This window comes from Sylvia atricapilla, chromosome 4 (assembly GCF_009819655.1).
Source record: "Sylvia atricapilla isolate bSylAtr1 chromosome 4, bSylAtr1.pri, whole genome shotgun sequence".
NCBI classification, from domain to species: domain Eukaryota; kingdom Metazoa; phylum Chordata; class Aves; order Passeriformes; family Sylviidae; genus Sylvia; species Sylvia atricapilla.
Window position 1 is genome coordinate 40,005,066 of NC_089143.1, and position 144,179 is coordinate 40,149,244.

A 144,179-nucleotide genomic window follows, 5' to 3' on the forward strand; every position below is an offset into this window, starting at 1 on the left:
CTTGAGAAGGTGATTAATGCAAGGCAGGGCAAAGGAAGTACCACCACCACCAAAATATTTAATAATAAATATACAGACAAGTCTGTTATGCAGGAGGTTACAGAAGGGGAGAGGGAAAAAACCCACCCACCTTCCAAATTGTTTACTGCAAGACCAAATAATTTATTGCCTCCATCTGTTAGATGACTCACATATGTTACAGAAACCACCCTATCAGATATTTTGAACTGTTCTCTTGTTGGGTGGTGACTGTCCTATACATGTAACAGTTCTGGATCAATACTCTATAGACTGCAGCCTAAATTTCATAGAAAATGTATTTGACATTTGCACCTACAGAGATGGCAGTGACTTACTGCTGCCTCTTGTTCAAGTTTGCAGCAGTAATAACTGCTCCTGGCGTGATGCTAGGTCCTGGATATTGGACTGGAATGCCCTTTCTGAGAGATGCTATAGCCTGGCTATGGTGCCAAGCACTCACACAGAGAAACTGCCATGCAGGATCATTGTGAGGGTTCGAAAAACTGGCTGATAGAGCTGTTTAAAACTGGTGAATCATGATCTTAGAGGAGCATTATCCTGGTCTTCCACAGGCACTGGTATTTCAAGTCCAAGGGTTAATTTATTCAGTGCTTACATAAATGTAAATCATAAGTGATTAAAATGTGTGGATGACAAAGAATGGTGAATAATAAGGATACAGCAGCTCTGGAATGTGATTTTCTTGGTAAGTCAAGCACATTTAAATATTTCAGAGCAGCAAATCGTGAATTACACTCAAGAGCAAGAAATGTAAAACACAGATGACAGTCTAGCAAGCAGCATTGCCAGAAGCATCGAGAGATCACTAAAGAGGGGTAATGAACTGTATTTTCCAGTGCAATGCCTAGACAGAAGGATAATGATTAGGTGGGAGTATGTGATAATATCACAAGGTGGTCCCAGAGAGAGGACAGCCTGGACACACCGTTCTGATATCTACAGCTGAAACAAGACTGAAAATTCAAAGACAAGCCACAGAAGCGATCTGAGAAACAGAGGGAATGTCTTACCCTGGAGGAAAATACAATCTGGTGAGCTGGTGAAAAATAAATTGAAAAGTGATTTGACTACTGTGTTTACTACCTTCACAGACAGAAAATTATAGCAAGAACTAATGACACAAAGTTGCCTTCTCCCTGGACCTGCCAGTTACAGGTTTCAATGAAGGAGATGTGCCAGAGGGGTGTAGCTGCCAGAGCAAGAGAGGCAGCCATAACCAGGCAGAAATTTGGAGGCAATTAACCAGACACTGTAGTTAGCAATAACTATCAGTAGCCATAATGAAAGCTGCAAAAATGTAATTTTTCAACAATAATGAACATCAAAAATCTAGAAACATATCACAGTTTAAAAAAAAAATCATAAAGCATGCAGTATAACTCTGTGAGGAAAAGAAATGAAGTCATATGTACTTATACTCATAATGTCAATCAATATTAATATTTTCTGGTATATTGTGCTGCAGTATAAAATAAACCACCTTATTTTCTATTTCGCATCAGCTGCCAAAAGCAGTTGATTATTTTACAATCCTAATTGTTATAGTTTAACACACTTTTCAAGTTTCCATGGGGTTTTTTGACATTAACTCCAAGAAATTAATTAATGGTTTACATAGGACTTAATTCTTGTCATATCTTAAGGGACAGTACGAAGTTATTTCCCACAGATGAGCTTTAACTAAACTGGACTTTCAGAAAAAAATAATGTAGTGGAAAGTATTCCTTCCCCACTTATTCTCCTGTCCTACAATATCTAAGACTTAAATCTGTCTCCTAATTGAAGAAGATAAAGGACAATTGATTGTGTAAGGTTTTGTTGTGCATTGTGAAGACCAAAAACTGTTAATCCATATATTTATCTTTTTTCCCTATTGCACAAAAACCTCCTTGTTTTCAGATCTGCACATACTCTATCGTCTCTCTCACAAAATATAGGGGGAAAATTAGTAAAGTCTTATTTTATAAAGACCTAAAATCTTAAAAATGGAATTTGCTAACACAATTCTTTATTTGCATAAAGGACACAAAGTAATGAGGTAGGTCATTTACTCGTCAGCCTCACATTCAGCAATAAATTCAGGGTCCTACATTTGAAGCAGTGGGATGGCGGCAAAATGCAGGTCCATCTGATTTCTGAAGAAAACAAGCCAGTGGTTTTCAAATGCAAGTTCCTGTGTTGAGAGGTCCAGAAGGCACACTTTTTCCGCAAAAAAATAAATTTATAAAGCACAGCTAGCATAATTCTCTAGGGATTTGTTCAAGAAAGATGATCAAAAGCAACGATGTGATCACACTGTACACCAAGGATGAACATAAAATAACCCAAAAAACTAAAATAGCAATGGGTGTCAGAAAAACAGATTCAACTAATTTTAAAAGGCCCAAAAAACCCCCGATGTACACTTCCCCAAATGATAGTGTGTTAAAATTGCCTTCTTTATTTTTAAGCTTCTTTAAGAATGGAATATACATTACAACTTTGTAAGACAATCCCATCGTGTTTTTAGCACCCTGCTTCAGCTTTCCAATAGCTGAGGAGTCACCAAGCTTTTACAAATGCCTTTAGTGGAATATTTAGGCAAGTGGCTCCCAGTTGTGCATAATTTTGCAGCAGTGTGAGCCTGCATTAAGCCAGCAGGAGAACAACTGAACAGAATGATGTTCACAGGGAAAAGCTGAAGCTCTGAAAGCTCCTTGTATTTTTAGGCTAATGCTTCAGTCAAATAAAGCAAAGTATACTGCAGCTGCAGGATGGGAGTGGGAGTTGACAAAGCAGAGGATAATGGCCATCATTGAAATCTGATTAAAGAGGTTGCTTCCACCATGGAGAGTTCAGGCAAGCAGTGCATACGGATTCAGCAAGGCTCAAGTACCAGCCTCTGCTAAAAACTCAACAATATAGGGATTTAAGCTTCCGTTCACCTGCCATAGTCAAACGTATTTTTTTACTTCTTCTTAGAGGGAAGGGAAAAAATACTGAATTTCAACAGGGATACAGATAAAGAAGTAAAAGCTTCTACAAAACACATACAGAAGAGGAATCTGAACTACTTTCACAACTCAAGTAATATTTGAGTCATTCTGCAAGTCATTAACACCTTACTTTCTGTCAGAAGCCTGATCTCATCTGCACTTATACTGGATTGTCTGTTTTGACAGTTATACCAGATTGCATGTGAAGCAGCCCTAAAATTCAGGTGTGGTCTTGAGTAAGCAAAACACTAAGGTCCTCTAAGGGACTTGTCGAGTAGATGAAGTGGTATTTGAAGTCTGAAGAGCAGCTGACATGACAGCTTCCACAGTGGAAGATCTTTTAAGGGTTTAAGACCTTTTCAAATACTTCACTGTTATTTCCTATGCAACAGACAAATACTTACAGTAAAAAATATCAGACTACTGCTTCTGTGACTAGTGCAACTCAAGTAGTAGTTTGAGATTCTATCTTGATCAAGCTGTACCCTGAGAACACACTCATCCCAGAAGATGTTGCTACATGGAGCAGTTATGTATCCAAGTCCTTTGAACCAAAACCAGCAGAATTTACATGTTCTCTGTTTCCATTTCTTACTGCTACCTGTGTAAGTAGTTTAGCAGACGGCACTGCTGCAAACCATCCTAACGAATCAAACTGCAAACCATCCTTCTTCACTGAAGAGATAGAGAGTAAGACCCTGTATCCTCCATGGTTTTGTCACACGTTTGTGTTTAAAAGCATACGAAAACTACAATACACGCATCAAACCAATCCACGTTTATTTCATCAGTCACAAGTGCAAATATAGCAACAAATCAGATCAGCAAATTACAACACATAGAGAAGAATGTAATGTAAATGCTAAGTACACTGACAGACCAACTTCAAGAGAGCAGCAAAAAACAGTGTCTTCAAATAAAAACTTCTATTCTTTTTACCTGTAATCTAAAATAATAAATCTAGATCAGGAATGTCTCTGATAATTCATGTTTAGCCAGGTATTGTTATTAGCAGTTCACATTATCCAGTGTGCAAAAGACCTGTCCAAGCTTCCTAGTAACAGACGTTTTGGTTTTAAGCAACTTTTACCCAATATTTAAATAATACAGTGCTGATGCTAGTTAATATCTTCTGCTATTTGATATTATAAATTTAAGAATATATATTTAAAAAAACCAAAGACCAACTTCATTGTACATACATAATTCTACCTGGATCCAAAAATGGGCAACATGATAGATAAAGTTGATTTTTTTTCTTGTCAAAAAAAAAAAAGATAAACACAAGTCATCTCTGGTTTTTTCCATCATCTTTAAATCTGTAGTTAAAATATATGCAGTACTTATGTACAAAATAGAAAACATTCCCATTAGAAAGATACTGCAGTTCAGTTAGCTGTTTTTCCCTACCTCTTAGTAGCCAGGGAACAATATTTACGCTAAACACTCAATCACTATTTTGCTTTACAGAAAAGCAAAAGTTGACTTTTACACTGGTAATTTAGTTAGCCTTCTTCTTTGTTAAGCATTGTTTCTTCTTCTCTTTTTCTTGATAGGCAATGAATTGAGAGTCTGTACCAAAGAGTCTGTCCCACCACGTGAAGGTTGAGGCGTAGTTGCCAATAAAGTTCATGTGATGGAAATCATGGAAACGGGCCCCAGCATAGAAAGGCACCAAATGAAGAGGGTTCAGCGGGACATCGTAGCCACTGCAGCACAGAAAAAAAGGAAACAATTAGGGTAAGGATTTCTCTGAGAAATAAACTACAAAATATAGACACTAACTTATAATTTCTATGAAAGAAAAGTATTTTATAGTATTCTAAGGTCTGAAAGTAATCACAATGATATTGGCTTAACATAGAAACAAGTTTCCCTCCACTCCTAGCCAAACAACTGCAAATTATCTCCAATGGCTTTGTCACTTGCTTTTCAGCTCAGTTTATTAGGCAATACAAAAAAATTTAAGCAGGTAACTTTAAAAAAATCACAGTGGCTGCCTTCCTGCTGTCTTAGCAGTTTTAACTATGAGTGACTTTAGGAAGGAGGAAGTGGTAACATTAAGTGCAAGCTATGGCCATCAGTGCAGAAGCTCTCAAATCAACAATCACTGTATGCCTACTCTTATTTACAGCTTACTTCCAATATTTGAAACCCAAATATATGATTAAAGTAAGATAAAAAGCAGAACAGTGTGCTCTAGAGGGATTCCAGCTCCTTTGCTTCATAGTGCTGGACAGCCTCTTACCGCCACCTAGCGGGGAGAGCGCAAGGCAATCCATTAGAAAGCCCTCATGTGGAGAGCGAACTAAAATGGTAATTAAAATAGGAAATTCGTACCAGTTTATGGTCTGTCACAACATATACTTTGGGAAGTCTACAAGCAAAACATGACTAAACCTGGAATGCTTTATACCATGAATTTACTGGTAGCTTATGTTTCACTGAAACACCTGACACTCAACTTGCAATTAGACACCATCTGCTTCATAATATATTTACAAATACAAGGTAAAGTGTTAATAGTATCATTTCAAAAGTAAACTCTTAGTTTCCCCTGCCTCTTGAACACAGGAAAGAAAAGCTCATTCATTTGTAGATGAAGTAAACTAAGCCTACTAGGATTTGCCCTAAGATTTTGGAGCCAAATATGAAGTAAGTCAGTTCTATAGAGAAAAGTCTTGTCCTTTTTATTAACAATAAATAAACAAACAAATAAACAAGAGAAAATTATGCATTTATTTTAAAGAGAGTCAGTGGTCACAGAGCATAAATTTTCTCCTGAGCAAGAAAACAGCCTGACAAAATATTAAACAGAACTCTTGACTAGAATGTCACCTTTTGTAATTGAATTTTGTTGTTCCAATATACATAAGATCACTTGCACACCCAATATCAATAGCCAGACATCCTAATGAGGCACCTAGCTTCTCTAACCCTCCTTGAGATGCTCTAGCTGATAGTCCACACTCTTTTAATCAGCAAGACCGGCTGCTAACACTACCTCAAAACAGAAAAGAGTGGTAACTCTCCCAGGTTGTCTCATTCTCTGTCAGACACAGAAAAGCACTTTAGTGCAAAATAAAAAGTGTATCTCAGTGACAGACAGGTGAGTTTGAGAGAGATGTAAGACAAGAGAAAAAACAATTATTAAGAAGCAATGAGCATCTCACCTGTGCACGTCAATAGTTTCCATCAAGCGACAGATCACCCACGCCCACAGAAGAACCACATGGTTACAGAAAACAACAATTCCAATAAAAAAGCCAGCTCCAAGGATGAGTGTTTCCAAAGGATGTGCATATTCTGCTTGCATTCCAAATGGAGACTAGAAAAAGATAACAGAAAGGGAACAGTCACCATTTTCAGTTTTATGCACTCCCAAATCAGAAGCACCATTTTGCAATACTCTCCCTTTCCCATTACCCCACAAGACTACAACAGGACAAACGGAACAGTGCTTGGGCAAAGGGAATGGTATGATTGAGCAAGGGCCATAACACACGTATTTAGCTCCTCTTTGGAAAAACAGTATTCCAAAATCATAAGGATTATCACTCTATTAGTGATTCCAAACACTTCACTACTAGTTGAAAAATTGCAAACTTTTATTTAGGCTTACCATCACCCCAGGTCAAAGCGTTATTTCAGAAATATTTAAAGTGTTTGGCAAGCTCCTATCAGCTTTGCTATACATCCAGTCTTGGAAGCAGAAGAAAGAAGGAAGCCAAAATATTCTCAGAAGCAGAACTCAGAAATTTATTATCAAAACAATAATTAAAAATCCCTCCTCTTTGACCATTGTTTAAAACAATAATTAAAAATCCCTCCTCTTTGACCATTGTTTAAAATAAATTTGTACCCCTCGATTGTTATTTTGAGATTATATGAGAGAAAATGTTTTATATCATATATATATACACACACCAGTCATTGCTACATTTAGCTAAGCAAAAAAAGACATTCCAAAGAGTTTACAATCATAGAACACGATACACAGAAAACAGATAAAAATTTTTAACCTAATGCTGAAGGTTTTAAGTAAGGTCATCAGAAAAAAATGAAGTTCACTTTATCTTAAGGGATACTTTAATAACACCTTTTTTTACTGTCAGCAAAAGTTTTTAGTGAAACAACCATTAGGCTACAGATCACTTCTGTGAGAACGGCTAACCACTCTCAAGAATAATGGCCAAAAGCTGCTCCAGCTAGAGACCTGAGGGGCTGCCAAGAGCAAGAGGAAGAGAGCAGCTGCTGTTGCAGATGTCTGTACATCTGTATGCATCAATCCATACCAAGCTCCTCTACTGTTGGCAGCACGCATAAAGCATCCCTGACCCAGCACTTTTGGCACAGTCTAGGTTACACACAGCAGCACAGAAACACAGCACTGACTCCTGGGCTCTACAGGCAGTGCCACCCAAACACAGCAATATCTCCAAAGGGCAAGCACTGCTGGATCCTACCCGGCTCCAGCCAAGTGTGGTTCATTGCCTAGTGCTCAGTGCCAGCTCCAACACCACTAAATGCAGAACCACCCAAAATGTGTGCTCTTGATATACCTGTGCATTTGAATTGCACAATGGGCTATACTAATTCCAGAGGCACTCATCCAGAGCTGCAATCCCTTCCTTGAATTAAGTACATGATGCACACACCCGGGTTGTGCAAGAGCTGCCTGTCTGATCACGTTGTGGAGATTCATATGCTCTGGGTAACAGCCCATATGGAGGGAAACTGATGAACAACCAAATCCAGACATCGACTGTTTCCCTTCCCCTAGCAATGAGACCTACATACGCATTTTTAAAAGTGTGCCTCACCTTGCTCATAGATACAATTAAACTTGAGCAAGAGTGTGATCCTTCACTTCACTGAAATGAAATCAAATTACAGGAGGTGTTTTCAGAAATAAAATGGATGACTGTTCTTGACAAAGTGCCCAAGAAAAGGCATCTAACCACACTGTCAAAGGAATGCAAAATTCTTAGGTCTTTCAAATCAGATGTTTAAGTAAGTTCTATGAAATATATACTAAAAACTATTATTAAAGAAAAAAAATCAAGTAATACATACAACAAACTCATGGTGAACTTTATGGATATACTTGTATATTCTCTTGTGATGCAGCAATCTATGCAGAAAATAGTGCCAGGCATCCTCAATCACTGCACATCCAAAACACTGGCCAACCAGAATATACCTTTAAAAAGCAGAAGATCTATTAGTTATAGAAAACACAAGCAGACAAATGTTTCTGAAAGAGGAAATAGTTTATATGCCAATAATGGTCAGAAATGTTTATACCTATTACTAACTGAATAGCAGCACACTACTTTTTTAACATGGTAAAAATATTAATTAGCAGGTAAGAATATTAAAATTAATTAATTAATTAGGTAAAAAGGCTGTGGTGCTCACCAGCTCATCTGTTGATATGCTGGAGTTAGCACATGTTAACTCACTTCAATTAGTATTAGGTTAACTCACAGTTAGTGTAACAAGCTGTCATTTCAATATTACAAATGCACTCTACAGAGAACAACCACAGATTGTGTGAGACCTTGATCAAAAACATAGAGCTGCATCAGCCATCTACACCAGAGAGCAAACAGCTCTCCAAGAAAGATGACCTTCTGTGATAAAAAACTACTGCTGGGGTGGGAGGTGGGGGAAAAGGGGGCACTTATAGCTAATCCAGTTTTGTTCAAAAGCCCATCAGCTCAGTGCAAGAAAAGAAGACTGCGAAGGTGGTACATTCTCTCCTTTGAGGAACACTCTACTGCAATGATATAAAACATGGTGGAAGGTAGACACACTTAGGAGGAATAAAAAAAAATAGATAAATAAGACCCCCAGAAAGCCCAACATTTAATCCACCCCACCAGGAATCTTGCTTTGCTTCTATAGACTCCCTCCTAATCTCCCTTCTCTGCTTAAGATTAGAACAGACTGGGGCCATTTTAAAAAATTTAGAAAATTCTAATTAGTTCTTACAGCAGCTAAGCATCAAATGAAGGGTGATTAACAAACACAGTTCACATTGCCAAAAAATTATTTCTTATTAAGAGTTCACAACACTAATTGTTAAATATTCTGCCTCCAGCTGTATGTATGTAACTCAGCATCATCATATCAGAAAAATCTACTCACCATCTTGGCATCTCTTCCCACCCATACGGGATGTTAAAGTATTCTGTGAAGTAATAGGTACCACAGATCAGGGGAAGCTGAATGAAGAAGTGATTGAAGAGGAGGGTTTTGAAACACTTCCATTGTTTTTCCCATGTTTCTGGTTTATCCTAAAATGAAGCAAAAAGAAATTATTGTATTACATGTTTCTACTGCATGCAAGTAAAGTGCTCCAAATATTCATTTGGAGTCAGTTTAATTTCACCTTGGAAGTCAGGTAACATGCCTTCCACTAATACAGATTAACTCAGGCAACACAAATAACATGGGACTGGATTCAGTTTTATCAAAACCTCATTTTTCTAGGCTACTGTCTTAAGATAGGCTGTCTTGTCAGTCATTGCCAAGCAATTTTTGGTTTTTTCAGTGTTTATAGTTAGCAGGAACATTTCATACTCAACAGTTTAACACAATCCGAGTTTGCTTTCCTTCTTCACATCACAGAATGTATTTCCATTACTAAAATAATACAAAGAGAAGCTGAAGATACAAGCTTGTGAAGAAATAATTGTCTTGAAAACATTCAGTTTTTGCAGGGAGACATTCTACCAACTACTGCAATAAATTCAGAAGCTGGTATTAATTTCTAACTCAAATTGTAATGAACTAGGGGAAAACAATAATCTTTAGATACTGGATGTGCCTTTGCCTCCAATTAGGAGGGTGCAATCCATCCCAGGCTTTCTCCACTGTCAAAATATTTCAAAATCTCTTCAAGAGGATGTGCATAGAGGTACTTCGAAGAAGAGCACTGCTGTTAAATGACATAATGTAATTATTTTATACTAATAAGACACACCTCTAACACCACATGCCAGAATTCTATTCACCTTCCCCTGCTGATATAAGAACTATATTTATAAAACCTTACTATTAGTAAGACTGACATACCCTTTCCTCTCTATAGCATCATGGTGAAAAGCATAACCCTTCCTCAGGAAAAAAAGAAGTCCTTTTCTTCCCCAAAATCCACTTCTCTTTCTCTCCTCATACACAGAGTAATTTTACTTTGTTGTTTCCAGGATGTCCAAGTGACAGATGAAATGGAACCACATACATTGAGAACCAGGATACTGTGATTATATGCTCTGCCTGATATGTTCAAAGAAAAGTCAGTGCATACTTTGTAACTTCCTCTTACCTGTTGAATTTTATACTTCTGCATATATGGTATAAACTGAAAGAGAAATCCTGGTACACAGAGCAAAAAGTACGAAACTTCATGAACTAGAAGTGATCCCCAAGTTGCAATCTGGAACTTTGTGTAGTTATCCAGCATGTAATTCCAGGCATTTTTAAATGGTTGCTGTAGGGGATTGTCAGGTAGGAAAGAGTCTATGTATTCCACTGCCAGATAAGCAGAGTTCAAGATATTGACGCTGTCATTCATGGCCATGGTTCAATCATAAAACATCACAATTACAGTTCTTCCGCAGCTGTCTGTAAGTAACCTGCAAATTTTAAGAAAAATTCAACAAACAGAAGTTAACCTTCAGAGAAAAAAAAAACACTACATAATAGAGTTGTTACCTAGTTTTTAAGTAAAAGCTGAGAAAAGACAGGAAAGACAGATGATCTTAATACAGAATAGCCTAAAAGAACAAAGCTTTAGATTGGTTTGAGAGGCAAAACAATTTGAGAGGCAATCAGCTCCTTGGTTTTGAGATTATATCAAGGGAGCAAAAGGATAAAGAAATATTAATTACTAGCCAAACGTATTTCAAGGATTTTGCCGGATAATTGTATTCTGTACTAAAACAGCAACAGGAAGGTTCAAAAAAGGTTTAACAGATGAATTAACTTTGATCTCTTGATTATCCAGTCCCCTTTTTCCTCATGGCTGTGAACCAAAATCCCTGCAAACTACATCAACGCTGCAATTGGTTTGAGGCAATCCACCTTTCCCTGAGTAATGGACTTTTCCTCACAGCTCCCAAAACCACAGAGGCTGCGTTCCTGCAGGTGCCCTGAACTCATGCCATTCCCACAGACTAAGCCCCTTGTTGCTTTGGCTTTGAAGGGACCTTTAAACATCATTTACAGTCCAACCCTGGTGGGATGGTGAGGGACATTTTTTCGTGACGTCAAGAGGCTGAAAGTACCATTGCACCTGGCCTTCAAACACTTCTAGGGATGGGGCATACACAGCTTTTCTGCTCAACCTGTTCCAGTGTCTCAGCACTCTCATTGTAAAAAAAAATAAAAATCATTTTTATGCCAAATCTAAACCGATCCATTTTGAGTTTAAGAACACTGTTCTGTCCTTTGCCACTACAAGCCTTAGCAAAAAGTACCACAGTACGGTGTCCCTCGACCCTTCTCTTCTCCAGGCTGCACAACCCCAACTCTTCCAGCCTCTCCCCCTTGGTGATGTGCCCGCTGACCATTTCCAGTGCCCTCCTCTGGACCCCTTTAACAGGTCCATCCTCCACTCTCGCTCACAGGCCAGGGGACAGCGGTCCATCCCCAGCTGGTACACCTAGGTACATCCGACACAAATCACAGAATCGCCGCTTGGAAAAGAGCTCTGAGATCCTATCATCATGACCCGCCTAAAACCTATGACCCACCACCAAGTGCCAGATCCAGTCTTTCCTTAAACACCTCCGGGGAGGGTGACTCCATCACCACCCTGGGCAGCCCATTCCAATGTGTAATTACCCTCACATATTGAGCAGCATACCAAGCCAGTATCCAAAAACATTAGTAATCGTTCTTCTTTCTTAGCAACAGCATCAGATGCTGCCACTTCTTATTAACAGCAAAAGAATCGCAGCAGACGCCAAGGCAGCTCACAGCCCGAGCTCCTGGGCGGAGGGACGCGCAATGAAACTGAACCACCGCCGCCACCCCCGAACACACGGCCGGGAGCCGAGCGGCCAGCGGCCGGGCTGCACCGGGGCTCCTCCGTCCCTCCCGGCCCCGCCAGGCGGCGGACGCATACCGGCATAGGCCACCCACGGGCAAGGAACGCTGAGCAGAGCTGGGCTCTCCCGGGGAGCCGCAGCCCGGCACCCGCAGCCCCGCAGCGGCATCCCGGGCCGCGCCCGCCCTCGCCCCTCGCCCCTCACCTGGCGGCGGCCGCAGCTCCCTATGCGCAACAACACCCGCCGGGCCGCCCGCGCCACCGCGCGCCGCCTATTGGCCGCCACCGCGGCCCCGCCCGGCGCAACCCCATTGGCCAGCGGGCGGCAACGGCGCAGGGTCAGGCGGGCGGGAGGCGGAGCCGCGGCGGCGACTCCCGCGCGGCCATTGGCTGGAGGGGTGGAGTGAGGATAGTGAGACCCCGGCGCTCGGCCAATGGGGCGGGAGCACGGGCGGGTGACGCGCACGACGCCATGGGGCGGGGCCCGCGGGCACCGCCCTCCCCGCCCGCCTCCGCGGGGCCGCCCGGGCGCGGCAGCGGCTCCGGGAGCGGCCGGGGGCAGCGCCGTCACCGCCGCCACTGGGACCCGCCGCCCCCCGCCCGCCGCCGCGCTCAAAGCGCTCGCTTGCAGGAACGGCGGGGCTGCGGGTGGACGCCGTCTCACCCCTGCAGGTGCGTGCGCCCGCTCCCTCCTCCCGCCTTAAGGAAAAGATTGGAGTACACAGGCGGCGGTGTTGTCATGGCAGCAGCGGCCCACAGCCGCATTCGGGGGCTGGTGTCATGCGGGTGAAAGTGTACAACTCAAATAAAAGGTTCCCGTTCAAATCCCCTGCCTCGCCCCACCGTGAGTCACACCGCACATGGTTTTGGGGCACCTTCGTGACTCCCAGCCCTGCCAGCAGTGTCACAGCTCAGACGCTTTCCCGGGAAGCCAGCGGTGGCCATTCCTGCGCTCATGGACAACCACAGCTGCCAGAAACAGTCCTGCGGCAAGACAGTGATGGTCACATGACCGGTGCCTTAACCTTAACCACTTTGAATTCGTTGGTACTCAGACCTCTCGAACACCAGCTTCTCCCTGCTCCTTCCCTCCCAAACCCAAATTATTTCACTGAGTATTTGGTTTGAGACTTGTATTGAGAAACACAAGTTTTAAGCAACCTGTTTGCATTAGGAAACAATGTACAAATTTTATTTGAAGAAAATGTCTCAAATATGACAGTAACTTTGGTCATGTTAAAAGGAGGCCATCCAAGAACAAATAAAAATGTGCTGCTTTATAAGCATGGCCACATACAGTATATTCAGATATTGGCTAATAGAAGCTGAGGTTACACGCATAAATAGGCCTTTGTACCATGCAAGTTCAATGCAATTGCATACATTCACTACAAATTTTCAGTTATTTTCATGCCAAATCACCTTTTGGATAAAAAGGTAAAAAAGAAGTAACATCTAAATGTGACCAAAATTGAACAGGAAAGAAAACCCCATAAGTACAGACAACATTTTTATTAAAAAGATACTGAAATTACACCTGCTCAAGAAGTGTTATACCGTCTCTGATCTCTTTCATCTGGAATTAGTGTTAAGCATTGTTACATATCAAAAAATACATCTCTGTTTTACAACATAGTACTGACATATTCAAAGTACTGTGCCAAATTATAAATAGTAAAATCAGGTTTTGAAGAGTTTCAGTAGAGAGCAACTTATGCTCACACAAACATATGCACATATTAGAGTTATGTAACAAAAGTTTTATAAAAGGAAACAAATTTACCCCATGCCAGTTTGAATTACTGAGGTGGGATTCAATACCTACAATGAAGACTGACAGTTCATTTCCTTAAATATATTTATTAGTCTCTGGAAAAAATAAGACAAAAATTTACTTTCACCAGAATACACACCATTCTTCACTCAAAATCCGTTTCTCAGTCGTGACTGACAGAAGTCGGTACTTATGAAAGTGTTGGGTTTTTTTTGAAGACCTTGCAATAAAAAAAATGGTCCAGACTTCAAAAGTTCAGTCAACTTCTGCTCAACTGCAGAATAATCCCACGCATTGCTTCTACCTAGTGTAATCTTCATCATCTGTTTTCTGTAATTGTAGACAGTCACATCTTCCACTGTGACTCAAGGTGCAGCTACAAGTAGAGAAGTGCTTAGACAGTCAGTCACTTCAAATACACTTGCTGAAGACTGCTTCTAGTGCATATCAAGTTGAAAACCCCTTTACTGATCATAATGGTTTGTCAATAACTGTAACACCTAGAGGGAAAGGGAAAAAAAGGGATAAATCTTTAGGCAATACCTTTTTTTTAAATCAAGAAAAATTTAATATAACACATTGCAATTAGCATTTAACTGTGCACCAGCAACCATGTACATGTTTTTCCCTATTTCACAAATTTCTCTTTGACACAAAGCTGCCTGAATCATTGCAAAGTTCTGAAAGTTTCTGTGACTTGAAAAAACCTGCCACTAATCAAGTTTAATTTTGCTATCAAAATATAGTGAAAATATCCTTAACATTCACTTACATAACTCATTTGAAAAACTGCAGTTATTGAAGGAAAAGATTCTTGAAACAGCTCATTTTCAAAATATCAAATCCCAAAGAACTTCAGAATTGGACCCCTTAGGCCGAGACACATATTTCTTGTTTAAAAAACTGGTCATACCAGAATCATCTTTCTGACTTGACACTTACGTCTAAATCCTTTCTGAACTCACTTTAATCCCTTTTTTCTTCCTTGCAGTGAATAATTATTTGAAGTCATCATCAAAAATGTACCCTTAGATGATTCTTAGCCATTCTATTATCCCTGGTTTTACCTTAGAAAAGACTCTGTTGGGATGCTTTGTCAAATGTTATACTTTAAAAAGTCTATTAAAAATATCTACATGCCTTACCTGCATAGCTCCTTCCTGTACTCATACAAGATGACACAACTGTCCATTTATCAGTTGTTGGATTATAATACTCTACTGTTGATAAATTACAGGAACCGTCATCTCCTCCAACTACATACAAGAGACCATTTACAGCACAAACACCTAAAAGCAGGAAACCGGAATTAAAATTAGTAATTGACATACACTACCCCCCCCAAAAGCATGTTTTTTATGAAAGCAAAAGAAATCCAAATACGTGCTGTTCACAATCGACATTGGCACCATTTTAGTCGTTGTTGCACATACCTGCATTCCTTCTGCACATGTTCATGTCGGCAACCTGCTTCCAGGTACTGGCAATGGGGTCAAACACTTCCACACTTTTTCTTACCAAAGGACCATCATGACCACCTACTGCATACAATAAATTGTTTAACACACCAACACCTGCAAACATATGAAAATACGCAGAATTAACCAGAGAACTATTTGAGTGACACAAAGGAGAAACAACAAATATGTCAGCTAACATAAATCCTTCATTAAGTCAGTGTTGGAAACTATTTCAGAAAACATTTGGGTCAGGATGCATTAAAGCAGAGAGACAGGAACTACAGCAAGACACTGATAAAATGCCTTGTGTGCCCATCTACCATATCACAGCATACAAAGACCAGAGCTGTTCTGCAACGGAAGATTTAGAAAATTCTGGATGAAAAATGATGTGCAGGAAAATGAGGCTTGTTGAAATTTAGGACTAATTAGAAGTGACAGTAAATGAGACAATGTGCTCAGCCAGCATAACAGAAATCTGACAAGATGGTAAAGTGTAAGTGGACTTTTAGAAAGTAAAAACTGCGCAGTACAGAGGATAAAAGCTGAATGGATAGACATTATACAATAGGGATGCTTTCACTGAAGTGTTGGAATACCTTGTAAACAGATGGAACAGAAGTAAACAGTTAGCAGTGAGTACCTTCTCTGGGATTTGAAGAACACCAAGCATCTTTGAACCAAGCTGCAGTTACCAAAATATCCAAAAGGATATTAAAGGGTGTGCTTTAATCCTAAGGCCTCCTTAACTTTACAACAAAAGCTTATTAATCTGTGAGCTTGGAATGAAGGAGTGAGTAAAGCTAGTTCTATCTACTTGCTATTTGGGCTGCACATATTGAAAAGATGGAAATGGGAGAAGCAGAGAGAAAGGCCTCTTTATTTATTCCTCCCTTTATAATGCATTATTGGAACCAAAACATAATAAATTTCAGAAACACATGGAGGTTTTTGCATTAAAACTTCTGAGTGATGGACCATAAAGACAACTAAAAAAGCACTTCTATAAAAGTATACTGGGAAATCTAATAAAGACCACATTTAATACTATGAAACTCAAAGTGGAGATACAGATTTGCAAATATAGCTCATGAAGTATTCCATGGAAAGGGGACCACTTTAAATCTTTTTAAAGGGAAACAACAAATATGAATGCCAAAAATCAGATAAGTCCCTCAAAGAAAAAATATATTGAGGTAAAAAAAGAGAGGAAAAAAAGGGAAAAAAAAAAAGATAACCCCGAGACCTTGATAACCAGGTGAAATATCTTTAAAAACATATAATTAAATCTGTATTTAAGAGCCATTTCTCTATGTGGAGAGAAACGACTCCTGCTGAAATGACTAAATTTTCTGATTAAAGAGACTGATTTTAATAATTAAAAGAAGAGAGGAATGAAACATGGAAGCTAATTGGTCCTGTAAATCTGAAAAATAGCTTCTTGATAGGACACTCTTATAAATCGTGCTATTTAGTGCTTTATCAGTGATATTCACTACTAGCATTTCCCCATATCCTTCCCAGTTAATTTAATTCCTCTTTAATTGCTATTATTTCTAGCTATCATGCCACAGTGTAGTATGACAAGTTTTGTTTCTCCCACTCTGATCACCCTTTATTGGACAGGATAGTAAAACATGCATATTTTGTAGAATTAAACAGTACAGAGCTAGAAGGAGGGATATGATTTTCAGTTTAAATATGGGATGTGATATAAATCCCCCCACCCATGCTTTCAATAGAATTACTGGCCTTCCTATTCAGTGTGTAGAGCTTTCCTTCTGCCTCATTGCCACTTTTTTCTTTCATAGCTCCTTATTTTTAATAATGTCCTCCGTTCCTCCATGGTGCTTCATTTTCCCTTAATCCCACACCCAGTTTCCAGGTCCTACCTTATTTCTTGCTCCTTCCGTCTGTATCCTCTTGTTGCCGTCTTCTGAGTTCTCCTTTCTTTGTTACTTTTCTTTCCTGCCCATTTTTCAGGACCCTGTCTTATATCTCTCAGCCCTCCCAAATGGCCTATATCTGGATCTGAAGTTCCTCCTCCCAATATGTTGCTGGAAACAGATCTGTCCCCGTATTGATCAACTGAGAAGCAGTGGGTACTAAAGAAGAGTAACTGAGGGTTAACCTCTGAAAAGTTGCTTTTGAGTGAAGCTGAAGCAGTAGGAACAGAAGAGATGAGCTTAAGTTCTTTGAGATGACCAGACATCCAAAAGTTTAATACAGGAACAAAATTCTTTTAAGTTAGCCCCCACAACACCACCAGGACTGATTGCCAGTTGAAGCAGTTCTGGTGGGTTTGGCTATTTGGCCTTTACAGCCAAGCTCAATCAACAGTCACAATTTTCACATTACCACCCACTCCTCTGCCATGCAAAAATATAATTTTTCACGTATTTAACAGAGTGGCACAAAAGACTGTTGATTATTTTACTCAGTTACATGAAACTGGAATAGCTGTCTAGATTTAGTTTTCCTCTCCTTTTTTTTTTTTTAATCAGTGAACCAGGTAAAAGACAGCAGAGAGTTGAGTAAGGAAACATGAGGACAAGGGAAGAGAGGAGAGGGGCAGGAAGACCCCAGTAGTTAGTATATTTAAGGAACTAAATTTCAGAGTTGTAGAAGAAATTCAACATTAAAAAAAAAAAATTTGAAAACATCTACTGTATAAATAGGCTACAAGCACAACAACAGTTTGCAAAAACAGAGTATCAAAAAATAAACCCCAAATGCTGAAACAAAATGTGTGTGCAGGCAGATTGCAAAATGCAACTTTGTCACAACCCACCAACACTATTTGTCTGTATAATGATACTTGTAACTTTCCCATTTTATATAAATATTTTCCTCAAAACGTGCCAATATTAGACAGTAATATTTTCCAGTACCCTTACTGCAACTCTGTACAGTTTTTAATCCAGAATTTACTTCCAAGAAGCAGAGACTGAGTTACTGGAAGTTTCACAGGACAACTGTGTTTACTTGAGGTACAGTGTATCATGTTTCCTTCATTAACATCATAGTTTTATTTTAGAAATACAATTGAAATATGATACTTTTAGTAATGTTACAACTTGCTGATGCTGTAAGGATATGATGGAAGTATCACAGACTATCTTAATTTTAGTAATGAATTTAGTACTTTGATAGAGTTCTATTGAAATTATTTGAACTTACATTAAACATTATTATATAGGTAAAAACTGTTCAGAGTTAACAAAGAATAATGGAAGGTGAGATGAGAAGTTGGGATAATTATTAACCATATACTGAGCATACTAGAAGTCCATTCAGCTTTATTTGTAGCAATGTCTTTTCCCATTATGGCAATCACCAGCAGATACTTGAAGGGTGTTGCTAAAAACCACCATTAAGTACTTGGCAAAAAAGTGACTTAGCTACTAAAAAATAAATGTAGAAAATAATAACATGAAATTTGACTTGAAAAAGTCCATGGGAACGCATCTAGAGAAATAAAACAACTTCTGCGAGTTGAAAAAACCTGAAATACCAAAAGACAAATAGAGGACAGTGAACAGTAAATGAGATTCAAGTCCATAATATTAATAGATAATGAAAATGCTAAAGTCAATTTGGAGCTGTGGAAGTATCATTTCATTAAACAAAAGTGGAATACCACAGGCACTTTTAAAGATGTCTTTAAAGAGAAATATATACACTCAGAATTGCAAGAAGGAAAAAAGAAATCCATAAAAAAAAAAAAAAAAAGGAGGGATTTATAGAGAAATAAATGTATATACCTTGGCTAAATGATAAGGAAGGATAACATGTAGGAGGCTGTACATGTACAGAGGATGTAAACACCGGGTAATGAGAAGAATTACTGAAGGTGAAATAAAGGGTACATAAGTGGAAGTAATAGGATGAAACCAGTAATACAAACTTAGGAATGAACAAGGACAAAATTTCCTGCAGTGAATCAGAATGCAGAACAAGTCCTCCAAAGAGGTGGAAACCTAGTCACAGTTCATACGTAAAGTCAACCTGAAAATGCTGTTAGAATAATCAGCCCTAACCTGGCAAAGAGATCTCGGTAGAACAGACATTTTTTTCACACTTGCTGTATAGATTTTGATACTTAAGAATTGAGGTGATAGTGATTATTACAATCCATGAGTATTAGTCAGTATGTTAAAAACCATCACAAGTTGTGGGAAGAGGAGGAATATGAAAGTATGAAAAAACAAAGAGATGTTTACTCTTAACAGACTGAATCTTACTCTGTGGAACAGTTTTGTTTTTATAACCTGCTGTGTATCAGCCATCTAGGAGTAGCACATTCCATTAGATTCAGACTTTAGCTTACCTTTCATATTATTTGATACACGTTAAACCCACGAAAGTTCATCTTTGCAAGGACAGCTGATCCTTGCCCACTCACCTGCTCCACTCCGCCTTGTGCTCATTTCTGCGACATAGCTCCACTCATTGGAATTGGCATCGTAGCATTCTACTGAACTAAGGCACTGCCGTGACGCTCCATCGTAGCCACCAACAGCATACAGCTTCCCTGGGGGGGAACCAAAGGAGCCTGCCAATTGCTGATGCACACACAGGGATTGGCACACAAAGAGGAAGAAGGCATTGCTCTCTGATTAGCTACTAATCAGCACCTGTCAATCACTTAGTGAGATTTTATACTGTAAACAGTTTATGTTAGCATGCCACAGTTCTTGTTGTTTTTTGGATGTAAAAGGCACCCAGTATCTAACAATAATAATGCAAGTCAAAAGATTTTAAATTGCCTAGCTGAAATACAAAGATAAGGTTTTTAATTAGGCATTGTTCAAAAGCAAGCTTTTTCAAGAATATTTGATACTGGAAGCTCACAAATAGGCTTCCTAGAAATATCAGAAATTTAGATGAAAATCACTTGTATAGTCTGCCTTTTCAGATTAGATACAGCACTGGTTCCTTTGCAGTTAAAAAACACACCCACCCCTAAAATTGTTCTAAGATCCAAGAGCCAGGCCAAGCCTTCATTGTGCAAGTGACATCCAGGCTATTCACCACCAAGCTGACTGAAAAGTCAGCAGTTTTCCTGGCACTGCCCTTGGGATTGTCCCCAGTGTGCAGCTAGCAAGGTCATCCACAGATAACAGAGCCAAGAATACAGCAGGGCTACATCACTAAAGACCAAATGATAAGGTCATCACGTCAGCTCTCTGACTTTGCTGATATACACAACCTAGAGCTTAGCAAGGTTTTCCTCAGTTGGCATCAGACACAGCTGAAGCTCTGACTACTATGCTAAAAACTGGTCAAATCCAAGTAGAATGATTACGTATTGTTCATACCATTTGAATTACAAGGCTGAGCAAAAACCATAAATCTGAAAGATGTTTTCAAAAGTAAGAAAAATTCATTCTTTTTAATATCATTTATCAACTTACCTCCAACAACACCTACACCAACACTACTTCTTCTTGTGTTCATTGGAGCTACATGAAACCACTCATTAGTCTTTAAGTTGTAAACTTCAACTGATGACAAACCTATGAAAACAATATAACATGTTCTCTATAAATCCAGGTGCAACATACTGTCTAGTTTTCAGGAAACTCTTCATATCTGAAAATTCAAATTGTATCATTTTAAGGATTGTTAAATACTGAACAAAAAGCACAATTTTTTGTCCTTTAGATAGGCAACTACAGTCAGCCCATTCTTTATGTCTGAAAATGGGCAAATTACTGGAAACATTTGTGGAGCTGTGAAAAATTCTTCCCTGGATTTTTTTCTTTCTCTTTAATAAAGTCACATGCTTTCTCCTACATATGCTTCTATAGTAGTTATTCAGCAAAAAGATCACTTCTGCACTTACAGTTTAATGCATCTAAGTAGAGAATGAACAGTGTCTAAATACTTCTCACAAGTCAGAAAAAGCTGTTTATAATCTTATTTACACTCCATGAAAATGCAGAAATAAATTTCCTATGCAACAGGACAAAACAGACCAGATAATTTTTCTCTCATATCTTCCACAAGTTGAGGGCTCTGACTAGAGAAGGAATACTGGAAGCGAACTTGCCAAAAGTTCACTAGTCTTTAAGCCTGAGCTCTCAGGAGGAAACAGGCCACTGTTCACATAGGGGGATGTGACCACTTAAGCACATTCCACATCACAAGATGACAGACTACCCTCATGCTTGGTGTCACCGTAAGTACAGCAAAAAAAAGGCATTATAATTTGATACAATTATGTTAAGAGTAGTCAAAACTATTCAGAAGTGTCTAAGGCAAGCATACCTGTACTCCCATCAAATCCTCCTACAGCGTAAAGAAGGCCATTTAATACAGCTGCTCCCAGTGTGCTTCTCCTGTCTTGCATGTTAGCAACACTTGTCCACTGGTCCTTCACTGGATCATATGAATCTACTGTACGAACTCTCAAAGAGCCATTGAAACCACCAACAGCATAAACCATGCCTCCCATGTACACCATTCCTAAAGCAGGGAAATGGGGAGGAAAGATGAGTGTTTCAGTCTCTCTGCCAATTAACAGTATTCTCTACTGTCCTAACTATGCAGATACTTGACACAAATTACAGTATTCACTACATTTGTTGTGCTTTTGACAGTTCGTTAGAACCACACTTCATTCAGATTAAGCTGTAGAATTTCTGACACTTTTTGCTACTAACAGTGCACATTCCTGAATACCATGTTTGCTGAATTTCTCCTTGCTTAAATCACTCAGCTGCTTTGAGAACCCATGTTCATGTTTAATAGTGGATGATCACTTCTTCACATTCTTTATATAATTTAATAATATTAGGATATTTTAATAGCAAAATTAGTCATTATTACAATGCATTAATATTTAAATGCATTTATTCCTTGTTTCTGTGGGAGGTAATAAAGCAGTTTATCCTACATATTGCAAACTAAAGCACAAATTAGGCACAGTTGATGAAATTTGTATCATTCCAGATTAGCAAGTAATTGAAATGATCAGTGAAGTCAAGGTTTAGCCTTTCTTAGATGTATATCTCAAGTACTGTTCCAGAGAACATACAATGCCTAAATTCAGAAGCATTACCAACCACAACAAAAAATCAGGCATCCTTACCTGCTCTACATCTTCTGGAAGGCAATTCAGCTACCTGATGCCAGCGTTCCTCTTTAAAATCATAGCATTCAACACTGCGAATTGCCTTTGGTGCCTGTCCCCCAACTACCATCATCAACTAACAGGAAGATAATAATAACTGTTAGTTATTTGCATATATGAGAGCACCTGAAAGATCAAAAATGCCTTAAAAAATAAAGCAAGCTTTTGTACAAGAAATAATTAACAGATGGCTCTCCTATAGAAATTTGAGTTTTGCAAACCAGGCAAAATTAATTGTTAGGTATTTTTTTTAAACAAATTGACTTCGTAGTTATTTTCTCCTGAGGAAATACCAAGGGAAGAAAAGCAGGAAGCAATCAGAATCTTAATAAAGCTCCCATGAAAGATGGAGTCCCTGCTGTACCTTCACATCCTACTGTGATCTCTGGTCTGAGAATTCACCATTTATGATGTGTAATGAAACTGTGACCATCCATCACATAACAGGCTTATCTTGTTCTTCCAAGAAAAATCTGCTAGATCTGATGAACTGAATCTCCTATTCCATTACTGCCATTTATACTACAACAATACTAAGAGAAAACTTCTTTACTTCATTGTAAAGAAGAAAGTATCTAATGTTTGTTTTTTGCTAAAATAAACTAAAGATTAAATTAAGAAATCTCAACACAGAAGCTTCAATCATTCTTTGTTTTGGTTTGGGTTTTTTTGTTGTTGTTTGTTGGTTTTTTTACATTTTTTACAGGCTTACATCTCCATAATTGTGAATTGCTCAAAAGCTGAAGCACCTATTAAAAAATGTTTCCTGGGAGGGTAGGTAGTGGTGATTCTCTGTGTAGGTGAGAGGTCAAAGTATCTATATCATAAGTAGGATAAAGTGTAAAAGCAATCACTTGTTATATTTTTATGATAAATAGTTCTTGTACAAATTTCTTGCAGGAATACCCCAAGACACAGTCATGCTCTCATGAAAGTTTTTAAAATGCAGTTTGAAATAGTAAATACACTGGAAGAACAAGGGTCTTACTTTTGGAAGGCTAGCAGGTGTTCTCAATTTTGTCCGTGTGCTTTTCATCAATGCCCGTTGCTCAGTTGGTAGCAAGTGATACTTCATAGCTTCAATGAGGAAATCCTTACAAGCACTGCTGTTCTTAACCAGTATTTCCTCTTCAACTCTCTGTTTATTAATAGAAGTTTAACAAGGTCTAAGCATGTTAAGGAAGCAAAACAGAAATCACAATCCAAAGTGTAATAAAGCCTATGACCTATCACACAAATGCAGATTAATCTGATTTTTAAGATTATAATTTAACCAGTAGGATACAAATTTGTGTTGGAAATGTGCAAAAAAAAAAAAAAAAGCTGATTGTTAATTAGTAAGTGGAAGAAACACTGATAGGCAAGGTAAATCACCTTTCTTAAAAAAATAGGGCACATTTCTTGATTTTTTAAACACAGTACAGAATATTTTAAGGTGGGAGTACCAGAAAATAATTTAACAAACTAGTAAGCCACCCAATAACAATAAAAATCACAACAAAACACAACAGCAAAAAAAAAAAAAAAACCACCCCAAATCCCACCCAAAACAACCCACACAAATTGGAGATTAATGCCACAAAACCAAAACTTTAAAAATAAACACCTACCGCCCTACTAATACCTACTAATCAATGCTAATACTGAACTCATATTGCCAGTCTTAAATATTTGACCTGACACCAAAATATCCAAATGAGCTTATAAAATTTGAAAAAATGTATTTTATCTGAAACAAGTAAAAGAATGCTTCCTTTGTCATTAATTCCTAATCAGCTTCAACAACAGATATCATTAAAAAGTTGAAAATTCACTTATGAGAACAAATCTTTTATCAAAAGATGGCATTACAAATGAAACCTAATCTGATCTCAGCAAGTTACATTGTTCAGATTCCTGGTGTGGTACAACATGCAGTCAGCCAAACAGATAAACAACTTATATAAATCATCCTCTGTGTGGCAATCCCTCACCTCTGTGTCTCTTCGTACACATGAGTATGTGGTAGTGGCCGTTTGTTTACTTTTACTATCACAAATATACTAATGACACTATTGTTTAAATTTAAAATTATCTACCCAGCATTAAAATAACAGAAATATTCACATGCAGTGTAATTAGTATTCCTTTTTGCTTACCTGAACTAAATACTCCCGGGAAAGCAAAGGCAGCCGAACATGCTCCATCAGACGTGCCATTAACTCCTGCCTTACATCTTTGTCATGGTTTACCCAGGCTATCACTGCTTCAAATACCTTCCACAAAACAAACAAATCAAGTTCCTTGACTTACAAGTTTAGAAGCATGAAAACATCAGTGTGCCTCTAAAAATAGTTTTGCTTTACTAAAACTGCTAATGTAAGAACTGCTAATGTAAGATGACAGTGGTTACAGCTCCCATTATTTCCATATTTATCAACTATAGAATTATGAAGATGCATCATCTGGTGTCTTGTTATATCTAATCCTCTACTGGTGTTTCAAGGATAGCTGTGCTACATTGACAAAATGCACACAGTGACTTCACTGAAAACTAGGCAAACAACACAACAACAGGAATGCTACTGTCCTCATACTTTTCTTTCTTTCTTGGACAACTGACCTGCCACATCACCATTCAAATGACTTCTTATCACTGAGTCTTAACAGGACAAGTGAGCCCAAGCCTGGTTTTGCCTCCATTTGCACAGCAACTTATCATTCACTAGAGCATTAAAACCTTAATTATACTCCACAAAAGCTGCACCACGTGTATTTAAGTGATAGATCCAGACCTTCAGGGGATTACAGGAACAACAACATAGCTTTGCTAGTTGCTGTTTAAGCAGATAGTTCTTAGATCAAAGTTTCAAAAAGGCTTTAACATGAAACACTGCCTAACTGTACAAATGAGTATTCAAACATGCTTTTGAACACTTTTAGCCTTATTTGAATACAACTATAAACTTCCTGGAAAAAAGAAAACCAACATATTTCAAACAGATCATAAATGAATTTAAAAAGCTCAAAATTAATACATCCACAACCTGAAAACCATTAGAGGTTTACAGAGATGGCATGGGCTCACTGAGGAACACAGTGTTTCAAAAATGGCTTTAAAAGACTGAGATCAAGGCTAAAGGTGAGCCAACACACATTAAACTCTGATTAAGTAATACCAAGCTGCCATGTCATTTCCTGGGCAACCCACATGTGTTCAGTTAGGTTAAACAGCTCAGATATACACACAGAGCTTTAATACCTTTGTGGAACTGCTGATTTTAAAGTTAGTAAATGGCATATAGTTGTTCTTCAAACTTGGAATTATTTATCCATAGTAAAGCAAGCTCCTGTGGATGTGACTCAGCATGTGTTCTGGTTGTTCTGCTTGAAGATGAGAAGGAGTTTCCATTTAATGTAGTTTTGGTTTGGGTTTTTTTCCCAAAGAACAAAGGGTAATGTGATTTAATGATGTTTTAGGATTTTTAAGAGTTGAGACTAATTTTCAACATCAGACTGACAACACTTTTTGAAGAAGTGCTTTAAACTTGAGCGCAATACCTGCCTAATTTCACTAAGGAAGCACAGAACACATCCAAAAAATACACAAGATCAGTAAGAGCAAGCTCACTCTTTCACATAAAAAAAAAAAAAAACCAACCAAAAAAAAAAAAAAAAAAAAAAAACCCACCAAAACAAAACAAAACAAAACAAAACCAGATTGTCTTACCTTCTCCTCTGAAGCAATTGTGAGTTTGTCACTGGATATCAGACTGCATACCTGCTCCACACCAAGATTGAGGTATTCTTCACTAAGTACAACATCGGAAAAGTGCTGTTCTGTTTGGAGGAAAGAAATACACTAACACAGAGTGCAACATGTCTCCACATGTATAACAAGCATGAAAGCAGAAGGGGAAAACAGAGGAAAATTATTCCCTATGCATGCTATTTTACCCTACCTAGAAGCCATACACTGACTTAAAACTTCTTCTATAGGTCAAAGCTTGGTCTCACAAATACTTTTAAAGATTCTTTAACTGAAATGTTATAACACAATATGCTGAAAGTATTGCAGCGAATTACAGATGCTTGCTTCATCTCAGTACTTGTCCTTGAGAATTACGTAAGTCTCATTTTGCTAAATTTGTACACAAAAATACAGAATAAAGACTAGAGTCTGTATAATCTGTATGTTGTTGACATGCGTATTTTATAGTTTGACATGAACAATGGTTGATTCTTTAGACCAACCAGCAATGTCATACAGTAAGTCCTGTTGCATCTCTCAGAGCTTCTCCGTGATCCTAAAATATTGCATATTGCAATCTCTACAACATGCAGAAGACACTTAATTTTCCTAATTTTTTAAAACCTCAATTCAAATAAAACTGAAAAAATTTAATGTTTCCAAGTTGTCAATCAGTTATTCAGTTGTCCCCTCCCTTCATTAAAATTGCTTTTTATGGCATTCTTCCATTTAAAAAGTGTTTCCCATTCATTTAAATTATTTTCCCCTTCTTCTGCTATTCTTAACAGAAGTTAGAAGGGACAACTGTTACTAAGAACTTAGGAATTCTCTCAAAATTAGAATTCAAAAAAAAGAGAATAGCAAACACACTCAAACCAAAGAACATTTTATAGTTTTCTCAATCATTCTATTCATACTACTGTAACTAAGACTCCATACTTGAGAAAGTTGTCTAAGCTGTTAAAAAAATTTAAAGGATGCTGAATGCTTAAGCTCAAGAAGTCTTATTTTTCAGTTCAACTTCTTTTTACAAGAAACAGCTGTTTTAGATGCAATCATCATCAATACACATCCCTCTAATTCTGCAGCATTCTCTTAATGACAGACAGTATTTTCTGCAGTACTTTAGGCAATGGGAAAGAAAGGATAAGAAGAAATACTATTGATTTTTATAACATCCCCATTACTTTTCCACTTAGAAATCTTCTTGTATGTTTTCTTTTCAGACAAGTATTCAGTTTGTCAAGCTGAGTATCTGATGAGATTTATTGTTTGCAAATTGGAATTGAAAAAGGTATTTTGTGTACCTTATGTTTACGATAAACTCCAGATTTCAGACGACAGAGACACAAAGCAGTATCCCTGACCCTGTACTGAGAAGCTGAGCTCAGAAACAAGCAGAGAGGGGAAGAAACACACATCCAAATCTCAAACAAATTTGAGGTTCTGAAGCACTGTTCATCTTCCCTTGAGAAACATAATGCAACAGTGGATCCCAGCCAATGGGATATATTTCATGAGTTAGAAATACCTGGTTGATTTTATAGACTCACATACAAAACCCTTGCCTTTTAAAAGTTGATTTAGATTTATGTCATGCACTAAGTAAGAAGACATTCACCCTCTAACCCAGGAGAGGTGAAAGTTGAGAATTTTCAATGTAATACAAGGAATGTGAGGCTGTCTCCTGTTTTCATGCTAGACATAAGAACTATAGAAGAGAATAAAAAAAACCCACCAGTGCTCAAACAAAAATTGTTTTACTGGATGTCAGCCTCTTAAAGCATAAAACATGGCACATGGTCAAGAGAAGGAGTGAAAAAAAAGGAGAAACACTAAACCAAACTACTCAATCAACAGCTCAGATCCTCAGGTGAATGAATTACAGACAAAAGAGAAATAGAGGAGATTTTTACATAAATTTTAGTAGTCAGAAAAGAGGTAAGGTGAAATAACTTGTCTCAGAAGGATCAGATTGCTTGTTGTCTGGGACACAATTGTTACGACTGATAAATAATGTTTGGGCAGAAGCCAATTGCAATTACAGCTACATGGATTATTTAAAATAATTAAAAACTGAAAAAGAACAAGGAAATGTAAAATCAGTTAAATCCACCAATGGCAATTTATGTAATGCTGGTTCAAGTGTGGAAGACAGAAGGCTTCATTATATATAAAAATTATGCTTATGAAATTCAAACTTTTTGCATCTTTTTAGCAAGAAGGATATCAGCATCTTTGAAATAACATGATTCAGTACTAAAATTTCAAGAAGTCACACTTAGCTCCTCTTTTCCCAGTAATGATGAAAAATAGTACTGGAGGTATGTGGATTTTTTTGCCTTCTGGGTTAGCGTTTGTATTATTTCATATTACTGCTGCCATCTTGAGCAGAAACATTCTGGAGCTTCAACACACTGGAGACATTGATATCAAACATGATGAAACTTATGCCTAAATAATTAAATATTTCATGCAAGTGTCCCCTGTAAAATCTCAAATTATCTTGTTTTTAATCTATTGCATTAGGGAACATACTTCTTTCTTTATGAATATCTCTAGGAGAAGCAGAGAGAGAACTACCCAGATGGAAGTTTCCATGAGAGAATAAAATAATCATTTTTCCCCAAATCAGAATTTTCCAGTATGTTCCATACACAGTATGTAACTTTGACAAATTTGTACTGGAACCCTGCCCTATTTCTTGCCTCTTTAACCAGAAATTGAAGCCAGCTGGCTCCAGAGTCTGGCAGCCTGGAAACAAGCTGGCTTAGGCCTTCAGAGCCTTGGCTTCTAAATTCCCACTTCCTAAGCAAGTAGAGTCCTCTTTCTTTATTATGAAAACTAAACTCTGTCTTTGAAAAAAAAAATCCATTTTAGGACATTTCTAAAATATCTGTTCCAATTGCATATGAAAAACAGATTTTCACATTTTTGCAACTGATTCAATTTCTGTCTGAATAGCTAAAGATCTGTCCTTGTCTGCCCTGTGCCAGTAGGGTGGGAAATGAAATGGAAGTCTTTAACAACATGAAAGGGGCTAGTAACAAAAATGTTTGGAGATACAATAAATAATGGCAGTGTGAAGAGCACAGAAAGAAAATAGGAGCTGTAAATGTATCCCTTTTTGGTATTTGTTGTTCTGAGTCTGGAGCTATACATGCACATGCAGCAAAAAGCATTTGATACCTCTTCTATCCAAAAGGCACACAAGTCTGGCAATACAGATATTGCCATTAACTTTATATTTTTTTCAATTACATAGGAAGGAAAGCTACATCTGAAACCTGCACAGGATATTTTATGCTTTAAACATTTATGAATTAATTCACAATGTCATATTGAGGTTTTTTTATTTTTTTTTACTTGGGACAAAAGGCCTTTGCTATTGGCCTATTTTAAAGCACTGGTCAAACAGGAACCCAGCTTTGTTGTAGAGGGGTAGACACAAGCTCTGCAAGTTGGAGAACCAGCAGAAGCTGAAACTGCAGAAGCACATTTTTCCAAAAAATCTGATTTATTTATCAATTTTATGCTTAAATAAATGTTTTTTAGAACACCATGAAATTCACAACAGCCAAGGCAACAGCAGCATAGCAACAGACATTGCTACTCAGAATAGAATCATAGGAATGATTCTGACAACTCCATCCTTTCCATGCCAGGCATACAGATGTACACAAGAACAGTCCACAGAAGACATGCACACTTCCATGTCTTGCCAAAGACCTTGGGCTCAAGTTTTCAACTGAGAGCACCAGCAGCAAGAATGCTGTTATCCCATAGTCAAATACAATGCAATGTGATGCAATCCCTGCATCACAACACACTCTAGGATTCCCTAATAAAAGAATCTTCAACATCTCAGCACAGTGCTAAAAGCCAAAAGGGTTCACTGTGCCAAGCTTCCAAGGACACCTCTGCCACAGGTCTCACAAAGTTTCCAATGCCCATACCGCCCTATGCAGTGGATGAAATACATTATTATTCTTGGTTAAAACTAAGAAATGTGTCAGGACATAATCACTGAGCAAGGGTCCTTTAAATCTAGTCCAAGATGCCACACTCCTTCTCATTAAAAGGCTTTAACATTTTTTTCTTCAGGTTGTACATAACATCACAACATAATGCATCATTTTCTCAGGAAAAATTGTTACTTTGTGAACATCCTTTAACACTATGTAAGATATATCCCAGACCAAAACTGAGGACAGATTAGGAGTGCTCATGCCACATACTTTTCCTAGGAATCCTCACAAAAGAAGGATGAGAGGCCTCAGCTATACAGCCTCTGACTGTACAAGTGTAACAAGACCCAGCACAGAATTGCTTTCTGGAACATCGTGAGAACAGGTGGCATCTCCAAGTTCAATTGCAACACAAGCTCATTCCAAGTAACCTGTATCAATTGTCCACTATTTTCAGATCACAGGTGCATATAAATGACTCTCCTAGAAATCTTGCACTCTACTGCAAAGCACAACCCACCACAGGAATATGAAGCTCCAATTTTAATGGAAATTACATTTTCATTCCCACTGGAATTTCTAGAGTTTCACTTTTCTAAACTTCTGATCCATTGGCATCCATTTGTTTTTATATTACCACTGTCTATTAGCAGAACTGTCTTGCTGCCTAATTTTCTCAATCTAAAATAGCAACTTCCAACAAAATAAAGACTGGGAAAAGTTACAAAACAAAATACTTCCCATTTTCTCTAGCAGGGAAATATTTTCACTACTTTTTTCAATCTAATAATCCTTTTCTGTACTCTAATTTTAATTTCTGGAGCCTTAATCCCAAAATGTGTGCTCTGAGAGTTAAGCTGCCTGCGATGCAAAGCTTAACTCTGAAATGGCACAGCCATGTATTTTTGGCTCAGACTTTAGAGATTTTTTTTTTCAGTTTTAAGAAAGCTGTGACAAAGTACAAAGGGCCATTTGAGATAAGAACAGGAGGAAAAAAGAAGCTATGATAGCTGAGATACAGGCAGTAAGTAGCCTGAAAATTCAAGAGGAAAAACATTGACCTGAAAAGGTACAGAACTGTATGAAAGAAAATCAGGGAGTCAGCAGACAAATTCAGCAAGACTGATGATCAGTCAATTCCAAGGAGAAATGAAGGCCAATGCTACCCCCCTGGATCCTTTTATCTGGAGTACTGAGCATTCTGGTGTTCAGCCCAGTATCCTGCACGTCCCAGCTAGGACCAATAAACAGCTTCCCTCCTCTTTTCACTTGTCTGTGTTCTGCTTGCAGACACTCTCTGAGCACAGCAAAGGATGCCTGAACAAAATGACCCTGGGAACGAGAGTTAACAGGTGGACACAGCTCCTGTGCTCTGAAAACACATTTAACCAATACTGCACTCAGGTTCATGCCAGGGCTTTAGAATTTATATTTCTAGAAAGTATTCTTTACAAATATAAGCTTCAACTACCAAACTGAACAAAGATTGTTTAGAAGTAACTGAAGTAATCTAGAGGTTTAGTTTAGAAGTAACTAAGGCCCAGTCAGAACAGAAGTTGGAAAAAATAATATAAAACTCAAAATTAAGCAACAACTGTATCAAAATGTGTTCATTAAAACATTAAATATCTGAACATTAACTCTAGTTAATAAATGTGCGTCTTGTTTCCTATTGCACAAAGGGTCAAAAATGTAATAGCTTTTTGGATTTAATATTGTATTACTCAAAGACAAAAGGATTTAATTAGAACCTTTTGCATAGATGTCTAAATAGAAATATCAAAAAGTCATTCAGTCACATACAAACCACAACTTCTTGAGCAAGGTAAGCATTACAAAAGCTAGTACTTTCAAAAACAATCTGAAAAGCTTTTGAATTTTTAAAATTGATATATCAATCATTCTTGATAGAAATACTATAATCTCCTATGAGTTAAAAAAAATCTATACAAAACCCAGAACTTCTAGGAATGAAGACAACTGAAAGCATTCATCAAAATCCTTGCTTTTCTGAGGTCTAAATTTATTCAGAGCAATAAAAAGCCTATTATTTGGACCTGAGTTGAAGCACTTAGTGCTTTATTTCAGGAAAATTTTAATTCAATTTTAACTCTATACTAATTGTTAATTATGCTAATTGGTCACTGTACATTTTAGGAAAGTTATGCAAAGCAATACAGTTGTATGTATTTTTTTCTACAGTCTTATCAGGACATTGACCTTTTAATTCTCTTTTTTGTATTGCTCTTGTTCTAAGCCTGGCATGTGCTAAGTGCTAAGTGCTATGAGGAGGAGAGGCAGAGTAAGCAGAGCAGAGAGTACACCCTGACTATACACAGTATATTTATCTCAAGAGTAAGAACAGAGTGTGCATTGCTTCAAAATCCATCCCATAGAAACAGCAAATACACAATAGGAGTTGAGCTGGCAGCCTGTCATACAGGCCTGCAGTAGTCCAAGAAAGCAATGACAAGAAGGGAAGCTTTCGGGAGGAATTTGACAGAAATGGAAGGTGGTTTAGTTATGAAGGAAAGACAAGATTAGTACCAAGCATGAAAATAGGAGAGCTGGAGAGACAGATGAAACACAAGATTCAACTGGATGAGACTATAGGTACCCTTTATGGTAGGAAATTTCAAGTCTTTGGCTAGATGAACAGGATTTTCAGAAGACGGGTTGATAATATAATACCCAACATTACACTTCTTGCTTCTTCACTAGTACAGCGTAGTGGCTACCCCTTCTCCCAATGGCTTTTTCTTATTTCTTCCCCCTTGTAATTCCTACATACTTTGACGTTAATTCTTCATTCCTGATTTCCTCCCCTAAGTGGTGGTGCAAAATTTTAAAGCTAGCTTCATTCCAGATTAGAAATGGCTTGGACTCTGCAGAGTCAGAATAGCGTGTGAAGATGTTGCTCCATTTAGCTTAAATATAACTATGGGCCAGCCAGCACATTTTATTTCTCTTGAAGACATTCAGATCAAATGCAGTTCTCATCAGGAGATACAGATATATAGATCCCTGAATAAAACTCATGTTCCTTTGTGTGGGGTTGGGTGGCATGGAACCCACCTACACTGACAGATATCAAGCTGTGTGCTCTGCTAATGATAACTTGCCTGCATATGTGTTGGCCTTGCTCAAGAGATCTGTGCATGCATGCATGTCAGCAAAAGCACGAATCCCCAGGCAGTTGATAGGATGAAGCTGGGATTCCAAAAATTCACAGCAAGTCCTCTTCACATCCTGCAGTTGCAAGAGACCGGCTGCTGGGAGCAGTACCTGAAAGGAGAAGCAACAGCTGGTTAATGTTCCACTTCAATTCTGATGTTATACAAGAGTGTTACCAATATTAAGAAAACAAACAATTAAAAACCAAAGAGGAAGATTTCAGCATTATGCAACTGAAGAAGTTAAAACCCAGCATGAGCATGATTTTACCTCCCTACAGATACCATTTAGAATAACAAGCAACATCTCTACTATTGTGTTCACTGGGGAAGTCATTCCACAAACTGTAACTCACATTTTATTTAAACTCTTCCCAATGCTCATTCACAATTTCCCTTCTTTCATTTCCCAGCATTTCATAATTACATCTCATTTTCAAGCCTTCAATGTTGGATATTTTTAAAAGAAAGTTTTCTAGACTATGATAGAATATGCAAATCTTATTTGCATGCAAGCACTGGACACTGTAACTTCTTTTTGTTGGCATAAAAAATAAGCATCTTTATGCAAGAGATTCCAGTAAGACAGAATTCAGCTTCCCCAGAACTCTGTGAACTTCTTGGAAGAAAGATAATTCGAGATTGTCTAGCAATCAATATAGACAGGAAAAATGAAGGATCATACATTTAACAAGAGTTTGATTTTAATATCAACTGTTAATGAAAAAGAAATTAAGAAAAGACACAAATGTGATTGCACTGAGATATACCAACTATTGCTAAGCAAAATACTTAAAAATCAGTTTAAACCTTAGATGACTCTTGAAAATACTTAGTAAGTCTAAAAAAAGTAAGTGGAAAAGATGCAATAAGCAAAGAAGTCAGTGTCACACAATTCAAAACAACTTTGGTAAGCTTAAAGGTTATTAATTACAAGGTTGAAAGAGTACAGTAAAATAGTTTTCTTCTGGCATATGTTTATGTAAATGTTAAGATAATGTTGCTAATACAATTTATATTACCAGAACATAGTATGATTAGTTGTAATGGTGAGTAGTAAAACTCGTTTGATAGTTAATTCTATGAGAAGATATAATCATTAACTCACATAGCAGAAATCAATGCTAGAAATCTACTACAAGTATTTATTTACACAACGTGTCCCAATGAAGCAAACATTTCATACCTGCTCACAAATTCAGTAACTAATTCAAGGACATTCTAGACAATTTTAGGCATATTATCAATATAGTTGAGCAAATAATTCTGAGAACAATCCTTGACTGCATAAATGGATCTGGTAGAAAAATATGTAAAATCAGAAATCAGATCAAATCACCAAATCAGAATACAAAATAGAAAGGTGAAATTTGAGAAGGGCATGGAGAAAACAATTTAATATTTGTATTCACAGTTACCCTGGCATACTTATAGTAACAGTAAAGGAATGTTACAGGAACCAGATCATTCTTCAGTATGGGAAATTTACATCAGTTCTGAGGTCACTGTAACTGAGCTTGCAAAGTTAGAGATTTCAATACATTTTAGTCATCAGAAAACGAAACATTCAGTCTAAAAGTATTTTATATTCTGCTGCTAAAAAGGAAAAGAGAGGCAAAGTGCATCAAATTTATCTCCTTGAATTACACATTGGACTTTGGTTACTAGGCAACAAGAGCTGTGATAACATCTAGCTGTTTTCATTTGTACCTATAGAACTGTTGGTCTGAAACCTGCATTCAAAAACACAGTTCCATCACAGTCAGATTTACTCTGCTGAAGCCAGAGGCAGAACTAAAGAGGGAAAAAAGACCAAAACAACCCAAACTCCTCACAAATCCATGTGAAGAAAAGACAAAAAGAAAAAAAAAGACTACAGTAAAACTGTGGTACAGATTAAGTTTAACTGCTGCTGACTCTAGATTGGTCAGTTATAGCTCAGCTTTATTTCCAAAAATAGCCAGTAGAGGGTATCATAACTTTCCTTTAAAGATCAAAATACTGTAATGCGCATTCTGCTTTGTACTGCAAGAAATGCGGAGGTGAGAAAAAAAATCCCTGATTTCTTGTTCAATGAAAAAATATTCTCATCATGGCTATCTTTTCTATAATCAAACATAACTGAACAGATTATAATTACAGATGGCAAATAAGAAATCATGTATTCTCTTTCTTTGTGTCAAAACTGAGGCGATGAATCTTGGAATGACTACTATATTTCCTAGAGCAAGTGACTTAACCCTTACAAGCCTATGAAGACTCTTCCCTGGTTATCTCCTTTTGGTTCTCCTTGAATGACATGCCTATTCCCAAAGCTCTGTGCATCCATCACGCCAAATACACCCTTCCAACCCACTGAGACAAAAAGGATTGTGATCAGGTGCAAGAATTTGTTTTAGAATCCATCTGCAACATCACCTGCATAGTCAGGAGCGATCCACTTAAGGCCTGGAACTTGGGTCCATGTTTTCACTGGAGTAGATTCAAGCCCTTCACAACAACTCAACTAGATCATCAACCTGTAAATGAGACTGCTGCCCACTCTTGTGGCCCTTCAGGTAACTGCCAGGAGTATGTCAGGGGATGAGGGTACAGCAGCTGAGCCTGCAGCTTTTCTCCCTTCTTTTTTTACCTTACAGCATTATGACTCTGTTCATCTTTGTGCAGCTGGACACATTCACCTCACCTGACCAAAATGTGTGTTGAGCTTGGAAGTGAGGAGCAGCTGGTACAGGCAAGCACCTCTCCAGGTGCTCACAGGCTCACCAGGAATACATTTACAACAGTCCCAAAGAGATACAATCTGCCTAACTGATGAACAAACCTCTACAAGCAAAGAAGGCTCAGAGGAGATGGGTAAGGATGATGAACTTGGAGAAGACATAGAAGAATGAGCATCTAGTAGCATAAAGAAAGTCAAACTTATCTCTGCATAAGGGAGACAGGAGGGTGACTTCCTTTAGGTATATGGCTGTACCTGTAAGACATCAGGTTATGCAAACAGACTTTTCTAAAATAATTACCAGCATATAAGGTCTCTCTCAGCTAGCCAGGCCAGCAGGGGGAGAAGTATAAATGTGATGTGGCTCAGTCCTGCAAAAAGTGTAAAGCCAAAAAACCAACAGATGGAGCTCTCAAGAGAGCAATAGACTTGAGAGGGCTTTAGCCCACATATTCCTTCCTAGTGAACTGGAGATGCCCACCATCCTGACAGTGGGCATATATAGAGATGAGTAATGGGAATAATTTTTACATAGTGATCCAAATGTATATTGCCACTGCTACATCATGCTTGTGTTGTGATTTCAGCATACTGCAGTATGTCTCTACTAAATCAAAACATAACACTCTGTAGTACCAAGTATCTTCACAACAGTAAATTTCATGGCAAGCATTAAATCCCTCTCAATGACTATCTAGAAGAAGCTGGTCAGAGCTGCTGCCCTGGAGTGCTTCCATACCAGACTAGGTTGTTCACCCCACCTGAGGGCTGCTAGATGATGTGACAGGAACTGCCCCGTGACTGGTACCACTTCTTGAACACATCAGGTTTTAGTAACTACCCTGCTAGCTGAGAATGGAGGAACAAGTCCAGTGGAAGGAGCCACCAGGATGATAAGAGGGCTGGAGCATGTGATATTACAAGGAGAAGCTAAGAAAACTGTGTCTGTTCAGCTATAAAAGAAAAAAAAAGAGAGACCTTATTACAGTCCACAGCTGCCTAATGTGAAGGTAGAGAAGAGTGAGCCAGATTGTTCTTGAAGATGCACAGCTGTAGGACAAGGAAAAGTGGAACATAAAAAATCTGACCAGAAAAAAAGGAGTTAGGTTGCTTTTTCTGGTTTGTGTTGTGTTTTGTCATGTATTTTTTTAAGCAAGGCTGGTTAAGCCCCAGAACAGGTTGTCTCAACCAGCTGCAGAATCTCCATTCCTGGGAGATACTGAAAATTCAGTGAACGGGCCTCTCAATGTGCTTTTAAAAAGCTCAATGAAAAGTAAAAGTAAAATCTAAATTGATTAAAGCTTTCTCCCTGTTAATTTAAATCAATTTGATATATCCAAGCTGTCCTCTTTGCACTCCTTTTTGTACCATGAGGTTCTCCTAGACAGACCATATTGTGATACCTGATATATGAAGATGCTTAAGACAATATTTTCCTCTCTACTACTTTCAAATTTCTTGTAATCATCTTAAAATTTCTGCCAGGAATATTTGCCCAAACTCAAATTGGTAGCCACCAAAACCACATTAAGATCAGTATAACGTCAATAGGAAAACAGTGAAAAATCATATTAAAGCTTTTGAAAACAAGATCCCACAACATAAACAAACCCAGAATTTCTCAGAATGCTGAAGTACTTTTCAAGCAAATAAGCCAATAAAAATCAGAGCAGTGTATGCCAAGAGAATTGAATAATGTGCTGTCTAAAATAGAAAAATTCCACTCTTTACTGCATAGAGAGGAATGAAAACAGATCTGTATCACTAGGAAAGATACTAATCTTGAAATGCTGATGCACGAGAATCCAAACACACTACAATACAACACAGAAGCACACAGTTACATTAGCAAGTTACATCCTTGCTAATCACAGATATTGTATATTTTCAGTTACAACATTAAAATGAAGTAAATTTCAGAGAACAGCAGTTATGTTAATGCCTGCAATAAAAATATCCTGAGGAAATAGATTAAGGTTTAACATTTATTTCTAAGTTTTAAATAACCATTTCAGCAAACTAAGCTCCTTCATTTGCTGTTCACATTATCATAGCATGGGGAAGAAGGAAATTAACATAGTGGTTAAATATAAGCCAAATTACCTTATTTTTTTCATTCTCATCTACACGCATCTGTGCTGTAATTAAAATTGTGTTTTGTAACTGAAGTGTAGTCTAAATTCTAGTAAAATCATTCAGCATGGCATTGAAATTATGCTATTTGGGAGTATGCATACAAAACCACTAAAATAGACAAATATTTTAAGGCATCTGTGGGATAAAATGTGGAAGTTTCAATTTTGGAAAATTCAACCCTGCTTGAATTTCTGTACAAACAACATGTGCATATTAAGTGCAGTGTTCCAGTGTTAAAATACAAAAATATGAGGCTGCACAAGAATTAAAGATGTGCATGAGCTGCAAGTTTAGAACATGATGTCATGTAGCCTATGAAGTATACCTTCTGGATATCTTAACACCCTCAAGGCTGTTGCACAATGAAGGCATGCATGTATTAATTTTTCCTTTTGGCTTAATGAACCCCAAAATCGGGTGCAGGTGGCAGTTTCATGCTATCACAGGAAGGAATCAGATCACAAACAGTCCTATTCCTTCACATTCCCCTTGTACAAGATACAAACTGGTAAAGCACCACTTCAGTAGAAAATGATTAAATAATCAGGAAAATGCAATATTTTAAATTATTGACACAATCTACAAAATACTAAGCAGCTCCCAACTTGGAAATCAGTGTGACAGATTAAATTGGAGGATAAGGAAATAGTAACTGTTTTACATATCCACTTTTTAACTTGCATCATAATCTGCACTTAAGAGTCCACTTCAGTTAGTGACATGCAATTTATAGGAAGTAATCAATTTGCTCAAAAAGCAGCTTTTGAAGAGATAGGACCTTAGAAGATTAGTGTGAACAAACTACTAATTATTAATAAAAGCATTAGGTACAGAAGTGGGTTTTCTGTTATTTTCTTGGGGTTTTTTGAAGACGGACAGTGTGGAAGTCTTTCGAGGGATTTGGGATGTAGTTAGTGGTTGCTGAAGTGCAGAAACAAGATTCATGAAGGAAATGGAATTACAGAAGAGTCACTTATTTAAGTAATACACTATAATTGCTTGGCTTCATGTTTCTCCTAAATCTTCTCTACCAGAACAGTGCCTTAACCATCACATGAATGCGCATTTGGGCATAAACTTTCACACAAGAGAGACAGATTGATTTCCTAGTCTGATTGTTATTTTTGTTAACAGTTAGAAGCTTAGCCTTTCATATCATTTTCTTCTTTTAAAAGATACTGGCAATAGAAATTTAACATTCTCTCACCAGGAATAAAACATTATGAACCTAAAATAATTTGTTAGAATGTTAGATTTTTCTTTCAGTGAAAAAAAATTGTAGACATTTTGATTTTATAGGAACAAGGTTCTTGATTTGAAGTTTGGCCACTGAATTTAAGTATGTGTATAGTAAGTAATGTAAAATAAAAGCTCAGAATCCTTCACCCTACTTTAATTAATTCAGTTTTTGGAAGATTACACAGCTGCATAAAAACACCATCATATTTTCTTAGGGACCGCATAATTTAAACGAGGCTAACTTGAGTCTGAACAAAGCTGCTTCTGATATTGTGTCATTCAGGAACTGGACAATTTGTTCTTTAATTATGGTACCAGAAGTGCTACTCAGTCAAATCATATACATAGCTACTCCGCAAAAGGATTAGAAGAAGCTGAAAAGATTAAGTAGGCAGGAAAACATAACTCACACACATGGTCTGCTTTCTTCCTGCAAAGGCTGACCCACATAAGGAATCGCTGCATCAGCTGATGCTCTGAGCTTCCAGTGAGCTTCAGCCATGGGACTGAACTGCAGCATCTCAGCCTCCAGCACCAGACCACCCTCAGCTCAGACCCCACTGACACATACGACCACTCTGGGTATACCAAAAATTACCATGATAGAAATGTTTTCAAGATTGCCTAAAACTGAAGATGCAAAGGGTTGACAAAAAACTAAGTATGTTCATTTGCTGTTTCCTAAAGTATACAAAATCCTTTGAAGAGGCAGAGAGAGGGGAAGGAAAGAATTGCTGGTTTGCTGAGGTGTTTTGTACATTACAGACTGACTTGTGACAAACAAGGTTTGTTCTCCTAGCATAAATGAGCATTTTCTGGCAATTTAAAAGAGAGGGCTTGAAAGGCCATTTGCAAAATGCTAAACCTGGGCAGGAAACAAACAGCAGCATAATTGGGACAATAGACTGTGAGCCTTTGCTTGCTCTATTATTTCATTCTCTGGCACAGAAAATGCATCTATACTACCAACTCTTAAAGCAATACAAAACCAAGCACTAAGGATAACAGAAATAGGATGAAATAGAAATTATTTCTGTGCATGGTGCTTATCTTCAACACAAAAATTATGTCGATTAACATCTAATATGCAGTAAATGGTCCTTCAGTGGATTCAAAACACATTTGATTACTTCAAGCTTTTACCATAATTATGTTTTTGTAGTTTATTAAGATAATCTTTTACTTATCATTCAGTTTCCTACAACAGACCATAATTATATTCTAGAAATGTCACAGAGGATTTCCTCGAAAAAAAGCATTAGGCTTAGTGACAAATTTCATAAATGCTTTAATCTAGATGTTGTTCTTTAAAAATTCAGGTATGGAGAGCCAAAATTCCCAAAGTAAATAGCATCTACAGCTTCCCATTTGTTTTTTCTTTGCAGATGCAGGTTTAGTACATACATTTCATGATTTCAAGCACAATCAATATCAAGAACATAAAAACATTTTCAACACAGCTTTATGCAGCTTCCAAAATTCCATCTTGTGTTGCAGCATATCCTGAACCTACATGCAAGCAAGAGAAGTCAACCACAGCGTCTCTTTAAGTGACTTAAATTACTCATAATAAGCACCTTGAATTTTCAGGGAGGTGGACAAGTATTCATTTGAACTAACGACTTCTGCACTTTAAGTTGGCAAGGGCTACTTTTGACGTTTTGCCAAAAAGGTAGCTTTATGGTCATACAAAGAAAGAGAGACGTGGATGCATGACTACAGGAAAGGTTGTAGGTGAGTGGCTAAAAGTAGCTTTCATCCAACTTGACATAGAAGCATCTCTAGCACTGCCTAGCAGAGTGATGATTTTAAAGACTCAGAAAAGTTGTACAAACTTTCAGTCTGAGAAGGCAATTTGCATGCCTTCGTTATTAATGGTTAGCTAAAGGGCAACCACATCCTAGCAAGGCAAGATGAAGGCATCGGGTTTTAGAATCACGAAACTTGTGATGTCAGCCTGATTACTTCTGATCTATCCAATGGTCATCATATCTGATACTCTTTTTGCCTTTATTTTTCTTTTCTTAAAAATCATAGAATGGCCTGGGTTGAAAGGGGCCTTTAAGATCGCCTAGCTCCAACTCTCCTCCTATAGGCAGGGACACCTTCTATTAGACCCAGTTGCCCAGAGCCGAATCCAACCTGGCCTTAAACATTTTCAAGGATAGAGCAGCCACAAGTTCTCTGGACAAATAGCCTATTCAAGTCTGTAAACTCTTTTAGGCCAGACTCAGAGTTTGTCGCTTTAATACCTCTCAATAGAGTCCCAATTGCAGCTGGCCCATAAAACAAAAGAGTTAAAAGTATTTTCCAGGCTAGTCTAGAACTACACAGTTTTCCAGAAAAATGTTCAAATAACTTGAAAAATCTAGGCCTTCTAAAATGAAAAACCAACACATGTCCCTAGTCAACTGCATGAGAAAAAAAGAGAGAAATCTCAGTTTTCTTCTACAGAAGGAAATGGCAAAATTTTTGCCTTTGTTAGAACAGTTTTTGTCTAGCTTTGCTACAACCAGATGGGGATCTCCTCCAGTCTGAGTCCCGCTGGAAGCAATTTTGGCACCTGGTTCTAGAAAAAATCCATTATGTCCTCCATCCTTCCCCAGGATGTGGTTAAACACAGTATTTACTGAAATGAAGCTTCACAGCACTGCTCTGTTCCCACCAGCACCATGCCTTCCCCTGTCTTCCCCTCTTCTGAGGAAAAGGGGAAAAGGAAACCTAGGATAGAGAGGGTTACAACAGGTGAACTCAACCCAGATCTGGACCTCATATGGTCTCGCCTAACTAGGGAGCTAAACCTTAAGAGGAGAAAATATCTACTTTGAAACACCATCTAATCTTTGCTTTGCTAATGCTTTGAAACACTGTCTGTCTAATGGTAACGCAGGTGTCATTTCTAAGGTCCACAGGTAATCATTTCCAAACCAACCAGCACAGCTAGAAAGCAGCACTGCTCACCTTGGGCATCCTAGGCAGCTACACTCATGCATTTTGAAGCAATGTTTTCTATTCATTTAGGTAGTCACCTTAAACATAATAACAACTACATGGATGTACTTACATGTTTTTGTGCACTTCTCTTTAGGTATTCTAAAGAAAAGCTTGTAATCTTTCAGCATAAATTAGTAACTCACCTTTCACCCTTTACAAGTGTATGTAGAGTCTTTGAAACAAATAGACACTGGAAGAAAAATAAGAGTCCTATTTTAGTAAACTCACAGTCAATCTAGAAAATGCCTGAATTCCCTTCTTCTCTCAAATGATAGCTTTTCATGCCTTTAATGGCTTTAAGCCTTTCCCCAAGGCATGCTATTTCTGTCATACTTTAGACCATCCAAAAGTGTTCCAGGTGATAATGCAGATCTAGACAATGACATACAGATACTGCTGTGCCATTTTTTAATGCTTCATTTTAAAGACAGTATTTTACAATAGCAGAAGTTTTTCTAAGGTGACTACAGTATGTTATCCTATACTAGAAAAAGCTGCTAATGTAAAACATAGCAATACGTAGGAGTAATTCAATTTTTTTCTTTTTATGCATTACTTTACACTTTCCAACATTAATTTGGATCATGATAGCCTGACATCTAGCTTAGCTAGAAAGCAGTGAGATTTTCTATTTTTGTCTGATCTTGAAAAAAATACTTAAACCAGTTCATCACCTACATCTTCTGCTACCTACTTTTCAAAACTAAAGGAAATAGGTCCTTTGAAAGCCGGTGACACATTACAATCGCTTTGATAGAGTAAAACCCAAGTATTTATTCCTATTTGTTCCTTTCCTCCCTAGGGATTTTTGATCTATTTATTGCTCATCATGTGACAGTTTAGGAGGGACTATAACTAACTTGACTTTGAAAAGCCTTTGATATGGTTATTTCTGGACCACACTAAGAATTACAGGAGGTTTTTAGTAGCTATGCATAACTCATAAATAGAATTCTGAAACATATGGGAAGTTTGAACTTTCCTAATCTCACCTGCTACTAACAAAAATCAAACCCTTGATTGTCTCTATAATGCACAGGTGATTTACTGTTTTCACATTGTGGTGATTTACTAAAACATGAGCTGAAATTTCCAAGGAATAGCCAGCTAGAGAACATAACATTTTCATGCAGTCTCAGCCACCTCACTTTAAAAGTTTCTTTTCTGTGGATATGCAAGGACTATTTTTACAAATATTTCTATAGAATCCTATTTTCTATAGTGATTGGATGTTTTTATTCATTTGCTTTTGCACTTCATCTTTCGACCCTCTCTCTAAGCCTACCCTTGATCTGAAAGAGGATGCACCTTGCACAGTCCCTTGGTGTAACTGGGACTTTCTACCTGAATTTGTTTTTGGCACCTTTCTCATGCATGGCTCTGACAGCCCATGTGCTTTCCTAAATCACTCATTAAAAGAAACAATATGCAGGAAATGAATAGATGTTATATTTAGAGCTGCAGTGCTGAGTAAAAGTGTTTTATTCTTTTTATCATTTAAATTAAACATGCCTGTTTAAATCCCTCGGTGACTTCCCATTCACCTCCCACAGTAATCAGATTCACATGCTTCTGAAGTGCAGGATTACAGATCAGTATCTCTTCTGTAACACACTCCTGCCTCAACCCCACTTCTCTCTCACCCCATCACCTCCTCCAAGAGTTTCTGATTCATTCCTTGGCTCTTGTTTAGACCATGCTGATATAGCCAAGCTACAAGCCTCTTCACCGCCTTTGCCCACAAGTCTCTTCCAAATAAGCAGAAACAAGAAGTGGTTTCATAAACCTCAACCCACATTCCCCCTCCCACAAAAAACAACAAATCAAAACCAAAACACAAAAACCAGAACACCCAAACATCTTCCGAAGGTACAGAGATTTTGAGACAGGGGGAATCTGTGATTCAGTCCACAAGACAACAGTCTCTCTCTGGAAGAAATATGACTCTCTGCCTCCTACACACACTGGCACTTGATAGTCCAAGACAGTCTTTTACAGCCTTGGGACAATTTTAATTCACTCCTCATACCTTTTGATCCACATTTTAGATTCTCTGGTGCTCATTCTCAGTTCTGCTTTTCCCTTATGTGTTTCTCTTTGGCACCTATAATCCAGAGTACAACAGCTCAAATGTCCATCCAGGTTCATCTTTTCATTCCTACAAGGCTCATACTCTTCTGCCAATTCAATTTTCTTTATGAAAAATATTCTTGGATCCCCATTCAGCCAGCCAGAAAAAAAAAATAAAAAGCATGATTTGGAGGACAGAGAGAATTTGCAGTAAGATTTCTGCAGAAGGGAAAGAAAAAAAAGGCAGGAATATAAAAATGTGAATACCTCAGGACAGAGTATTTGCCATATCTGTGCAACATCTGCTTCTCCTGGTTCTGCCACCATTTTTCCCCTTTCCTTAACCACAGCTACAGCTGTACAGACACAGAAATTGCTTTCTCTGCAAATTTCTTTTGCTACTTACCTTATGAACTTCACCATCCTCTATAATCCAGGGGAGGACCTGGGAAATAATTTTATCCCTAAATGAAGTAGCACGAATTGTATTCATTCAGTTTGTCTTAACAATACAAAAGGTCTTGAATAGACGTGTCCAAGAGACTCCTTAGGAAGACAGCTCAGCTCAACAGAGAATCGAGACATCAAGTGACTGTTTCTGCCTGCACTGCTCTGAGGGGCTGGCATTGTGTTGTGTACACATATGATTGTGCATGTACCTACTGCAAACACACATTCAGCCTCGCTACCAGGCTGGAGCTTGGAGACATGGAGCTGCAGCCACCTAGTTGTTATCAGGCTACCAGTTTCAGCAACCCTTAATGCTTTCCTCACGCTCAGCGCACAGTGTGATCTCCTCCTGTCGCATACCCAACCACGCAAGCCAGATCAGAAACGGAAATCCTTTAAGAGAGCATCAAACATCTATCAAATAAACGCGAGGCTTTGGAATACATCTTCAGCCACATCAAAAACCCAGTTCCTCAGTTAAAAACAAACATAGGGGAGTGACAATATATCAACCATAGCCCTTCTACAGTGCACATAATAATAACATGCCCCCCAAAACCAGGCAGTTCTACTTTGCACATATATAATAGCTAAAATCCCAAAAGATATGCTACCAAAAAAAGTAGAGGAAAATACATTTAAAATGCATTTAAAAATTGTCAGAGAGCAAAATATTAAAATTTCCAGCAAAGCTGTTTGCTTAGTATTTTGGTCGGCAGCTCTTAGGTGAAGCTTACTCATTTAAAGTTAAAATTAATGACGCTTATATTTGTAATAAAATACACCTGTAAAAAGATTGTGCTCCTCTTTTCCCTTCTCTCCTACACTCATTCTCCTGACAGGTAGGCACATATAAGCAAATGAAGAATGCCTTACTAGGATTATTTCACTGGAAAAAATGAGATCCTTTACTGTTGCCTGACATGTCTTACAATGCATATAAATTCAAGGAGTGTGCCACTGTCTCTCCTCCAGCGATGCCACATATTAGTTGTGCCTTCATATTATTAAAATCCTCAAAGCTGTTGTCATGAATACAAAAATAGGTCAAAAGGAGCTAACCAGATGGTTGCTTGAAGCCTTAAGTATAAGATACATACAATAGCAAAACACAGTGGGAGTCTTTCAGAACACAACTGAAGAGCACACTATAAGGCTGTTTAGTCCAACATTAAGTTCTTGTCCAGTAAGACCTAAACATGTTTCTATGAATAGGGTTTGTAATGAAACTCATGTCAGCTTGGATTTAGGTACCTCTCTGCAGTGTCAGCAAGCCCCTAATATTATTAGAACTGTGCTGTCATAAAAGAATAAAAGTGAAAGTTTGGATTACCATGTAGTTTCAACACACATCAGAGTTTAAAAACATCAGTTAATCCTGTTTTAATCATAAACTCATTAGGATGAGCCTGTTTTATAAAGCATTTTAACCTGAATGACTCTGAATACAACTTCAGAACTTGCCGCTTTCATTATTTCCTATCTATGCCACAGCAGCCAGAACGGAGATGAGCAGAAAGGCCAAAGGCTTGTTTATTTTTAAGGCTCTATCAGATGATCCAATAAAGAACTCCATCTCCTCCTAAAGCTTTAATAATATCTGTGTCAGGGAAATAAGATCACAACCACCAATAGTTTTTGACACTCAAAGAGCTCGATTACATAAAATATTTTTTGAAAAAGAAAATGCTTTCAAGAACTTGTACAGTTGCCTAAAGCCTATTAAGAAAGAAAGAAGTGAATTGATGGACAGAACATTTTAGGTTTTCATGAAGGCAAAGCAAAAAGTGATGATGACAGCCATAATGACAACCCATTGGCTTAAACCATACCTCAAAATTCTATTCAATTAATAAATAATAGATAGTGGAAATATGGTGGTTTCAAGATTAATCTGAGTCTCGAAAAAGACAGGATACAAAAGATAAGGAAACCAAAGCCCATGACAAATACTTTATTATCTCAGAAACAAGGATTGCAATCTGTCACCTCAGGGCTCAATAATTAGCACCTTACTCATGCTATATTGAAGGCAGGAAGCCAAATCTGTCCAAAATTTTATAGGAGATTATTTGTGAATCAGAATTCAGTATCAGCTCAGATAAATAAAACTATATGAGCAGCTTATAAGACAGCTGTACAGAAATCCTTTAATGAAGGTTTGGCCTACCAGTATGTCTAAAAGAACACATGCTGCACTGGGATACTTTGCTGAGAGTTTCTGACAAGTTAAATTTAAGTCACAGGAAATGGAAATTCACAGATCTCACCTCCAAAGATGCTATCAACAAACTAAGGTAAAGTCAAAGCTATTTTTATTTTTTGAAAAAAATCTACTTCAGCTATTGACAGGGAAATCAGTGCAATATTGCTTCACTTTTTTAGGAACAGTAAGAGAAACAACTTACAGTAATTTACTTCAAAAATTATCTCTAGAAACAAAAAAACCCACAACAATGTAAGTATCACTGTTACTCTCAATAGGATTGGTATTATCTGACCTAACTGCATTCTTCTTCAGAAGCATGCAGACTATAGCAATAAATCAGCTCAGAGGAATACTCACACGGTCCAATATTCTGTTCTAGCTAACATATAAGCAGCCATGTACTGCAGGAAAGACTTTGGAAGCTAAATCAAGATGCAGTGAGTGCCTAGGCACTGTGGAAATCCAAGAGGAAATCCGCACAAAGAACAGAATCTGTAGGAACAGGGGGGACACCCCTGTAGGACAGGGACAGCCATAATGACAACCCATTGGTTTAAACCATACCTCAAAATTGTATTCAATTAATAAATAACAGAGTGATGATTTTTAAATGCTTTCATCAGGAAACTGTGGTTAGTAAATAGAGGCAAATGCAAGTAAATAAAAGGCCTTTATCAACAACCAGTCAGCAAACTTCAGAGATGCTAACCTGATTAACCTGTGGTACAGCAAGTAACAGTTTTATTGTTACTTGCATCTGCCAGAATGCTGTGACTGCTTCTAGTTTGAAAAACTGCTATCATGACCTGTTTGCATCACCAAACTGCACTGTCTAGAACATCATTATCTATTTGAAAACCATTCAGCAATTGCTGCTAATTTAGAATAAACTCTTCTTTAGGAGCCCTGCATTTCAGTAGAGTGCATGACTGGGGATGTACTGTACCTATATTAAGTACCTGTTGGTCTCTTGGTGACACACAAGGTGTTAACCATGACCAGTAGGGTGTAATTGCCTAGATCCAGCCTACCAGCACCCACTCTTCTCAAGATATACTTCTATTTAAGCTGTTTCACTTCCCCTGATTACCAGAAGGATTTGAAAGAAGAGGTGGATAGAGGCACATCTGTCAGTGCATCAAGATCAGACTCATTCCCTTCCTGCCCCTTTTAAGGCATTTCTTTCCACACATCTCTTTTTAGATTGTCTGAAGGAGAACAGCCAATTCTCACAGAATCAATTTCAGCACTACCTTCTCTCAAACCAGTTTCATATATAAAATATGTGTTTTATATTTGAAACAGAACCTACTGCATTATAAGATTCAGTGAAAGCTTCACAGGATTCAGTTGAATAAATATTTCTTTTATCTCTTCCACCCACTTACACAGCAGCAGGCACACTTCCAGGACACAGAATACATGTCTCTGTTCAAGTGCTGAATTCAACTCCCTCCTCTTACAATGCCCAATCACACATTTGTAAAGAACCTTTGTAAAGTCAGTCTTGGGCTCTAAAAAGGAAAAATCTACCCCAATTAACATAGAAAACTTCCTATACTCATAATGAAAATACACCTCTTTCAATATATCCCTTTGGAAGGGAGGGAAATCTTTTTGATCCGATAACGGAAAAGAGAAGTTCTGTACTGCTTGAAGGTATACTTTATTGGCAGGCCTCACGAACTCTTGAAAAACATTCCAAGTTAGATATCCAAAATGAAACTGGTTCCAAAACACATGCTTTATGCTCTTCACACATCACAGTCTTGCTAACTCATATAAAGACACTTAGTTTAGTCAACTGTTCATACACACAATTTGTTTCCAAGGATAAAGCTTGACAAGTATCACAATATTCTTAGGAGTAGTTTGACTTTCAGTTCAGATACAAAGATAGTATGGCTCTGAACATTACTGGAAGATAAGCTCTATTTATTTGATCATGTAAGCTCAAAGACTGTGGCAAATATTAAGTAAAGAGATCAGTCTTATAAACTCGTTTATATTAAGTCATTCTGTATTTTCTTCAAGCTAAAACGGTAAGTTGTTAAAATGGATTTTCCATCATGATCCTGAACTCTCTTTTTAGTTAAACTCCTGTGAAATGGTGTACCTGACCCTTAGTAGAAAGGGTACTGAAGTAGAGAATCTGAGACCATCATGAAACACAGATGTGAGGAAAAAAACAACTTCATTACCAAATCTAACATACCGGTAATACAAGTTTCAGAACAAACTGGAAGCCCTTTAACAGGTTATTTCACATCCTACCCACATAAAACTGCACGGGGTTCATCATAAGCACACCAATTCTAAGTACAATACAACAATTTATTCTGAATATTTTTATCTGAGTTTATTCTAGTGCTTGCCAGAAGAGCAAATAAGGAATGTTTCATGCTGCATGGAATTTTATTTTTGCCTATAAATTAGTATCCAGTGAAGATTAAGCATGGTAAATGCAGACCCTACGTTTGCATGGACTTCATCTAATTCATCATACATAGTTCTACTACATTTTATTGAAATTAATATCTACTCCTTGCTGGTTTGTTGGGTGTTTTTGTCCTCCTCAACATACACAAGTCTGGACTGCTCATTATTTTGCATTCTATTTTGTGTAATACTCTCCTCTACATTTTTCTTTCAGTTTTAAAAGAACTTGTACATATCTTGCTTCTCTCCTGCCCTTCCACTCCTAAACCAGATATAATTTTACAAGATTTTCAGCAGGCTATTTTTTCCCTGTTATTGATGCATATTAAAATTTAAGTAAGCATTTCTTCAAAATGCAAATAATTTCTTTACATTTTTTTATTACAGCTGATTTTAACATGTGGTTATACTCTGGAAACAGACTTAAAAATTAGCATCTCTTCCTAACAGAAAATTCCTGGGGTAAACATGAAGTCTTTCCCACTAAACATACTGAAAGACACTCTACTGACTTTCACTGGTTGCAGTTTTGGTTGATTAGAAGCATTATGCTAATAAGCATAAATGCTTAAAACAACAAATCCCTCAAAATGGCTTTTACCAAAAGGAAGAGGTGCCACAACTTCTTTCTCCCACTCTATGATGACTACTTTCATGTTCTCATTCTCTCTACCAGCACAAATATATAGTGACTACTAGAATTAATGTCTTGTTGCTGGAAAATTAATGACATAAAGAATCAAACACTGTATTTTTTTATTCACAAGACAATAGTTTTACTCTTGTCTGCACTGACAGGCCTCAATAGACCAATTTGGCCATTGCATGTTAAATATGTAGATATGAGTAAAATAGAAAGCATCTAGAAGAACAACAAGAAGGGTAAATATTTAGAAACTACTGTGTAGAAAGAACAGTCTATGTTTAGCCTAAAGAAAAAAAAAAAAGTATATGAATGAGAACAGTCATTCAATACATGAGATTATTGGAGCAAAACAGCAACAAGTCACTTTACAAGATGACAGAAGGAAGTACCATTAATTAGTGTAATATAGACCAGGAACATTTAAGTCAGATACTACTTGCCTTTTGAACTAGAAAAACTATTAAAGCAACTGGAATAAACCACCTAAGGATTATCATCCAGTTTCCATATGTTCTGCCAAGTCTAGATACGTTCAGTACTGTTTCACTTTACAGAGCTCAGGAGCAATTATCTTTTATGCTATTCCCCGTGACATCACATTCCTTCTTCACGGTCCTTTAACATACCCTCAGTTCAACTTACAGCATGACCCAATGCTTGTGGGTCATGCCACAGATGTAATTCAGAAGCTGACCATCTTAAAAAGCACACATCTGTTTTCTTAAGTTGTGGGACTTCTCTGAGTTTTGGTGTGAAGTATAGGGCAATTTTCAACCTCGAGGATTTTTCAGGATCTAACAATCCTGCAACACTGATCAGATAGAGGTGATGAGGTGTGGCATGAATAGTCAAAGCCCGTACTACCAAACATGGTACTGTAGAATGTCTACCTTAGTAAATAGATGGGACAACATTAGGATCTTCTTTTCTGAGGATTTCTTGGGGAAATCAGCTGCTTTTTTGGACCTTGTTTTGACAGCACCTTAAATCAAATGTGCTGTCGACTCTTATGCCCACACCCCATGACACCATACAAATAGAAGCGTCTCTGTTGTACTTTTTATGGCAATCTGCGTGAACAGTAATAGTTACAAAGAAAAAATGCATACATATTACTGTTCATAATATGCTTATTACTTTGCAAATGTTGTTCTTGAATAATTTCAGAAAATGAGCAGAAAAAAATGATACTTCTTGAAAAAGACCCTGTTCAGGATTCTGGACTTCATGTTTGTTCTACCTAACAAAATTCTTTAAAGGTAAAAATCTGCCAGGACAGTTATACAATGTAAAAATAAAATTTTTTGTGATTTTCTCGTCTACTATCTCTCATGCACTCATCTTGTTCAAAAGTAAGACAGCAGTAGCAGCAAAGTGGAGCTACATGCAATGCTTGCCCCAGAATGCAGGGAAACATCTACTCCCAACATCGGTGTATGTTCCTACACTTCAGTATACTAATCCCAAGTATTGGGTGAAAATAACTGCTGTGATCCAAGGTAAGAATAGCTCAAAAATCCCCCCAAACCCATGCAAGATGGAAGTGGAGATACAGAGTGTTATGATGTCAGATTTCTTCTGAGTTCAGCGATCTGCTTTATAAAACAGTCCAGCAAATAGTTGTATCAGCACAACTAAAGGAACAGAGACCTGTAGCATGGAATCAGAAAGGAACCCAATCACCTAACTTGTGTTTATCCAAAGCTCATTCCACTCAACCTGTATCAGCAGGCTGACCTCTAAAGCCCACAACAAATCCGCAGCCCACCAACAATGCCAGGAATTTCTCCTCCAATATATTTGTGCTCAGGAGAACCCCGAGGTGTACAGCTGACTAAAAAGGGGCTGCAATGCATACGCATAGCGTGGGAGAGTTACTCACGCATGAGCTTCTTATAGTAACCAACTCTCCCACATTGCGCACTGCATGTAGTTAATACCTATATGGATATCAAAAAAATTAGATACGCAAGAAAGTTGATTTGCCTTCTGAACACGTTAACCTGGATATTCCCTTCTTAAAATATGAAGAATGAGACATAGCACTAAGTCTGACATTTAATTTCATTAAAAAAAAAAGGGAACAGCAAAGAGTTAATTAAGAATGCAGAAGAATGTGACTGAATACATAAATACAGCAGAAACACTGGTATGGCATTATGCAAAGTGAGTGCCACTAGAGATGAATTATAAAATAACTTGTTTTAAATGAAGGACAAACACTAAAAGAATGTACACATTCACATACCAGCTGTCTTATTGTTGTAGGCTGGGGGGAACCTATTGAACCAAGAACTGAAGAAAAGAACAAATGTTCTTTTGTATTGAACTAATGTAGTGATAATATCCAGTGATGATAGCCTCCTGTATCGATAGTTTATGGGTTAAATGAATGTAGTTTTCTCCTAAATCACTGACTTACACCTGATTTTTCTACCTCCACACCTGCCCAAAAAACATACACAAGTGAGAACAGGACAAAGTAGGGAGGAAAAAATGGACAGCCCTCACTAAGAAGCTGCAAAGGCACAGTCAGGAAGCACTCTCCTGTTCACATCTAGATCAAGTAAGATCCTAAGGAAAGAAGCTCAGAGTTAACCTGCCCCTTGAGGAAGATCAATGAGCTGGGCTACGATTATGTATTCCTTTATAATTAGTTTTCATAAATATACAATGCAGCTATTTTAATACCAAGGACGACTTAGCAATTCTACATTACTTAAACATGAAGCTTGCACATGTTCTTCAAACATTGTACTGCATATTAGAAATTAATTCAATACCTATTTTTACTATGTATAACCTGAAGAGATGGAATGATACACCTGAAATCCCATAAAAGGTATCAGAATAAGAATCATAAGCAGCCAGCTAGAATCTGAAGCTGCAGTTCAACACATTAATCCAAACCATTTTAGGTTTTCACACATATGTATTCCTACAAGATAAATTCCTAACCACTACCAAAATTTCACAATATCTTCTAGGTCATATAGACAAGAAATTGAGAGCTAGAATTAATCTCAATAGCATGCAACATGCTTATGGAGAGAACACATTTTTAACTAAGGCCTGACAATCTGCACTAGGTTTCTAGGTTTCCAAAAAGTCACAGTAACAATTTCCCCATCTTGGCTTTCAGGCTTAAGGAAAAGAATTTGCATCAGCACATTTATTTTTATCCATAGTGTTTATTTCTGCTGTAATGCAAGTAAACTCAACATATCTAGTAATAATAATGCAAAAAGGATGAAAGTGACAAAGTAAGAATAAGTTTACATTCAATACAGTCATTTTACAAGTATATTCACCATCAGCATTAAAGTGCAATTATACTGGAAAAAAAAATCAAATCCCAATTTAATTTAGAAGCCTGGCTTTCTTCTCAGTACTCAAGTAACCATCAACTTGTAATATCACTCACCAAACCATATTATTTATACTAACACCCCCAGCATCATCAGATATCTATCTTCACACAAATAACCTGGAGCCATGAAAATTAAAGCCCTATCAGACCCATGAGTGTTAAACCAGTGGATTTCTGGCCTTTAACGACTCCTGTATGAGGAAGAAATGTAATGTTTTTCCTCCTCATTAACATGGAGGAGTCAGCATTGCCAAGGATGGGTGATAATGCCTCGTCCTAGGCACCACCTACAGCCAGAATACAGTAGGACTGCCTGTTAAGTCCACTCCAATGTTATGGATCAAATGTACAAGATTAAGGCCATTAAGCTCTGTCAGCAAGACACAGTATTCTACTTTAAGGATGAAAAGTCAGAATGATCAAGCAGCAAGAAGTCTGTTAGGCAATTTCTGACAACTCTGAATTTGCTCCAGGTCTTCCACAGTGTTCCAGCAATTTGGGCAACCACCAGATTGGTAAAATACAACACAATTTCAGTCATTTTTTTTCACTACGTACATTCATCATCAGACCAGAACAACTCCTTAAAAAGGAAGATTCTTAAGAAAAAAGTCGTTAAGAAAGAGAATAAATTAGTCTTGCAGAATTAAATGACTTATGATATGACCCAAGATATGGAAGTCTTAGAAGCAGGATATTTTGTTTCAAGATGGCGGCATTCTTATTTTGGAAAGTATTCAATCAAGCATGGCTAAAACAAGCAGTGTCCCCATCGGATTCAGCAGCCAATAAAATGCTATTAATTTCAGCCTAATGTCCAGTGAAAGCAATTAATTTCAGAATACATAATTGCAACAGAAGTTTTCAATGCCAAATACAGCAACAGGGTTTTGCACCCTGTTAAAGCAGCAAAATAACTGCTAATAACCAGTTGTTTTACATTGGGCAAGAGTAGAAAGAAGAGCATAGGAGTACAAGGAAAAACATGAGAATTAAATGTATCACCCCTTATGCAACCAGTTTTAATATTATCAAATCTCTACAACAAATTTCAAAAGATACTGGAAGGAAAATCTACTCTGTCCATCTTAAGTCCAACTCCATTTAGAAGATATTAAACGCAGGAGGCTATGTTTTCTAAGCTTGTGCTTATTTTATTCTAATTGAAGCTTCATCTTAGGTACAGTCAATTGGAAAAACTTACTAGCTCTGTGTGGGATGGACAAAACCTTCATCATAGATATTGGTTGATTTACTCAAAAAAAAAAAAAAAAAAAGCAGTAGCTAAAAATTTCTGCACAGTTGGTCACTGTGCAGACAAGTTACAGAAATCAAGAAGGAAAAAGTACTTTGTTGTGCAGGCTAACACAAAAAAATAAACAGGACAGCTTAATTGGACAACATGGTTTCACATTTAGGAATAAATCGCAAGTTGCTTATTTAAATTTCACTTAAATATTAGAGAAGGGGTGGTACAGAGGTGCCTGACAGCATTAATTTTAGGCAGAGTAGACCATTTATTTTATTTCATTACATACGGTTTGGCTGCAAGGCCCATTAAAGTCAACTAACTCTTCATTTACTTGAATTGTCTTTGAATCTGACCCAGAATTTAAACAGCATGACTACTTGGTTTGCAAGCACAAAAAAATTCTGAAAAAAATCCAGTTTACAGATGAGATTTCTCACGTCAGAGTTGAACCACAATGACAAAATAAATGACTCTGCACATTCATAGCATTTGTTGCAGAAAATATTCTCACTCTTACCTGCACATTTTCTTCTGTAACTTGAATTTCAGCAGTGTAAATATAATCAATAAGCATCCTTAGAGTCCAGCCATCAACTTCCTTTATTCGAACTTTTTTTGCTCGGCTTTCACTCATCTCACCTACAAACACAGTTATTAAGTCAAGTAAATAAGATAGAAACACAGCATGAATGCAGAAGTTTAATAGCAGCAGAAATTTTGTGCATGAACAGTTGTGATAGTAGAAAAACTTCAATACTAATAATTGAATTTCTTTTTTTCCTTCCTTCCTCCAGTGAGGAAGGAAGACTTTGTTGTTACCATCATGCAAATGCTACGTGGGTTAATACTTTTAGTGCAGGTGACCTATTTTTTCTAGCATACAATATCAGGAAAATACTGTTATCGGACATAAATAAGACACTTAAAATGCATATAAAAACATTTTGCTGGGAAAGCAAGATATTAAAATATTCTAGCTTTATTATTAACTTCTTAATTGATGGAGCATACCAAACACAGTCTGGAGTAAATTCGTTTAAATAAGAAAAGTTATATCCCCACAGAAGAATTAACATATTTCTTTGCTTGCCTACTTATTATTCCCTTAGTGATGTCACCTCTTTTAAAGATCCAATTTAAGAGCTCAAACTCAAGCTAAGACAAAATGGTAAGCAAGGGAAAACTTGTTGGATCTCATTTTGCGGAGGCTGACATGTTGGCCATATGCCACAACCGATCTTCACAGAAAGGCCTGCAAAATAATTTCCACCTTCCAAAACAGGGTCTTTGTCAAAGTACAATATTTTCTTTATCGTTGAAATAATTATACAAATATATATGTTGAAGTAATGACTAGAACTTTCTTCATGACTTCCAGATCGGGTCATCTCAGACCTTTAAACTCTCTTGCACTGACTTTCACTGAAAAACAAAACATGAACTACCAAAATTGTGTTGGAAGATACATAAAATTTGACTTTGGAAGAGTATATTGCAATATCTGAATACATTATTTCTTATTCTTCTATGTCAGATATAATTTCTTTCCCTTAGACATAGGCATCTAGGGATTGTATTGGTAATACAATAAATTTAATGTATACAACAAGAAAAGCTGGCAGGACAGAGAAGTGAACGAGAGAACATGCTAACCATTGCTGATATTTTCTTATGAAGTCATACACATTTTCATTGGTTTTTACACTCTGGTCTCTAGGGTTAGTGTCAAACAATGCATTTTACCTAGTACTTTCAGCAAAAGGAACATCACTGAGAAATCTGTTACTATTATTCATGGTACCATACCTTTTTTTGAGCTGAAGGGTAAAGAATGGCATTGCAAATCAACCATTTCAGTGGCAAGAAGTTCAAAAGACCATCTACCCACATAAAAACCAGCAAAATCCAGCCCCCACAGAACTTTCTCCTTTCACCTGCACTTCTGAAACATTCCCCTACATCTTTGAAGGATGACTCTAGCACGTTCCCTGCAGGGCCCTGTATTCCAAGTTTCTACTTCTATTGTGACACAGATTAAACCTATTGATCTTCAGAGCATGTAAGCTGCAACTTATTTATTATGCAAGCTGCTGTGGAGGTGGTCCTCTGGGAAAATTGTGTGTGTGGGAGAGTAGATTTTGATATTCTGCAAGCACATTAGATTTGTTTTCAGATTTTGTGTCAAGGCTTTTAGAGTCATGGATAGGCACCTTTTTGCTTAAAAGCCAATCCCAGAATATAAAAATAAAAATCCCTAAACAAGAAAAAAACCCTCAAAACAAAACACCCCGCAGCCAAACAACAACAACAACAAAACAGCCAACATAAACAACCCAAAAAATACTTGCTTCTAACTTTCAAATCACATCCAATCTTACCACAATTCTAGATCAACCCATATTGCTTGTTTTTTACCCAAGAATTTTAAAAATGGAGAATGGAAGCGAAGAGAGCAGGTTAATCCCTAAGGATAATTGCCATTGCAGAAAAGAAAAACTCAGGTCATCCTTGTCTGAAGTGAGGTCCTACAGCCACTGAAGATGGCTGATGTTTTATAATCAATTCCTCTAAACATTTAAGTAGATTTAAATCATATTTCTAAATAATTCCACTGTATAAGAAGAAAGAAGTATTCCTATAACCTAAATTAAATAACTGGGAATTTCTTACCCTCTCTCCTCACCTGATAATTGTTACTAACTTACTATATTTTCTAACTTTAAAAGACAGTAACTTTTTCTTTCTTGATAATGATTAGGGCTACCATTACATGTACAAATAGGGAAAAGGAGGAAAAAAAACCCCAAAACAGGCAGAGTGTTTGAACCCACCTAATGCTATATTCCAGCCTGCACTGCAGTAATATTTAGTGACTCAGAGAATGATAGAATCAACCTGCAAACACATGTCTAAATATAAGCTTCTAATTTCTAATCAAGAACTAACCCTAAAGCATAAGAGTGCAATTTTTTTACTGTTCTTTTCTGTCCATTTTTTATTCTGGATGGAAGAAGATAGTTCCCATTTGGTTGTGGCTGGTTAAGGGATCAAATTTGTTCATTTGAACTTGCAGATAACTGAAGGAGAATAAAATTCCACGTAAGAAGTGTGGATTCCAGGTTTCATAGAAAGAACAATCACAATGAAATTCAGGATTTTTTGTGTGGAGAACAGCTGAAATGCACCAATACCACAGCTGGGCCATGCTATAAGCAATCTATAAGCCTAGTATAAAATCTGCTAACTCTTAAAGCCATAGCAGAATTTTACTCAAGCTCCCACCTATTTGGCTCACCCAACTACACAAACCTTGCCACAGATACATTAGTTAAACACTTCACACTCATTACACAAGTAAGCATTCCCACCTCCTGCACCACTGGGGCTAAAGAACACCTACATTTAAAAACATAAAACGAGTAAAAAAATTTTAAAAAGGACTGAAGCAAAAAGGAAGAGAAGACTTCAGTAACTCTATCCGGACAGCAGCCACAAATACTGCTGCACTGGCACTCTATACAGCTAATAAACTTCACAGAAAGGGCAGTCAGGGCAAGCAGAAATGTCTTAATCACAGAAAACATAATAAAAAGCTATACTCTGAGTAAAGAGTATTTTCAATGTGATAGTCAACAACAGTTAATCGTTAATACAGAACTAACGTAAGAGGCTTGGATTTCTCTGCTACTAAGGCGATAAAAAGGAACTGTAGAAGCAGCTTTTTCTATTCTAATTTTATAGACAGCAGTAAAGTTAAGAAAGAATTTATCAGTCACCCAGAATGTTTGTCTCGACCACAAATGTAAACTTAAAGAACTGCTTGAGGAAGAGATATTTAATTTTACAAGCAACTTTAAAGCAATATTGTAGAAGTTACTCCACTTCCAGCTTTGATCATGTCAAAATATTTGCCTATAAAATCAAGAATGATCAGCTGCTTCCCCAGAATACAACAGTATTTGAAATTTCATCTATCTTGTTGCATACAATTAAAATTAAAACACCAATCTGTTTGCATATAGGCAGGCCAGGACTCACATTTCTATCTCCATCTGAGCTGGTGGTCAGAAGCAATGGATTACAGAGAAGTCTTTTAATTTCAGACAGTTGACATTAACTACAAAGCTGGCACAAGATTTTAGGAGGAACAGACAAAACCTCAGATGTTAATTTTAACATGCATTTAGTAGCATTCTTACTTTGACACTGAATTTCACATTACTTCAATGGGATTTATAACCATGATGGAATTAAACCCACAGCACAGGAATTTCAGGCTCCTATGAACCTGAACCTATCTTAGCCTTGCAAGCCCTCAGCATTCCTGCTCTAGCAGTAAAGCGGTAACTTGGCCAGCATGGAGTGAGCAGAAGTAGAACCAAGCCTGTACAGAAAAGTAGTGGCAATAATGCAGAGTACACATGTCATGCAGAATTATCCTAAAAATACTGAAACATACACTCCAGCTATAGGCTGCCAAAGCCACAGAAAGCTTTCATATCTACTAACAGCCTAGAGCACTCATGGGCTGAAGAATGTAGCAGCAGTTGTTGTTAAAGGACATAATTTACTCCAAAATTCACATTAAAGTTATTCTAATCTTCTTTTGGACAAGTGAGATTACTAGAGGCTTAAAAGGTATAACAACTTGACTGTTGCTGGCTTACTTAACATCTAATTTGTTTTTTAATTAAGGAGACTTTTTAAAGCATTCATCATGCTAACAAAGGCTAAGTTGACAGTATGTCCTTAGACTGCAAAAAAAGAGAAACAGTAAGAATCCCAAATGTTCCTATTGACTCATCTAAAAATCAAATTAGATCCTAAAAAGCAAAAGTAATGAAATTTTATTCTTTATACAGATAGACTGGATTACAACATAGTAAGTATTGAAATATTTGGTACCTGTAAACATGGCATGGAAGTAGGGGCTGCAGGCGGCTAACACAACTCTATGCGCTGCAATTTCCATGTCTTCAGCTACTATCGTCACATCACACAGCAAGTTTTGACTATTTAGAAATATCAGAGAAGGCAATTTCACATAACAGGAAAGTATATATGATATCACACACAATTTCTTTTCCCATGCCATCAAAAGAGGCAGACAATGTTGATGAAGCATTGTTTTTAAATGTGTTACACAACCACATGGCTGTTACTCAATCAGATTACGGATAGCGCTTGGGTACACAAAACTATCTAAAAATCAAACAACTGAACTGTGATTCATTGCACAGAAGTTATCTGCATTGAATAACCATTTATAAACATTCTCTCTGAAAGTCTGGGCCCCTTTAAACAACTATGATAGAAAAAACAGAATTTAATATACATAAGCACTAAAAAGAATACATAAGAAACAAGGCTTTACAGACAACAAAGAACTGAAACTTCAACTGTGATGCCTGAGTCACATTACACTGAAATTCATGCCTACTTAGCTGTTCAAATCCACTACTCAATCTTCTCTATATTTACTGTTTTCCAAGCATTTCGTATTTTGTATTCAGCCCATGCACACAACAGCAATTATTTTTTCCAGTCTGAGCAGTTTAGAATTTATCATGGTTAACTTCATATCTTGACTGACTTTGTATCTTCATTACATCCATTATGCATTCTTGTCCTTTGTGACTGTAACATATTTCCTCCCTGTTCAGTTGCAAAAATGTAACATCTCATTTATAACCATTCCTAACACAGGTGTTTCTAACGCATTTTACAGCTATTGGCTATATCTCTTCCACTTACACCCGTAACATGTGTATTCTTCATAATCCAATTTTCTAGACTGAAGGGGGGGGGGGGGGGGAAGAAAACACATCACACCATCAAAAGACTGCAGTTTCACAGCATCTAAATGGCCATAGTTACAGTTGCCTTTTATTTCCTGTTCATGCTCACACTGTCCCTATGGAGGCAGTACGGAATCCACAAAACTCAGAGCCACAGCAATAGAGGAAAGAGGGAAAAGTATGACTTAACGGAACATATTCCTTAGGGATGGAACTAGAGCTGTACACCAATCCAGTACCAATCCTCAGTACTTTCAAAAAGATAATTTTTTACCATTCCTGAATACACGTTAAAGATTTTTAGATCATTTGCAGCTACCACACTGAGTTGTAGCAAAGACAGGTGAGCCGCTGCATTTTGCTTGGACAGAACTAGAACTCTCAGCCAAACTGCTCAGATATTCACCTCAGTCCAAAAGAAAAGTCTGTGATCTCCCAGTTATGCAATCATCCAATTTTTATGAGCCCAGACTCAAGTAAGGTGGCTTTGTGGAAGTCACACCCCAAAAATTTTGGTGGCCACAACTAACCTTTAGGGCCATACTGCAGTCCTGGCATAACACTATCTTACTGCTTTCAGCTCTTAATACCTACAGCAACTATGTAAATCTCATAAGTTTAGCTTGCAATATTGCATATTATTATCAAATAACATGCACAATGTAAGGTAATGACTGTACCAGATGAAACACACAATTCAGAGGATCTTGAAACAACCATTACATTTATTATTTAAAAAAATAGAAACAGAAAGCTACACATAAAAGGGCATCAGTTACCCAGCTTTATCGGATACCTGCACTTATCCTGACAACAAGAACAAGAAGTTTTATACTTAGTTTCACAGAAATACTAAATATAAGCAACAGAATTACATCAATGCAAGATTCGGATTAACTAATTACATTACACATACATAGACATAGTAACACCTCTAGTCTGGAACTGCATCAGGTGAATGAATGTGCTCTGCATTACTACAGAGCTGACTAGCTAAAAAAACTACTGAAGAAACGAGTTTAAAAACTCCATCATGTACTCTGCTGCAAGCATCTTGTGACTTCCACAGCAACTCAGCACCTTCATTTCATGAGGGCACATCAATTCATTTTAGAAAAGGTTGTGTTCTGAAGCAGTATTGTACCAATTTGTTTATATAATGAATAAACAGAATTGTGGGGGATACACCATTTGGGAGAAATTGTGGGAGAAAAAGGGGATAAGAAAGCATGCATTTAAGAATAACTAAGCAACTGTTTACCAGCTTGTAAGCTATTCTTCATTGGTTCATACAGAGAAAGCTCCTTACCCCCATCTTCAAAAGGTTTTGGTAAACTCTTGTTTGTAAGAATGAGAATTTTAATAAATATAGGTAACATCAAATTCCATGGTGATAAAAGCAAAGTATAATAAAGTAAAAAGACAGGCATCAGAGTGCAATTTTGTCATATGTCAAGAACTAATTAGCTATCCTGATGAGCTTTCTACTTAGTGTTGAGATGATGGTGTGCAAGGATTGACTCTGATCTCGGATGATGGTGAGCAATGAAATGACAAAAAATACAAAGAACAAAATTACTAAAATTTCTCAAAATTTGAAAGAAAAAATACAAAGAACAAAATCACTAAAATTTCTCAAAATTTGAAAAACTCATTAATAAGCTACTAGAGCCAGACAATTTGACAGCTGCCAAAAATTTAACAAACACGCAGACTTAAGCATTCAAAACCAAATGTATTTAGATGCTTAAGTAAATGGTTTTTTTCACTAGCTATTCACTTCCTAGAGAGTATACCTCTGGCAAATACCTGTTTGTGCTACACTAATGAAAAGCACTGAGATTCAGTACATTTTTAAAGTTGTTTCTAAATCAAAAGTATCATTTACTGGATTAATATTAGATCTTTATTTAGAGCAATGAAATCTGAAACATTTTTCAGATTTTCTGTTTATTATTTCAAACAAATGAATACAAACAGAAATGTTTATCATTTTATTTAATTACCACTTATCATCTTAAAAGCTACACTCAGCTTAAATTGTAATAATTGTTGCATCAACTACCTTACTAAATGAGAACTAGTTAAGGTTATATGGCACAGCTCCTGTTCAAACTTTAAGTATTTATACATGCATGGCAAAATTGCTCAAATTGCTTCTACAGCAATTTGAATTTAGGTAACCATGGAAACTAAAGTATATTCTGAAAATAATCCATGGGCTTCAAAAATGCACTCTGCTGGAAGACGGTGAATCTTCTACGTGCAACACAGCAAAATGCAGATAAGGTTTCTGACTTCCAAAACTCTTGTTAAGATTAATTCTGGAAAACTTTCTCCACGTAAACTCTTGCTCACCCTCAGGAAGTCACTGCTACTGGCTGTAGCCAGGCTCTGTTATGCTCCTCAAGACACCACGTCTGGTTACTGGGATACTCGAAAGAGCAAAGGGCAACAAGTGTTAGTCTATCCAGCACACAGTTTTAAAAATTTACCTATATGGAACAGCAAAGGTCAAAGGCAGAGGCATACTTTAAAAGGGTATCAGTTGCTGTGCTTCTTTTCAGTGAAGTGTCTCCAATTTTTAATTTTATATGGGAAATAACAAAGAACTACAGGATTTTCACAGCCTTCAGTACTGTCTCTGCTAGAGAAGTATTTTTATTTATTTAATTTCTCCACTGTTGCTGTAAGTTACTATCAGTGATAACTGTGAGTCCTGATTTCCAGAGCTCAATTGTGAGCTCTAATTACCAGCTGTCACAGTTTTCAACATCACTTCACCTACTCATATGTAAAATATAAATCAACATGGATGCTAAGAACACCATCAGCAGCAGCCTCCTATTTTCACTGAAACTGAGGGTATTATCCCTCAAAGTCTTACAAAACTTTATTGAGAAAAGTTACTTTCAACATTTGATTTAGGAGTTCATAAATTTCTCCCAGGGGGCAAGCAAACGATAACTAAGAAAATGTACAGTCAGTTGGTTAATACTGTGACCTCTGTCTCCAGACCAGAAAATGTTAACATTTTTCTGGTTCACAGCCTACCATGAAAATCAACAACAGGTACACAAAGAGCCTAAGGCTCAACCAAAGTCACTTTTCATCTATCCAGGATCAGCTACGTACAAGAGAGGATCAGTATCTGTTACTACTTAAGTACAACCTGTAAGTATTTTTCAAGTCTCATAAAACTAGTTTTGACTAACTGATGAGGTGCAAAAGCATACTGCATATATTACTGCTATCATCACATGGCTAGCATTCAGCTACCACTTCATTATATATTTAATCCTTTTCCTCACCTATACTTTCGAAATTGCATGTTTTTAATAAACTATTGTTATTAACTTAATAAATGCAAATGAAAGTAAAAATGAACGATGGACTCCAGGCAGGTGTATATAGTGAAGTAATACCTTCTTAATTCATTCATAACTTTAAAAGCTTTCTTCATGTGCCATGGATTTACTGTAATAGGACAGTGAATTTCGGTGTTATCATCTTTCAGATCCAAGGGCTTCTGATGGCAAAGTTTGGTGCAGCTGCAAAGAAGGAAGAAAAAAATAAAGTTAATACTTTTGTCTAATCTCCAGTGCTGTCACTTCTTATTTTGTTCACCTTCAACTTGGGGAGAAGGAGAAGGTTTGCGCTTGAAACTTCTTCTTGACTCTACCTATTACCAAAGGTGTAGAGGAATAGGTAGAATTCCCACGTAGAATTCATGACTGGCTTTGAAATTGACAACCAGATTAACCAATCAAATACAGGGATATGCCTCTGGGCTACACAGGTTAAAAATCAGAAGAAACCTGGGGAAAGCTCTTTCTTCTGGGCTTTGAGAGAGGTGAGCCATCCGGGCTCCCTGCTTGTCGCAGGAGGAGGGGAAGAGAGGGCCCTGTCTCGGCCAGATGGAACTGGAGCGGCTGCTGGCCACCCTGCGGCCAAAGCCGCACCGGCACACCTGGCCAGGCCTGCCCCGGCCCCAGCAGCCGCCAGCACCGCTGGCCTGGGCCGAGGGAGGGGTCCACCAGGCCACTGACAGCAGCTCCGGGCTTGAGCTGGGCCAGCCCCATCCCTGATCCCAGCAAGGAGTGGGGGAAGTGTCCACCAGCCTTGTCCTGGCCGCTGAGATCCCCTGACCAACATTTCCTCAGGCCACTCCGACCTTGCCCTGAAATCCAAGAGCCCTGCGGCCAGAGTGGCCACTGCCCTGCAGAGATCACAGGACCATCTACAAGCCAGGGCAGGATGTTAACTCTCTCCCCGACAGACGGCACTTACAAAGCACTAACCCTTCTCTGAGTGAGAGAAAAAGACAGCGTGATTCAGACGTAAGGAGACACAGCATGAAACTGAAGTCAGTGAAGAGAGAGAGTAAAAGTCCTAGGTTAGGAGAAAGGATTGAGGAGCTGCCTAGGTTGTGCTGGACTTCTCTTGTGAGGCCATGGAGAATAGACTAACATATCCCTGTGATGTATAGAATGCGTCTTAGGGAGGATGCAAAGCTCTAGTCATAGCCATGGACTGATCTAGCTGTGATCCAATGGAGAATATTGAAGAGAGGAAAATAAAGAGACGCCCTCTACCTCAAGGGAAAAGAAGACCTCTCTTTCTTGAGATGAAGATGATTTTGGAGACAGATGAAGAGAACATTTGTTTTATACTAGAATGGTCATCCTTAAATTGTACCCTAAAAAAAAGTAGATATGGCCCACATGCAGTTGTGGGAAAAGCTGCCAAATGGGAGGGACTTCACGGTTTGCAGAATTCCCCAGGCAGCTGCAGATTCATGACATGGGAGCCACCAGAGAACTGTTTTCTTGTGGTGATGTCCCCATGGGAGTTCTAGGAGAGGTCCTCTCCCTAAAAACTGATGAAAGAATATTTTAAAGTGGCGAAACTGACTGAAAATCACACGTTTTGTCTCCTTATGTTGTCAGTGGGAAAGTGAACAATTGAGGGGGGAGGAAAAGTGTTTTGAAGGTTTCCTTGTGATTCTCATTCTCTTCTTTTAGTGTTTGTTTATAAACCTATCTTTACACCTTTTAAGTTTGAGGCGGCTTTGCTTTTCCCCTGATCCTATCTCACAGCAAGAAAAATAGTGGATAATTCTGGGAAGCATTCAGACCACTACACTAAGTTTGGGAAACAAATTGGCAAACATGAAACCACTACATCATGGAAGTATTAAGTTGGCAACTAACACTAGTGACATTGACAGAAGCTAACAATAATCTCCACTAATGAAAATGTGAAGATGTTTTCTGGTTTTTTGAATATTATTTTATTTAGTGGAGAACTATTCTAGAATATTTCTAATAAGCTCTGAAGTAGGGGCAGAATTAAGAGTATTGGGAACTTTTACCTAGTGAAAGATAGGTACAGATCAATGGCAGGATGTCATCACCCCCAGTCTCTTAATGCCTCTGCTGCCTGGCAGGTAAGAGCTCCTCTCTGCACTTCTACCAGGACCTCAGTTACTGCTTCACACAGTAGTAACTGTGGAAGAATTGTGGAGAACTATGTAGAATTAGGACTAATTCTCCTCTGACAGGAAGACCACACAATGAATACTGTCATTACCCAGACTTTCCCTGGCTGCAGCATAAGACACAGGTTGCAGAAAAATTGTGTAGTTTTGTAGATTCACTCAATGTTTTCAAAACCATAATGTACCTAAGTGACCAGCCTCTTAATTTTTCTTACTCTCAAAACCCCATTCCAAATAGCAAGAGAAGAACTATGCAGTGTGAAAAATCATTACCTCTAGCTACAATTAATTCTTTCTGTAAGACATACCCAAGTTCTACAGGCACCAACTTCTGCAAGAAAAATTTTATATACACCCCTCAGTCGCTTGGACTGGCAAAGAGCAAGCAGACTTTTTATGCCAAACCAAATCAATGAGTCTCCTGTTTACAGTCACAATGTTGTTCTTACAAAGCAAACTGTGCTGCTGTAGCACTTAGAAAATGCTTAGCATCAGTGATGCTTTATTCTACAGTACTGTTAACTGTAATCCTGAACCTCCAAGCAGGATATAAGCAAACACACTGAAGTCATTTGGGAGAGCCACAAGCCCTGGTACATCAACAATCTGATTTCAAATGAAAGTTCAACCTCACTAGCATTAGGTAAGCACAGTCAAACTGAACATACTCAGTGACTCACATAATTGCAACCTCTCTCCTACTATACCTAAAACTTTTTCATTTGGCATGTCTAATGAAGCTTAAAAGAAAAATCCAACAATATTTTAAGATTTTAACCCAGAACTCTAAATTCTGTGCACTGCAATAGTGCAAAGCCAAGTAGCTGGCTTTATTTTTCATTATCCCAAAACGAGCTACAAAATTTTGGAGCAAAGCAATACAAAATTGCACCAAGCAAGAAAGGAATGTAAAAAGTCTCTGTAAAACTAACCTAGTAATGTCCATCCGCGGAACTCTAACTACTACCAACTTACTACAATGTACCATGAAACTGATATGAATTAAGAGTTTCATGTTCAATATTGAAAATTACAGAAAAAGGACAAATAACAGACAGGATTTCGGCATCAACCAAAAAAATCTCAAACACGTCACATGCTATTCAGCCTCACATTTGCTACTTCACACAGGTAAAAAAAAAAAAATAGACATTCTATCCAGCAATACGTTATGTGACATACATTGTGATCAGAATTTCAAAAAATTACAGAGATGCAATCAATGGCTGCAAAAAACATTCAAAACATCAAAGACCCATAAGGAAGAGAGAGACCCATCTTTTAATTATACCACTAACCTATCAAGTCGAAGATACAACACTTTCACTGCAACTTTCTACATCCCAAAGCAATGCATCAGATACTAAAGTCTATTTATATGCATACATATACAGGCTATATACACACCAAATACAGCCATGCAAGGAAAAAAACCGATCAAGTTGTCCGTAAAGTGCTGTCAAGCAACCTGGATTAGAAGGAGGAGCTCACATGAAGCGTAAATTAATTTGCTGAAGTTTCATTAGTTTGTCACAACGGGTGACTTTGTTTTAAGGTAATGAACCCCACAAAACCATAAGCCTTCTGTTTTGGGAAGCGCCAGTCTGCCTGAAGTACTGGGGTCTCTCTTACCATTTCACCAGTTGGGTCAGAGCTGTCTGCAGCTCGAGGTTTCCCTCGGTTTGTTCTCAAGAACCTCACCCACAGCTACCTACCGAAGGCACAGGATGAAGTTGCACTGAACCGGAGCCTGTGAAAGGATTCAGGACGCCAGTTGAGGTGCAGCTGGAGATGGTTGCCTGAACTGCATTGCCTGGGCACTGCCACTAAAAAAGATGCTTAACTAAATAATCAGAAAACCGGGAGTGAGATAAGCACGACTGCTGAGTCAAACAAGGAGTAATTTGGGACCACATATGGAGGAAGCAGAAGGAGTGAGGGGGAGGAGGGAGAAAAAGCCCGCCTGTCCCCTCAAGCTGGAAGGCACACGGGAAGGCGGCGGGGCGGGGGTGCCGGCAGCGCTGCCCGCCCGCGGGAGCCCGGCGCCCGCTCCCCCCGCCGCACGGTGCCCGCGGCCGGCACCCGCAGCGGCACAACCGGGCATCTCCGAGCGCCGGCCCGCCGAGCTCCGCTTCCGCCACCAGACCGCCGACACGACCCTCCCGCCGGCGCTGCCCCGCGGCCGGTTCCGAGCGCCCCCCGTCCGCGGGCACCGCTGCCCCCGGTGCCGCGGGGCCCGGCGGGGCCGACCGGGCTGCCGAGCGCCGCGGCACCTCCGCTCGCTGCCGCGCGGCCGGGCTGGCCCCGCCGCCCCGGCCCACGGACCGCACAGCGCTCCGCTCCGCTCCGCACCGCCGTCCCGGCGGGCTCCGGGCGCCCGGCCACCTCCCCGCCCGCCCCGCCACCGCCACCGCCACCGCCGCACTCACACGGGCGGCAGCAGCATCTCCATCGCGGCTCTGTTCGGGCTTCCTACGTGCAACGCGGGCGCGGCGAACTGCGGCCAGCACCATGCCAGCTGCGCTGCCCCGCCGCTGGTGCGGGGTGCGGGGAGCGGCTGCGCCCGCCCGGCCGAGCCCCCGCCGCCGCCGGGAGCCGCCGGCGCTGCCGCTTCCGGGTGCCCGCCCGCGGGAGGGCGCGGCGGGGCCGGGCCGGTGTGCGCAGGCGCGGCGGGGCCCGGCCCGCGCGGGCTCTCCTGCGGTGGTGCCCGGGCGCCGGTACCCGCGGTGGGCAGCGCCGCCTCGCCGGAGCTCTCCGCCGGGACAGCCTCGGCCCAGCGGCTTTAGGAAGAGGAGGCTGAGACGCCGCTGCCCTTGCTGAAAGGAGCGTGGCCTCCGAGTGGGATGAGCCAGGGTCTAGCGCCCAAGTGCGAGTCTCTCGCTTCCCGGCAAAGCAGTGGCTCAAGGCGGGCCGGAGAACGACATCTGGAGCTGCCCTAAGCAGCGACACGTCCCGCGGAGCGCCCGGGTCAGGGTGTCCTCAGCACCAGCGAGGATGGCTCGCGTGGATCGTGCTCAGGAGGAAAATAAAAAAAGAGCAGTCCCAGGTCTCCTCAGTGAGGGAATCCACTAGCAGGTGCACGCCATAAGGGACGTGGGCATCTCTTTGATGAAGGAGCTAGCCCGACATCGCTCATGCAGGTGGTTTCTGCTCGAGCAGGGGCCCAAGGGAAGGGCAAAGGTGCTTCGGGACGGAGGAGTTGAACAGGCTCTACTTCACTGTGACTTGCTGGATTTCATCGGGATTTTTTTTTTGTTTTTGTTTTTTTGGGGTTTTGTTTTGGTTGGTTTGTTTGTTTGGTTTTGTTTTGTTTTGTTTGTTTGTTTATTTTGTTTTGGGTTTTTTTTTTCCAGCAGGAACACTGCCGCGCAAAACAGCTGGCCTCCCGTGTTTTGCGAACGTTGCCGACGTTGATTATTAAGTACCTGAGTTGCGTTTTAATGTTTGCCGAAGTAGCCTCAGTGATGCAAAATGGCAAAAAAAATCGAACAGGGTTTTTCTATTTCAAACTTGTCTTTGTAAAAAACACTAATTCAAGCAATGATCAAGAATATTACGTTTAGCAACTTCTGGCTTGGGGCACCAGAGAAGAATTTACTGTATTTAAACCTATGTAAATTACTTCGAAATTTTTGAACATCGTATAGTGGAAAATGGGTTTAGCAGGCTGAATACAATTCAGGTATTTAAATGTGATTGTGTCTGTAAAATTAAAATGCTTCTCCACTGTAGTAAAAGATTTTAAATTGGAATAGTATCTCTAAACTAATAAATCTACTAGTAACTGACCAGCACTATTTTTCTAAGAGTGAGAATAGTTTGAGGGCAGCATGTTTCAAGTAAGACACAAAATAAAATCGCAAGTGTGTTTTGAGTGAAGACTTTTATAGATGGATACTGAAAGCCCTCACCAGTGTTTCTAATAAAATCACTGGCTATTAAAACTAAATGTATTTTAATCTCTTATTTTAATTTTTGTAATCTCCAAAAATACTCCTCACTTGGAAAATGCCCATTTTAGTTTTCTCAGCTTACCAATTCTCTTTCACTACAGTGATGTTTGACTTGGGAACACTTCAAATTTTTTTCAATGGGTTACCACTGTAGGTTTTTCTAAATTAAATAATCAGAATTGGCAGTTCCTGTTTTTATGAAGTTTGTGCTTTGTAACTACTGAATTTGTCTCTTCTCAAGAGACAACTAGATTTGCCTCTGGGTTGTACTGGAGAAGACAAGATACTTGCTAGAGATTTAAATACAACAAAACCTACTTGCAGGGAAGTTTGCTCCAAAGGAGCCAGCCAAAAATAATGCTCTCTGAAATGGAGGTTTAAAATTTGGCTGGCTCCATGTAGCATAGCATGACTGAGGTCTGAGTTCATAAACAGATGTGGCCTGGGTAGATCAGAGAGTGGATGATGACTGTCACATCACACTTCCAGGTTTCTGTAATTTAGAGTAAACTCCTGGACACATCACTTTGTAAGACAAGGATCCAAACTTCTGCTGATCTAAGTGAATCCTACTGTGTAAGACCTAAGTGAATTCTACTGTGTTGTGTTTTAAGGGTTCACACGAGACCATTGTAAACTTGTGAGCTATTCTGGAAGCTGAGGGACTTTGCACACTCTTCACATATAGATCCTGCAAGCAGGTAGGCAGCTGCAGATTCTGCTCTAGAACTGTTTAGCAATGTTGTGGTTTAACCCTGGCCAGCAGCCAAGCCCCAGGCAGCCACTTGCTCACTTCCCCAACAGTAGGACTGGGGATAAAATCAGAAGGCTACAAGGTAGAGAATTTGTGGATTGAGATTAAGACAGTTTAACAGGGAAAGCAGAAACTGCACACACAAGCAAAGCAAACCAAGTAATGAATTCACTGCTTCCCATGGGCAGGTAGGTGTGGAGCCACCTCCAGGAGAGCGGGGCCCCGTCACATGCAAGGGTTACTCAGGCTGACAAACATCATCACTCTAAATATCCTCTGCTTCTTCCTTCTTCTCTCCACTTAATGCACTGAACATAATGTCACATGGTGTGGGAATGTCCCTTTGGTCAGTTGGGATCATCTGTCCTGGCTGTGTCTCCTCCCAACCTCTCATGCACCCTTAACTTCCTCACCAGCCTGGCCGTACAAAAAGTAGAAATGGCCTTGGCTCTGTGTTAGCAATAACAAGAATATCTTTATGTTATCAACTTTGTTCAGCACAAATCAAAAACACAGCCCCATGCTAATCACTGTGAAGAAAATTAACTCTACCCCAAACAAAATCAGCATAAGTATTTATTCTTAAGTGAGCATTAAGCATTTCCAACCAGTGACTTCTGTCATTTTCTTGCAGTGTTGTTTTGGCTTCAGAGCCAAGTGTTCAACATTAGTTCAGTTACCTTCTGTGATGCAGAGCATCAGAAAGGAATGAATAGGGCAAGGTTCCTTTTTTTTTTTTTTTTTCCCCTGAAAATTATATCTCTCTAATTCGGTAATTTCAAAAGGAATCAAAGCAAAAACTACTTCATCCAAACTACATTATGTGGTTATGGCAAAACAACTTGTATCTCTAACCACAAGAAAACACATCCTTTAAATACAATGTCTAGATTTTTATGGGATTCTGCTTGATCCAATACCTCTTCTTAGAAAAGAACTTTCAGAAAGAAAACTTATTTTTATATGTCTGTGGGTGTATGTATGTAGTTTTGAAAGGAAATGGGCTATGTATCTTATCTATGATGAAACAGCTGTCATTTTTGTTTATGCTGCAGCAATTCAAATTACTGCATTTACTAGAAAATTCCCTGTCATGTTTTAGGCTGCCTCTGTAATAACTCTTGGTGCTTTCCCACTTGTTTTAGTGAGTTACAAAGGAATGTGGCCAACGCTTACTTATGATCACACAGTTCTTCATGTCTATTGACAGTAGAAATACTTTACTGATCTAGAAACCCTGATACTATCCATTAATGAATTGCATCCAATGAAAATTTAAGTTATGCTAGCAGAGCTCTGCTTGCTAACATGATAGTCCCACAAGTTACACAGTCCTAGAAATAGAATAACTAATCCTGGTAAAAGTTGACATGACTGCATATATACATGGTCTTCTATTAGGATGTTTAAGGGATCATGCTCTATGCTGATGTAGTGGTTACTTATTTTTAATTGACAAATATAGGTTAGGAAGACATCTCCAAAAAGGACAAAAAATAAGGTGGTAAGAACATTTTGTCTTATTTAAGATATTAGAAGTCATGACTTCTGAAGGATTTGGGTAGAATGCTTATGAGGACATACTGCTGAGGCTGGTATTCTTTTCATGAACCGGGAAAAGGAAGGGTTCTAAAACTGAATACTTGAGTACCTCTCTGTACTCCTACTGCTTCAAACAGAAAAACAGTGTGCTTCTTCAGTTTGTTAGCTTTTAGATTATCCATTATATTTGTATCTTACTGAATTGAGTTGTGAGTAAATTATGTACAAAATCTACGTAAAGATAAGTACATGTTTATCTGAAGTACATGAGAACCCACATGCATTTTTTTTCCCATGCATTTCACCCTCAATAACATAACCATCCAGCAGCAGAACTTTATGCAACCCAGGCCTCTGTATCTAAATAAATCCACAAGGACCTTTGTGGAATTCATGACAGGACCTGAATTCTACACAGACACTAGCTACTACTTCATTCTTTTTTCTAAGACACTAGCACTAATTACCAGCATTGCCTAATCTTAAAAAGCCTTAGTCTACTGGAATAGACTCTTTTTCTCGCTTCAGAAGCATGGAATATTTAAAGTTTCAGAGAACCATTGAGCTAAGGACATGAATGCAGTTGCGAAGGATTACACTGAAAAGTAATGTAAAAAGGAAATGCAAGAAAGTGCATGCAGCAGACTGTGAAAGGGACCAGATTGCAGAGGAATATGTACTGGAGAGTAGGCAGAGAGAGAAAAAATAAAACATGTAAATTTGGATTGTGAAATAAGGAACAGCAAAGCAGCTGCTATCAAAGAGAAATTGTTCTGTGAGCAAAATCAGTTAAAAACAATTAAGCATGGATTAAAATATTTAGTCTTTTCTAGCATTTATTTTCCTGTGTGAACAATTGCTGGAGCAGTAAGAAGGACACATAGTTAATGAAAAAAGGTGAAAGGATGAGGTTTATTCTGTAAAATTCATGGACCTTATAATGATGAAAATTAGTAACTATGAACCTTTTTTTTTTCAGTGTACAAAACCAAATATAGTGTAATTTCCAAAAGGACTTGATATGACACAGTCTAGTAAAAAGACTTTAAGTACTCTGATCCTATTTCTGGAAAAGAAGTGCCACATTAAAAGCAAATGGTATGACACTTTTGAATTCTACTTGATGGAGAAGCCAGGTCCCTGTGGTCAGTGCTGTGTTCCTTCTAGATTACAGCTTCCAAAAGGAAGTCCTAGCTGAAGTAAGAGTTACAAATGGAAGCAAATGTAGGTCATACCCATGATTAATATTTGTACTGCAAACTACAAATATGCAAAGTAGATATCCTGTTGAGTAGGCCTAAGGCCCAGTGCTGCAAAGTGTATTCCTGAGATGACTGTGACAGAGGTGGACTGACTCCTGCTCTCACACCTGCAGATTTGTGCTGCTTCCTGTACACTGGATAAGGCAGTCAGGTCTCTGAGTGCGTTCCATTCACTGAACCAGAAGAAAGCTGATGAAAAATTATCAAATTTCACCTTGTAGCCATGTTACCCCTAAGACATGATGCAAAGGTAGCAGTAGAAACCTGCAGCAAGGATGTCTTGGGAAAAGTTGGACCATCCCAATCAGCAATGTGCAGAGCTGATGAGGAGTTTCACCCTTAACACAGAATTATATGTTACAGAAATAAGTTATGCACCATTTTTGTGTACAGCCTACACCAGAAAAATATACGAACTCTTTTTGCAACATTTCGTTTTTAGCATCATAAGCAGTCATTGGGGATTGTTCCTAATTATTTTACTTTATAAGAGTGTAGAAAAGACTTTTGTTTATTGTTGTGTCCTGTCATACTTTTTTAATTTGTCAAAACATTGTTTTCTTGAAAACCGAAGCAAAAGTCATTTTCTTCATAGATATTAACTGTAAGGTACCTGTTACACGCAAGCCCATGGAAGTCTGTGCGCTTCTCCTCCATCATATTTGCTGCTCTAACAGCAATATTGTGAGATAGTCCTAAACAGGTCAATCAGCCAACACACCCCTTTCTCAGAAGAAAACGGCTACAGCTCATTAATTAAATTTACATTTAGACAGCTGATATACTGCCATCTAGTGCTTCCTGAATGCACGACGAGACAGAGAGATAGTTCAGTTCTAAACGAGTGGACTCGTTTAGGTAGTCCTACGTATCCAGGATTGGCCTATTGCAAACCAGCAGTTAAAATCATCAGTTCCCTCTAGTCACGCTCATTGTGAGCTTACCTAAGAACAGTAATTGGCAGCAATTTACACTAATAAAAGTGACATAATATGCTAAAGGAATCAATCTGAATATTTACTGGTTCATATGCCTATAAATAAGACAGAAGGAACAGAGTCTACATCGCTTGAGAGGACATTCACTGAAAATGAAAAATGCTGTAGACTGGGAAAAAGCAAGTGGGATATACCTCACACATTCTACAGATTCTTTTGTTGTAAAAAAAGGTAGCAAAATCAAAGACATTAAAATGTTTTTGTTCAGGGAGGCATAGCAATAACAATCACATAGGTCTAGTTACTGCACATAATTTTGCAGAGAGGTTGTTCATACAAAATGAAAAGCACATCATGCTGCTTTTCCAGAAATTGAGTTAATCTTCATCTGGAATAACCTTTTCTGTATGAGTAAGAAAGACTAGAAGTATTACAAACTTATTGTTTAATAAAATAGCTCAGGATCAGTACTTGTAGCTGTGTAGAATGTCTATTAAAATTGGACTCATAGTAAATGGAAAAAAAAAGGGGGAAATTTCAGTCAGAGATAAAGATATGAAAAGGTTTCATCTGATAATTCTGGTGCAAGCAGGTAGTCACAGAATGAATGGTTTATTACAGTGTTCTTGGAGTCGAATTTTCACTGGTATCAAGGACAGTCCTTTGCCAATATTTCTATGCAAAAGAGCATTGAGATCTGGACTAATATACTGAGGTTAAAAAAAAAAAAAAAAAAAAAGGTAGCTGCAGAACCTAAAATATTCAGAATAATAGTTGTTGGAATGTTAATATTTAAGCATACAGCCTAAAAAGTTAGCTTACAGAAACTAGTTCTTGACAAGTTCATTTTAAGGTTTTCAGATAAAATATTCAGAAAACTGAGAGGGAAAAAATCAACCAATTTTTCCTTGAAATTTAATCTTCTGTTATTATTTCAATTTTGTCAGTAGTTTTCCCAGGGTACTTATCTCAAATATTCCTCTTTTTTAGAAAATCACCCTAGAAAAGTATATAATCTAAACTCAGATACTTTCAGAAAAAGCTCTGTGTTTCCCTTTATATAGTTCAAAAAAATGCTTGTCATATTGTGACAGCTTTAGAACAGAATGTAAATAGAAATGTGAGTTTGAAAAACCAGAAAAAAGTGAAAAAAAATTACTCTGAGTGGGAGTACTTTTCACCCAGCAAATTAGGCATTTGCTTAAGTGCTAAACCGTTTAAAACTCAAACTCATCTTTAGCACCAAGTAAGATACATTGTGATACTTAATTCTGAACTTTTATCCCTCTGGTGTACATTTCTAAGACTAGATATGAAATTGAAAAGTTGTATCCTTTCTTTAACCTCAATTTATTTGCTTTTTAATATATCTGGGAAATCAGTATAAACTTTTGAAGTAATCAAGAGTGCCCGTTCTGTTTTTCACACTTTTCCTCTTTGCTGTAATTTCTCTTTGTCATCTGCATAAAGCAGTCCAAATTCTCTCTCTACAGCCATATTATCTACCCGTTTTCATCAGTTCTATCTCTGGACTTCATTATGGACGTGTAAGACATTTTGCCAAATAATTTGTACTAATAGATGAGCTGAAGTAACCCATGGTCACACTAAGCCTCCAGCGTTCAAATTTGTATATTAATCGGTGAAAGACTGAAAGAGTTTTTATCAACACCAGTGCTAAACACCCTTCTCTTTTCAATAGCTTGCACTTAAAGGCCAGAGAATTTTTAGTGGGCATTTTACTTAGGTAGCAAAATCTGCATAGCAAGTTTTTGATTACATGATTACCATGCATAAATAGCCCTGTGCTGCTCAACAACAGAAAAACTGGACACCTACATGATGTGAAAATCTGAAGCTATATATGGAGAGAAAGATTCCTTTGTATTAAACACATTCAGCAGTGAACTGGGTTTTTTTTTTTTTTTTAGCCTCCACAGGATTTTAAAAATTTATAGGAGCTTGAAATAAAATAAGTACTGTCTTGGTTTAGATAGACAGGTATCTGCCAGGGAAAATTGGAGTCTCCCTTGGAATGTAAGCCCCCTCTCCCCCTTTTCAAATTATCATAAATTTGCAATTAAAAGGCTGTCAGGCAAACGTTTTTGGAATAGGTATAGCAGTTAGGATATAGCAATAGGGATATTAAAAATACAAATATTGTAGTACAAAAGAATAAGCAAACAAACAAACAAGAAATCCTAGAAAACCCTGACAGAGTCAAAAATACAACCGGACAACCTGTTGGTCAGGATGTTGGAAAACAGTCCAAAAGTAAGCCCTCCGGGAGCGGCAGATAAGGTCCTGTTGGAAGCAGTGATGGAAGCCAAGGGTCCAGAGCTGGGCCCGGTCTTGCTTTTCCCAAAGGAAACCCGTGGGAACACTGGATGTCTGGTGACACTTTTTTCTCTTTTTTATCTAGGTGAAGATGGTTTGGCTCCTCCTCCTTGGGTAGAGCATCTTACAATAGAATGATGTAATGTGTCATGTCATTGGTGAGCTCTAATGGTCCATTCACAGAAGACATCCCCATTGAGGGTAGTGGAATAATGAACAGAGCTAAGAAACACTGCTCCACCCAGTTTTAACAGCTGGCTTGTTATCAGAGAAGGCAGTTACCCTCTCCCTTCTGGAGTTACAACAGATAAAGAAAAATCTCCCCAACTGGGTTTCAACAGATGGAATAGAATAAACTTCTTTTTTTGTTTTTTTGGGGGGTTGTTTTTGTTTTTGTTTTTGTTTTTGTTTTTGTTACAAAACCCAAGGCAAGTACTTCGTAAGTATCTGTACTATGAGGCTAGAATACAGACTGCACTTACTACAGTATGGCTTTCAGGATTATTACAACCAATTCATGCAAATAAAATTTTCCACTGTTACTTTTACCTTTTTACTTCCCATATGTATTTTGAGTAATGCTGGAACCTGTCACAACCCCATATTTTCAGAGCAGAGACTGTATTCTTTACATAGAGCTGAATATCGTTTAAGTACTAATTGTACTTGTAGTATAAAAAAGAAACAGTAATGATAATTATATCTTATGGCTGAATGCGAAAAAGTTTGTGAGCCCAATCCTGTTTCCATTCATGCCAAATTTTAAATGAAACTTAGAGGAAGAAAAGTAGATAATATGCCTCTTTGTGAGGATACAATTGTGACAGCTAGTCCCCAAATATTGTAATTATTACTGATATGGCAAAGGTAATGCCTAAGTAGAGCATTTACTCCTGTGTATCTAAGTAATAATGTCTAAGTAATGTCTAAGTAGAACTTTCCCTAAGGGAAGTGTGGCATTGTTGGGCCATACATCTTTCTATCTTACCCTTATCAGATACCTTCATCGTTACGGATGGAGTTGCAGTGGAAAAATTTAAGAAAAGGCCATATTTTTATCTGTTTTAGACTGCCCAGCATTAGATCAGCCTTCAGGAGCCAGACTTCCAAGTTCGTGTACACTATAATGACAATGTGTGTAAAATTTGATGGAAGATGGAACAGGAATTGAGCAGAAGAGAATGTTACTTTATTAAAAACTTCTCACTATAAAAAATACTGTGAATCTAGTAATTAAAATGATATATCAAAACCAAAACAAAGATTGGGTCATCCAAGAGTGAACTACTACTATAAAGATTACATACGTGTTTTATGCAAACCTGTTGAAACTGGCAATCACATACTTCTAAATATGTTAACCAGTGTTGTATGCAGTAAGTATGCACTTCAAATATTTAAACTTGTAATTTTTCCCTAACTGAACTCTTCAGTCATCTATTGAGAACTCTTAATTATCCATTCAGTAGGTTTACAAGGTTTACAATTATTTTAAAAATTATAGCTATTCAAATGAGTGCTAATAAATGTAAACTTACTGGGATTTCAGAAATTTGAAATTACTGTTAAAAGAATTTGTTCATTTGATTTTATCTTAAACACTTGTGTAATGGCATATCCCACATGCACTGCATATATGTGTGCAGATTTTGGCCTCACTTCACTGTCAATTAAAACTTTTGTCATCTTATTGCTGACCAGTAGGATCTGTGTTCTTGTCAGGAATGAAAAAAAAAAAAAAATAGGAAGCACAATAAGGAGGAGGGAAAAGGAACATTTAGGCTGAGAAACTGGAACAGAGCAGGCTCTTACCACAGAAGCTGGACTTTACCTGAGTCAAACCAGCAAGTTTAAGGCTTCATTTTAATTTAAGATGGTTTTCCAGGTAATTAAATGTGTGTATCTGTATTAAACAAGAACAAATGAAGGCAAGTGACGGATGTAAATGCTCTGCGTGGGAGGTTTCAGTTGAGTATTTTTCCTAGAAAAAGATAGCCAGGGAAAGTCACAGAAACTGAGATAAGAAATTTGGAACTTCTCTGAAGAAGCTCATAGCTCAAGAGCAGTTTTCACCCCTTCAACATGCTTTCAAGAGAGACAGAGCCAGTGCAGCTGTTCAGGCTGACAGTCCTGGCTTCTCTTAAATAGTAGTATCATAGAACAATTACTATCTGGGGAGGATACAATCTTACTTGTCTTTCAGACCCCCGTTACAGCTTTGATCCTCTTCAGAGTCCTCACTAGCATTAGCTGAAGGTTAAGAGATGATCATGTAGAAAAAACAGAAGGTTAAGAAACATTAGCAGATAAACAAAGCAAATAACAGATAATATGCTGGTTTGGAAATTCATAGTTTGCACGTGCTTGAATAGTGTGTCATTCAGATCCTTCTCATTTCAGAGAGGTTATAGCTGAAAAATGTCAGAGAGGCTAACAAAAATTGCCAGATAATAACTAAGCACGACTAGGTGGTTGAAGAGTATCCAGAATACACAAGGCTGTTAATGTCAGTAAGACAGAGATCCATAATGAGAGTAGTCTGGGCACTGTGAGTGGCCACAGTCTGTCTCAGTGTGATCGCAGAGGGTTAGAAAATGAAATTACCAAGCACACGTTTTAAAGAAAACATGTTCTTTCCCAAAATATACAACAGGGTCAGAAATATCTTAGAAAATGTATCAAGTGCCTCATGAATGCTAAAACTTTTCGTGATCTGAAGGGGCAACCAGATCTCCTGGAAACAGTCACTAGCTGCAGAGACTTCATCCTTTCCTCAAGCAGTCCCTGCAAGACCAATTGGAAGCGAGAAAATACTCTGCGCCGCAAGCTGACACCAACACTACGCTGCCTTTACCCCACACTTTGACCAGCCGTCTGCTACTGGGGTGCTTTCCCCTCTCTGCGCAGCCTGCCCAGGCACGGCCCCGCTGGGACCCCAGCCCGGAGCCTGCTGTAAGCGGTCTCCGTTTCGAATTCAGCCGCGGGCTGCCGAGAGAAGCGCCCCGAGCAGGGCCACGGGACAGCGCCGGGGGCGGGGCGCGGCCGTGCGCGGGGCGGCCGTCCTCCGGCGGGGCCACGCCCCGGGGCGGGGCCGGCGCGGCGCGGGCCAATGGCGGCCGGGGGCGCCGCTGGCGGGGCGGGGCGGCGCTGCCCGTGGCCAGCCCGTGGCGGCGGGGCCGCGCCGGGGGCGCCCATTAAACGCCGCCGGGGCCGCCGGGGCGGGAGGCGGCGATGGCGCTGACGGCGGGGAGGCGGCGGCAGGAGCTGGACAACGTGAGCGCGGCGGGCGGGAGCGGGGCGGGGCCGTGGCCGCGGGGACCCCGCCCGGGCGAGCGGCCGGGCTGCCGCTGAGGGTGGGGGCGAGAGTCTCGTGTTCCGTGCCGTCTCTTCCTTCCGCCTCTTCCTGCCTGTTTTTCGTCCCGGGTGCCCGAGGCTTTATCTGCTTCTTCCGGGGGCGCCGCCGGCCGAGGCGCCTCCCCGGTGTCGCTCTCCGAAGTGAGGAGGCCGCCGCGGCCCCTCGCTCCCCGCGCTGCCGCTCCCCGGCCGGGCTTGAAACATCCCCGAGGCTTTTGGGCCTGTTTTCAGGCGAGATTATTAGCCTCTAATCGGGGCTGCTCGTGTGGCTCCTTCAAGTTTTCTGGGTTATATTTCCACAGGCGGTTCCTCTCTGTGCCGTCTCTGGATTATTTGCTGTACGCTGGCATGGCCACGGCGTTTTCGTGTTTGTTTGAATGTTTCTCCCCGCCCCAGCTGGAAGCCTGCGTGGGCACGGCTTGCTGGCTGTGGCTTGTTCCTGCCTGCCCTCCTCCTTCTCCTGGCGATGGGCTGCTGTGAAGCAGTCACATGCTGGAAGTGGATCAGGGAGCCAAGAGGCTTTAACCTGTGCTCAGCAACAGTGCCAAACAAGTGTGGATTTAAGACATTTTGGCTTTTGACATCTGTGGTTTTGGCTGCTCTCAGTGAAATGAAAGCAGTGTTTGCTTCAGCTAGGAAGGACACTTACTGGATTTTCCTTATGTCAGATTGACTGCATGGGATTATCATATCTTCTCTCCATGTTGTCTGTAATCAAATCTATTTGAAGAGCTTATGTCATCTAGTGCTTTCTAATACTAGCTGTATTTTAGGATGCAAAGGTGGACTGTAGCCAGTCTTGTGAGAAAGTAGCATTGTTAAAGTTTTGATAAAGCTTTTCCTGTGAAGGAGTGCCCTAATCCCTCATGGTATTGCAGAAAGGGTGACTCACTTGTTCCCATGAGACAAAGGATATTGTCCTAAGGACAGTTGTTGTGTTTGTGGGAGATGTGAGCTGTTGAGTATTGACTCTGTGATCATAGAATGGTTTGGGTTGAAGGTTCTTCAAGGATCTCTTTCCAACCTCCCCTGCCATAGGTAGGAACACTTTCCACTAGAACAGCTTGCTCAAAACCCCAGCCAGCCTGTCCTTGAACACTTGTATTTAGTGAAAGGCACAACATTTGAGCTGAATGTGAAGTCAAAGACCTAATATTTGGCTCCAACATGATGAGGACATGCTGCATTCTCTCTAGTGTAGGCAGAGAATGTTTTGCTCAGCACTCAATAGCATCTTCTTCCCTCTGTGACCTGCTGCTTCTTTCCTGCCCAAGTTCGGCTCTAGTTACTGCTGCAGGTGTTGTGACATGTCAGCAGTATCAGAGGCTGAATTCCCAAAATTGTTACTGTTACACTGCAGCTTTGTTGTTGCCTCCAACTGTAGTTGAACAAAACTAAGAATAACAAATAGTTTTGCAGTACCTGTAAAAAGCATATGAGAGAGACTTTGTCACCTTTTCCTGTAAACATACTGTTGCTTCTGACATCTCTCAGGGTTGAAGCTCAGATACTTGTAATACATTTTAAAACCTGAAGTTCCTGAAGGCTCAGCGTGGTGCTAGGAAGTAGGTTAATGTTGCATTTGTCAGGTACTGAGTTTTTATATAAAAATGTGATGGGAGTTTACATAGGGTTTAGGAGCTTTCTTAAGAAAAATCCTAGTGGGATTTTCCTCCCCCTCAAGGCTTGATTTGCTAGCAGAAAATTCCTAAACCTTTGTACTTTACTTTTAGAGCTTACCTGTTGCTATTGTTTTCCCTCCACTTCTGTTTCAGGGTTCCTTGGAAATAACACAGAGTTTGGAAGATGATCCTCTACTGGACGCACCACTCATTTCGTCTCATACATTGCATTCCCAGCTGAGGCCGAGATTTCATGCTATCCCAGCAGTTCTCCTTGCCAATTTCCTGTTGCTAATACATGTAAGTTTAAGAAGCATGGTTTCCCTAAGAAAACTTGCTATCTCTCTTATGAATCCTTCAGAATCCGCTGTTCATGTGACAGCCTTCTGATGATATGACAGTGAATTGCATACACTGGCTGTTCTTCCAAACCAGTGAGGTCCCCTTTGACAATAAATTTTGATAGTGTCTGTGCTATCAGATCCTTGCTGCCTTCTCATTCTGGTAGTTGGCGCTGTGACGCATCTTGTTAGGAGGAAGAGCATTTTAAATAGTAGTTCTTCTATGCTGTTGGAAATGTATTTTTAAAACAATATTATTGCAAAGAAGTGCTGAGATAATTTTGATGCAGTGCCTTCTTAGAGCAAACCTAATTTCAGAGAGAAGGTAACTAAACAAGTAAAACTGGATGTGCTTGGGAGGTATTGCATGGTAGTGGATGAAGAAAGAAATTAATCCAAATGTTACTTCCTGCTCTGATTCTGGAGGTTAAGAAGCACAAATACTGAACAGTATCTAGGCATTTATGGCGAGCGGTAGACAGAAACATACAGAGTCCTGCCTAGTAATGAGTTTTTCCTTGATAAGCCGAAGAGGCTTGTTTTTGCTTGTATGTGGCAACTAGATATGAAGAAGGAAGGCTGAAGAGCTCTGAGCCTAAGATCTGTCTGAGATGGCACTTTGATGTATTTTGTGGACATGGGTTAGTGGTGGACATGGTAGTGTTAAGTGAAGGGTGGACTTGATGATCTTAACGGTCTTTTCCAACCTGGATTCTATGATTCTATAGTACCAGTGACATGAGCTATTTTATAGCTTCATTTGATCTCAAACAAAAAATGCAGTGCCCAGTGCTCTTGAAAACAATGCTCCCTGCCAGGACTTTAAAAGCACATACCAGCCTCTAAGGTCTCTCTTTGGGCAGCTGCATAAAGTTGCTCAATGTGCTTTAGCCTTCTAATTTTAGGAGTAGGTGTTTTGTCAGCCTTGTAGTAGTATCAAGAAATGTCGCTCTGGCTGTCAAGTAGACTTAGGAAAGACCTCTGCTATGTTGCTGAGTAGGCTACCAAAATTCCCAATGGAAATCATGTATCCAGATTTATTTCCTTTCCCTACCAGAAAAACTGTGCCATTCCCTTATAGAAGGCGCTTGAAGTCTGCTGTTGGTAATAGAGCAGTGACTGTTTTTCTGCCAAGCCTTGGGGCTTTGCTATCTACTACCATAACCAATGCAGCCAAATGTCAGTCACCCAGATCCTAGGAAACTGCTGCTATTCTCTTCCCACCTTTTCTTCTCTCCTCCAAATGGAGAAAATTGTGAGTAGGTGAAATGGAAAACTTCTATGGCATCTGCCAGCACACATTTTCACAGGTTAAGTCTCGTTGCTATTGCTGAACCTGCTTCAAGTGACCAGTTGGTCCTTGGAGTGAAATGAAGAAGTATCCTTTTCTGTTGGCAAAACACCGTTATAATAACTACCTTGAGTGGCACTGTGTCTCTCACTGAAAAGAGAGATGGGGAAAACAAGCTCATTGGATTTCCTTCCCTTGTGCTTCCGCACACAGGCATTAATCTTGTGGAGTGTGTAGAGAGGCCAGGTTAACTTCCAATGCACACCTGCCGAAGGCGTAAATGTCCTGGAGAAGTGAAGCTATCATAGTATTATGCAGTAGAGCTGTAATGCCTCTCTAAAGCAATTTGTATGTAACTTGGAGTATTTCTTTCTCCCCTTTCCCGTGCCAAGAAATGGATTTAGGTCACAAAATAGCTGCTGTGGTGTGGCTGCCTAGTTACATGCAGCTCTGGAAAGTGGGTAGGATATGTTGGACTGTGGTGGGACTGGGTTTTTGAGTGCCTTTCCTTTTGCCAAGCCTTGCTTTTTTGAAGGCTTCACATCAGGATGCTGGAGAGCAATGTCAAGTGTACAGGCTAGAAATAATTTCTTTATATTATTCTTGTCTTTCCTTAGTCCTCTCTGTGTGTGCATATACACAAAATTGAACTTAAATACTATTCTTTATGAGTACAACTTTTTGTATGTAAAAATATGTCCAGGGTGAAACAACCATTATCCAACTGCCCAACAATGCAAGCAAAACATATTTAATAGATACTGCTCTAAATGCCAGCTTCCTGTTTCCTCTTGTATACACTGCTGTAGTAATTTAGTAGAGGTGCAATGCTAGGTCATTCCTGCTTGTATCAGTTCAATAGAGCCATTTTCTGTACTGAAATGCATTCCTGACACCTGGAAGGAGTAGAACTAATTGTATCACTATTAAAAAAAATGGCAAACCAAAAAGTAAACCAGTCAAATAAAATAGCTGAATTATTCTTAGCTTCATAAGAAAGGGAGGTGGTAAAATAATAGATTAAAGAAATTATAAACTTTCCTCTTATTTAACTGCTTAATCTAGTAACTTAACCTTTCTCGAGACAATATGATATTTAATTTGTATTTGAAGTAATGGTTTTATGGATAATGTGAGGTACACTCCTATTTTGGTTTGGGTTTCTTTCCTTCCACCTTCTATTATATCTGTCCTCTGTAATGTCTTTTTTAGGTATTGACAATTATGTGAAAATAATTCTTCTTTCTGCTCCCTCCCCAGTTATTTAACTCTGGTCACAACCAGAGCAAGCTAAGGGCAGTTTGTCTCAAGAGTTAAGTGGTTCTGAAAAGTTAATTTTTGTGAGGAGTGTTGCTTGAGAATGTACAAAAATAGGGAATATAAGTTCAAGAGGCTGGAAAGGAGGTGATTGGATTTTAAATACTCATAGAACTAAGTATGGAAACAAAGGCAGCAAGTTAAAATTGGTTGCTTTCCTCTGTCTTCATTTCTAATGTGCTGTTTCTGTCAGTTATGACCTGCAGAACACCTGACACCTTTTTTTTTTTAAGCTAAGTGTGTTAGAACTCATTTGTAGACTTGAGGCAAATTGATTTTTTAATCTTTTGTTTATTAGTAGCTCTCCATTTATTTCTGTATTGGTGGGACTTGTTTGTCTTTACAGTTGTGTTTTAAGAATATATCTGTTCTGTAGAATGAACTAGGATGAGAAAGTATAATATTGTTCTTGTTCATTGAATGAACACAGTAGAGAAAATATTTTCTGTGACAAAACTTCGTAAATACTGTGAAAGCCCTGTGTGTATACGTATACCCCAGGTAATATGCATCCACAGCTTTGCTTTCTAGTTGGCCAAAAGATTGCTGATGCTCACTGCTGATGCTGAAAATTTGGAGAGGAGTCTAGAAGACAGGGAAAACTACAGCATAATGGCAGTAGTCTGAAAGGATAAGTAAATATACAGTCTGACTATATGTGCAATATGACTGACAATCTGTCTGGTTTTTCTGACAGAAGTAAAAAGGTAAAATGGAAAAATATGATGGTAAATATACTAAAGAATCATTGCCAATTGGCAAAGATGCCTACCTAAGTGTTAATAATTCACTTCAAGTTACTATGATGATTCACTTTGCGAATGTCAACCTGGCGATGATCTTCAGTGGCTGTAGGAAAGCGTTGATTTTCACTTAGGAAATGTCAATTTAAGGAAACATAGACTGTACCAATAAGATAAGAGCCTGTTCCACAGAGCAGCAGTAAGTGTAACTGAATGAGTCTAAAAAAGATGTGATTTCTCCTTTATAGGAGCATAAATCAAGTGAAAAAGCATCGTAAGGAGAGTCCAGAAATTAAATAAATTCACTATGAAGACTTGAGGAATGGTGAAATTGATTCAGTAGAAATTCTGGGATGGGTGACAATTACCAGCTCTGTACTGCTGGAAACTGGTTACCCTCCTGGAAGTCAGTCTTACACATGACTGAGACTGCTAATAGTATGTTCCCAGAGTGACATGTATTGGTTGTAACAAGTGTCTAATGTTTTATATGTCACCTCAACTCTAACAAAATCAATTCAGAAAGTAAAACATAATGAATTAACTACATAATCCTGGTTTTGTGTTTCAGGGTTTTTTCCATATATATATATAGCTAAATGTTGACTTTAAAGATTTTTCTCTCTTCCTTTCTCTTCCAGGTCGCATTTGTTGTTCTAGCATTTTTAGCAGCTATGTTTTGTTCTTACCCCAATCCAAACCAAGATAAGTGCCCTGGAAACTACACTCACCCACTTAAAGTGCAGACTGTCATAATGATTGCAAAAGTAGTTCTGTGGGTTCTGCATGTCTGTTTTGAATGCTATGTCCAGCACCACCACGGCAGAGTCAGAAGAAGAGGTTACTTCTCCATATACCGATCAACAAGGCATCTGAAAAGGCTTCCACTGCTGATACATGCCACAGGTGTAGTGAACTTGGGGCTTTTTAATAAGAGACTAAGCATTTTATGTGTAATTGTGTATTGTGTATTATGAACTTTTACAAACTTGCCTGTGAGCACTTACAAATTGTACTTTAATCAGATGAACCTCTGATACTGATCTTTCTGGTCTGCCAGATGCAGGTTGTAAGGAACCGTTTGTAGTGCAAAAATGCTCACAAATGTGAGGTTGAGTAAAACATTTAGTCGTTAGCATTTAGTCTTCAGCCATGAAGTATTCAGTCACCAAGGTCTATGTTTGACTGCTAGTGATCTTGATTTGCATATTCAGTTGTCTGGTTGGATATGTGGTAACACTGCTAGTCCTTCCAGGAAGTATGCTGCCCTTCTCTTTTCAAGCTCAGCAATCCACATAGAAACGGATTATTGCTTGTTGCCCAATAGCTGTCTGAATTCAGTGTAATAACCAATCTTCTGACCTTCACTGAGGATCTGTAGCATTCAGCTTTATATCTGACTGCATTTTTTTACTTTCTGTGGACAAAAGGTGGTGTATAGGAGTGATTGAACTATATTTTTAAGTTACATCTCTGGCAAGATTAGCTGTAAAGCGTTGGTGCAATTAACTAGTGAAGTTTTTCTACAAATCACTTTCAAGTCTGAAATTCATCTAATTTAAGGGGATTTTTCCCACAAATAGCAGTGGAAAAGGGCAGAGCTGTGGCTTTTGCAGTATTTTTGCCTCTTATAGTCCCACCTCCCTCCTGGAGTAGATCTTTTTTATCAGAATTAATAAGTGAAATGCTCCTGTTCTAAATAAAAACCTAGTTTTCTTTCCACATAGTCCCTAAGAGAGCTTGGTAAGTCAGCTTGATTAATGAACAGTACTTCAGGCTCTGGCCACTAGATAGAGCTCTGAAGATGTGGAAGTGTTTGGAGAGCAGGGACAAAAGCAGGCTACAGGAGGCTTAATGATGTAAAAGGACTGTTTCTGCCTGTTGCAGTGTAATCGGCAATACTCAGCCCTGCTTTCAGTCTTAGATGGAGTCCACTTCTCCCCTACTCGACAAACTCTGAATGTTCAGATGCAATCAGGTGTGTGCTGTAGAATTTTGATCATCTGTTGTTCAGAAGGTAGTTCTTCCATTACTGCAAGCTTCCTGCCATGGTAATGATGGCTGATACAATTTCCTTCACTAGGCTGACACAGTAGGAAAGAGAACTACAAAGTTCCCTAGCTACCTTAACGGTCTTTATAAACTTAGTTCTCTATCCAGACACTGGCTATAACATTTTCACAGAAAAGAAGAGAACACTTCACACTCGGTATCAGATAAGATTTTTGGGCCTGTAACTCAGTATTTTTCTACTTGACCAATTTCAGTTAAACTTCCAGTAATGTTCGAGTATTAAGGTAATATCTGGGCAAGTGGAAGCCTATGGAAGTAGGCTTTGAAAGGAGGGTGCTCAGTTTTGGGAGTTTTTTTGCTCTGTTAGCCTCATTTAAATATATTTTCAATTCACTGCTTGAAGGAAAATACACCCTCATTTCCATCTGACTGATGTGATCTGTTAAGAATTGAAAGAATGGGTAAGATGGATAGCATCAACAAAGCCAGAAACTGTTTAAACCCATGTACCTATTTTAGATGTTTTTAATCTGTTTCTTCTACTCTTGTTTTTTTAAGTCAGAAGAATCTATAAGAAAACTCATAATTGTCTACCATTACAGGCATATGCTGAAACGAAACCTCATTTTGCTACCAGCAGGTATAAGCTTGCTCGTTAAGAAAATGAGCTCAAGGGGCAAGTATGGTATGAAATGGAAAAGCATTACTGAAGTGTTGCAGCCTAATGCAGATACAGAGGATAAGAAAGTGTTAATTTATTTTTGATAGCTAATAACAATAGTAAATTTGTAAAATATCACATTTGTTTTCTAGGTAATACAGCCCTGCTCTTGGTTCTATCAGTGCAGCATTCCTTTCCTGATCACAGCAAAGTGTACCTGTATCTTATCCTGGGAGTGCTGAGCCTGGAGATGATTAGTTCCCTGACATGCTTAGTGATTTATACAGGTGAGAGGCAAGTGTTGCCATCTTGCGTGACATTCGTTATAGCTGGTACTCTGTATTTTTGTTTGCCAACACAGTAGTTCACTTGGCGTACCCCAAGGCGTTTAACTACCATTATAAATACAAAACGATTCTGTGCTTGTAGAAGGAGAACTAAGGCAAATCCAAAACAAATTGGGAAAGGTTGTCAGACTTGATTTGGTTCCAAGGGCTGCTACATGAAAGCTGTGTTATCTCAAAGCTGTTAATCCATTGAAGTGGCAATAAATGCCTAATTGTTTCAAAAAGTGTCCCGTGAAGAGGTTTGTTTATCACTGTTTCTCAAATGCATGCACAGCAAGCTGTGAAGCACAGTAAGAGCTGGCTAGTTTAGTCAGAACTGCCTCTGGGATTTACAGTGTGGGGTTTGCATACCTGGTTGTGTGATTGTGCCTTATCCAGCCTCTTCCTCTTTCCCTGGTCCCACTCCAGAGGCTTCAGTTTCTCTTTGACACTAAAATGGAACATTCCCTGTAATGAATATTTAAGAGATGCATGAGTTTTGGAGGGTGTGGTCCTATCAAAACACAGCAGTACTTTATAAAACTGTGAGGCTTTGCTTGTGCTGTCACTCTTTGTAAGGTTGTCTACTTTAGGTTTGGTGTAACTTACTAAGACTTGATAAAAATCGCCTTTAAACTTCGTAAAACTATCTAAAATGTTTATCAGTAAATGCTTCAAAGGAAACTTTGGTGTGTTCACAGCAATCCTATGGCACATAGAGAAATACTCCCTACTGAACAAGTACCTTGTTAATCTAGGAAATAAAACCTACTCTTGACTCTCCTGCAACAGCATCAAAAATCTACCAAGAAATAAGGTCCCAGCCCTAAACTATGTCTGTGTCTTACAAGTGTGCAGAAGCCTGAATGCTGCAGGTTTGTCAGGCTTTCCCTTCAATGGCCCAGCATGACTCAAGTAGACTGACTGTCCGTCCTCTGGAAGAATAAAGGCAGTGATGAGGGAATGCAATCATGGCAGTCCTAGAAAACTATTCCAGGAATGCTGGAGATCATCCCTTCTTTGCATACGCATACTTACTTTCCTGGGAAACTTCGGGAAATAAGAGATAAATTGTAAAACTTTAATAGAATGTCAGGAATTCCAGAGAAATGCTATTTCTAGCCCTGAGGCATGATGGAGCTCAAAGAGCTACATTGTGTGACTCTTACCTTGACCAAAAATGAAGTGCAAGAAAGATGACCTGCATGGTAGTAAGGTCTGAGCCTGTACTTTTGTAAGAGCTCTTAAACTATTTTTCTGCTTGTTTGTCACCAAAAGGGTATTGTTTCCTGACTTGTGCTATGCCAATTCCTATGACCTTCAGATTGATTAACCACTGTGTACAAGGAAGTTGTGGGGTGCAGTTTTGTGCTTTCCAGCTCAAAGAGGCTTGAAGTGTTAATCCAGTCCAGTGAATCCTGGAACGAAGGGGAAGAGTTGCATTGCTAGGAAGGAGTAAGCTGTTCTACCAACAGCTGCATTATCTCCTGAGCAGCCCGAAAGCAACATAAAATTCATCCTCTAAAGCTTGGGGTACAAAACTAGGGTTAATTTTTATGTGACTGTACACCTTCTGCATAATGAAGACAACTTCCAATTACCCGAGGTTGCTTTTTGCAGTGGGTAGTGTAATTTGTTTTCTTGTTTTCCATCCCAGTGCTTGTTGAGTTTAGCTGAGAGACTGCTTGCATGTTTGTCTTATTTGTAGTGGTGGGTTTTAAGGTTTGTCAACAATTTAATATCAAATTAAGGCTGTACTGAGGCAAGACAAATGTATTTGGCCGATTTTTAAAGTACTGTGAGAATCTGTAGTAATAATGACATTCAGATGATTTTTTTTTTTGTCTCAGACAGAACAGAGTATGTGACTGGGTGGAAGCATGAAGCTACTTTAATGAAATAGTTTTAAGGGCATCCCTCTACTGAGGTTTAGAATTCCCCTCTTCACGGCAAGCACTTAGCAGATACTGCTGAGATAGTATCAGCTGAGTAACAATGGGGAGACTAAGGTAAATTTACAATAAAACTACTGGCCCACTCTTTTTTTGTATTAGCATGTTACTCCTATTTTTTGAGTAAAGGCAGCACCAGATCACATATTGTTTCTTCACAGTGAAATAATTATTTAAGTATTAGAATGAGACATAAATGCTTAACTGTAGAAGGTTCATGTACCTGAATTATTTTCTGTTAAATAATTCTGTCTCACAAATCAGGAATACTTGACTGTAATTCTAGATACTTCTTCTTGCTTGTTGGAACTGTTTGAGTTGTATGATAGATAATGTCCTGTGAATGACTACTGCCTTCCTTAAAATCATCTCCATGTTGCAGTGTGTGTATATAGCTGTAGGATGCAGAGATTCAGAGACCTACAGGGAATTGCTGTGATTGACCTATAATAGACTTGACATGTATAAATTGTTCAAGTGAGGTAAAAGTGCATGGAATGAAGTATGATACAGATAGTTCTAAATGTCAGCTTACTATTCTAAGTTTTTTTACTGCTAGGATAGGGAGTAAAGCTTTAAAAGACTTACTAAATATATGTATTTAATTACTTTCTCACATACTTCTAATATCACTTGAATAAAGACCAACATTCCCACAAACAACACATGTTGAGAATTCCACATCCATTCCTTTGTGGTTTTATTTGTAGAGAAATAACTAACCTTTGAGCCTAACTCATAGTTAACCTCTGGAGGGTCTTAGCATTGTTTTAGCAGGGTGGCCTGTAATAAACCCCATCACAGTACTGGCTTGTAAGGACACTCATTCTCTGTTGCAGTAGTGTGGATTTCTCACAGAGCTGCACTGTAATGTTTTTTGTGGCATTAGTTGTATTGTTTCACAAACAGCCCTAACTGCAGAGTTCTGAACGCATACTCTGAATATTTCGATATTTTCTCTGAATCAGCATCTGACATTGAATGGCTTAAAATATTTTCAGCTTCCTTTTTGAAATAATGCAGAGGGTGCCCACAACTTTTCCCACCCATCCCCATTCTACAACTGTTAAATTTAGCCTGAGTCTTTATTCACAGGTGCTCAGGAATGACTTCTGGTTTTGATAGCCAAGACTGCTAGGTTCACAATGGCTTTCTATAGCAAGTCTGCCCTTGTCTGAGCAGGCAAACAAGCTGCTGCTTCACTGCAGCTGGTCTAGTTATACTAGTACTTATTGAAGAGCTTAAGCTAGAAGTTCTGAACCAGCTACCAGTACAAAACTTGTTACAATTTTTTATGGCATGTTGCTTAGTTTCGCCTGAAGTTGGCGATTGAATTTTGGTACCCTGTAAAAGGCAATTTAGGTTTCACCCTCTCTTAGGTGGCAAATTAAATTTTGCAGATGTTAAGTAGTGTGTTCAAGCTTCCCCATGCAGGTCTTTTAAGCAGCAGGACTGAGGGGAATAGAAAAAGTGAACCAGCAAATAAATCATCTTGCCAAACTATCACTGACTTAAAATTAAAGCACTTACAGGAATGAGTAGAAATAGATTCTGCTTTTGCTTTCCCATTTCTCAGATTCCTTTGTCATTCTTTCTCGTATCCTAAGGTAATCTTAGGACCATCTGTTACAGATTTTTGTAATTTGGACTCTGTTGTTAAAGTGGTGTTTGGGTTTTTTTTGCTGTGGTTTTTTTCTTGCACTTTTCGTCTAATTTATAAAGCTTTCTTGCAGTGAAAATAAGCAACTTCAATCGTGCCAAACCAAGACCTGACATAATTGAAGAAGAAAAGATGTATGCCTATCCTAGTCACATTACCTCAGAAGTTGGATTCAGGTAAGAATTCCTTATTAATTTTGTGCTGTGTTCAGCCACGGTATATAGGTAACATAAATGGAATTGCATCACTTCCTGCAGACTTCCATGCAATCTTAAACCTGTCAGCTAAACCAGAGGTGAGAATAACAGCTCTGAAGGAACTGTGCATAAGCTTCCCATTTTTAGATGCAGAGATGAGATGCAGCAGTCTTGTACTTTCTCCATAGTAAATGATGATATACTATTAAAGTTAGGATCCTTTTGAGAGGTCGAACCGAGCTACAACACGTCCACACTGATGCAGTGATCAATGTCGTACTGACGTTTGTGCATCCATATTTATCTCCTTACAACTTTATTGACATTACAAGGCACACAATGTACACATTTGCCGCCTTAAGGTGGCTACTATATTAACACCATACATCTACATGTGAGCACCCCTTAGTACCCGAAATACCTTAAGAGAGAGAGGTGAATTTTTGCTGCGCCACAACCTGAATTTCCACTGCGCCACAAAGGCCCACAGGTCCCACAGACCCAAGGAGCCCACAGGCCAAAGGGTCCAGTCTGGAATTGCTCACACCTCACTCCAAATACAAATTATGTCCTCCATCTCTTAGAAACTCTGCTACATACTATAATACAGAAATCCTCAAACATAAGGATGAAGGTGGTTTGACCATTTATGGCTGCTTACATGAATCTTTAATATAAATAACTGTGCTTAATCTGGTTTAGTTAATTTTATATGGGGTTTGAGGAACAATATTGTTGTCTTATATTGTTACTTAAAGCAGGCCTACAGAAGCCTAGCTGCTTCAGGCAGTTTTTTCAGGGAAGGAAATATATTGTAGCCAGTTGATAGACAAAGAAGAAAACTTAGTTAACAAAGAAAAAGAAGAAAGCTGTTCTGTGCCAGCTGTTGGACATGAAATTCTAGCAATGGATTTGGAATGCATTTTGAGTTTGGGTAGGAGCTTTTAAGGTGTGGAGGGCACTTGAAGAGTAAGGAAGGTCTCAGAGCAGAAGCTGTCCAGCAGTAACTGAAGCTGTCCCAGACACTGAGACTTATTTTTCGTTAGTTCTTTGTGTACCTGCCAACTGCTCAAACATTTTTCAGTTGCTGAATCAGTCTGGTATGACTTAATAAAAACTAGTAATTGAAAGTAACATGGATTTCTGTATAAGAATTGAATTAGAGGTTGAATTGAATTCTAATATACTATGACTCGCTTCTCTGTGTGCTGCATTCATGAAAGGTTCACTGATGAGAGATGACTAATACTTTGGGATACCAGGACTTCCCCTGGTATCACATATGCAACATCCACATGCTTTTATGGAACTTGGAAGTAGATATCCAGGATACAGGAAGGATTTAGAGTTGTCTTGAATTTTGATACCATGTTTGACTTCCATTTTGATATAAAAACCATGGTGATTGCATGGTGGACCTCATTTCTTTCTCATTCATCTTCTCCCCTGAGAAATTCTCAAATGTCCAGGGGATGTGTGTGCAACAATGACCAGCTGAGGAAAAGACTGCTTATTTTTGATTAAAGAGTGCAAACTTCCTGTGAGAACTGATTGCAAAACCATTATTTTAATTTAGCTCTATACAACTCTGACTCTCTTTCCCTTGGGGGTTAACATCTATTGAAAAGTGAATCCTGTCAGCCCTTCAGTTGACCTTGTTGTAAGAATGTTTTTTGAATATCATGACCTCTGAAACATGAGGTACTGATTGAGAGCCTTAAGTTGGTGGTGCATGTTATTGGTTAAGGTTGCAAGTTTTCTGTTTACAAAACTTATGTTCTTTACTTTTCTCAGTTTAGCTGCAGTAGATTTTTTTATTGGACCTAACCTTTTTTCCACTCAATATCCTTCTCAGCACTTTAAGAACTATGAAATGGGCAGTGTTCCTCTGTAAAAGGCTGAGGAACAGCTTTTTCATCACTAAGATTCTCACAGGTGTACTAAGAGGGCAGATTCCCGAGTCAGCTGAGAAGAAACAATATGTAAGGAAAGAGTAGACTACACTCAGGCATTGGTACTTCATCTTGCTGAATCTTAAAAATTCCTAATTAGATTTGACAAAATTACGTACTTTTTCTTTCTCAATTAAGTGAGCTTTATTTAAATGTTGCAATGTTACTATTGGAGTTAAAATGAGAGATATCTGGAAGCTGGATATATTTTAAGGGAGGAGGGTAGTTGGGTACTGATGCTGCCATGACAGATATTGCTGTATATTGTAGCATATAATGTATGCTAACCCAGGTTAATCAAGAGATTTCGGTCTTAAACAGCTTATGATCTTCCACAGCTGAACAATATTATGCCTGCTGAAAACAAGCTTCCTAATGTGTGTGTGAAAGTTTCCATGGTTCTTACTACAATTCTAGCATGTTGTCTGTCTTGGTTTCTTGAACAGTAAGATCCTCACTCTGTAACTGTCTAGCAGGGAATATGTAACTCAGTTGTACATACATGGCATGAAGTTCAGCCACACTTTCTCTTCCTATTCCTACCTTCTCCTGCAAAAGAGAGTTAGACATTTAGGTGTTGTAGATTGCCTCTTCCCTCAAAAATTAGTTGATCCCAGCAAAAGTGAAACTAAAGGAAACCACTGTTAAGTATGTGTTAATTAGTTCTGGCATTTCATATATTAGAAAGCTGCTGTCACTTACTGAAACCCATATTTACTTTTGTTCCTTCAAGGGAAAACTCCAGTTTAGAAGAGATAGTTGAGAAGCAAGGGGATGTAATAGAGTATCTTCAGCGACACAATGCACTGCTCAGCAAGAGACTGTTGGCATTAACATCTCAGCAAATCAAAACTTAACAGCATTTGGAAAACTGCTGCTGGAGCACTGGTGGGGAACCTGAAGTAATCTAATATCCAGACTGATTTGTACAGATGTGACTCTTCAATCATCCTTCATGTTTTGAAATAGAAGTTGATCTAGAAGGATAAGCTCCATACACTATGAACCTGTTACAACTGGACACTCTGGCTCTCTTCAAATCATCAGTTCTGGAAAAAAGTTCAGCAGCTTCAAGGATTTTTAATTCCTCATAAGTTGAAGTTGGACCTGAGTTAATGGTTTAACTTTGCCCAGTTGTTGCTATTATTTTATACTGCTGTGTAAACTTTAAGCTTCGTGCTACCAAAGTATTTTATATTTCTGGAATTCAACTTCGTTCTCTAGAAAAATCTGACTTTCCAAGGGATGTATATGCAGTTTCTATTGCTGAAGTTGAGACTAGATGTGTTCTGTCACTGATTCCCTTTTCTTCCAGGGATAAGAGGTGGTGTACTTCATTAGTCCTATACAGATACTTGTTTTCTAGATGTCTCCTTTTCTCCTTTGTCAGGTAAGTGGAGAAATTCGGCATCCAGTTAAGGATTATAAAGTGGTGGATGCCCTAAAACTGTAAATCTCGCATACAAGTTTGCAATACAAAACCATGCCATGATATACAATTGTTCAAAATTATGGCTTTAACACTCTTAAGAGTTTTATCCTTAAAAACTGATCATCAAAGCTGATAACTATACCATTACTAGGAGTTTGTGTTAGTAACAAGACTCCTACTCTGCCAGATGAACTAACAAAGCAAAAGTACTTGAGCATAAACTTTTCCATTGATCTGACAACTAACTTGTGTTCAATGCTTTTAAGAATGCTGTCAAAGATGCCTGTTATATATATACTTGTTCTTCACTTTGGCTCTTCAAAAAAGTCAGCATCTTGATTCAAAAGCTGAAATGGTATATGTGGGGAAGTGGAAAACAGCAGAAAAAGGAAAGGTCTTTTAGAAGTTGAAGAAACAAGAGTTCTTGGTTTTAATTTATGGTGAATTAAGGCTGGTGAAAGAAACATTTTTTTCTGGGTACTATTTTGTCTGCCAGTGTAGACAAAGAATTATTTTAGATGCCAATACCTCAGTGGGGATAGGGTGATCACTAATCAAAACTGGGAAGAAGACTCTTAAGAGGAGTAGTCTTGTAGTTGAATATAAGAAAGGAAAACTAATTCATCCTACTTTGGTGTTAGGGCACAACTTTAGAAGTATCTAGACAGTTTAGAGTGCAACAAATATTGGGGCTTGTCTCATTCAAAGGAAAATAAATATCAGAAGTTTTGCTGCTATCCAACACTAGACTGTTCTCCATAGCTGTTGTTTCTTGAAAATGCAGCCAGAATTTTATAATATACATGTAAGAAATAAAGTTGTTTGTTTTTAGAGCTCAGGTTTTGATGTGATTGTGTATGTCAATTTATATTATTTCTATGAAAAGCAGTAAAATGTGACTGTGAAGTTCATGCACAATAAATGCAACCAAGGAAGAGTGTGAATTCTGTTATTTCCAAGCTCACTTAGATCTGGTTCCAACAGGCAATCTGTGCAGATTTTTCTGTTATGCTGAAGTTCTCACAGCGGAGTTGGCACTTAAAACTAGCCAAAACTAGCCAAACAAGGATCTCTGCACTTGTTTTGAAGCTTTAAGTTTTGTTTTATATCATTTCTGGGTAATGTTTTTTTCCATCATGCTTCAGGCTTCCCCTGCCACTTGAGTTTCTTTCCAGCATTGGGAAGGAAGCTGCATATTGTAGAAGAACAGCTTTCCTTTGTTTTGAGGTCATTACTCAAACCTCTTCTCCTCTCTCACTGCTCAGGGTAAACCCTGGATGAACCAGTAGTGTTGCTTTCTGTGGAACATGGTAGCTGGAAAGAAAAGCAAGTATGGCTTGCTGTGTGCACACATACGTCTTCTGCCCTTTAAATGTTACTGTTCCTAAGTACACAAGTGATAAAACAGTCCTTGCCCCAGTTTAATTATCTCTATCATACTCCCAATTCTATCTTGTTTTCTTACTGTCTTTAGGCTTTTTCTTTGGGCAGCGTGGAGGTTTTCATGTTTGTATGGGCTCAAACCACGAGCTTGTCATCTTTACTACTCACCCTGAAGCTCTGGCCATGGTAGAGCTACAGTGACTTGTCAAGTAGGAGCTGCTGCTGTGTGTGGCAGCCCCAAGGGCCTTGTCTGCAGCAGATGGGCCAAGCCCAGCCTTGCTTGGAGGCAGAAACACTCCCCAGCCCCCAGGTTCCCCTGTGCTGCCTGCCCCAGTGCATGGTGTGATGTTGCTGGGTTCTGTGGGCTCCTGCCACTACCCTGCCCGTGCCTGAACGCAGGGCTCTGCAGGAGCTGACTGTGGGACTGCTCAGGGGGGCTGTGTGCACTCAGGTGCTTGAAAGGCCCTGTAAAGGGGTGAATGGCTGCTCCTGTACAAGGGAGATGAAGCTCAGCTCTAACCTTGCTGTGTCTGACATGCCACAGTACTAAATTGAACATTGAGTCCTAATTGTTCTGGTTCTGCTGTATCCTGCATATTGGACACCTCTCTGCTGCTGCAAGGTTGGGTGCTGGGGTGGCCAGTGCCGTCTGTCCCATGTTGCAGCCTGGGTGTCTGTCCCTGCAGTGTCAGCACTGGCTCCTGGGCTGGACGGGACTGTCTGAAGTAAAATCCTTGGTGTGCTGTGCACGCAGTAAGCACTGGAACTTTGGGTCCAAGTCTCATGGAGGGGAAAAGGTCCTGCTTTGTGAGCACAGGGTTTGCGCGTGCTCCGCTGCAAAGCAGCGCTTTGCTAACCACCAACACAGCCCTGATCCCGTGAGGTGTGGCAAACCCACAAACCTGTTATTCTGAACAACTGAAGTGATACTCTTCATGTAACTACAGGTGCTGAAATGAATCAATATTTGCAGGTCTTGGTAAGATTTGCTGGATTGCAGCTGGGGCAGCAAGAAGATAACGAAAGTGAAGGAAGGTTTCTTAATATATGTTACAACTGTACCATAAAATAAAAACTAAAATAATGTACTGTTATTTTATTATCCTTTTTAATTATTCAGTGCTATCCCCAGTAGATTTTCATTTCTGTAGAAAACAAATATCTATGCATTTTTAAGTCTGAGAAAAGAAGTACTTTGTACCATCTATGGAATATATTGGGTTACCTGAAAAATATTCACATGTGCTAAATATTCTGTAGACATGAAAGAAAAGATGTGATGACCTCTTGTGAATGTACCTCTTACATGAGAGAAAACTCTCCATTGGTATTTCTGATTTGTCTTTCTGAATTACTCCCAGTGGATAAGTCTATATAAACACTTCAGTATTTCTCTCCATGAGGGAAATAACTGATTGTACACGATTTTAACGGGATTTTCCTGCTTAAAGGTTTTACACTAACATGTAAGTAACAAGGAGTTAAGCAGACTTGCTGTACTGGACATCATTCCTAATCTAAAAAACAAGGTTGCATCAAGGACCAGGGACTTGGGCAGTCAGTCTGAGCTGGTAACTTGGGACATGAAAAAGCAGCTTCAGCCTTGGAATGAGTTAGACTTTTCGGCTTTCTTTCTAAAAGCCATGTTGCCCTGTTTGTGCTGTTGGAGTGTTTCCTGCTTTGCACAAACATTTTGCAGCTGATCACTAGCAAGAAAGAGAAAGGTCAGTAGAAGAGCAAGTAGTGAGATCAGTAGGCTAATGGTACTCTGATAGTCAAACATTTGAAACTTACTTGCCGTACTAAAGTTTGATTGATGTCAATGTAAGTCTTTTGTGACCTTTAGTAAAATTTGGCTTTGTGTAGACACTGAGATATTTATAGCAGATGTATGTGGCGTTAGGGAAATATTTCCAGTCTTTATTCTCCTATAATTTCCTTTTTTCCATACTGGAAAGGGAAGAGGTGAATTGTTTATTATCCTTTGGGAACATGCTAAACCGTTGTTTCTCACCAAAGCCTTGAATTTACCTCCGTTTCCTGCTGACCTGCTGTTACAGGACTTAATGAAATGTACTTTGAAATTAAGTTTTCATTTTTCCCATATTACAACTATGTACAAGACAAGGAGTTTAATTGAATGTTTTAGAAACCCATGCATGTTTTTTGCCTTTCAGAATTTGAGGTCTTGATCTATCTTGGGACCAGGTCTTGTTAGATTGCATCCATGCAAACATCAGTTATAACTTTGAGTAGACAGCAATTTGTACTTGTGCAAGCTGCCTTTTAGTGTACACTGGTACATGCATAGGGAGAGCTCTGTCAGTTTGGCTGTTGCAGCATCGTGTCCAAATGCTCCATATTTATAGATGTGATCACATTGTTATCATGCAAAGCTGTTCTTACCACAAGCCTTGTGCACAACAAATGGAAACAGTTTCAACAGAGTCAAATACAAATCTAACTTGAATCAGAATTTTGCACTTTCAGAAAGACAGAAAATATGAGGAAAATTTTGCCATGATTAACTATCACTTAGTTGTGTCAGAAATTGAGTAAATTTTTTTCAAACACTGATTCTATATGAATCTACAGGGAAAATAAGCAAGTTCTTAATTTTCCTTACATACATTGCCTTTGACAGCTGAAGAATACAGACTCTGAGGAGTGTACAAAATTTATTTCAGATAAGGTATTATTTGAAATGCATATATCTTTTACAAAATATACAATCAACCAGCTAGTTGATAAACATATCTATCAAAGTTCACAATCAATGCCTTTTTCAAAGCAGATTTTATGGTATCAGAATACCTTCAAAGAACAGATATTTAGAATTATTTTGTAGACTGACAGCGGGCTTCCTAGGGTGCTGTTTTATTTTTATTTCTGTGAAGGAACATGCATATAGCTTTCTGATAGATACATTATGTATGTTTAACAATTTTATCAAAGTTAATTGAATAATTGTGGTAATATAAAAGACCCAGAGCTACAATAGATCCATATACTCATTCATAAGACATAACTGTTAAATACCTACTCTTCACCTTTTTTGCTTTCCCACACTCTTTCGCCATAGCTCTAAACAGAGATAGCCAAGGACACATATCAAAGCCAAATTAAATAATGAATTGAAAAAAATATATATATAAATAGTAGAATGCCTCTATGGGAAACTGCTTTTTCTTTCAAGACTCTAAAGGTTTACCTGCAGGACTGCTTGTTGGTTTAGATAAGTTTAACCATCTTTTTATGATGGTTTTCTACAACTCCAGAACCAGGTCTGATGTTACACTAAAATTATTTTTCATGTAGAGAAATTTGTAATTCCTAGTAAACTCTGCCAGTATTAATTCAAGTAAGGTTTCAAGTTCTTACAGATAAGGGATTACATATGCACATTGATTAGAAAGTTTCAGCTATCATGTTTTTTTTGATTGCTCTTCTTTCATTAATTAGAAACTATATGTTGTAAGGAAAAGTTTGTAATACCAAATTTAAACCACGACACTTCTGATATTTGATTGTCTTCTTTATGTGTTTTGTAAAAAATGTTGACCTTACAAGTCTAGTGCAATGACTTAAAAATCTGGCTATGCTTTATTTTCAGGTTGTTTTAATTATGCTAATGAAAGGCTTACCACATTTTCCTTTATATGTAGGTAGGTAATTTCTGCTGATATAAAAGGCAGACGTGAAGCATGTATTTTTAAGAACGGAACTCAGACTAAAAGCTCAATGTATTCTTGACCTCCAGTGCTGAAAAGAACAGCCTGTTTTCTGTTTGAAGTCCTCATTCATTGTAGTGCCATGTTCAAATATTCCATTCATTTAAATTGCAGGAATAGAGTGCTACACAACATGGGCTGACCAAACAAAGCTTTCTTTTCAATGGTCTATTTTTATGCTCTATTTGTAATACTGTAGTGGGTATTTTAAGAAAACTACTATTAAGCTAATAGCTCTGTAGTACTGAATTTTCAAGCAGTTTTAACTGTCTAGTTTGGCAGCCTTGTTTAAGAAAACAAATGATAGGCTTTGCAGTAACAGCTCATTTAGACAGGAGGATGGGCTTGACCTTAAGGTCTGGCTAGAGAGATCTGAGTTATCAGTTTTGCATGACCCTTGGCTAATCTCTTATCTCTGTGTGCTTCAATTCGCTATCTACAGAATGAAGGATATCACTCTCTTTACTTTCTTATATTGTAACTCTTACTATGCTTACTTATTCATGAAGCCAGTAGGACCACTAGTGTGGTGCTGTCTTTGGTACTATTACAGTAATGCATTCTATGTTATTAAGATAATTCCATAAAGATGCAATGTTAGATGTTAAAACACATATGTATATATTATTAATATATAAAAGTATAAACAAAAAAATGGACTTTCACAATTCCATGATACTATTTCATCATAAACATTGCCCTATACACAGCCTGAACTGAGAAGCCAACAGCACTTTCAATTTCACTCAGTCTGAACATTATATACCTTAAAGAGTGCCCTTGGGCAGATCCTTCCTTCTTATTGCCCCTGGAAATCTAACTCAGGTACCTGATCTTTAACTTTCACTACTCATTGTGAGAGCTAAACAATTCGCAGGGGATGATTCAACCAGGTAAGTTCATATAAGTCCCCCATCACCACACTTTCCCCCCCACACACACTTCTTAGGGTGTGAAGCAGGGGCCTTTAGCCCGAGTCCAGTAGAATGTGACAGACAGGACTGCTGAAGGTGGGACTATGGTGGTTGTCAGGTCAGCTGTTGTGGACCTGGCCTTCTGACAAACTTCTCTTATCAGTTTAACTGTTGCTCCTTTAAAACACCTAAAATGCCAGTAGGAAGTTGCTGGGAAAAAAAAGAAGAAAAGGACAGAAATATTAATGAGATTTAGTAGTCTAAATACAAAACAGAATACATTATTTATGAAACACAGGGATGAAATTTGGAATGATATTTTTTAATTTGGAGATTTCAGCTACAAAGTCAGAAAAAAAAAAAAAAAGACAAAACCAAGAAGGCTGATAATACAAAACTTTCTGTGGTTTTTTTTGCCCCGTGTTTTTTGTATGGAACTGATGAAAAATCAAATTCAATCATCTCATTTCATGTGCTGCAAGAGGCTGCTATGCTCATTTTAAGTTTCCAACCACTAGTTGAAATGCAGGCTTAAGGGTGCATCCTGTTTGCATCTGCAAATGGCTTTATCCATATGTACAACTCCGCTGAGATCAATAAGATTACTCATGTGAGTCAACCCAGGCATGTAAATATTTGCTGAATTTGGACTAAAACTAGAAGGGAATGTAAACGTAGGTGGTAAATCCTACTTAAGATAATGGATAGCACCCACAACGAGTGAAGTTAAGAGAGTTAGTTCAGGTGCCTGTCTCCCCTTACGCCCTAGTAGAGATTTACTGAGTTCTAAATAGTTTTATAAAGCAGAAGGATTTTTAACTAAATGTCTATAAAGTTTATTTGAGTTAGTAAGTACACTGTTTTGTTTGGCCATTGACTTTTGTTACAAGAAATCAGCTCCCCAAAGAAAAGGAGATAACACTGAAAATACCCTTTATCTTTATATTCTGTGGAGAAAGGAATTCCAGTATAAGTGCACAAGTATAATGCAGCTACTGCAGTCTCAAGCAAACTGCTTTCATTACACGAGTATATTACAGAAAATCCAGATGCTTTCTACACAATTTCCAGACATGGATGCGTAATGGAAGGGGAGGTTAAATGTACTCTTAAATTGAAGCAAATCATTCAGAATTGATTCACGAAGCCACTGGGCCTAAATTCCTCTGTCCCTCTGTCCATTGAGCATGCTGAGTGAATTGATCCAATTGCTTATCTTTTTAGGTTTATGCTTAAACTGATGATAGAATATCATTTAATCTGTCTCTTGTTTAAATATAGTAGTGAGGAGACGTGGCATTCAGTAGTAAAGCATCCTTCTGCCATGTCCTTCTTTCTACTCGCATCTCAATTCTGCCTCTCAGTATGCAGCCCATCTGAGATTCACTTTAAGAGATGGCAATCTTTTTTTTTTCAACCTCACAAAATTGCCAATTTACCACCCCATATGAACATTCCATGTGTTTATAGGCCAGCAGTATAGAGTGGAATGGTACCCTTTTGCATGGCTGTTATGGGAGTGGTGTAGGTTCTTGTTTTATGCATTGACAAAATTCATGGTATGAGGTTGTTGAGTTTTACTTTAGTCTCCTTTTCACTCTTAACCACTTAGTAAATCAAAACATCTTGGCTCCACAGAGTGCAGATTCTGCCACCATTTATTTAGGATGCTGTCATGCCTGGGGCTACCACATAATTTTAATATATAATGAGTTTTAAAGATGCAAAACTACTGACTGCATGTTTTATTCATTTTTAAATTGTAAAGAGCGCCTGGTTTCCTTTTGATGCCTACCGTATTAGCATATGGTACCTGTGTGCTTCTGCAGTCACTTAGTATTTGAATGTATCTGCCCCCATCAGCTATAAAGCATTAAGGTTTTGCACTTGTATAGCCTTTCATCCAAGGAGCCGAAAGTCTTTTGCTGACAATGATTAAGAATTACAGTCCTCTTTGAAGTGGGTGAATGCTGCTACCTTCATGTTACTGACGGGCAGGGTGAGGTGACTTTGCCCTGCATCCAGCACCGGGGAAATGTCAGCGCTAGAAGCCCCGGAGCATCCTCTGCAAGTGCCGCTTTGTCCAGCCTCTGCACTAATGACGCTCTTTGCCCCGAGACTTTGGCAACAGCCTCGGAGGCTATCGTCGGGCCCGATTAGCGGGCTCAGTTGTTTCTCACTGCCTCACGAAGGCATTTGGTACGGGCAGTGGCCTGGAAGGGGGTGAAGGCGGCAGCGGCCGGCGGGACCCGCGCCCCAGCCCCGGGACCGCGACCGCCCCGCCGTGCGCAGCTCCAAAGCCCCGTGCCCACTCCGAACCAGGGCAGCCCCGCGCACTGCTCCAAAGGCAGGTGTGAATTCCCAAAGGTGCTCCCCGCGGCCCCGCGGGCCCGGCCCACACGCGCGGATTTACCTGGCCGCGCTCCGCCGGGGCTCAGGGGAAGGGCACCCGGGAGTGGAGCGGCATGCAGCGCCGGTGGGAGCAGCCGTGCCGATGGAGCTTCCTGCGCAGGGCCAGGTTGGCTGAGGAGAGAGGGAGGGAGGGAGAGAGGGAAGCGGGGCATGAGGGAGGCCGCCGGTAGTGCCTCTCCCCGGGACGGGCCGGCCCCGGCGCTCCCGATGCCCGTGGCCGTGCCCTCCCGTACTGGCGCTGCTTCCCGGTAGCAAGTCTGCAAGAGTTGCCCACCTTGGCTCCCTGTTTATCCCTGTCCCCGTCGTCTTTATCGTCGCCCCCACTCCCGCCTCCCCGAAGTTGCCAAACTCCTGGGATAGGCGAAGCATCCTCTCCCGCCGCCTCTAGAAGTAGGGATGAAGCGCACAGATGGATGCGCCAGGTCCAGACTCGTCCCGGAGGTCACAAACCCGTGCTGACCCGCTTAGAGCACGCCGGAGGTGCCCACGGCAGGCACGAACCCCCGGCTCCCGGCCCGGCACAAGCATCACGCTGAGGCATCGCCTACCTGGCCGCTGTCCGTAGGCCGGGAGGAGGCTCGCCAGGAGCACAGCCACGATCCAAAGGAGCAGCTGGAGTCTCATGTCTGCAGTCAAGGCGGAGGCGCGCTCCGGGGGTGCGTGTGTGTGTGTGTGCCGGCGAGGAAATGCGCGCAGAGCCGCCCGCGGGGCCGTGAGGGGCCGGCAGCGCCCGCAGCCCCTGCCCGCTCACATGCCAGGGACCAGCCGGGAGCCAGGGACACCCCCTCCACCAGTGGGATAAGGATCGGGCAGCGCCGAGGTTCCTGGGCTGCTCTGCGGGCCGGGCCGCCTTCTCTTCCCTTCTCCCTCTTCCCTTTCTGTCACTCCCCCTTATTTTCCATAAGCAAACAGCGCAGGAATGAAAAGCCCGTGTAAACAGCAGCTCCTGTCAATGCGTAGGGGCGAGGAGCCTCTCGAACAATGCGGCCACTCCACTTTAAATTCAACCCGGCCGGGAAAAAAAACCGTATGTAAAACAAGGCCCGGAGTTCCCTCCCCCATTTGCAACTGTTTAAACTCTGCATGGCCCATATTGGTCCCACATGCAGACACCGATGGCAGGGGCAGGAAGTGCCCCCCCGACCTTTGTTCTCCCCCCGAAAGCGGGGGCAGGGAAGCCCCCCAAGCATGGCCCTTGTCCCGGCTCAAATGCTTTCTCTCTTCTCTAAACTAGCTGCGAAGTTGTGGCTATTCAAAGTGAAACTGGCAGTAGTTAAGGCTAATGGGTGTCTTTTGTACCGTCAACGATTTTTAGAGGATCAGAATATTCAGGAATTAATTTGTGAGCTTTTTTACTGTGTAGGGTAAAATAGATATATGTGTTCCAGCCTTGCCAGTTTGAGGGCCGCAGTTTTCGATGGGACACCCATTTGCATAACCCACCTGTACATTGCATTATATTTATACTTCATTATGATGGGAGCTCGCTTTAATAAACCACGCTAAAAATAGCTAGTGCAGATACCCAAACCTGAAGAGAAAAAAAGGCGAAATCTGTGGAATGTAGGAGCAGCAGTGATGGCTTTGAAATCCAGTGAATTACTGGCATCAGTTGAAATTCGACTGGGCCTTTTTTTTCCCCAACCTGCTGATTTCTTGTGATGGAATAGCGCCTAGTTATTTGGGAAAAACATCCAAATTTGTTCCTTTTTTTGGGAAAGAAATCTGTTCTAAAGCATGCAGGAGAGAGTACATTTGTATTTGTAAGTTAAGTATTACTATTATCACTAGGTGACTATTATTGAAAATTGGGTAGAGTTTTTATTTGCCTATTTCCTAAAAGACTGAAATATATAGTTGGTTTGCTGGGGTGTTTTGTTTTGTTCTGTTTTGTTTTAATTCAGTTGCCCCTGTATTGTTATCCCTTATTGTGATCTTTCCCATTTTGTTTAAAAGCCTATTTAACTCAATAGTGTGCATCAGTCCCTCCTCATAGAGTTATACATCATTACTTGGTTACTTAATTTGTCTAGGTAGAGTATGCCCGTATCAATTAAAGGATAAATTGCAGCTTGAATACATGGAGGAAATTGTTACTAAATGTTTTTTTAAAATGATACCGAGACTGCTGAGGAAGGTGTCTCAGACAAAACAGTAACAAAGGAAATCCTCTGCTGGTTGATCAGACTTGTCTGTCATAACCAGGAGACCTGTCCCAAGTGTTCTTTATAGCTTGGTGGTCACTGAGCTTTCTCTTTACAATTTCTGGCCTTTAAAGTGATTTTTTTAAAAATAATATTATTGCTACGAGCTCAGCTGAATTCAGGGTCTCGTGGTGGCAGTGACAGAATTTTCCTAAGGGGGTTATAAATTCAAATACAGATGTGGTGGTTTAGGAAAGAGAGGAGTGCTGTGGCCAAATCACTCAACGAGTGATCCTCAATATCCTAAATGTCATTGTGGCTCCACTAGGACATATTTAGGGATGTGTTCTCTTGCTCACCATGAGTGAGAACACACTGGGCACCTCATTCATACAGCCCTGCAAACGGCCATGACTTTCATTCAGCAGATGAGGTTCAGGCTCATAACCTTAAGGTGGAAAGTAGTATAGACTTCAAAGTGATAGGGACTCTGCAAATAGCTAAAAGGCAGAAAGAATGCATAGACTATCACGAGTCCCTCGGGCTATCTAGGCCTCTTCTGCACCTGAATGTGGTGAAGTTTACAGACATTCTGAAGTGACATTACATTTAAGGGACTTCAGTAAGATGCAATAATTAATTGCAATATTTACTGGGGTTTTATTTGTACTTCTGTACACTGTAAACTGTTAATTCCATTGTTAACTCTGTGCCAGTTTACAAACGTTTATTTGACTAATGAAATCCAAGGCACTATAACATGAGCATGACAGAGGTATTATAATTTTCATGTAAGATACAGTAATAATTCTGTGCTTCCCCACTGAAGAAATTTCTAAAATGTCTATATTGTCTAAATTTCGAACAACTCTAGCGTTTGTAGTTCTTTTGCAAGCAGCTTTCTTTCAGGTACCTACTTTCACGTGGCATAGTGCTGCTTGAAATTAGGCAAATAGCAACTCAGTAGAATGTAGTGATGTAATAGTTCTGCCTTTTTCGGTGTTTGCTGGTGGGTTTTGTGCTGGCTTAAGAGAAAAGGGAATGTAAAGTGTAAAGGAAACTGGAATCTGTAGATAATGCTTTATGAGCTAGAAGAATTGGTTCTTTAAATCAAAAGCTTCCTTCTCTTATAATCTGAAAGGAACATAAGAAAGGAATGATGATTTTAGCATGTATTACCTGTGTCATTGCTACTTCTCCAATGGACATTCCCTTCCCTATTTGGTCCTTGATAGGATGAAATAGTCAGATTATCAGTTTACATCCAGGAATTGAAAAGAAGAGTTAGCATATTGCAAATATAATTTTGGAAGTGTTGAATAGGAACTACCTTTCCTGAACATCAAATGTTAACTGTAAGTAACACATGACATCATCTTTTGCTTAACAAATTTTATTAAGTACTGTATCACTTCACTGGTTATGAATTTTTCTGGGTGACATTTTTAGTAGAGTGACTGCTACAGTCTTATTTGGGGGAAAAATTTTGAAAACATGATGCCATTTCTAATAATAAAATTGGAAGAATTAAAGGAAAAGGGGCTGAGGGAATACCAAATAATTTTGTCACATATAGAAGAATTAAATTATCTCCATAAATGAAAGAGCAAGTCACTGGAAGAACAAAAGATGAAATATTGTGAGGAAGCAGTAAAATGCAGAGTATTAAGAAATAGAATAAGCAGAGTTGGATGGTTACAACAGGAGAGAAGTATAATTGGGCACCTCCTAGTCTGGAGTAAGAGATTAACTAACACTCCCATTGCTCTCCTAGTCAGAAATTGAATGCTGCCTTTGGTTTGAAGGCCAGCACATAATTATAAACTAGTGTTTATCATTAATATTTGAAAACAGCTTTCAAATGCTATCAGTATAAAAATGTTAAGTGAAACTTCTAAAGTACAGGAATTAATTGTTATATATGGCAATACTAGTTTTAATCCTGGTATCTCAGATACTCCTTGGAGAACAGCTCTTCCCCTCTTAGAAGCCTGTGAAAATGCATTGTGGAACTCTACTGTTTCATAAGAAACCATGTTGAATGCTCAGCAGTGATAGTAACTAATAATAAGTGAAAATTCTTGTTTGACTTGAAAGTGTCAGATAAGATATAATACCAGAGTTTCTAGTCAGGTTTTCTAACTTTGTTTTCCCCAGATTAACCCATCCTGCTGATCCAGAGGAATTATTTCACTAACTAGACTAGATCTGGGATAAACATGTTTACGGGTCAAAATAATTTTGTGAAGCACATCTTCAAGTCAAATTGCAAATGTCACTAGGAAAAGTTCTCAGCTTTTCCTTGTTCCTTGCTATTAAATTTCAAGATGGTAAGTGGGCTGTGCAACAAACAAAATTTAAAAAATGCAAAAAAGATCATGTGAGTAACCACATGATCTTTTTTCTTGGCCAATTCCTTCCATAAAGGAAGGAGTTGGCCAAGAAATTCTCAAAGGGGTAAACTTTGAAATGTTGTTTAGGTGTCTGTGACTTTTTTTTCCACCACAAATTTCACTGGGATTATTATCTCATGGTTTTATAGAGTCTATGTGCCTGCCATGAATATAAAGGATGTTTTTTCTTCAGCCCAGGGTACAGCCCCAGATGCCAAATACAATGTTTGCCTTCTTTGTTGACTATAATCATGAAGACTACTTTTTCTAGGCAAAAGTCATTAGCTTGAAATTTATGGTTTCAAGAGAAAATTATGCACTCTGTCCTGATTTTTATCTGTGCTTGGAAATGAAAACCTACCCAGAAACAAAACTCTATTCCTCCTGTTTGCCATTTTATATTTTTTTCTGGAGGGAAAAAAAAAAAGAGTCCACTTCCCTGCCTATTAGACCTCAGCTGCCTTTCCTGCCTGGAGGGAGACAGTGCTCCGGAAGAAAATGGTAGTCAGCAAGCAGAAGGAATGTGCACGTAACCTGACACTGGAGACAGATGTGCTCAGGGAAAGGAAAAGGAGATGGCTCAGACCAGGCTCAACCTTATATAACTTTCTAAAAATGTTTTCTATGTTTGTTGCAGTGATGCACAACCTAGAAAGTATATCTTCTTTAATTTTAATCTGGCAAGAAAGTATTCTGTATTCCTGCCATCTTTTCCAGGTTCTTACTGCATTACAAGTCATAATTGCAATTATTAGAATAATAATAGAAAGGTAAAACATGCTCTGGTAGACTTACTTCTCTGACCCTACAGTCTATGAGGTTGATTTTTTTAAATACAATTAAATACCAGCCTTGGTCCTGAATAACCATAAATTATGAAGCCCCTCCTAGACAAAAGACAATTTCATCAGTTACCTATGAAACTATAGTGATGAATTTTGTTTCTTACTTATGGAAAATACATTTACATGGCCTCCAAGGTGCACTTATTTTTCTGTTTCCTTCTATCCCTTAGAAGTAAATTTGATTCTAAGATTCATCTAGGAAATACATACACATATTTCTTCCTAATAGGAAAACAAAGAGGTCAACTCTGGAGCAGCAGTCCTTGTGATCCCCACCAGTGAGACCGCATGTTCCATTTCAGGCAACCCATTTGGGGTCAGATTCTTCTCTGGCACTGGTCATAATTTCAGAGCTTTTTTAATTTAAATAGTCACTTATATTGTCTTGAATAAATGATGTTCAAGGAAAACCCCATATTTTTTGCAAAGCACAAGGTTCTATAATAAATTTTTATTTGCTGGTTAACTTTCAAATATGTAACCCTTTTACATATCAGGACCCTTCATGCCCTAGGTTTCAGCAGGGAAAGTATTTTTATAAGTTTTTCATGTTATAAAGAAAACTCTCATAAGCTATCACCTAAATAAGGCAAACATATTTGTACTTTCTGGTGCAGCTTTAACATACATGTTTAAGAAGGAGAGGTGCTTACTGCAGTATTTGAAATTGAAGTTACTGTTTATATTTACTAGGGCAATTTCAGGAAAGAAATACAGACATAATTTTGTCCTAAACTCCAGGTTTTAGAGCTTCCCATGCAGTCGGAAAATTATTGGTCTTACCCAAAGCTATCCATCCAGTTGTACAAATTTCTGTAAGCTTTTCAGACAGAAAGAGTTAACTTCCTGGAGATAATTTTCTACATAAATGATCTTCTGTCTTGGATTTGGGCAGCCACTAGCCACAGTAAATTTTAATGCAGGAGGTGTTAGGACAGGCTTGGTACATTTCTATAAAGATCGGTTGAGTGATTACTTGAAAAAGAATTTCAAATTAACCTCCAGCTTTTTTGCATATTTATACTTTTGACTTCAGGTAGTAAATTTGGGTTGCAGCTTCAGCAGACCCTTTTTCTCTGTTGCTTGTTGCATGTTACCATTAGGGATATGGTGTCTCATGAAGAGCTCTGTAGCAAGAGTGAAAACAAGTTCAAAACTTTAGGGAGTCTGGTGTGATGTAACTTTTAAGTGTTCCAAATAGTTGTCACCATTAATGTTTACCCTCTGCAAGCCTGGTCACCATCTTGCAACCAGGTGAAGTGTATGCTTTATGTGAGGATTTTCTTACAAGGGTTTGGACCTGTTTAGTACAGGTCTTCTCAACTTTGCCTCCTGGCAAAAAGATTACAGAGCTGTCTTGCTCTTCATAAGTGTCTGGGCTGTGATACTGACTTTTCAATATTTCCTCTCTGAATTATTTCTTTATCTGCTGTGATCAGGTAAGTCAGCCTTGCTGTCGCCAACACAGCTCACAAGAGGTGCAAAAGAAGAGAAGGTGTCTATGATTTCTCTGCTTTTCTGACCATCAGACAATCTGAAAAGAAGGAATTGCAAGCTTACGTTCAAATAAAATTTATGAACACAAGAAAAAGAATGGAGGCAAGAAAGTCAAGGTTATATTTAGGAAAATGGTGGATTTCTCATTGAATTCCTATGTTGTTTGTGTGGGAAAGGCTAATGTTTTCTGGTTGCATTATATATAGTTTTGTTTACTTGAAAAGTTTTGTGGTGTTTACTCTTAGTTAGGATAACAGCACCTACGTGATAAGTAGCCTTTTTGCTGGCTGTTGCATGCTTCTAGATGTTGCATGCTCCTAACTAACAGATTTTTCAAGGTATAAGCTTTGCATTGTAGACTTGTGAGATCTTTCTATGCCAGCACTTTTTTTTTTTTTTTAATTACATATGCTGGATGATTGTGTAATGTGCTGTGGTAACAAAGTCTGCCAAACTGAAAAGATTGCCTTGGAGAAGCTCTCAGTGCTTTAACTGCTGCACTTGGTGGGTGACTGCTGTGATCAGTGCTTGCTGTGGATCTCATACACTAATGATCTTACCATTTCTTCCCGTGTTGAGGCTGCACTGAGGGAATTACTGGCTGTACAACACTTATACCAAATAGCTATACCAAGTACCTGGCTGTGGGGTTGTTGTTGTCGTTGTTGTTTTTGGTGGGTTTGTTTTGTTTTGGTTTGGTTTTGGTTTTTTTATGTTTGGTTGTTTCTTTCTTAGTTTGTTTTTTTTTTTTTTTCTTTTTTTGGTAGAAAAGTTCTTTATCACTGGAAAGACCAAAGACTAAATTAGCAGGGATGACATAGTGGAAATATGTGCAAAGCCTGACAGTAGGTACAGGATATGATAAAGGATTGTCCTGTAGAAGCTAAAGCAGCAAAGCATTGGTCTTGCTTCTGCAATATATATTTTAAATAATAATCATGTCTAACATGAATAACAGGCACAAAGCTCAAGTGTGGATTTTGTTGATCTCAATGTTCGCCACAAGAATTATTGTGTTAAATTCTTCAACAAGATCTTGAGACTCCAGACTCATCAAGGTCTTGAAATGAATACCTTACTCCCTCAAAAATAGTTGAATCCAGGAAACAAAACAGCAGCCTAAACCATCAACCCTCAGACAAAATACATGCTTCGTGGAAGAGAGGTTACATTAGGTTATGCACATAACTTAGCTGTTGTCAGGAAATGCAGCTCATGAGAGATGTTGCATCACTGCCTTAGAAACCCTCAGTTGAAATTGGCAGTGTTTTTATTTGCTTTCAAGGCTAGTAAATATTTTCAGCTTGCAAATTTCTACAAAATAGTAATATATGTCTGTTACCAGAGACGTTGATGAATTTTCCTTTTGAAATATACTCTTTAACAAAAGAAGTTGTTCTGTCCCTATTCAACTTATTTCTCATTGCAACATTTGAATCTGTTGAAAACACAATGATAATGTTATCCTACATGCAGAGTTGGAGATGCTAATGCATCAGGTCTGCAAAATTTCATTTATTTTGAACAGTTCTTCCATTAGGTAATAATTGCTACTTTTTCTCTCTCTTTTTTGTTGTTGTTGTTGTTGTTGTTTGGTTGGTTGGTTTAATGGAAGTTTTGTTTGTTTGGGGGATTTGTTGTTGTTTTTGTCATTGTTTTGTTTGTTTGGTTTGTAGTGGCCTTTTTCTTTTTGCTTGGAGTTTGTTGTTTGTTGTTTTTTGTATTTTATTTTTTTTTAGGGTTTTTTTTTTTTTTTCTTTTTGTGTTTAATAAGCCACTAAGTAGTAGATTTCTAGTAATGGGATTACAGGATATACTTGGAGCCAAAGTGATTTGTACCTTTGTAGCTGAACAAATTGTCTTAATGGTTTTCTGGCATGATACATGCAGGATGGAAGAATCTCAGCATGAATGTCATGGTTCAAGTATATATTGTGATGCTGATATGTAGTAAATTGCGGGTTTTAATTTTCACAAAATAAAATAGAAAACTTCCTTTGGCCAGTCCATAGTCCTTCCCAGCACAGCAGCCTGTGGTAGCTGTACAGTGTCCTGGCTGTCAGAGCTGCATGGGGCTGCTTTAGCAAAAGTGGCCACAAATGTGTGCCACCACTGTCCAGGCATCTCACACAGCCTCTTCCTAGTTGTCTTCACTCTTGGGAAGGATCAGGATTAAGAATGCCAGCTGACTGAACTGGTTTTGTGTCAGCAGTGTCTTGCTTCTGCTGTCTTTCATGAGAAGCCCTTTGGTTTTCCATCTGTTGTATGGCAGTTGTACAGTTTGCACAAGGTGTGGAAAGAGTATCATGGCCTGAAGGTTGGGAGAAGCTGAGAACAGACTACAAGCTCCACAGCTTATTCTGGCAGGCAGAAAATATTGTGTGGGCTGTATCTTGGGTAACTTGCAGATGGCATTTCAACTGGAAATTCCAGAGAAGGATAGATTTATAGAATGAGTTTCTTCACAAGACTCTTATCACTGCAGGGGTTTACCCACAGCAGGTTTCAGTGTGCTAGTTCAAGTAACCATAGCAGTGTAACAGTGAAATAACCATGCTCCTAAGTGTTTGTTCATGTCCTCTAATGAGTTTACAACCATTCTTAGGGCTGTGATGCCATGGTGACAGGGGTAGCCTCCCTCAGCTAACTGATTTGAGGCCATCATCCAACTGGTACTAATTTCAGCCCGAAACACCAAAATTAAATGCCATATACTTAGAGAAATAAATAATTTTAAAAAAGTGTAAAAAATAAATAGTGTATCCATATATAGATACCTCTCTAATATAGAAGAGTATCTATATTAAGCTACAAGTGCATTCACTTGAAGGCCAGCAGCCTTCATCTGCTGTCCATCACCAGCAAATAGCAAAATAAATAGACCATAATCTACCTTTGTATGATACTTCACATTTCTCTATACCAACAACAGGGGTTTGTGGTTTTAAATACTTACAGTACAGTGTCAGGCACATGAAAATTGTTTCAAAATCAAAGAGAAATTGAATGCAGTAACCTTTGGAAGGCACCAACAGATTTGTTGTTCCTTGCCCTGTTTTACAAAGGACTAATGTGTATTTACTAGGACCTTTATCATGGTATAATCCCAGATGGCCACTAAGCCCCACGCCACAGCTCCCTCACACTCCCACTGTGGGATGAGGCAGAGGATCAAAATAGTAAAAGTGAGAGAGTTCATAGGTTGAGATAAAGACAGTTTAATAGGTAGAGCAAAAGCTGGGCATGCAAGCAAAGCAAAACAAGGAATTCATTCACCACTTCCCATGGACAGGCGGGTGTTCAGTCATTCCCAGGAAAGCTGAGTTCCATAACATGTAATAGTTACTTGGGAATACAAATACCATTACTCCAAGTGTCCCAACTCCTTGAGCACCCTCAGGTGGGGATGAGGGACTGAAGGGCCTTGGATCTGTGCTAACCCTGCTCAGAAGTAACAAAATCATCCCTGAATTATCAACACGGCATTCAACACAAATCCAAAACACAGCCCCATACCAGCTACTGTGAGGAAAATGAACTCTACCCCAGCCTAAGTCAGCCCAATCTTTTACTTGAATCTCAACAGCAACAAATTTTGTTCACAGTTCTATAGATAAAGAAAATACTGTATCATTTTCTCAATGTGTTTCAGTACTAATCTCACAGTGGTAAGCTTTAAGGTAACCTTTATACTGCAGATATATTTTTTCCTGTTTGGTTGTATAAGAAGACTTGAGAAGAACCCAAATAAAAATTCAAGGTTTATTAAACTCTAAATTACACTTAAGTGACTTATAGTGTCATATTTATAGAACTGTCACTACACTTTTTATATAGATTTTTTTTTCAGAGATTTTAAATAAATCTCAGAGATTTACAGCTGTCTTCTTGAAATACATTATTTTCAGGGTTTATTGCAGTTGTTACACATTAACTTACAGTGTGCTAACAGCTAAGTAAATGTTTGGCAACTGATCAGAAGCCCTAAATGAGGTCATAACATATGGAGAGGTGCTGAGAGGTTACAATTCCTGTGTGCCTCAATTAATATTGTAGCTAGTAAGCGTTCTTTGCAGCTCATAGGATCTGATCCAACAGTGTGCTGGTGTGGAAGTGTATATTTAAGCCAACAACCCAATAAGTAGATCTGTCAGCTTCACTAAGGGTACTCATATGCTTAGAAATACGTTCAGGAATGAATAATTTGCTGGGTCAAGGTATCTTGGAATAAATAAGCATTTGTTGGGAGAGTTTCAGTACCACAGGATGAAAAACTTGAGAAACATCTTTTTCCTGAATGCTGGGTTGCAGCTCATTGATGCATGTGGGCAGCAATAGATTTCCTTTATGAAAAGTGTTATTTTCTATATGATTGCAGCTCATTTAAGCATAAACACATTTAATATACTCTTGCTGTAGCCTTGCCTGGAGGCTATCATTGCAGCTAACATGATGAAAGCAGAACTGTAGAAGTAATGATTTTAGGCTAATAGGCATATTTCTTAGATGTCAGGCTTTATTGAAAGGCATCTATTCAGCCCAGTATTTCAGAGGGATTAGTTTATGTTCCTTTCACATCCTCTCTCATTGTTTTGATATAATTCCACTCGATGGATTTACTGTATTGCACTGGCCAATAACTGACATGATAGGAACAAATGCATAAAAAAAGGAAGCACCTTGATTTATTTTTCCTACAAAATATCGAGGTGCTCTATAGGAAAATATTGTCTGAAGTATTTCATTGTAAGTAGAGAATATCTCAGTCTTCGCAGTTTGCATTTGGAAGGCTGGTGACCAATTCTTAAGATTGGCAAACCCAAGAAATGAAAATATGAGTTATTTGGACATTTGTATGAGATACCTCTCTGACTCTGTTGTAGAGGCAACAAAAATACTGTTGAAAAACACAGAAAAGGAGAAGTATTTTTTAAAATTTTTTTCTGACATACTATCAGTTTATTTAGAGTTTCATTATCTCTTCTGTTATCAAACGGGAAATCCTTTCTTTGCTTTTACTGCCCCTGGAAGGTAGTCTTATCAACCAGCCATTCTCCACATGTGGCTCCCCAGTTTCTTCCACTTCTAGTATCTCACAGAGCGATTAGCTCTGACAGAAGCATGCAGAGCCAGCCTGTGTTTAGCACTTGTACACACCACTGAATATTTTTTCTGTGAAGACAGAAAAGATTAGTCTCGACCCATGGAGGCTGATTAAAATAGTGGCCTAATTTTCAGTTTGTTCAGGATCCCATTTACTGAAAATATAATCATTACTCAGAAGGGACCTTGCCTTCAGAGAGGTCAGAACTGTGTTTAATACTGTCAGTTTTATTGTGGTGATATACCAATGTTGTTATTAGTTATACAAAACCTACTTACCTGAAGTTACACATTTTGAACTGTAATGATTTTGAGAATGTGGTTAAGTTTTTGTTGGGTTTTGAGTTTGTTTTGTTTTTCCAGCAGTGGTGGTGGTGGTTTTCTTGAGGTGGTGTCTTCTTGGTGAAGGAAAAAAAATGTCTGAAATGTAGAGTACTCTTTGAGTCTCTTTTTTCATAGATCTTATTCCAACTGAGATTTTTGTCTCATCATGAAGATCCAGAATATGTTTTGAGGGTTTAGTTTGGTGCTTTTTTTTTACTGTTGGTTTTTTAAAACCAAACTTAAGAAAATTTCCATTGACTTAAATGTGATTTTTTTTCAGCAACATAATTTAAATGAAAATCCCAGTAACTTTTATTCATAACTAATTTCTGCTAAGATCAATACATAGATATAATCCCATACTAAATAGCAACCATGAGCACTGCAGACTTGGGTGAAGATGAAGTTAAATCTTTATAATGATTTCATCAGGGGGTTTAATAGGTAATGTTCATATTTTTCACTTGTTTTTATCTCCCTTGTTCATGTAGAAAGGCCAGCAGAAATAGAAAATCAGTGAAATGTGAGATAGATCTTATACTCATTGATTGCACTAAGACTAGACTGTCCCTTTACCTGAAGGAATATGTCGTATTGTGATTTTACCAATAAAAACATTTTTTACTTTACACTTGAATATTGCAAAGTACCTTATTTTTCTAAGATGACATAGTTGTGCACCCATAACTCGGCATTTAAGAACCAGATTCCAAACAAACAGCAAAGCCCCAATTCTTTTCTTGATTTCTCCCCAGTCTCCTTGGTGTTCTCCTTGTCTATCCGTACACCCAGTGGGTATATTCAGATAGCATAACAAGTTTGCTTCTGTTTTCAGTTTATCCTGTAGATGTTTCCAGGTGATGAAAGGAGACCTTTTGAAAATTGCATGTTCCTTTCTTTTTTTTGAAGTGATGAAAAGCACACCATGATGCTGACAGAGACTGCTTTTGTCTTGTTGACATGGACGCATAATTTATGCAGCCTTATAAATCTTGGCTTTATGGGACCATGTGTCTTATAAATGAGATAAAGGGTGTCCCCTTCTCAATGGATTTGTTAAAGCTGAGAGACCGTGGTGTTCTCTCCCTCTAACCTCTTGGCCACCCCTTGGTAAAATAGCACAGCTTTGGAGTTAATGGACTAATTGCGTGTACAGCAAACATCTTCATTTTCAAAGTCACTGTAAACCGACGCCTGTATTGTCCTGTATTAAAAAAAAAAAAAAAAAAAAAAAAGGTGATATTTCAGAGAAAAGAAGTGGGGAGAAAAAGGTTGGTAGGGTAAATTATACAAGAAAGCATAATATGGTCAACAGAGCAAACCTTGAAAGGCCTTGCCTGTGTTCAAATCTGTTATAGATGATTATAGGTGTAGTAGATATGAGACAATTATATCCCTCCTAAAATATTTAAGAACTTTATACAAGTGTTTTCATTTCTCGATGATTTTTTAGGTTTTTATAAAGGGTAGCTTTGATTCTGGTATTTTGGAACTATTCTTCTCAAAACTTTATTTTAATATTTTAGTTTTTTATTTTACTCAGAACAATTTAGATCAATTTAACAAACATTCTCTGTGGAGACAAAATCTACCCAAATGTCAATGTATTTTTCCCCCTCTATTTTTGTGGAAAACTGAAAGAACTGCAATATCCATTTGTTTTAGTATTTCATAGTCTTTTTTTTTTTCTTTGTCCAGAATTATCCTTGACAAAAGTGGGGGATCCCAGCATAGCATATTGAGGAGAATGTCCCAGGTAATCAAAGACAACTGCTTCCAATTCAAAGTGTATACATTTATTTTTTGTTAAAAGAGATTTAACATGTTAAGTTTCCCTCTAAACATCTACAAATATGTTAAATTTCCCTCTAAACATCTATACACTAAGAAACATAATAAAAGACCTTTCCAATACTATTTACTAAATCATCAAAAAACTGCTAGAGGTGAGCTACCTCCAAAATAGTAAACATAATTAAATATTTGATGTCCTGTGTAAATAGAAAGTTAGAAAGAAACAAAAACATTAAACACAGGTCTTCTATTGAGAAAAAAAATACTCCATACCTATTTAAGTAGTAAAATTCTAATTATGTATTAAAGGTTAAGATTCATTGGAAAAAGGACACCTTTGATTGCTTTCTCTCTACCACTTTTTAAAAATCAGTTTGCTACCGTACTGCTTCAATTTGTTTTAGTTGCTCATACACTGCTAGAGAATATGCTCATTTGCTGTGATCCTTGTTTATATGCAGGAATTGTGCTGATTTAATTAATTTAGATTGTGCTGTAAATTGTCACTGCTTCTTTTAATAACAAAAACAGATAATTTAATGTTTTCTCATAACATCTTAATGCCAATTAGCTACTAATTTTTTAATGGAATTCCATGTGTTTTGCATTATATTAGGCTTTGATTTTTTTTGTCATAGCTGTTGGTCCTTGGCTACTCATACCCAAAAGCTTTCATCTTTTGAAGGTGTAACAAATTCTGTGAGAACTCTGCCTCTTGACGGCATTGGTCCATCTAGTCCTATGTTCATCAGAAGTTTATCCTGAATCTGGAAGACAAGTAAGTAGGAAAGAAGTGATCAATGAAAAATAAGTAGAGCTTTGTGTGTATAAAAAGTACAGTGCCTGAAAATATTCAGTGAGCTTTAGGGGCATACTTGGTCTGGTATAGTGGTTATGCAAGCTGGGGCAAGGACAGCTGAGGAAATTTTTATACTGTGATAAAACCTTATTCAGAACCATAGCACCCATCAAGGTCAAAATCTCTGATATTAGTGGCCTAATACATCTTCAGCTTAATATTTTATTACTGGGTATTGAGATGTGGCTCCTAACTGCTCTAATTAGATGCTGATCTATAAGTAAATGAGATTGCAGCCAGGCAGCTGTAAGGACTAATGTGGCTGCATCCAGCCAAGGCACACGATGAGTGCCTGCTGGGTCTGGGGCTGCTCTCACCTCAAGCCACCGGGCTAGAAGTGCCCTCAGGGAAAGAGGTGAGGGAGTTCAAACTTCTCTGGCTTCCAGACGAGTGCATTCTCTCTTGGATAGATTTGGCCTCTTCCTAATCCATCCTCAGTATCTCTAATTCAGGTATCTCCTGTTACAGATTTTTCACAAGGTACTCTTTACTGCTTCCTTCATTTTCCTTCTTTGCTTGCTCTCTCTGAACTGCTCCTGATAGCAGTGAGATAACAGCAAAATGTAAGCAATGGTAAATTTTAGCAGTATCTGCTGAACAGCCTTCTAAACAGCTCCTGCAAAGTAGCTTCTAAGTACTTGAGATACTAAATATTGGGGGGGAAGCTACTGTGTAATAGTAGTAGTAGTATTATAGTAGTAATAGTAGTAATACTGTAATATTGCCATCATCCATGCCAATATGTGAAATGCTTTCTCCAAAATTATTTTTCAAGTAGCGTAGGAATTTGCGGCTTGTGTCATGAACTTTTCTATATGTGTCTGATTGGACATTTTAAACTCTGGATTTTCAGTCTAAGCATTTTTTTTTTATGGTGGCTGGGAGATAAGAAAAAAAAAAATTTTGAGAACAGATTGTGTTTACAATTTTCTAGACTTTTAGTCATTCAGACTGGAATACAGAAGTTCTGCATTCTGTCTTTTCTATATTTTATCTGACTGGAGACAGGCCTAAAATGTTCTGGATACTTTTATTCCTACTCCACACAATTGATATGTATTGGAGAACTCAGATTAATATAGAGATACATACGTCTGTTGGTAAACAAAAAATTGGGAAGAGCGCTTGTTGTCATACAAATGGACATAAAAACTGAATTTCTCCCACCAAGTTCTTTTGAATATATTTCATATAAGCTTGAGAAGGCAAAGAAATAGTGACGCATGAGAGAAAAAAACATTTGTAATGTCAGTATGAAAAACATCATACCTTAGTATAAGGACTGGATATTTTAAGGAGATGAAAAAAGTTAAAATGCACAGCCTGAAGGGCAGAGCAGAAGTAAAACTGTTATTTCAGAATAATGCATGATCATTTGTCCAGGAATAACTGAATGTATCTGGAGTTACAGTCTAGCAGTTGTGGTCTTTAACACAGAAAACAGGAGCTTTTTCAGCTTGTGGTGTGCAAACAAATGAAGAGATGTTGGAAATACTGTAAAACAAAGGACAAAATCTGTCCATAAACTGTATTAGGATCCTTTGAGAAGGACTTATCCCAGACAGCCATTTAGAGATCCCCAGCCATGTGAAAAAAAAACCCAGCCAAAAAAAGAAGAAAAAAGAGCTATGAAAGGCTATAACTAGTGAGAAAATAAAGTCAGCCTAATGTGCGGAAGTCTACAATTTCAAATCTATGTCCACCACACGATATCCCATTTACTGGGGTTACTGCTTCATCATGAATTATTACATTTTCCTCATTGAGGTGACTGAAGGCATTGAAGCAAAACACTACAACCTAATTTTTTTTGCTGTTTCTGGAGCACTGTGATTGTCTTAGATCATTTTTTAAATATTGTTAATAATTCCCATAAGCAATGGATATGTACACTTTCTGAATATGCATGGAGATAATGTCTTTATCCTGAAATTCTTGGTATGTTACAACTAGAAGTTGTGGTTCAACATATTCAAAAATTTGATGTATTTAAAGCAACCCTTAAAAACACATTAGGTCCACCAATCAGTGACTCTTTGAACTGAATGTTTACAGATGGAAGAAGTTTAAAATAACCTGTCCCTAGCAAAGAGAAGTAGAAATGCATACACTTTCAAAAGTAGCTCAGTAAGTGCTGAATCACTCAGGCACTGAACTTTATTTTGTCATTGCAGAGAGTCTATATAATGTCACTTTTTGGTAATTGCCACGGCACTGAATTTTTTGAAATATAACTCCATAGTCTCTATTCTGTATCCTACTGAACTTTTTTTGGCTGATTGTATTTGTTGGTGGGTTTTAGGGGTTTTGTTAATGTTCAACATAGACAACCACTTCAGGCAAAAGAACGATAGCAGATGGAAGTCAATGACGCTCCAAAAAGAGTCTAAAGGTAGGAAAACAATTTCAACCAAGAAAGTTAACCACTGGAAATCTAAGAATTCTGGAAATCACCACAATTTCAGTTACAGAGGTGCAATATTGTCATTGTCATAGGAAGTGTCCAGCTTGAGTGGAGCTGTCGTTGCTCTCAGCCTCCTTTCAGAGAGCTGTCCTTGCTCAGTAAGGCATCTATGGCATGTATTCAAGGGCTGGTTGGTGAAGAGAGATCAGTTTAAGCACTTGCTTAACACCTGTCCTCTATGAGGACTTTCAATCTGGAGCTGCATTTACTGATCTGGCTTCCTTTGAAAGGTTTTGGCCAGTCCTAAATTCCCTCCAGTGACAAAGTTAGAGGAGGCATTGTATAAACTTGTCAAAATCAAATAGGTGACATAGGTTCTCGTGAAAAACCTCTTAAGGTTTCTGTACCTTTTAGGTGATCACTCTCCTGGTTAGTAATGCTTTCAAGTAAGGGAATAGGGTTCTGTGAAGAGAAACAGACAGAGTGACAGAAGAGCTTAAATTGGAAAAGTTGTTCACGCGAATATGAACTGCTCACAGAGGGAGGCACGGACTACGAATTTCCATACAACAGGGCACTGATAAAGACACATAATGTAAGAAAACTAGTTGAGAATTGCCATTCATATTCCCCCTGCCCTTTTTGTGTCCTTTCCCACTTACAAAGTCAGTCAAAGATACTTAGGAAGAGGAAGAGAAGTGTAAGAAGAGATGCTTTGAATGCAAAAGACAAAGAAATTGATGGAAGGAGGTAACTGAACCACACATAGGCATTTTTTTTGCCAAAAGAAGATGGAAACAAATAAATAATAATAATAATAAAGTAATGTAGAGAATTTGGTGACTACTAAAGAATGAGGGGTTGTTTTGCTTTCTTCAAGCACTGAACTTCCTGCACTATGAATGAGCAGCAGTGGATGCTGATGTCTACACCAAGGTTTCCTGAGCAAACAGAATGTGTCCATAAATTGCTTTTCAGGGGGGATACCACATCTTCTTCTGCCTCAATTTCTCTTTTTTTCTGTAGTGATTTTTTCCTCTGCTAAAATTTCTTCCTCCATGTTTATTAGTATTGCAGAGCGTGTGTTCTTGGACTTGTTTGGTTTTGTTCTTGTGACAAAAAAATAAGCTATTGTACTTGCCAGTTGTGCCTTCTGGCAGCATTGGCAAGGAAATGCTATGCTTGGCTGAAACTCACTTATCAAAAGCAAGCTAAAGTGGCACAACATTTACACTTAAATACACTTAAATACACTACATGTATTTAAGGGCAACTGTTTAGCCAAGAAGGGTAGTACAAAATTTTTCACTGAAGCCTTTAACAAAGAAAGAATTCTAAGAACCTAGGGATACATACTAAGAGCCAAATTGGAAAGAAAAGGTCTTAAATACCCAAGAGTCATTTAAAGGATGCAATTTGAAAGAAGGGTAGTTCTTTTAATAAACAATTAAAAGAACTTCAATATAATGGCTCCTTTTTTAGAACAAGATCCGGAGTAACTGATTAAAGGGGTACAATTGAGTAAAACCTCTTCAAAATCTTTCATTCTTGCTTTTCTGCTTTTTTCTTCATTGTGTATTTTTCTTCCTTTCCTAATCTCTCTATCCATAATTCTTTTTATACCTTTCTTTTACTCTCACCCTTACTCTGTTTTCCTCATTTTGTGTCTCTAACTCTTCTCCTCCTTCCAGACCCCATTCTTTTAGTTGTGCCCTTGTTTTCTTACCATTTTCTGTAACCAATTCCAATGTGCCAAGGCCACAGAAAATACAGTGTTTCTCAGTTAATTCAGCTTCAGGTCTTAAAAGGAGACATAAACCCAAATCTGTAACTTTGTGTCAGTTTTGGGCATGTGGCTATGCAGAGGCTGGTTCTTCATTTGGTGTTCATTTTTTTAAGTTCAAGTGTTATCACTCAAAGATAAGCAGTGTTATATCTGTCAAGCAGGAGGGGAGCCTAAAGAATGTTCAGGAAGAGCCAGCTTTGGAGTTTTTGTTTTCAACTCAAGTCATCTTTGACTTTTTGCTTTCAAATTTACAACCAAAACATGCTCAAACACAAAAATTAGTTTAAATCAAATGCTGACTGAAAGCTAGTTACTTGAATTTCAACAAATTGCCTTCTAAATCATAAGTGAATAAGAGGTAATTTATTACAATTTGAAATATCTCAATAAATACAGTAGTTGTAACAACTCGAAAACTTATGATTTTTTCTTATACAAAAATACATAAATTATTTCCTTATACTACCACTTTGGATCTTAAAAGGACAAGATTGTGTTACCCTTTACTACCATTCAAGCTATTCAACTAGTGTTAACTCAGGGATCTGAATCCTTTTCTGAGGCAGGGATAGGCAAGAAAGAAAAATTATGCTGTTAAAAGAGGGAAGTATTTTCCTGCAGAAAGTTAGCGATTCATAGGTGGTCAGAGAGCCTTTTAGTGGCATTGAGATGGGTCGCTTTGACACCTACAACTACAAATGTATCTGACTGAAGGCTTCAGGTCTGAAAAGGAATTTCTGTATGTGCATGCATAAGTGGTTCAGCAGATTACAATGTCAATAGAGGTGCTCTTAAACAGGTGGCAATGGACAATTTTAGGAGGACCTAGAGGTTCTAGCATGATAAATGGGTAGTATGGAAGAAAACAAGAAAACATGGGTATTTGCTGTAGAGAAAGTTTTGATTCAAATACCATGTTTTAGCAGAAATTCTAAGATACTAAATGATAGATCTTGCGTACAATAATTCAAAGAATGGTAAGAAAATGCATGCTTTTTACTTAAGAATTCTGAAAAAGTACATTTCCAAGACTGGAGTAGTAATCAAAGGCCAAAAAAGTTATATAAAATGTCATTTTGGCAAAGTAAATATTTTATATTAAATACGTGACACTGCAAAAAAAACCCCAAAAAAACCAAACAAACCAAACCCAAACCCAACACACTGCAGTCTTTCAAATCAGCTCTGGGAATAGTGAAAATTTCAGTAAATGATAAATAAGTTGCATCCTTGTTGATTGGAAGAGGAGGAACAAAGAGTGAAGAGGAGACAAATTACCGGGTGTCCAAAAGCACCTATCCCTGTTATGACGCTCAATACCTTTGTAAATATGTTTTTGTTACCTTCATGTCCCTTGCAAGCAGAGCCCAACATGCTGTGCTGTGCTGTTAGCGCTGTACTTTCATCTCTGTGGGCCTGGAGCAACAACATCACAGAATTTATATCTGTATCATTGTCCCTCAGGTCTGCTAATCTTCCTCAACAGGGCTGTAAATAGCACCACTCAGATTCCCTTTCAAATAAAAAACTCAGTGAAAAAGAGAGAGGGAAGATCTGCAAATAACCCCTCCCAAGGCCGTGACCTCCTCCATCTATCACAACCAGAGCAGGTAGATAAGGAGATTTGATAGGAAAGCATCCTTTCTGAGTGACTACATGTTAAATCAGCCTGCAGATGAAGTTTTGACAGGTGCTGATACAAAGGGCTGGCAGAGGCCACGTGAGAACTGTGTGCTACTTATCCATTATTTTCCTGCTTCCCTAGGGTATTTGGAGAAAACAAAAAAGATGAAAATCTTCCACCTCTGTAAGTTCTTCACTCCTCTCCCACTAAGGTCTGTGCAGCTCTTCTGAAGCATTATATTGCTCTGAAGCCATATTTCACTCCAAATCTTGTGCTTGTGAAAAGAAAGACCCAGGGACATACAGCTAACATCTGAAGAGCTCTTTTCATCAATTATAATTCCAGTTATAACTTTGGGCTTGCATCCAAGTGTAAACTGCTAACATTTTATTCAGTTTCCACGTTAACAGATAGTTAAATGTTACTTCTAATAATAAATCAAAGATAAAATTATTAAATTCATAAGAGCTTTTGTTTGGTGTACAGTACAACATTTTCTATGTTTTTTTAAAGGCTATATTGAACCAATATGACCTTTACTACTGTCATCATCTAATTATTGAAATGAGTGAACATGGGTAGTAATAAAGGAAATTTCTTATCAACAAACCCTGCCACCCAGAAAAAATGTCATGTTTTACATCTGTTTCACTCACTTGAAGCAATCATACCTTGGAATCTGATATATTGTCTTTGTAGAAAACTTTTATGAAGAAGGCTATGGGTAGATTAAAAAAGTAGAAAATATACATCAAAGAGTAATCTGAAGTCTAAATCTGCAGTAGTAGCCAAATGGAATATGCAAATAGAGTTTAAAGCTTCCAGCGTGACTACTTCCAGGACTAATTTGAATTCAACGCTTTAGAGTCAGAATATGTGAAGCAGAGTAAAATGTCAAATTTTAGAGCTGAATAATTTGACCGAATTCTAACAAAGCAAGTAAGAACATTAAGTTTCAAGTTTTTGTGTCACAACACTACTATGTGCATTCATAAAATCATACTCTGTCCAGGTGCTTGCTGAATTTTGGATTTATATCAGGAGTGCACTTTTAAAATGGATATCCCAGTCATTCCCAATTACTGTGCTTAGTGTCATGAAGTGGTATCAGAAATTGCTAACTGGATCCTTTTTGACCTAATTGTGAATTGAAGATGGCTACAATAAATGCAGTCCAACTGTTAAGGGGTGTTCAATCCACAGAAGCTGATTCTCAACTCGCCTGAGTAAACACACCTGAAACCCACAGAGTTTGACTGTTGCATTCTTGGTACCATCGGGTTGGCTCTTGAAGTCTTCTCCCCTGAGGCAGTACTACTTGCTTATGCAGATATAACTTCAGTCTTCTGAGTTAGAACCTTGTCTTTTTGCAGTCAGCCTGGCTGTTGGGATTTAAGGATAAAAGTGGGAATTCTCCCTTATAGTCCATGGCAGCTCAAGAGTGAGCCTCTAAGAAAATTAGAAAATAACAAGGAGCCCAAGTACATTATAGAATGAGATAAGAAAGTCCCAGAAAGAAGATATCTATAGATAGATAGATAGATAGAGATAATTTTTTTTTTTTTTAATACACAATGCTCATTTTGTTATTGGTCTGTCTTGAACAAACTCAAAAAATTATACAGGTTGTGAAGTTTGAGCTAATGGCCCATGTGTACATACATCCACTTGTGTATATATTCCATGGCTTCAATGTCATTGTACTTCAAGTATTATTAGGAAAAGAATGAGAATACATCTTGAATTCTTTAACTTAAAGAATAGGTGAATGCTATTTTTAGCACTTTTATATGACCCTTTTTTAGAAAATCCAACTATATTCCTGTGAATTTACATCTGACAAATACCTTTTCATAAATACAAGACTTACATGTAACATGTAAAATGCAGAAAAAAGCTACAGTGTGTAGCTAAACCTTCCAAATAACTCATTCAGACCAACAAAGTCTGGTTCTTAGCTGAATTAGATATACTATTTATGTCTATCTTCTTTTTTCTTTTGTGGCTTTTCCTTCTGTGTTCAATTACATCATCTTTGAAGACATTATTGCTGGAATTAATTACTTTGCCATATACCAGAGCAGTGGCATCCTGAATTTGTTACATCAAAGGATATTGGCTGAGAAGACAAATAATTAAATGACCCGTAACACAGGTAAATGATACTCCTGGGATCAAAGGGATCCCTTAGGAATACTGTGTGCTGCTCAGTTCAGCCAGTCATGGAAAATGTCGTTGCAAGGGCTGTAGTGAGGTAGCTTTTGTCAGTCCTTCAAAGTAAGGGGTTTCCAAACAGGATCTTCCTGTTTGTTTTCCTTGTTTGCCAATTGTTCAGAAAATACGAAGACGAATGTAAGGCTTGGTCAAATATCAATTCATATGACATGGGTACTTTAGTACTTGGGGGCCAGGCTTCTGAGCCACTTCCAGTGAAAGACAAGACAGTCAACACTCGTCTGTCATGGAAATGAGTTGAGATGGCTGACTAAGAATTTTCTGGTACAAAAGATATTACCTTTAAATCTTAAATTAAACCAAGACCATTATTTTTAGTCCTGTAAGATCTATACTGCTGCAACGATCATCTGGTTTGATCAATTCTTTACACAATTTAATGTAAAATAGTTGTCCACACAACTTTTTTTCTCTTTCTTTCTTAGTGTTTTTTTTGTGGTTTTTTTTTTTTTTTTTTTTTTTTTTTTTTTTTTTTTTTTTTATTACCTCATTACCTCATTTTTATTATCTCTAAGCTCATGGCTTAGATCCACACTTTTGGTGAGGTACTTTCCATTGCTTTCTAAAATTAATTTTCTAAACGAATGATACTCTTTCTTTTCTGCTTATTACTGTTAACAACCTACTAAAACTTAATAAGGAGGACAATAGAAGGAACTAGACTTCTCTGTCAGTGCAGAAATAGTACACTTTAAGAGTACCAGTAAGGAGCAGTAACCACTCAATCTCAGAACAAAAAAATAAGTACTTCACCTCTATGGCATCTCTTGGAAAGGATTGCTTGCCCTATGGAGAAATCACTCTTATGGGAATTTTAAATATAATATTAATTTACTTCATCTCTGAGGATGTGGCCATTAAGCTGAACAAATCACTTCCAAAATTACAGGTCCTCTTCCCTAACCTGTGCCATGAACAGGAATGGGCTAGTAAGTCTAAGTTGTTCCCGAACTGGATTCAACTGTAAAAATTTTCTGACTTCAATGAAATCAGATTCACATTATATTAAGGATTTACCTTAAGCCAGGATCTTTACTTGGGCCCATTACAGCTGGAAAACTTTGCCACGTGTCACAGAAATAATGGTTTTAACATGGCAGGAGAAGGAAGATACTCAGGAAGCACAGAAATTGCCTGTGGGGAAGTTTACAGCTTCAGTATGGTAGATGACGTATTTGTCCTCTTACAGAACAAAATGAAGCATATTTAGAACTGTATCTTTGAATTGTGCAGAGTAACAGAAGACAGCACAGAATTTTAATCTGGCAAACTACAACTGCATAGTAGTTGTACTAGTAAAACATCTGTCTCTTTACTGTGTATGCACAGCAGCTTCCTGTTTCTTAATGTTAGACAAGTAATTAAGTGAGGATTCTATGATACATTCAATGTTCCAATGTTTATATCTACAAATCATTAAAATTAGGTTTGTTGTGACTGGGCAATAATGTAAGAAGTGATTTTATCTCTGTATTTGGGATTTGCCAATGTGTCTGTGAAAAACTCGTCTTTGCCAGTATAAGAAGGCTAAGTTGATTTACTATGAAAAGTTTCTAAGGTAATACAACTCCTGCGTGGACATTCGTATTTCAAAGTAGTTTCTGCACAGTTCAACTTAAATGAGTTTGCAATCAGATTCTTAACTAAGTGTATGATGATCTTTTTACAGGATCTCCTTGTGGGGAGAGAAATTTCTTTGTAGTATTTAATCCTGGTTTTTGTCTAAAGAGAGTCTCCAAAATGAAGCTGGAAAATCATCTTCACCTAATGGCAGCTGCTGTTTGCAATAGCAGTTTAATAATAAGAAGAGTACACTATTTTTTCACACTTATAACTCTTTTCATGGTATCCATGTCCCATTTTATACTGTCTCCTTTCAAAGTGGGATTTTACACCTTCTTAAAGCCATGATTCACTTAGCATGTAAAATAGGAATATAGGCCACTGAAAACATGGATTGAGATTAAAAGAAAATAATAATTATACTATAACTTAATTAGTACATCTGACATTTTCTAATACATTTACTGTATTGGGCAGTTGGTCCAGTACATATTTTATCAGTTAAAAGAAAGTTCTCTTTAGTTTTTCCCAGAATATATGCAAAAACTTGGACTGTAATCCCCAAGAAGGACAGGACATTCATGCTTCCAAGCCATGATTCTGAGTTAAGAGCCCTCTTATCTTTGTGTCAACACTAAAGTTTTTTTCCCTCATGTATCTCCCTACATGAGGGAACATGAGTTGTTTTGAATCAGAACACTGGATGAGAAGCAGTGGTTTCTTTTGAATCAAAATAACTTAAATGTTATTATAATATAAATATTATATATTTATAATTATATATTATATAAGTATATATAAGTATATATATATAAATATTTATATATTTATATAGATAAACTTAAATGTAGTTTAAATGTCATCATAACAGTAATTTTTAAAAAAGTAATTAAACCCCAAGGAAACTAGGTTTACAAAGAAATACTTTACTCTTGCTCTTAAATAAAAAGCATTAGAATATGTATGTGTTAGGTTCATTCAACCTAGGATGACTTGTAATCAGCTCATGACATGCCTATTAGAGCACTTTCTCTTAGAAAGTTTTGTTTACATAGAGATCTCCCATTAAATATGTCTATATGACATGTCTTTATGAAGATAAAAACAATTATTTCTTCTGTTTTATGCTCATACTTGCTGAAGTAGTTTTGGGTTGAAGGAAATTATTTAGAGAGTTGGCCTTTAAAACATAATTCGCCTCGTCTGTGGGTGGTTTATTCACAATGTTGTTTATGTTCTCTGAATAAATATTTGCAAAAATAATTAGGTGTTTACGCAAGGCAGACAGTGTTTGCAGAAAACACTATTTCAATAATCTTTACATTTTGCTACTTTTTAAACATCATCTTTTATTTTTCCACTAGTTCAACCATGTTTTCAATACCAGTAATGTTTAATGAGCTCTAGGAAAGTTAAGACAAAAACCAAACAAACAAAATAATGAAGATAAATCTGAACTTGTCTTAACAATAATGTGCATGCTAGTAGGGACAGTTTCAGGGAGTTTTGTTACCAGACATTTAACACAGTGTGAACACTTCGGTTGTTTTGTTTTTTTTTTTTTTTTTTAATTGAGAAAACTTTGCTAGAATAAAGTGGATTATTATTTCAACTGCTATTTAGGCTATGGAAAAAGTATTATAATACAAAGCTCTATGGGCTGTTTGCCTTGAAAGGCAGTGACTCCTGGTGAGGTCCTGCACATACCACTGACATTTCCATGTGCAAGAGCAAAATGGAGGCTTACTTCTGAATGCTGTTTTTCTTCAGTTCAGAGGTAAAAAGGCACTGGCTGCTGAGATGTCTTTGCTTAATATAAAAACAGGGGAATAATTTATTTCACTCTGGGAGGCTTTGACAAGGGCTATGTTGGACAAGGATTGCTGGGATTGATACTATTACCCAACAGCGATTGTAACTTAGATATCAGCTTTGATAGTGAATTGATTTGTTTTGGGAAAATCACTTTTGTGCTAGCACTGTAAACACATCAGACATTAACTGATCAATAACATCTTAACAAAATACATGTATTCTTCCAGCAAATGGCTCTAGCATTTACTTGGTCATGGATTAATATGCAGATCTATTATTTTTTAAATTAGTGGTTAGTATCAGAAGAAGGCATTCTCTTTACTCTCCTGGAGAACACTGACAATCTGAAAGCACTGCATCATAATTAGGCTGCTCAGCTATTGCCATCTGAAGCTTTGTGACACAGCAGGGTCAATTTTGTGATATTTTTATTCATGTCACTGTGGTGAGGAAAAAAATTGCTTCTTTCCTCCACGTGTCACACTTGTAGCCCATCCCAAAGCCCTTCCAGTCATCTCCTAGTATGTAAAAGGGAGTTTTCTAGCAATTAATCTGTGAGCTACTTTGTCCTTCCCTTTGCTTCTTTTTGCTTGTGGATAGAAGCAGCAGTGTGGGTGTAGCACTGGTGGAGACCTAAGGGAATGAACAGGACTCAAAAACTGCAGAACTGCTTTGTCCATAAGGCAAGAAGGATCAGTTCCAACCTCAGCCTTAGAAGTTCAGCAGATCTTCAGGGAGGAAGGGGTATTGCTTCATTAGTTGTATCTGCTCCATGAAGAAACGGAAGACTTCAGTATCAAGGCTGAGTGAGGCACTCTGCAAAAGCAGCAAATCAACCTGATTTTTGTAAAGCACACTATTTCTAAATATTTTAAATCAAAGGCAATACTTGGATATAGATGACATGGTACTAGAGAAATAAAAAACCCCGTATTTGCCTGGTACTTTTCAGTCAGCCTGAGCAGCTTATTAATGCTACTTAATAATTATTATAGTAATATTGTTTTATTGTAAAAAAAACAAACAAAAAAATCTTCCAATTCTGATGTTCGGTTGACTGAACAGGTAGAAAAGTAAATGCATTTCTGTTAAATATTCTTTATAAATGACTGAAAAGTGATGTAGAAACAAAAAATAACTTCTGAATGTTAGTTTCTCCTTTGGGAATTTAGAGCAGATGTACTCTGTAAAATAAGCCCTGGTACTTTTATGAAGGCCATGAAGTGGGGGCTGTAAAGAGGTGCTGAAGCAGCTTCATGGGTCGTGGTTCATTAACTCTAATTGTCACGTCTGGATTCCATCTGATGGATGACCAGGTCCTTCCTTTCTCACATCCATTTTCTCACTGTCTTCAGGTGACCAGCTTCCAGGGATACCTCTTTCAGAAGTGCTTCCAACAGTGGACTTGGGTAATATTCTAAACCACTTCAGTCATATTTGAACGCTTCTTTTTCCTGTTGTATTTGCTCCTTTTTTTGTGTTCTTCCTGTGTATAGCTTTCCTCTGGAGAGAAAAAATACATCATTAATGAAAATCATTTTAGTTTTGAGTGATTATGTTACAGAAAGGTTTTCCTAATTGACAAGACTTATTTTTGAAGGTCACAAAATTTTTATATACATTTAGAAGCAGAAAATGTAAAAAGCCTTATTAAGCACCACGTGCCTTCTGATTTTAGGCTTGCTATATAAGGGAGTGAAGAAGCAATGTTTTACATACCGCCCACGTAAAACAACCACATAATTTATAGTATGGGGCCATCTGTGTGTTTCCCAAGTTCTTGGGTTTTTTATTAGAATTAGCTCTGAGCCAAAAGCAGAACATTAACTCTAAGGGAGAGGAAGAGATGTGATACAAGTAAAGAATATTCTTCCCTTTATTTCAGGCTATTTGTGACTGAAAGTTGTGTCATGATTGTTCAGAAGAGGAAGGAAAATCAGTTAATTGAGTTAATGAAATTATGTGAAGTAATTAATTCTTTCAGACCAAAATCAAATAGCATTTCTCTTTTTAGCAGTGAATATATTTCATATGTACAAAGAACTATCTGTTTTCTCCACTAAAAATAGTAAAAATATTTCAGAACTTGGAATTTTCTGGCATGTCTAATTCCAAAGCATAACCAAAACCTCATGTCATGGTAACAGAAGGAATAATCTTTAATTACTATGGGAGATTACATTTTGATTGGTTTTCAGTGTGGTTTAAGAACTTTTCTTTAAAATAAGTAAATAAATAATGATGTGGTTTTAAGCAATAATTTCATTAGCATGATTGGTAGAAGGGAATTTTCCAAAATCAAGAAAAATAAGGTCTGTGAATCTGAACATATTTTCTGAGTTTACAAAATCAAACATTCCATAAGGTTGTACTTTCTTGGCTGTTAATATTGTCATGAGTATTCAAACCATGATTAGTTTTATATCAGGGATATACCGTGCCAAAAAAAATATCAATAAACTCTAAGCATGTGAAGTAGTTGCAACACTTCACATATTACTTTTAAATGTATCAAATTGTATATAAATGTAACTAAAATTTTGAAAAGAATTCTTAAAAATCCACTTCACAATTAATAGCGCACCAATAACTTTCTAGAGCTTGCCAATATTAAACATCTGTAAGCATATTTATTTTTTCAGGTTTTTTTTCAAGTATATTCAATTTTTGTTAATGATTTTCTTTTTCCCTCAAAATACCACAATCCAAGGGCATGTCTATCAGTATTGTCTAACACCGATTTCTTAAAACCCTTTTAGTATTTGTATTTCTTTTAAAGTTTTTCCTGTATTTTAAAATAGTAAGAAATATCACAGGTAAACTGAGTGTCCAACTTCCCACTTCCATTAACTTGTTAAAAGTTCACTTTAGTTATTGATAAATGCACTTGCTCGCTATGTAATTTATCAGTGTTACCACAGTAATATTCACTTTTCTAGGGTGTATTACCTGAGTAGTTTTAATGCTTTTAGTTACAATCCTAAAAAACATACAATATGCAGAACAAAAAACCCGACCTCTCTTACCTCTGTTTCAGTGTGCCTTTTGACTTTTATTAAAAGAACCTTCCTATTTCCTAAAACAGTCTGGTTCCACTCTGCAATATAGTCACTACTCCACTCTCTATATACTTATTTAATTGTTTTACAGCCTCCACTTTTTCATTATTTATTACAAGTTGGGATCAAACTAATCCTGGTTCAGCCATGGCATGCTTAGCTCATTAATTTTTAAGTCTGCAGTTTTCTCCAAAGTGTCCATGTGCCAGAGGGCATTAGAGATGAAAGCTGGTGGCTTATTCAACAGCATCTCTGGTCTTTAGTCTCACCATACTTTTCTATATTTACTGCTTGAAAATTGATTTTTTTTCTCTTGCATTTTATCTATAGTAAAGGAGCTCACTGACTATTTTCACACTGCAATATTTAAATTTCAGCTTGTTGTGGACTTTTTGAATTTTCTTTAATAACAGAAGGAAATGAGAGGTGCTTAAATGTGCACATAAATCATTTTTATCCAGAGTTCTCACTTCTTCAATCTGCAGTGTTAACTTACTTGGTTTCCACTTTTCCTTTGGGAAGCTCTACTACTTTGCTTCACTTTACTGTTTCATATGCATCCCAGTCTATGTTTTCAGATGTTTGACCTTTATTAGCCGTATAAAGAAGAACATAATTTCTGCTTTGATAGCATTCAAATCCTGAAATTTATCATTAGGGAGTTACTCCATTTCCAGCTCTTTTCTTTTGGACCACCTCTACTGGTTTTAAAATTGCAGTCTTTGCATAAGCTTAACAGACTTTGATATCTGATCTATACAATCTGCCATCAAAGAAAACAAGGCCAACATATATATTTGATCCGTCGCATAAATTTGCAGCAAGGAAAAATATTGTATTTCCTGAGAAGAATGCTGGTGCCTTTAGATTTTGTGACATCTAGTTTGAATTTTTTCTTTTCTTTTTTTTTTTTTTTTTGTTATTCTCTCCATCCAGTCCTCTGTACTTTCTCCATAACTGATTGGTCCTGAAGTCCTTAGGCATCTGTGTTCTTACCTTTAAAATATGCACTTTTGTTTTTGCAGCCTTCCAAAGCTCAGTTATTCAACACTTAAAATATTTGTCTAACCTGTTCTTTAATTATGTTCTCCTATATTTGAACTGTTACTAGTTGGAGGTCTTTGCTCTGGCCTTGGTAACATACCTTTTTGGAATTGTTCTCTCTGTGTGGGCCCATGAGTCTCATTTGTCTAATTTCAGCCTGTGGCCTGAATCAAACACGGCCAATTTATGTGAGCAAAACAAGCTCCACATGAGTCATTCTACCTGTTTCTGTAGAAGGGGGGTGCTTGGGATTACTTAATCACCACTAATTTCTAATGCATTTAATTGTCTCATAATGTTTCCATTTTTTATAAATATCTTTGATATGAAAAGGTCACTGAAAAACAACTATGCTTTCACCTTAAGTTTGCCTGATTTTGCCTTTTTACTCTTAATTTTGCCTCACTGAAGGTTAGTATTTTCTCTTTCTCCTTCACCTCTTGATCCTTAGGTTGTCTTCCACTGAAATCACAGTAGCAATCTCTTAGTGTCGTTTTTTCAGAATTCTATCAGCTTCCCTCAGGTTGAAAAGTTTTCTTGAGGTTTTGGGAGTCAAGAGCATCTTTTTACATGGAGCAGAGAGTATAGAAGTCTTTAACTTTGAGGTTAGCTTAGATTCCTCTCTGTATTTCAGTGAAAGTTGCATGAAATTCAACCAAAATGAGGAAATATATTGCTTTATATTTTAAAATATTTTCATATTTTAAAAACGTGTTTTATAAGTAATTTTTTCTATTTAACCTTAGGAATCAGTCTTAGTAGTGAAATTATCTAGAGGGAGGGAGATTTTATTTTAAAGCAATGCAACAAAGCTTGTCTTTGTTACAAACCAGCCTGCGGACAGATTCATCCCTTTTTTTTGCAAGAATCTCTCCCGACTCTTGCTTCCCACTCCATCAGCCACAAAAGTTTTATCTAATTCAAGGCTGTATAGTGAAGAATATAAGAAACTAAAGAAAACAAATTTTATTTTGAGGTATGTTTGCAAGATTCCAGCCAGGTCAGGCGAATGCCCTCCTAAGGTCACTTATCCATGTTTCTACAGTTGCCTCTCTGCTTCACAGGTGCAGTTAGGCACTGGCTTGAGAGTGCTCTGTGGGGTCAGTGGAGACAGAGGCAGAATCAGAGCTCAGAGAAATAGGGAATAGCACATGGGAGCCAAGCAGAAGCATGAACTGATTTCAAATTTCACTCAGGTTTCAAATGTTTCTACCTACAAGATGAGTCTGAGTGCATGCTCACACATGTAGCTTTGCCATATTGTAAGAACTATTCTAGGGCGCAAAGCCAGGAGAAATCCTTGGGACTGGTGAGCCCTTTCTTTCCATATTCTTTTAGATATGAATTCTCCAACAGACAGAGAACTACTTGTAAAGCATAGTCCTCAAAATGCCTGTTCTAGACACCACTCACATAGATGAGGTGCAAGAGTATCAGGTCTTTCAGGGGAAAATAGAATTAGTAAACAGAGAACGGGAGCTGGTGGAGTAATCTTATTTATTGCCTTCTTTGAACCTGAACTGTTACTTTTGGGAAGGACTACTTAACCTCTTTGGCACTTACTTTGTTATGTGTATATATATATATATGAATGATATGTATGTATATATATATGAATGTTACCCAACATTTCAAAAGCAATCATATGACAGCAATAAGGACTGAATTTAGTCCTAAAATAATACATGCCAGTTCCTTAGGGATTCCTGGGAAAGTTTTAGTGTTCACTCAAACTCCCACATTATTACTTTGAAAACACAGGGCTGTTTTTTATTTTCTGTTTTATCCTCCCCTGTAGGGCTTTTCAAAGGTGACTTATTTTCCCTGAGTTTTTGCCACTGAAGGGAGTTATTGAACTTTAAACTTTATATGTTGGGAGGCAAAGGAGTGGCAGAAAAGCACCCTGGTAATGTTTTTGTATGTGGGAAGACTTGCTGTAGGCCTATTAGGTTTCTCAAAAGGTTTTCTCAAAGAAGAAAAAACCAAAACCAACAGAAAACAAGACAATTAAACTATCTTGCTCACAAGGACCTAGACCCCTTGAATTTGGTATTTAATATTGATACTATTGCCTCTGAATACCTCAGTTTAATTCTGATAATCACATGGCCTCTCATGGTCCACTCATCATGCCTTTTTTGAGTTGAAATCATGAATTCAATCTGCACTGGATGCAGCAGTAGCAGATGATGTTTATGAATGAAAGCATCTCCCTGGTCCTTACACAGGGTGAAGAGGAGGCTGGGAGGAAAATCATTTGTTGCTATGGGATTTTCTTCTTGCCAGCCAAATTATAGAATTTTCACTTTCATCTACCTCTTCCTCTTCTGGCTTCTAGACCATTAAGTACTTTCACACTCCTAGCAACTCAAATTGTTTATAAATTACCTTCCGACAAAGCAGTCACTATAATTATTTCAGATTAAATACATTCTGTTATTTAATTAGTCAGAAATTACCTGCAAGTTTTCACTTCTAAGACCATGGCTGTGTTGCCGTACAGGTGGTTGTGCTTCAGCATTTCCTGTAGTGCCATCCAGCCAAGGTGCTACTGTCACTAGATCTCTACACCATACACCTATGGTGTGGCCCTATACAGACTTTTTTAACAGAATAAAAGCCCCTACATTTTCATTAGGCAGTGATAGTCTGGTTTTAATCACATATAAACACTTCACTTTAAAGAACCAAATTTGGAACAGCATTATAATATCATCTCCCACTTTCAGTGTCTTCAAAGAATTGAATATTTGGGTTACTTAAATTTTTAGAATGTCGTCTTGTTGCACTGATCCTCTATTAGGTGTAACACTGGTCTTAAGTGCACATTTGCTGTTTTGGCTTTAGGGCTAAAAGTTGGGTGTTTTTAAGCACGAATCACATACAGTTTTATTACTGATTTGTGAAAGGGACATTCAGATCGACACAAGCTGTCTCTCAACTTGAGAAATTGTAAAATGCATCCCAGGCTTTTTTAAAACTACTTCAAAGGGAAATTCATAAGGAATCTTTAAATTATAAAGCAAGAAATGAGGAAAAGCTGGAATGTACCTCCATCCTCTCATACATCTAAGGACATCATAGCCGCTTCCTTGCTGCTCTCATAATATTCTTAGGTGACACATGTTGTGACTGTGGTCAGACATAAACATGGTTCTGAATGGATTCTGATTTTGAAGCCCAAGTGAGTCTTTCCAGCTGTAAACCTCATTTCTAAGTACTCCAAGCAGTAAAAGGAACATATGGCACATACTGAGGGGTCTCACATGTGGTGATTTCATTCAGTTTAAAAGCCATGATGAAAATATCTGCTGTGACACTCAAGTAATACTTCTGAAGTTCATAATGCAGTGCAAAAAGCAGCAGAGTTTAAAGCAGTTATTGAAAAATACCTTTCTTTTTTTTACTACAGTATCTAACACAATGGTAAGTAGCTCGCATTCATGGTTGATTTTAAAACAAGGAACATAAATTCCAAATTCTCTTTCATCAAATTAACTGAAATTTTACTGTAATTTCACTTAAGTAGGTAGGATAGTTCTGAATTATTTATAATACAAGTAAACTTTTGACCTCTTAATAGGGAGATACTCAAAATATTTTAAAGAGCTTTCACTTATAACGAGATCAAACACTAATGGACAGAAGGAACATAGGTGTTAAAGGAAAGTGCTGATTTTAGCAAAGCCTGAAAAATACTAATTACATTATTCTAAGCAGTGACACAATCTTTAATAGGGTGTGAAAGCAACCTGAGGACAGTTAGGCAGCAGAGAAAAAAATCGTTAAGTGACTATGTAATCTCACAGTCTAATATTACTAATTATGCCTATGGAGCAGACAAGAAGCTCCAAGCTAAAATCCCTAAACCTGATTATTTTTCTGGTTTAGAGTTTGAAAATACTGACTTCTGGAGCAGAATGCATCACAGATGTGAATTGTGCTATTGCTCCTTCTCATGGAATGAAACTGATACTAAATTATCAAATCAATGCAGGTCACTAAGGATTGTCTCCAAGATGGTGAAAACTGTCCCTTTGTGACTAAGGAAAGGTTCAACATTAATTCTCCAGGTTTCCTCCTGCAGATCTAACACAGTTCTTATGTCCTTTAATGTTCCCTAATAAGAACAGGTGCACAGCCAAGGTTCTTTATTAATTGATTCATCTGGGATGAAAATCTGTAGAAAACTTTATCGTATCATGCAAAGTTCATTTTTCAAAATATTCAGGAATGTCTAGTAATCAGTTGAAAAAACTGTGTTGCACGATTATGTATTTCCTTTTGTATGGTATTTTGTTCTGCAGTGTAATCAGATTCATTGACTAGTAGGAAACAATGATACTCTCTTTCTCGCAGTGCTCAGGACTTGTCCCATACATTTAATTCTGTGAAATAGTGGTTGATGTACATTTGTTGTTCCCTTTTGTTGGATTTTGAAGGCTTTAGTTGATGTCATTTTTCTAGACATAACCTGTTCTTTGTAAATGTGTGATCACTAAGTTTGCTTGAGCCTTTATTATCATAAGAAAAAGCAGTAGAAGAAGATTTGTCTGCAGACTTGTATGCTTGCAATATTCTGTATGACTCCACGGCCTTAAAAGTCTTACCAGCATTGTTAACAAAAGAAATTATCTTTAGAGAAATCGTGGAAATATTAAACGTATTAAACTTCCTTTACATACAGCATACTAAAAATATTAGAAGTATCTTAAACATTAGAGGATGCAAGTTCTTGAGTGCACTTACTGCTTGTACTTATCACTGCATAGTATGTCAGTACTCAAATTATTAGAAGTGAAGTCTTCAAAGTGATCAGCTCAGACTTCAGTTTTTAGGGTTACTATGCTTAAATGTAGAAAAATTTAAGTAATTTTAATATAAGTAAATTTTTAAACATTTATTGTAGGCAATCCTTCCTTTAGTCCCACTATATGTAGAGTTGGTTTGGGTTTTTTCTGTTAAAAAGAATATAGATAAGGAGAAATAAATTTTCTGGGTTTCTTCCTTGTTATCTTACCATTTGGATTATGCTTTATAAGTGGAGCAAAAGAGTAATTTCTTCCACTGAAATTCAATTAGTGCATATGAAATCAAATTTCTCTGAGGCAAAAATCTGCCTAAGTAAATAGAAGAATTCCCTTGCATGCACCTGTGTTTGGAATGGCTTGTCACACAATGGAGATGTGAATGGCAAAACAGGCATTTTAATCTTCAGACTTGAGATTTCAATTCCAGCAGACACTGCTGAAAGCAAAGCTTCCAGGGATTCATGTGTTTCTTCTAGTCTTTGCTAGATAATTCTTCTCCAAGTAGCAGAGCTAGTGGCTCATGGTGACTAGACATCTCCCTCCAGTGGGAGATTTATTGCATAGACTCTGGTTGGAAATGTCCTTCTAATGATTGTCTGTTCTTGGCAGCAAATGCATCACAGGTTCTTAAAATCTCGCTCTCTTTTACCTTTTTACAATAAATCTGTCATCTTTTATATCCCTTAGAACAAAAACTCTATGAAGCACATTGCACTTTGCCTCAAGGAGCTGTTATTTGGTTCCTGACAGGGATACTGGTCAAGTAGAGAAAAGAATTCAAGTCAAGGCTTGCCTGCTACACATAAGAAAGAACTCTAAAAAATCAGAAGACTGCTTCCTCACAGTTATTCATTATATAAAAGAGCTACAGTGATACTGGGGCAGGAAAATTATGTCCCACAGAAGTTGTGACAGTGGGTTTGGCCTCTTCTAAAAGGGCAGCAGGAGACACGTGCTGCAGTCTCCTTCAGAACATCACACCAGTACAGATTTCCAAACTTTTACTCTAATCCATGTCCTACAGATTGTGCCAGATGCTAGCCTGTTGGCATCTGACTGTGAAGAACAACATGTAATGCCAGCAAAAAAGGTTCTATAACACAGGCAATGAGTGTATTCTTGATTTTACGTTAAGGTTTTCTGTAGGCTTCTGTACTACTTCCAGTAGCTACTATTTATGCATAGTGATACATGCCTTATTTTAAATTTAGTTTTCTGAGTTAAGTTTCCTTATGACAAATCTAGTGAAACATTTCTGCATGTTTCAGTAGTGTTCATCTACTTGTTCAGAACCTTTCCTCAAGTATCTCGGTTGTCGTGCTATCAGGATTTTCTCTTACTTCTACTTCAGTTAATGAATAAATGCTCTCAGATTTCTTACTTTTCTTCCCTGAACAAAGAACATTATTCCAAATATTCTGCTTCTCTTCTTCAGGTAGATATAGACTTTTGAAGGACAACATTCTTTACATTTGCATTTGGTCAAAGGTAGAATAATCTTACAGACCATACCCTCATTTTTCTGAGGGAGGAAAGCTCTTATCTCTTAATAGAAGGTAAGCACACTTCTCCTCACTTCCTAGTTACTCTATTTGATATGTCTAGTTTGCCACACTTGGCCATGCACACTCCTCTCTCCCAGTCACTTTCCTCCACTGAAGTGGCAAATCTGAGCACTGGCTTTTGATCTGGAACAGGAAGAGTTTATTTGCACTATATCCTCTTCTGTACAGCACCATGATAAAATACTCTAATATGTGGTAAGATTGTTGTTCTAGAACAACTTGCCTCCAAATTTACCTTAGAAGCTTGAGAAATACAGGGTAATATTTTGATTTATCATTTCCTTAATCTAAATAAACATCTGAAAAATACACGCTATTCTTCTGTGTTGTGGGAAAAGCAAATGATGTGCAAACTTCTGGCCACAAGACAAAAATAAAAACAGTCATATTCCCACAAAAAAGTACAACTACATCATCTTAAATAACTGAACTGAAATAACTGGAATATAAATTAGAATCTTCCTGTAGCCCTCCTCTTCTGTTCAGACAATGTGCAAGAGGGAAATCAAAGGATAATCTTTCCAGCTGTGAGTAGAATGTACTGGCCCAGTGCTGTATGAGTGTGCCAAAAGACTGATGGAGGACAGCACCTCCCTGAAACATGTTTCACTTAGGTTTTCTAACTAGACATCTGTCAACTAGTGCAAAGAGGATGTATGGTTTTCACTCTCCTGTTGCTACTTTAACTCAGGCAGCAGGCTTTTTATAGATTCTCTGCTTGCTGGTCTTCCCTCTAAATGCAGATTTAAAAAAACCTTGAAGGAGAAAGGCATAAACATGGTTACAAAGCTCTGTTATGGCAGTGGGATATGCCTGAATTCAGGGGTTATTTAACTAGAACAGTAAGCATGATTTGTTCTCACAACAGTTCTGTCCAAAATAATTTCATACAAAGTTCTTTGAACATAGTTCCAATTAGTAATGTAAGAACTAGGCCTGCTGAGGGCACACCAAGGGTTTTGAGACATTTGGCACCTTTGAGCTCTTAAATCAAGATTCTGCTCTCATATAGTGCTCAGCAGGAGATTTAGCTTTCTCTTTGCAAACTGAAAGTGTGGTCATGGTGATATAAACAGGACAAGTGAGAAGGTCTCATGCAGTTTTGACACCAAGCAGATGCTGTCAGAAGTAGTCACTCTACAACTCTGTTGTGAGTTATTGTGGAAGATGAGGGCAAGGAAGAGGACCTAACCTTGTCTTTGCACAATGGCAGGCATAAGTTTAAAATCAATATGATTCTATTAACTTTCCTTTTTATCTCATAAGATATGCCTCAGTTATAGACCTGTGAAATAGGGTTTCATTTTCAAGTTCCTGCCTGTGCAGAATCTGTTGGTTGCCACAAGGGCTGCACACCTTACAACACATGCTTCCCCCTTCCTCCTCAGAGCCCCAAGGAGTGGCTGCTCTTGCCATGCCAGTACAACAGACTTCTCCCAGGAAAAACTGCTGGTGTCCGTGCTGAGTGAGGTCAGTTCTCATGGCAACCACACTTTATCCACACAAACGTGCATTGTTTTCAGGCACTTTCCCCTTCTGGGTAAAAATGATGTAAAATCTGAGGGAGCAGAAGAGCAAGAAAGAAACCTAATTGACATGCAAGCAGCAAGTGCTGTGACACTTCCTTACCTTTCATGCTTCTTAGCTATTGTTTCACAAATTATTAGGCAGGCCAGAGTTCTGCAATATGAGATATATGCTAAGAGCATACCATTAGGGTTGCTCATAAAATGTCCACAAAATAAATATCTTATTTTAGACAGAAATCAAGGTAATGCAGGATTAGTTTCTGTCAGATGTGGCAGAAGCCAACAGCTATATTGCTGTGTGCCTCAGTTTATTTTAGTCTTTTTCTCCCTATCTCCTTTCCTTCCCCCATTCTCCAGTTTGAGGAAGCTTAGCAGGGGTAGGGTGATCCCTTGGGAGGCTGGGAAGAAGAGAGGAACTCCTTTGTTGGTAGGGATGGCCAGAGCTCCCTGCTCCCCCTCCACTCCAGCAGCCTGGATGGTACTCCTGCCAGCAAGAGATTAGACGGCATGAAGGTGGTGACAGCACCACTCCTGTAACACGGGAATTCTCTCCTGATGATGTATGGGTATGTTAAATCTCCTTTGTAAATCTAGCAGGGGATATGGTTGGGCTTTTTTCCAGATTTCAAAATCTTTTGGATGGGAGGAAGACACCCCCCCGTCCTGCGCTCTTAATGGCATTTTCACTCTCTTAAAGGGCAGCAAATAATTTGCTTCAGCGTGATGAAAACAAACATTTACCTTGATTACAAGAACATCCTCAGTTTTGCCAGCCTAAGCACTTTATGACTCCTCAGACCATGAAGCAGAACTGCTGCCAGGAGAAAATCCTCCCCTGCTGAGAGCAGAGGTTGGTCACAGCGCTGATCTCGGCTGTGTGGCACAGCTCCGTCCGAGCGGGCAGCTCCACCTCTAAAAGGTCTCGTTCTCACACCCTATGCAATTTCTGTGCTTGAGATTTTTACTGATGCCTTAACTAATCACTCTCCCTTCGTATGGTACTCCTAAAGCTGGCGTCAGGTACTGTAAGTCTATCGGCAAGATAAATCGAAAACCATGTAATTAGAGTATTAGTAAAAACCTGTTAAAGTGCTACATTTATTTTAGATCATTACCTTCTTTGTTGTCATGGGAGTCACTGTAGATAGAAGCCAGGGTAAACAAGGTGAAAATGACAAAGGCCAGCAAGATGAAAGCTACTTCAAGGTTTGTGAAGGGCAGCTCCATGAACTGCTGCTGCTTCGCCTAGGAAAAAGTGTAAAGGTTTACACATCTGAGTGGCTGTGGGAAGGGACTGCTCTCAATAGAGTAGTTAAGTCTTTACTCAGGAGGATACTAGATCCTGGTCAAACTGGTTAAGTAACTTTGGTGGTTAAGAGGGAAACAATGCTGCTGGCTCATACAAGAACGTAAGCTCAAACCCTTTTTACCGAGGACTCAGAAAGTGCTCTAGGGAACACTTAGAGCAACTATTAAAGCTAAGCTGCCCTTAACTGTACGTACAAATAGATCTATATGCTATATTTATTTTATATGTTTATGTGTGCAGTGCATT

General features: G+C 38.3%; 4 protein-coding genes across 8 annotated transcripts; 1 reads left to right on the plus strand and 3 right to left on the minus strand.

Annotated features, from left to right (window-relative positions):
- Positions 1-3,780: 3,780 nt before the first annotated feature.
- MSMO1 (methylsterol monooxygenase 1) lies at positions 3,781-12,397 on the minus strand. Of its 2 annotated transcripts, none has more exons than XM_066317624.1 (6): positions 12,281-12,397; positions 10,351-10,660; positions 9,171-9,319; positions 8,094-8,220; positions 6,191-6,345; positions 3,781-4,726 (listed from the first exon to the last, which is right to left on the minus strand). In XM_066317624.1, exons 2-6 carry the CDS (start codon positions 10,603-10,605, stop codon positions 4,519-4,521), a joined length of 894 nt encoding a protein of 297 aa, XP_066173721.1. In that variant the 5' UTR covers positions 10,606-10,660; positions 12,281-12,397; the 3' UTR covers positions 3,781-4,518. The 2 variants fall into 2 exon arrangements, with proteins under 2 accessions (XP_066173721.1, XP_066173722.1); XM_066317625.1 differs by lacking the exon at positions 12,281-12,397 and adding an exon at positions 11,893-12,036.
- An 842-nt stretch (positions 12,398-13,239) lies between these two features.
- KLHL2 (kelch like family member 2) lies at positions 13,240-68,761 on the minus strand. 4 transcript variants are annotated; one of them, XM_066317627.1, is made up of 16 exons: positions 68,573-68,761; positions 67,859-67,969; positions 64,069-64,194; positions 59,751-59,857; positions 55,363-55,484; positions 33,268-33,430; positions 26,157-26,266; positions 24,586-24,702; positions 23,436-23,585; positions 22,406-22,523; positions 21,583-21,780; positions 20,727-20,828; positions 19,715-19,843; positions 15,283-15,423; positions 14,995-15,138; positions 13,240-14,349 (listed from the first exon to the last, which is right to left on the minus strand). In XM_066317627.1, the coding sequence occupies exons 3-16, from the start codon at positions 64,104-64,106 to the stop codon at positions 14,321-14,323; spliced, it is 1,668 nt and encodes a 555-aa protein (XP_066173724.1). In that variant the 5' UTR covers positions 64,107-64,194; positions 67,859-67,969; positions 68,573-68,761; the 3' UTR covers positions 13,240-14,320. The 4 variants fall into 4 exon arrangements, with proteins under 4 accessions (XP_066173724.1, XP_066173723.1, XP_066173726.1 ...); XM_066317626.1 differs by lacking the exon at positions 67,859-67,969; XM_066317629.1 differs by lacking the exons at positions 13,240-14,349; positions 14,995-15,138; positions 15,283-15,423; positions 67,859-67,969 and adding an exon at positions 16,600-17,414.
- Positions 68,762-80,098: 11,337 nt separating this feature from the next.
- On the plus strand, positions 80,099-96,725 carry TMEM192 (transmembrane protein 192). The gene is made up of 6 exons (XM_066317631.1): positions 80,099-80,202; positions 82,059-82,205; positions 86,239-86,503; positions 88,424-88,558; positions 92,283-92,385; positions 95,092-96,725. The coding sequence occupies exons 1-6, from the start codon at positions 80,161-80,163 to the stop codon at positions 95,213-95,215; spliced, it is 816 nt and encodes a 271-aa protein (XP_066173728.1). The 5' UTR covers positions 80,099-80,160; the 3' UTR covers positions 95,216-96,725.
- A 7,527-nt stretch (positions 96,726-104,252) lies between these two features.
- On the minus strand, positions 104,253-104,854 carry APELA (apelin receptor early endogenous ligand). The gene is made up of 2 exons (XM_066316832.1): positions 104,779-104,854; positions 104,253-104,341 (listed from the first exon to the last, which is right to left on the minus strand). Exons 1-2 carry the CDS (start codon positions 104,852-104,854, stop codon positions 104,253-104,255), a joined length of 165 nt encoding a protein of 54 aa, XP_066172929.1.
- Between the last annotated feature and the right edge of the window lie 39,325 nt (positions 104,855-144,179).

What these genes read in the sequence shown, in the direction of transcription:
- MSMO1 (XM_066317624.1), bottom strand. Translation starts at nt 10,605, where the DNA reads ATGGCCATGAATGACAGCGTCAATATCTTGAACTCTGCTTATCTGGCA. An exon ending in TGGGAAGAGATGCCAAGATG is followed by an intron (nt 8,221 to 9,170) that starts GTGAGTAGATTT and finishes TGCTTTTTAAAG; the next exon opens with GTATATTCTGGTTGGCCAGT. An exon ending in AAGTTCACCATGAGTTTGTT is followed by an intron (nt 6,346 to 8,093) that starts GTATGTATTACT and finishes ATCTTTTTCTAG; the next exon opens with TCTCCATTTGGAATGCAAGC.
- KLHL2 (XM_066317626.1), bottom strand. Translation starts at nt 68,595, where the DNA reads ATGGAGATGCTGCTGCCGCCCGT. An exon ending in CAATTGCTTCAGAGGAGAAG is followed by an intron (nt 24,703 to 26,156) that starts GTAAGACAATCT and finishes GTTTTGTGGAAG; the next exon opens with GTATTTGAAGCAGTGATAGC. An exon ending in CACAAGGCGGAGTGGAGCAG is followed by an intron (nt 15,424 to 19,714) that starts GTGAGTGGGCAA and finishes ATATGTTTGCAG; the next exon opens with GTGTTGGTGTGTTAAACAAT.
- TMEM192 (XM_066317631.1), top strand. Translation starts at nt 80,161, where the DNA reads ATGGCGCTGACGGCGGGGAGGCGGCGGCAGGAGCTGGACAAC. An exon ending in GGCGGCAGGAGCTGGACAAC is followed by an intron (nt 80,203 to 82,058) that starts GTGAGCGCGGCG and finishes CTTCTGTTTCAG; the next exon opens with GGTTCCTTGGAAATAACACA. An exon ending in ATGCTTAGTGATTTATACAG is followed by an intron (nt 88,559 to 92,282) that starts GTGAGAGGCAAG and finishes GCTTTCTTGCAG; the next exon opens with TGAAAATAAGCAACTTCAAT.
- APELA (XM_066316832.1), bottom strand. Translation starts at nt 104,854, where the DNA reads ATGAGACTCCAGCTGCTCCTTTGGATCGTGGCTGTGCTCCTGGCGAGC. An exon ending in GGCCTACGGACAGCGGCCAG is followed by an intron (nt 104,342 to 104,778) that starts GTAGGCGATGCC and finishes CTCTCTCCTCAG; the next exon opens with CCAACCTGGCCCTGCGCAGG.